Source organism: Grus americana, chromosome 2 (assembly GCF_028858705.1).
Source record: "Grus americana isolate bGruAme1 chromosome 2, bGruAme1.mat, whole genome shotgun sequence".
Classification (NCBI taxonomy): Eukaryota; Metazoa; Chordata; class Aves; order Gruiformes; family Gruidae; genus Grus; species Grus americana.
Genome location: NC_072853.1, coordinates 72,359,346 through 72,503,524, shown reverse-complemented (window position 1 = coordinate 72,503,524; position 144,179 = coordinate 72,359,346). Strand labels below are relative to the sequence as shown.

Sequence of the window (144,179 nt, the reverse complement as noted above, 5' to 3'; positions counted from 1 at the left end):
GGTGGTGTGTGAGAAAATTATCATTAGTTCAAGAAGGTACTATCTTCTGATTTTTATACCATTTCACACACAGATCTGCACAGTGGCTGGCAGCCAGATTACTCCAGGAGTATTATTCTGGGGCTTGCAGTTAAATAAAGAGGTCCCCAAGAGTTCTGGAGGTCTCCCCAAGAGAAGTTCCGATGAGACCTGATCAGCCAGAACAAAAAAAGAGAGGCAATAAGAGGATACAACAGTCAGAAAATACATTGCCTAGTAAAGACATATACCAGTGTTGTAGGTTCACCTTACCTATAAAATCACAGAAGACAGCTTTTTAAAAAATAAAGTTTGGCCCACAAAAAAGCCTGACCTGTATCAGGCTTTGTTTCTTCCATAAGATCAACAAAAGACAGGTCACAGCATTGCAAATGTCTTCATCTTTGTCTCCAGAAAGTTAGATGTAATTAAAAAAAAAAAAAAGGAAAAAAGAAACTGTAGATTGTAAAGAAATTTCTAAGAACTTCCACTTTTTAACCTGATTTATTTCTATGGTCCCTAACCATAAGTTAGACTATCTGCTATCCTACCAGTGATCTTTATTCAGCCTGAAATACTCCAAAGCCTCTGGGAATATCTGGTTGTTGTTTTGTATTTAGTTTTTAATCTATCATTTAAGCTGCAAGGTGGCTGTGAAAACAGATAAGTTACATTTCTGCTTACAAGTACAAATTGCTTCAAGATGTCACAACGCTCGCAGTATGTTCATAACTGCTCTCAAGTAGACATGATTTAGACATGGAGTTCATTCTCTCACTTCCTTTCAACTAAAAGTAAATATGTGAGAAAAATTAGCATCCTCAATCAATGATTGAGGAGTGGTTTGCTAAGGGTTATTGTGGTTGAATTGCAAAAGCTCAGACTTAACTCAGATTTACACACAATAATTGAGAAAGTAAACAATATTGATTTTAGCTCAGTATCTTCTTTCCATCAAAGGACAGAGAATTGAGACTTGAAAAGTTCTGACCAAATCTATTTAATGTAATTAGCCTTGAAACATCTCTTTGCCATCATGATTGTATCATGATAATAGGAAAATAAGATTGTAAACCCAAAGCATATTATAGAAAAAGATGGTAATGCAATAGAGATATTTCCATCACAACCAGACACAGCACTCATGCACACACGTTTTAACAGCCACATAGTTATCTCATCAACCTGTCAGTCCTCTCCAGAAGTGTCACAAATACTTTAGAAATAGTACAAAAATATCTACAGAGAGCATTTCTGAAAATTGATACCTCACCTGTCAAATTCGCCAAGTCTCAGAAATACTTTCACACACCTCTTTAAATATATATAAAGACAATAATCTATGTCCCTCATTCTGACATTGAGAGGAAGCCAGTAGTGTCACAGAGCATTATCTTTATGGCAATTAAGCCTTACATAAATGTGTGTAAGCAACTTTCTTGTTGAGCAAGTTTCTTTTTAAAAAGGAAAAAACCAGAACATTTAAGTTGAACTTCTCAGAGAGTTGAAACAAAATCTTCCCTGATCATTCCAAAATTTTTGTCTAATAAAATACTTCCTTAATCCAAATAAAATGTGAAGAAATGAATAAACAGCTTCTGAGTTATCCACCGTGTAACAAAGTATGCAAGAGCGATGTTTCTGAAGGCGACAGTGAGAAGAATTTATTTGGAGTTTCTGAAAGCTTTTGATAATGATCCTCACAGAAGCTTTATTTGGAGAAGTCAGTCAGTCAAGCCTCCTTTCATTAGCTCACAGTATGGGACAAAAGCAGGCAAGTAACAGAAACCAAACATAAACAGCCAACTTCTCGAACTTGAGCAAAGTCAACAGCACGGCCCACCAGGATGGGTGCAGAGACAAGAGATATAGTTCATATACTCAGGAGTGAATCACAAAGAGTATCAAATTAAGTTTTTGGATGACATCAATGTTTTCAAGTTGTTAAACACTGTAAGAAACTTTGAAAAAAACCACATTGTATCAAAGAACTGAGCAGCAAAGTGGCAGAAAAATTGCTTTTTTATACATTTATATAGTAATTAGAGCACTAGCAAAGAACAAGCACTCTTCTCACACATGTCAACGCACTTGGAATTTTCTGACAATCTTCAAGACATGACTGTGATAGCAGTGGTAGGTCAATAAGAACATTTCTGTGAGAACTGTGGACAACTTTGAAGCAGCAGACGAACGCAACTTTAGCCTGAAAGCAACTGGGATGCTTAAGTTAGGTAAGTGCACAGTATCAGAAACAGTGACATCAGTAATGAAAGGGATGTCACAAAACATGTTCATAGGCTTTGTAATAGTGAGCTAACCCTCACTAGAAGAGTGAGATAAAATGTGAGTAAATAGCAAAGGTGTACAAGTACCATTTTTAACACTTCTAGACTTTCTGGATTAGAACATGTTTGTACCTAGATGGGACACACAGTGGAGGGACAATGAATAAGTAAATAAAGGAAAGAAGTCTGAGGAAGTCTGTCAGCAGAAAAGGAAGCCTCTGACAGCACAGTGCAGGTCTGAACAGCAGGAATGATGCTTGCATTGGGAGCTGCTGGCATTTTGTTCAACAGGAAATAAGAACATCTTGGATTGTGAGAAACATGTTAGGGCTCTACAAACATTCAAGGCAAAAGAGACAAGCAAGAGAAAAGCAGGTCACCATAATTTGGAGTCCCATGAGCTGCCACCGAGTCAGGTAAGTAATAGTGAGCACAACTTGCAGAGGAAACAGCAGTTATAAAAACAAGCCAGATGACAACTTTAAAAAGGGTACTCTAGTTATCAAAAAGGGACATGTCTGCAGAATCAGGTGACAACCTAAGATGAAAGATAAAGGGCCCTAAGACTCAAAAAGATCTCAAACAAGCAACAGCCAAATCTTGTGAACTTGTAAACAAAGAGGAGCAATGTTGCTTGTTTCAGGAAAGCCTAATTGATACATGGAAAAGCATATGAGCCATATACGGATTGAAATTTAAGGACTCATCATTATAATTCCTGTATTTTATTAATTGTAATGTTGCTTGTAAATTCTCATTATTATCACTGTTTGCCTGGGAAAGGAAGACACATAGAACTGTACTTGAAGATACTTTTTGTAGTCAACTAGAAGCAGCCATTATGTTATGCACATTCCCCCTGGATATAGATCAAACATGAAAGCAAAGGTAGATTGCGTGGCATATTTACAAAGATATAGAGAGGAAGCTCATCACTTAACACAGGTGTCTAAATTATCCAGATCTCTTCAGTCGCTGTTACAAGTGTACAGGGCGTTTACACAGTGTTCTGCCAAAAGCAGAGGGAGTATTTGATACCAATGGGATACAAGTCAGGCTACTTCTATCCTTGTAGAAAAATTACAACCAATACTCATTCCATTTTCCCATTCACACCAACACTCGCTTTCATCAGGGGGCCATTAAGCATTCCAAAGCAAGATAAGTATCACTATTCCCATTTTGCAGATGGAAAAAAAAAAAAAAAAACAACCACAAAACCAAACCTTACACATGAAATCGTTTCACCAGCGTCACCTAGCAACGCAGTTGCAGAAATGGAAACTAAATCCAAATTGGAAGAATCTTAGTGAACCAACACAGTGGACACAAAGATGTATGCCACACTGCCAATTTCAAGTGCTTGAAAACATTATTAAGCTAATGTAGAATGGTTTTCCATTCCTTACCCCACAAAGCTGGATTCAGTCTACAACTGCCATTATCTAGGTTCCCTAGGTCATTTTCAAGCATACTTTTGAACCTTATTTTTTTGTTTTCAGCTGCTGATGTTTTAAAAAATAAACAAAAACAACCCAACAACCACTGTGACCTAACAGTCACAAGAACAGTTAACAATACCTGCCTTAGGAACAGAAGAAATGCAATTGCTTGGGCTGGACCTTTGCTTATTGACTTTTTTTTTAGCCTTGGATCTGTTACATTCTACTTTCATGACTATCTCTCTTTCTGTCAACTCTATTATAGAGATTTTATACATACCAGATTTTTTTTTTATTATAAGGTCACAAACTCAATCTGCTTCTGTGACCTCTAAGAGTAGTTTCACAAACCTTCAAAGGCCTCACCCATTCCAAGCTACTGTTGCCTTTGAAAAGGCATATCAAATGTCCTCTCATAGCATTCCTTGAGGCATCCAAATCTTCCTTTTGTGCAGAAGTAGAAGAATGAGGCACTGACCGCTCTGTTGCAGATACAATCCTGCAGGCAAGGAGTAACCCAAACTCATACCTCCTCTCCTTCTCCCTCTCCCATCAACACCTCATATATTCTGGTCATAGGATATAGTAGTTGTTAAAATGGATCTACAACACCTTCCCTCCCCTCCCGTTCCCAGCAGCGATGTGGCTGCATCTAGCCCTCTATACTTACTGAAATGCACTTACATATTGTGTTTGGTACCACAATACAGAGACATATCGCAATTTATGACAATTTTTGTTTGGGCCTCAATATTGGTTCCAGAAAACACACGGACAAGTGTTCCTGATAGTCCTAACTCCTCTAGCCTGTAACAAAGAAAGTTCCCCTACAACATAAAACAGAGCATTGCAAAAGGCAAGTTCTTTTTAGCAAGGTGCTTTCTAGGTAATGGTCAGTTTATGCTGTTGCCAGAGATATGAGGCAGCTGCTCCCCTAATAGGATTGGCATATATGACTACCCTAGACCCATCCTGTAAACTATTCATGCTTAACTCTTATTTGAAGTTTGTTGACATTTCCTGTTTCTCTCCCTCTTTAAAACATGCCAAAGTATTTAACTGATTCTAAACATAGGGTCAACCTTCCCTTCTCCTCCTCCCTCTCCCTGAAAAATTCAGGAACCTGGAAGTTTAGAGATTCACCACACTAAAACTTGCTGTATAAACCCCCTGTATTTCACTTTACTCAAAAAACATCTGCATGTCACATGTATCTTAAAAAAATAAACATTTCATTCTGAAGGATATAAAATATCCCACAAACTTTTCCTCTGTTCTTCAATTCTAAACAAAACACAAAAAAGTCTGGTATTACAAAACCCACCCCTTTTCCATTTTTCTACCTCTAAATCCTTTGTCTCTTGCTCTGTATCTGCCTCCTCCTTTCCAATCCCCACACCAGGTCTACTTGTCTCTCATCTGGCTGACATGCTGAATATAATCACATACTGTCCCCTAACACTGCTGCCACATAACTTTATCCCTTGAACTCCCTTATCAAAGTGCTTTTGCAACATGCCCAGACTTAACTACTGGTGTAACTGGAGAGCTTTGAATGAGAAGTGTACCAAAACTCATCTTCCCGGAAATCTTCTTACACTCCACTGCATTCACATTTTACTCAACTCTTTCAAGTCACAACTCCATGGGGTCTCCCTTGCTGCACCCTTGGGCAGTGCTCCCACCAAGCTTCAGTTCACCTTCCCCCAGATGCTACATACTCAGCCTCTTTTAAGTCATCTTGATCTGGATAGGGCCATCACAACACCTGGCAAATCAATAGGTTGGGAATGCAAAGCAAAGGAGGCGGGGGGAACCCAAAACCAAAAAAGCCCATGTTTGGGCCACTGAGTAACAGCCAATGAACAACACTGAAAGGGGCTGAAGTAAAGAAATGCTTGAGTTGACCTCTATCTCTGCTTTCTGTGACACCATCCTCACCCTCTACAAATACATCATTGCCTTGTTCCAAATGCACAAAACAGACTGAAGAGAAGTCAGGGGCAGTGCTCATCTTGCAGCTGAAAAACATCAAGCAGATCTAGACTGCAATAAAAGGTGAGAGGTGACAGAAAGGGATGTATTTTTATTTAGCTCTAATTTAATTAAGACCAAATTAATATACAAGTCCAAATACACATGCATCATAAACTGAGAAGTCACTCTTCTTCATAAGAAAACCCATCACTGATCACTTGTCTTCCTCTCTACTTGTTAATGTCTCTCTCCTCAGCACGCACTTCAAACATATTTGTCATCCCAGTATCCCAGCATAAATGCAGCATGCAAAGAACTTAACCCTGATGGCTGATGTGGCAGAAGCTGGGCTGCTGAAAAAGGCAGTCCAAACTTGAGGCAAGGTCTGTTCATAATGATTCCTATTTTTTGCTGTACATCTTTAGAGCAGCAGCAGACTGGATCTTCAGACCTGAAGGTCTGGTGGTGCTGGAAGAACCTGGCACACAGCTCCTGCCATTGGGCATATTACTGTCTTGCAGAGCTGCACTCTGACTCAGTGCCCTTGCAGGCCCTGCTCATGGAAGACGAGCCTTTCCAAAAAACAGACATTACAGCCTTGTGTTGGTACACGGGCTAACATGCCTTACCCATTTCTCCCATCTGAGCTCATGAAGCTGAATCTGCAATCACACATCGACACCAGCAGCCTTTCTCCTGGCAAGGGCAGAATCACCCTGATGACAGCAGTGATTGCAGACTCCAGAAGAGTTACTCAAACACGTCCGATGCTGCAGCATAAAAAATTAGAAACACAACTGATCAGTGATTGCCGTTTGGTTAAATATTCTCTTTCTTCACATTCACTGCGCTGCAAAATCACTTCCCCTTGCCTTAAGGTCTTTTATCAAGTGTTTCCCTAAGGAAATATTTCTTATTAGTGAAATCAATATCCACTGAAGTGGATTTAAGAATTTTAAAGGCCTTGATGTTTGCCATTAACATCAGCTTCGGTAGCTACTCTGCAACACACACATGCTTAAAGGGGTGAGTCATTTGCAAGAGTCTGTGTACCCTGGCTAGTGAATTTATTTTCTATCAGAATATTTTGTACCAGCTTTTAGAGAGTGTCACTGGATTGTCACTGTTTGTGGCAGAGAATTGTTTATTAGTAACTAGACTGTTTGCCTGAAAGGATTAGGCTTCTTCCATCTATCCTATACCATCGCCCTGTGACTCCTATCTACTTTTGAGATGTTGGCATGCAAATCATCCACACTGCCTATTGGATCATCGTGAAGCATTCAGAATAGAGAATAAAGTCACAAACACTTTACCTAATGTAAACATCTCATTTTTCTCCATTTCAAATGAAGAAATACCTCAGAGATTTATGAAAATGTACACTTATTTACTTTTTAAGCTTCAATTTACCTAACAAACTGGATTTATGCCTACATTTTCTCAAAAATTAAGCAAAGTTTTCTGAGAAGTTACAGTGCTTCTGCTCCCATAATTAGTATGTCTATTAACTATGCATACTTAAGTTAATAATACACAGTATGAGTAACACCTAACTCTTAAATATTTTCACATCATATGCATACTGTGTTGACATAATCATGCATCTTTCTTCATCAGTGAAAAGACCTAGCCACAGAGGGCTTGACCTCCTGCATGCTAAACACTCCTGGCTGCTACTGAACTCCCACAGTTACAGGTGCTCAACATTTCACAGAACTGAGATCTGCACCTGTATAAAGCATTTTATCAAAACAAATGCGTGTGCAACAAGGCATCAAAGACTAGCTAGATACAGGCAAGCACACACTGAGGCCACTAGGAAAACTGTTTTAAACTATACACATGAATCCATACTTACGACTAAACTAAAAGCATACATTAAGAATTTTCCCATTTCTTGTGACTCTACTGCACCCTTTTTCCTACAGTTAAAGGCAAAAAAGCAGGCTGGATGACAGGGCAGCCTGTTGGTTGCAAAAGGGCCACCATGCTGCATTTAGCTCACAGCTTTCTGCATCACGTATCCCAGCAAAGACAGACTGAAGACCTGTCAAAATTTTTGTTCTTAAGGCTCACTTGACTAGGGAGAGACTCCACCTCAGCTGTTACATACGTAAGTCTGAAGGGAAGAAAGTGGCCAACTATGCAAAAAACCACCAAGCCTCTTTCTTGTGACAGTCAAAATACACGTGAAAGACTTAACACTTACATACTCTCAGAAATGTAGAGAGTCTTGGGGTGTTTCTATTTCTTAAATCTATCAGCTTTAATTGATTCCAAAGAAAATCTTATCAAAATCAAATCTTACTTCCACCCTCACATATACCTCCTCCTTCAGAATGTATAGAAAATCATGGTTTAAAGACAGTATGAGTACAATCAACCTCACTTCACCTATCTATTCTGGGAAACTGAAGTTGTTGTCTATTGAGCTGAACATACTTAAATTGATGGACGCCTATGTAGTTTTATTTTTTGAAAAACTTGTTCAGTTGTTCTTAAATGGTAGATGAATTATTTACTTAAATCTTTATATAAATTCCTGTCTGACAAGTACTTGTGTAGTAGAAACTGAGGTTTTAAAATTAAGGAATCTGATAATCCATTCCATATGAAACATTCCATCTGAAGAATGTGTTCACTGTGTATCATGAATGCTGTCACAACAGTTTCTAACTCAGCTAAAATGTGCAGAATTTCGCATCCTTATGTTTTATGGTGGACTTTTTGGTGGCTTTTTGTTTGGGGTTTTTTGTTTTCTTTTTTTACTTTTTTACATTATCATTTTATATTATTTAAGGAAATATGAAAGAAGAATGTGAAAGATTAACTTTTACTGAAAATTTTAAAATCAAATATGAAATAGTAATAGTTTTGTATATTACTGGGTAAAATGCACCAACATCTTTAACACTAAGAGAAGAATTTTCTTTAAATAACAAATTAGATCTGGTGTATTTACATAGCCTTAATTATACTTTGCACTTGTGTAAAAAACAAGTTCTAAAGAAAGTTTAACTCTTCATGAAAGACATACTAAACAGTGATTTGGCTTTCTTCCACAGCACCTCATAAAAAATCCATTCAATCCATTCACAAAAGTGTAGCTTGAAATGTTTTCGGATACTTTTTTCTTTTTTCCTACTTCTTTCTGCGCAATTTTTCAGAGAGACCGAGAATGAAGCTGAGAGAAGTCCATTTGTGTGCCTGATTATTTACTGCACTTCATGGACTCAGAACCATAGTTTGCTAGCTTCATTTCCCCCGTGAGCAAGGTTCATCTTAAGAAATGCATACCAGCTTCATCTCCCACACTCCACGAGCCTTTGACCAGAGCATACTGCAGACAGCGTTAACACAGCAGCTAACCAGCATTGAATCTCTTCGCATTATGCAGTAATTACTATTTTCATCACTAACCAAAACCTCCCTTAATTCATTGACTGCACCTTGGATTCCTCCCTCTCCTTAAAACTGAAAGCTGCTGACCCTCATTTTAGAAGGAAAGGGATTTTTAAGTTCTGTTCTGACACAATGCTGGTAAATTACTGTGAAAGGATCACTTATATCACAGCTAGATGACAGGCAGGTTTGGAACCAACAGCTCATACTAATGGAAATCAAATCAGCTGAGGGAAGAGGAAAGACATTTGAGAGGTATATATCTAATAAAAGTTTTTAAAATTTACAACAGAGTGTGTGTGTGGGAAACACAAAAAAGTATAAATTTGGGGAATTTCTACCAATTTTCCTTTTTCACCAGTTCCATTATATAATGTCTAGTGAAAGGATATTTGTAACTTACCCATAAAATTCTCAAAGCTAAAATCTTTACGTAGAAAATCTCAACACAAATTTCATTATCTAGATGCAACTTCAATAGCTTAAAGTTAGGAACAAATAATTCTTTTTTAAATGCATTGATGTACTACTTCACTTCAAAATCTATTCTAAATTAAGAGTCAGGCTATCCAGTAAATAAATTAAAAAATAACAAAAAGACCTTGATTACAAAACCACGATTTCTTAGACCAAAAGCAAAGCTCCCAATGAAGGGGAAAAAAACCTGGAGTGATTGTGGGATGATCCTCCCCTGCCCCGAGAAACAGCAGGAGTGAAGTACCTTTTGGTTGACATTTCGTCAGGCAGCATGTAACTCGTTTAGTTCCACAACAGCAAACTGCATTCTTATACTCTAAAAATCTAAGCTCTTCATTACACTGATGCAGAGGGATGATTACAAATAACCAGTTGCAGACACTAGCTGCGCTCACTGAAATGGAAAAATTTGCAGATGTTTGATAAGCACACAGATGTAATTATCACCAGATTTTTCAGCTAAAGCTGAAGAAATTCTTTACTCTCTCTGCAATGCAGGCACAAATACACAATAGCTATTATATACCATGGGCACTGCCCTCCAGCTGTTTGCTCATCCAATAAAAAAAATTACTTTAATTATTATTTTGGATAAACATACTTGATAATAAAAAAAATGTTTTCTTATTTATTTCACTGCAAATAATGCAAAAAATCATCTGATCCCTGTTGTCCTTAGGTGTTGTGCAGTAGCATAACAAAGCAAGAGGAAACCAAGACAAATTAATATATAATTCAATTGCGTTCCCCTTTTTCCTGCACCTGAGAACATCCCTTTGCTGAAGTACAGGCTGAATTCTGTCTTTACTGAAAGCATTACTGAGACCTCAAGATTATCATACACAGAGGATATATGTTAGCAGCTCCAAGCCAAGTCTCACAGGGCATACCACACAGTTTCCAAATAACAGCATTTAGACTTCATGGGGAATGTTGCAAACAGTATCTAGAAAAATTAGAATTTTTAAACTTTTACACTTTTAAAATCTAACTATTACAAAGTAAATGCAGTGGTTTCTTAACTTTTCCCCTTTATTCCTGTTAAAACAGAAATTAGAATGCAAAGTTACAGCATAAAACATTCATATTTCTGTGCCTCACTACACATGCAAAATACATTTTCCCCCTATCTTTCCCAGAGGTGACACCTGAGGGCTCAGACATGCAACCAAATTACCATGGGTCCTGTGAGCACTAAAAATAGCTGATGAGCATGCTCTAATACTAGGGAAAATGTAAGGTAAGGCAACTCTGCTGAAACACCCTTTATTAACTCAACTTCCTTTGCATTTGCCCTGGGCTAAGCGCACACACGGATACCCGCAGAAATGTTGTAACTCAGTCCCAAGCCTGAATGCTTGGCCTTGACAGTGCGACTGTCAGACAACTCCAAGTTAACTGGAGTCAGAGACTGAAGAAAAAGGCAAGTATCTTCATCCCTGCCCTCCACTGTCATCACGCAGGTTGGGGGTCTCTGTAGCTACAGCATTTCTCTACTGCTTAAATTAATTGTTAGAGACAAAAGCAGAAAACTGTAGCCTGTGTCTAAAGCAGAGAAGGACCACACTACCCACCGGCACAAGAACTTCTCCCCAATTGTTAGGCTCAAGTGTAGGCTAGGACTCTGCTCAGGTTTAGGAAAAGTAATGGTTGAAGAGCACTCTTCCTTGTCTCAAGTGGATCCTTCTGCAAGAATACGCATAAACACGCAGTCAATGCTGTCTTTTATATTTCCTTGTTATTACTAAATCACGTTTAGACGTGTACAATCTTGCCCTTGACTTATTCTCCTCACAGGACCATCTATACCCTCTAGATTCCTAACTTGCCTTCCTCGGGATGCAGCTAAGCTCTCCAAAGGTAATCGGATAGTACGCTACTCAAAATGAAACTTTCCTATACCATTTCAAAAACACCTACCAAGTGGTCCATGTCTTCTCTCCTTTGCATCTCTTCCTTTCTTTTGGCCAAAGACAAGACCGACAATATAAAAGAGAGCAATAAAAAGTTACAGCAACACCTGAAAATCCAATGAAAACTTTCACAGTTAAGTATCCTTTCTTTGACAGACTTAAGAATGAAACTGGCAGTAGTGTCACATTTTCTGTGAAAAATGTATGACTTGGGGTAGAAGTGTTCAGCTGCCAAGGGAATATACGTATCTATATGAAAAGCTGTATAAGAGTAGACTGAACAGCTGCCAGGTCCGTTATGTACATGAAAGCCACAGTTTAGATTTTAAAATATTTTTATTAAGACAAGAAATAAAAAATTACTCAAATGCATGCCAGTATTATCTGCTAAATGATAAAGCTTTCAAGTAACCTTTACTTTCAGATGTTAATTATGCATCAGAAAACACAGTCTTCCAAGTTCCTGCTAAGACAAAGCAAATCAATATAGATACTTTCCCCAGGAAATAACAGCCTTACTTTACAACAGTGTAAATCTGTTGACAGCCGTGCATACTAAATTCTGAAATAATCCAGTGGAAGTAGCAGCTTCTCCAATACTGTTGGCTTAAGAGTTAGTCAGTAATTGCACCTGATGAGCATAGGATACTCAGCTGTTCCCAGGATGAAACTATTTGCTGACACTGAAGATCATGCGATTATTATTATTTATAAAGTGTCAATGAGATAAAACTGTAATATATGCAAATACAACACATCTCTCCCAAGGTATTTACAGTACACATTAGAAAGTTAATACAGTTTTATCACACCACCATGAGTAATTTGATAAACACTTCAAATCAGGATCTTTTCCTTGGGAGTCACTGTTTGTTCTAATGATGCAGAGAGACCAGGTTTTTAAACCACAATTCTCCTGAACCAAAGGAACTACCTTTATTTTCTAAGGTCACTGCTGCATTCCTATTTTACAAAAGCTTTTGTATTAAAGAAGTGTATTAAATATATAGTAGACTTGGAAATTCCTAGCTTGGTAAACTACTACAACAAACAGTGTATTCAAATCCATCTTTTTTTCAAATCATCTACTTTTAGGCTAAGGATAGGATCCGTAGAAATGCCTTTATGCAAAAATACTTCAATTTACAAAGTTCAAAGCCTATCTGTTGCTTTGCTGATCTAGTATCTTTTGGCTTCCAAGACGATGTTGGTTTCTCAACAGCAGCACTGTTCTGTTAAGGAGAAAAATACACCACAACTGCAAACTAAAGTAGCCTTTGATTAACATTATCGGAAAGTGATAATATTGACTGGCAGTAAGGACTGTGCATGTTAAACACAAGCCTTAAGAGAATTCTTATGATATCATTTGTATCTGGTTTTATTTACTGAGGTCTAGGCTTATTTCTCAAATACAGATTTCTGTAACTAATCATATTACACTATTTTATATCAACCACGGCACTAATCACATGCTGTCCCTACAACCTGTGCTTACAAGTGACTCCACACAACACACGAATATTCATATTTAATTTCTAATTTTTTTTTTTAACAGTTTGCCTAAATACTTATTTTAGCTACTGTTCCAGACTACTCTGAAAGGGAAAGTAGTCTTGAATTAATTTGTTGGTTCATAATAGGTAGGTATTCTTCCTTATTGCTGACCACGTTCCAGACTAGCATATTTTCATTCTTTCTTTACTTGACCACACAGTATTAGTCTAGGGCAAAATTACCAACATGGAGTAAAGCAAGCATAGAGTCTTGACATTTCGTTCTTTCTTCAGGGTCTGCTTTAGACTGTCATTTAAGTATGAAGTTGTATGCAGAGCATGTCTCCTATGGTCCACAGCCGCTATAGTAATACACAGTAAAACTGCCTGGGGCTGGCACTGCTACTGTTCCCTGGGCTTACAGGAACATTCCCCTAATGGAGTCATCATAAGGACACACAAAGTACCCTGAAGATCAACAGAGCCAGAATAATCCCTCAGCTCCTCCTTATCAGAAAGGACTTTTCAGAGCAGAATCAATGAGAGTTTTGACTTTCTCCTTTGTGAAACAGGAAGCCTACTAAGAAGCATTCTTCCATGACTTTTGTGCGTTGTTGAAGATAAGATGAAATTTATATTTTAATCTTGTGTGCCCCACACCATGCCAGCAATATATTTTTCTCTGCTGGACTTCATTAGTTATTCTCCCATATCCTCTGAACTGAGAGCTTATCAATTCTATCTTCCTAAATGGGACAACCAAAAATTTTGCATACGTAATCTTCCTATCAGAAGCTTCTTAACTGAGTTTTTCCCACAGGAAAGTGACAATTTTCAGCAACCATTTCAGGTAACCAGTGAGGAATATTCAAGGGATAATTATGGGTTCAACACAAATATTGCTTCAATATTCAGCTTGGAAAAAAAAAATCATTCTGAAACTTGGTCAATGACAGATGAAAGCAACTCTACATTTCGTTTCCAGGAAAAATACCTTTTTAGTTTGCCATTTCTGATGGGAATTTTTTGCATTTTCATTTTGTGCTGTTTTCCTATGGTTTCACTTCCTGTTTTAGTTAAAACTTCATTTTGGAACATCAAAATTCTTTGCAAGATGATCATCTTTTCTACAGAACTGCGGCTCCTAGAAAGAACGTGGTCATCAGCACAGCTGCAAACAGCAACATCAGAACCTGCTAAATGTGCAAGTCTTGACAAGTTTCTGTTACGTAAGCTGCCAAGTAGGAATTAGGAATTTGGAATTTAATTTTTAACTGTGCAGTCTCACCCCACTGTAAGATGGTTTACTTTTCCATCAAAACAGATCTACTGCTGAAAATAGGGTTTACCACACAGCCAATGCTATGATGCCATTGCTTTTTTTGGAGAAATGGCTATTATTTAAAGAGCAGCATCTGCTTTTCATGACGTTCTAACCTATTCAGGAACCTGCTAAGCAACTGTCCATTTAACTTGCCATTTCCAGAAGAACTACAGAATTCAGAATCATACCCTTGTTTGTTTTTTTTTTTACATCCGTTCTCCTCCTGATGCAGACAGACATGCTCTGAGCACTACCTACTGGACGTTTATGGCAAAGATGTGTTATACATCCATTTTTCTCTGGTGCTTAAGCAACCTTGCTTGGTGGCACTCTTTGGCTTAGGACTAAAAGCTTACGATCTTCTCTTAAAAGCATGTTTTTGATGGAGACCAGCAGGGAATAACTCTTTTCTTATAAAGCAGCCAAAACAAAGGCAGTTGCATCCAGCCCCTTCTTACCCAACTGTCAAGTGTTTGAACATCTGCCCGAGAGGGTTCAATACTCTTTTCTGCCTAAAGAGACTAAAATATTACTCTCCCCCTCACTGCTTCTTCCATGTAGAGCTGGGAAAGCAGTTTCCATTCTCAGCTGAAGCTGTTCTATTGCACATCGAATATTTAAATAGCAACTAAATCAGAGTGAGCAGCAGGCTCTAGCCTAGGTATAAAAATAAGTTCACCTACTTTATATGAAGTTGCTACCAGAGCAGCAGGAAATAATTAGGATCCTTTTCCACACAGGCTGCTCTCAGGAAGAGGAGTAAGCTGAAGTTGCATCCCCGATGAATATTTAAGCCACCAGGCTAATTCAGAAGGGGGAAAAAAATTCCCATATAAAACACTGATATTGGCCGTGTTTTACAATACAATGGCAGTCACTTCTCTGTTAGGCTAACACCTCAAATTCAGATATACAGAGTAGGTCTATTGAGAATATGTGCATGTAACCAAATCAGAGGAACAACACCTCATTAAAGTTTTGGGAGAGCTCAGGTGAGTGCCTGTTCCTGAGCCGCTCAACTCTGCCAAGCTGATAGGCTTCTGGGCTCAGCCAAGAATAGATTTTGGGGAACACAGCAATAAAAACAGTAATCCTACAAACTTTACCTGTCTTGAGGATTAAAATGAACTCAATAGCTCATCATAGCATTTGTGATATTGTGCATGTAAATCCCAATTCCATTTCCAGATCTGACCTTTAGCCTGTGCTTCCATTCTGTGCCTCTCCGTGAACATGTATCAACACACAAATAACAGCTTCCCTTGCTTGTCAATACGCTATACTTGTTGGCACTCCAAAGCAAATGGTTGCCTGGAAAGTAAAAGAGGAATGAAACCCAAAAGATAATCAACACCATCAGCAGTCAGAATGAGAGTCCAAACCTTCAAGCACCTGACAGAGCCTGAGGAAACCCTAATGCAGCAATGCTGCCAGAACCATCAGCAGAGCCATGATTACTTTTTAGCCTTTCAGTGGGGAAAAGACAGCTATAAACGCAATCTGCAGCAGGCAACAAAGGATATTCAATGGTTTACAACTGACATGAACTTTAAACAAGCCACAGAACTTACGAGGGTGCCCACTGAGCCAAAAGACGAATCCAGACCAGATCCAGGATGGGGGTGCCCACTTCCCACATGCTGCTCCTGCTTCGCAGAGCAGAACACCACAGGGAAACAGGTGGGCAGGGGAGCACAAAGCAGCCCCCTGCCCTCACCCCACGCAGCCTCACCCCTCCACACCCCCCTTCCCGCTGCCCCCACCCGAAGCACAGCCCCATGCCCTACCTAGTGTTAATGCCTCAGCCGCCATGCAATGTCTGGCCCCGCTGGGTGAGACAGGCGCCGTTTAACGGCCACGCGGAAAAAAACGGCTGCCAGAGTATTACACAAACCTGAAAAGGCTTTAATCAAAATAATCTAAGTGAAATCTAATTAGAAAATTAACTAGCCAATTAGTTCAGGCAGTCCAAACAGCTGGGAGGGCGGGGAGTGCGCTGAGGCCTCACCCCTCTCCCCGAGCAGACGGGGCTCGGCTGGTGAGGCTGTGGGCCCTGCGCGGCCTGGGGAAGGTCAGCCGCCACTGCCTCCACCCACGGCCCCAGGGCCCGGGGCGGGAGGAGAAGCATGTCTCCTACCGCACATCTCAGGGAGACAGCAAACACCACTGTTTTGGCACTTGGAGGTGGCAGGCTGTGAGAAGGGACTGTTTCAGGAGGCTTCATCCAGTTACACCTAAAGGGCTCTTTCAGCCCCTGTAACATGTCTACCCAAATCACTCAGCTTCATCTTTATGCAAATCCACTTTATCTGCTGGAGAGCTATCCCAAACATCCCCAGGTCTGCTTCAGATAAAGCAGCTTTGGTGGTAGCAGGTGCACATAGATGTAGCGGACATGTATACAGGTAGAACATGCAGGGAACCAAAATCTCTGATGCCTTCTACCACTGTGCCACTGGCTTCCTCCATCTTCTAAGCAAACTCTGCGGGGTGGGATTTTTCAAAATCACTCAGTATATTGGTTTGACTCTGATGCCACTGAAGTACCTGATTAAACTCCTGTTTGTAGTGAAAGCACAGTTACATCAACACTGTATGTACCATCCAGAATTTCCCACTACCTCATTTTATCTGTGAATAATAAACAATTATCAACAGTCTCCTACTTCTCAGTAGGCTGAGATGTGCTGTTAACAACTTACCTAATCATTCTCATCTGGAAAGAAGCAAAAGAACTATCTGGCAGTAGGAATATCCATGTTTTTCCACAAAGGACTCCATGCATCAGCAAAAATGTTCCACTTTTTTTTTTTTAATAAAATACTTGGATTATGAGGGGAAAAATTATTTTAAAGATAAAAATGAAAGCCATGAGTCTTGCTCAAAATGTATGCAAACAGAACATGAAAAGGGTCAATCTCTTTACAAGAACAGCCCCAATGCCTCGGTATCACTTAACTGTGACAAAGAGGCTGCAGCCAGCAGCAGTTCACCTAGTGCTGAACTGGATTTCGTAGGGAGAAAAAACAAAGCCAACAGAAAACCAGTCGGTGCAGTGGGACTTCCTCATTCTTTTATCAACACAGCAAAGCTACAAGGTCAGCTACAAGGTAATTCTTGTGCACCCTAGAGCATTACGGATTGGATCGCTTCTTCACTAAAGAGCAATTAACACTTGGAGTATAGGTGGACACTATGTGTCATTCCGGAAAATATACTGACCCTGGAAGAACATGAAGAAGCACCTCAGCAAGCCAGAAAACTTGCATTTTCCAGCACCAAAAGCAACAAACGTTACTGTTAAGAAAGATCAAGGCAAGGCATCATTTTTTAAAAAACAAGACCAAAAAAGTAGAATGTTTTTTCACTCAGCATCACAGATATTTATTTGGCAAACATAAAAGTCAACAAGCTAACATCAAAGTAAAGCAACACAGAGCTGAAGAATTTATCTTGCTTCAGCATGACTCATGAACCCATTTCCACTCCTAAATCCTCAGTAAAATGCCTTTTTGCAACCACCATTTTTGTGTTATAATAAAAAGATACATTAAAGGACAAAGATCAGTGGAATGCAAGGAACTATCACGAAATTTCAGGTGCTGATCTCACAGCTGCCAAGGCAGCAAGCCTTGCTTATCTTTGCAGACAACTACAGATGCTTTAAGTACATAAGAGGGTTTAACTGAATGAAGCATTCCCTAATTTAAGCATTCATAGAATTTTGTGACAAAGAGATTGTTCTAGCCCCTATTTTCCATCCTACACAACAGAGGCCACAGAATTTTTTCATTCAGAAAGTCAGTTGTCCTAGACACAGTGTAATGAATGATTTTAAATCCTCAGGGATGATTAATACCTTCATCAGTGAGATTTTTTCCATTGGTTAATTAGTGTTAAAACATATGCCTTTAGTCCAAATTTGTTTAAAATCAACTTCCAGCCATCTGATACTGACATCTTTTCCTACCTGAAAGGGGGACCTTTTGATTTTTAAATTTGCTTTTCCTTAGAGTTTGATCAATCCACCATCAGTAACCCATTTCTTGGCTGAACTCCAGAGATGGAATTTCTTTAATCTCTCATTAGAAGGAAAATTTGTCAGGCCTGAATCACCATTTTCTCTTGTTTCAGGACTTTTTCTGCCATCCAACATCCTTTTCAATGTGTAACCCTCAGGACCAGCCCAATTACTTTCTCAATTCTCCTATCAATGCCATAGTCATATACCTGGTACACCTAGTCCTTTTTATACATCCAAGGACCATATTTGTTTTAACTATCATCCAACACCAGGAAGTTTCATCCTGTCAGTTATCTAAGCTGAACCATAAACCCCTTAAAGAGGCATTTGCTTCCAAAATGCAGTCCTCATAGCAAATGTATCATCCTGAATACATCACCTTGCATTTGGCTCTATTAACACATACATTGTTAAAGCGAGACCAGTTTGACCTGTAACCAAGATTTCTCAAAAGCAATTTCTACCTATCTTTGCAAATATTGAGAGTTAACACATTTAACCTTCAAATAATTACAATTTTTCTTCCTATCTTGATATACCTCAACAATATCGTGATAGACCAAGAACAGTTTTTCCCAGGAACCTACTACAATGCTTTCTAGAATGAGTATTCTCATTTCTGCTTCCTACAGTCACTTGACTAGTGTGTAATCCATCTAGTTTTCCTGCGTGTTGTTACCCATTTTTTAATCTTGATGGTATTTTGGCACGGTGTTTGGCAGCTGTCACAGGAGTCTACCAGGTCAAAAAAATTCTTCACAGTCTATCAAAATGAAAGTATTTCCTTTGGCAACACCTGCTATGTGCATGACTGTCCAGAAGACAGGAAACCCCTTTATAAAAGGACATTTCATTTTAGTCAAAGAATTATTTTTCATATTTTATTTAATTCATGTGAACATTCAGAGCACTTCTACTTTGAAAGATAAGACATAACTATAGAAATAATCTGCTGTACCTAGGAAGAAGAGAGTGTCTTTGCTCTGCAACCATGGATATGGTGGATTTTTCCCAGCTGGGAGAACTTACCCTCAGAATTCTTTTCTTCAGATATTAGTTCCTGAGAGATAAAGAGAGTAATGAGATCTGAAAGTGCACAGGCAAATCTGATGTTCTCATACGGGTACTGAGAAATTTGAATTTAGCTACTTAATAACTACCAGTGCAAGGTAATTCATTCTGGCCAGAAAATTAAATATATCGGAAGTTTTTGTCACCACAGGACATTCAGTTGCTCTCGTAAGAGACCAGAAGTGCTTTGAAGGCAAGCTCCTTAATGCCTGTAAACCAGTGGTGATGGCAAGCAGAGAGGCAAATTAATTGCCATCTCTGTAGTTTCATTAGGAACCCATAGGCATAAGGTTGACACTTTCCTGATAAATACGGCTGGGAAAACATATAGGGCTTCATCAGTTTGCAATAATTGGCAATACTCCAAAGAGAAAAACAGTTATTTCATCCTTGAGACAAAAAATTCCTTAGTTTAAATCTCCACAAAGAAATTGGCTTTACAGTGTACAGGCAGCTTATGGTTTGTCAGGATGTATCGAAAAATGAGAGTAGAGTAACCACTGCTAGAATGATTGCAGTAGCACATTAGTGACAGTCTAGCTACAACTATCTACTAACTGTATTTCATAAAGCAAAGAAATAACTTATTACATGTCAGTTACAGACCCCTGAGAAGCATACAAGAAAATATTTGACATTCCCAGTGTGTAAGCTTCTGAATTCCCCTGCCAATGTCTCAGTTCTTGAAACTCTACAGCAAAACCAGCGTTTGATGAAAGCCAGCAGCCTTGCTCTTCACAGAACAGAATTTCTTTGAAAAATTCTGTAGATTATTAACTTAAAGAAAAAAAGATCTATCTAAAGAAAATCTGACATTGCTGCCTCCTGATGGGGATATAGACTGGTTACAGGCTTTTATTCAGACATCTGAACAGGAAGCTGCGATTTTTTTACCTGGTTGAATTGAAATGAGTAGAACTGAACTGTCTTGACCAAGAAAAAGTTCCAGAACACCTCAGGGGAAGATGATTTTTTTGAGGACCTTTCTTTGACAGGGATCTAAGCAACTATTTCCTTTGATAAAAATCAGATCTAGATTCCCTTTCTGAATTGTACAGCCTGTTTTGGTTTTTTAAACTCATCACAGTTAAGCAAAATCCTATAACAGAAGGCCATACCACATAGTCCTCTTGGATCATCATACTGTTCTCACTGCAAAACCAATATTCCCATTGTCATAAAATACTGCAGCAAACTCCCAACCAGCAAACATAAAATAATGAAGTCCCCCTTTAATTCTCAATCAATATTATTAAACTCTTTTGTCCTGTTTTTGGAGATCCACAGACTGGTAACCTGTATGGGGACACTGTTTGGGAACTGCTATGCCTTAAGACCGACTGGACACATGTTGTTTTGACATTTAGCCTATAAAGCCTTCCTGTCATCAGTCCAATGCCAAAATCCCTGGGATGGTTCTGGCTGGCAGGGCTGCCGTCTCCTAACTTTGCCATCATTAATTTGAGTTCTAAAGCTAATAAGGGTAGGTCTTTTCTTGAAAATTCCCCTAGTTTGATAAACCTACCTGGATAAAGTCTCCCTCAAATAATAATAACAAACATGTACATCATTAAAACTCATTGACTGTGGCATCTTAGAAAAGATTAATTATTTAAACAGTAATAGGTCAGTTAGTTAGTTATCTCTGTTGGTAAAACAGAGGTAGAAGAGAATTATATGGAAATACTTCTTTGCCACAGTGTTTCTTGTTAATCCGGTGATCATTAACCTGTTTGTACTATTAGTTACTCATTAATTTCTAAATCTCCATATCAAATGCTCTCAGTTTTTCAATCCATAATCCCAGGTTGGGGGGACCAAGTTTAACTCACCAGTGTAAGGGTGAATGCCCCAAGAAACTGCTAACGTCCACACAAGCCAAAATTACCAAAGTATGCCTTTTCCAAACAAGCCCAATTACCTTCACAGCCCTGACAATGGAGAGTATTTTTTTTCTTCTGAAAACTGAGAAACACAGACTAAGATGCAAAACTTGCAACCTAACCTCTCTCCAGTTCTTACAGCAATCACGGTGTGTAGTCAGCAACAGCAGCGCTGTAAAAAGGATGTGCTCAGTAGGATCATGCAAAGGTTTTCAGTTAAACTTTTGTTCTCCCATAAAAAACCCCCAAGAAGGCCTTAAGTTAGGCCAGCCAAGATTATGTGCGAGTTTCCCTAAAACTTGTCAGACAACTTCAGCTGAAAGATACTTATCAACAAATTATGAAAACACCAAAGGTTCTTGCAGGTTTTCTCTCAATGGTCTTTTCTCTGCAGTTTGTCTTCTTAAGTAAACAAAAGCAGGTATTTGCCTAAGATAATTTTGTTTTAATTTTTTTATTAATAAAAAAGATTAGATTCTGGTAAGAAAGACAAAATTGAAGCAAAGAGCCTGTTTTAGTTTTCTAAGACATAAGGATTTGATTCCACCTGTGAACCAAGAATGCAAATGTGTGTACTGTTCTAGGTCTACAAGAGAAAAAAAAAAACCCAACCCAAAAACCACCCCACAGAGCTGTTGTTACACACTTGTGGACTCCAGCCTTCAACTGCATGCATTGCAAATACCTTCAGCGTTTAAAATCGAGTTGTACTGAAGGGAAGAGAAACTAGCTGAAGGAATGGATGGAGATATTTTATAGCTATTGCTACAACACAAAGAATGGTGTAGAAACAGTAGAAGAGTCTAGCGTGCTTCACTTTGGTTGTGCATTGCACAGGGGACTGATGCAGTATTCCTGCCAGGCAGACACCATCGGCTCTATTGCACGTGGTCACGAATGCAGTTTTGGGTGGGGTGACAGTGAGGGCAATGTCTCCATAAGCAGCTTTCAATAATTGTTACTGCTTCCAGGCATTTCCAGATACGCAACCTGGTCTCAGTACTAGTCATGCGTATCCGCTTCCTTGTGAAAAGTAACTAGCATGGAGCAGTTTCTGATTTGGGATGGCAGAAGAAAGCTATTGTTTGATACAAAGCTATGTCAAAGGTTTTAAACATCCTTTAGTCAAAGGCAAAAATAAACTTAATGTTTCATATGGAAGCTTAATTCTTTTTACATTTGATATGTTAGGATTACATTATCTATTTCAGTTGCAGCATGGAATTTTACACGGCAGCATGAGATACCATCTTGGTGTTTTTCTGAACTGCTTTCATTCGTCATTTCTTTGTTGTCATTCATTGTGTGGTTGGATTGATGTCAACTAGATGTACTTGAATGTCTAGGGTATTTTTTCCTCGAAGTGCCAATTGCTATTTTTATGAGTGGTAAAGCCAAAAGACTGCAATTGCCTTGTGAACAAGGGATTTTAATATTCACAAGATAAAAAAAAAATTAAAAAATTAATAAATTAAAAAAAATTTAAAACTATTACTTTTCAGTGCTGTTTAATTAAAAAGCAAAACTTAAGTGTATCACTACACTCTTCTGAAGCAGTAAGAATAAAAACAGTTGAAAGGAATCTTTGGAAAATTTACCAGTGTTCAGTGAGAGTTTCAATCTGGTTTTTTTTTTCCTTCAAGTGGAAGGCGTGGGCTGTGTCTATTCATTATCTAGGAAAAGAAACTCCAACCTTACAAAGCAAACATCTTCACAGCTAATTGTCCAGACCTAAAGCTTCATAAAACTGTCTTTTACCATCATCAATCTACTCAAAATAAATGCACCTGAACTAATATGCTTTGAGTGTACATGCACATGAACGTCCACGGCCGTACAAGAGAGAGCATTGTGATATAGGCAGACATGGTGTTTTGCACAGCAGTCGTGTGCTTTGGGAGACTCAACAGGGAGAGGAAATTCAGGTGTCACTGCTCATCTTGAAAAAATTTGAAAAATAGATTAGAAACCCACCTAAGATAGTTTAGTTCCAATTTATAACACATACAACAATAATTATTTCAGGATGAAGAAATGCAATATATGGTAAAGGCTACTCTTCCAGGTTTTTTGGGGGGACTTCCCACCAGTCCCAAAAAAACCTGACAGATTTGTCTTGCAAGTAGCAACCAGCTACTTGCCAAAGATTTCTTATCACATTCTAATTAAATGCTAAAGCTGAAACCATCTTGGCTTTTACCACCCCTTCCCCAGCAATTGATTTTTAATGCTAAACAAGTTCCAACAAGCCAAACTGAGGAGGGAATGGAGAAGGTGTAAGGCCTTCAGAGGCTTGCATATATTCAGTGCATGTCCTCCTCAAAAGTGACGGAGGCATTATAACACTGTGGTCCCGAGCAGGCAATACTGAGTCTGTTCTAAGGTTAAAAGACAGTTGGTTTTTTTTTAAAAAAAAGGCCATCAGTGTGAGAGAGAAATTAATCTCCAAGGAAATCTACTACAGTATAAATTACTGTACCAGAAAATCTTTGCTTAGATTAACAAGCCAGTTGAATTCTTCAAAGAATAAATTTGTAGTTTGGAATGAAGATGACTTCTTACAATGAAAGAATTATCTTTTAATTTCTATCTCTGGTCAACCTCAAAATACATTGGTAACATATTTCTTTCAGCACATTTTTGCCTATATATCTCCCTGATCACTCCTTCATATTCTCTACCTTCCCACCTCCAAAATATTAATGAACTATATTGGACACGTACCTCCTGAACTGCTTTGAGAGAACAATTGAGACTGAGCAAATAGCCTGCTTCACTAGTGCTACGTCATTATAAAGCTTTATCTGCTGTGGGTGCTGAACAGAACAACTTATTTTTTCTTAATAAAAACCAACACTGTATCTGCACATTGAAACCACTCAAAAACCCAAATGGGAGCCAAGGAGTTCTCACAGAAGTGCATATGCTGTGGGCTGCCTGATTATAGATGCATTTCTCTTGGTTCCAACTTAAAAGGAATTCTGAGCATCTTGGAAGACTTGCCCCAATTTTCATTGTGTTACTAGCATCAGTTGCAAAAAAACCCCCCACCTTGTATGGAACTAAACTAAACAAGGTTTGATGCCTTCAGAGCACTAAAGAGATATTAGCTAAAATTGACTGTGCTGTATGAATTACTTCAAGGCGATGATTCTGGTCACAGAACAGTGAGAGGGATGACAAGTGGAACATCAGCCATATCTCTTTTTAAAAGGTGTGAGCAGTCATGCAGGGAGGATTTGATCACTTTTGCTTTAGAGTCAATACAATCATCTAAAATTATGCTCAGAACCTAAACAACCATTTCCATTTCAGAGAGTAAGCCATGATGGAAGTAACTTGAATTACCTACAGCTGCTGAATGTCAGCTTTTGTAGGGCCTGGGCGCGTGGTTGTGTCACTGCAGGCAGCGTAGCAAGTTGCCAGATGTCAGCTGAACCATGGTTACTGATGGGGCAGGTGTCCTTTCTTGTCCCGCAGAAGACGTGAAGAAAAAAACCAAACAGTATGGCTTCTCTCAGTAAAAGGAAGTTATGGTCAGGGACTGCGGATCCGCTGCCGTATCTGTACTTCATCTCCAGCAAACCTGTTATTTCACCAGATTAACTACCACCTTTGTGGCTCATTCCAAAGATCCCACCATTCAAATCAAACTCCATTTTCTTTACATTAACAGCATTTTATTTCAAAATATATTAACCATTCTGTGCTTACAAAGGACTGCAGTGTGAATACAATATTAAGTTAAAAGCTTCTTAAACCTGCTACAAAAACCTTTTTTATTAGGAAGAGGACTGGTGCATACAATCAAAATTATTTAGTTTAAATACCTCTGCAGTCTACATGAGTACTTCTCAATCTTAACTCACACATTTTGTTCTGCCACAGATGGACACAGGGATTACATTTTCAATATTATACATGCAAAACCAGGTACTGTACCAAAACCAACAATGGTAACATTAGTTTTGAACATAGTTCCATTCGTAAGATGCATCACATGTACATTTACAGACAAAATTTGAGTCAACAGACAACAGAAGTTATTGCTCCAAATCCCCCCAGGTTGTGGGTAGGAATGCAGGCTTTAGAACAAACTGCGCTCTGTAATGCAAAAGATCTGCTGTTAGATTTGAGTAAGGTCTAGCTAGCCAGTCTTAGGACATGATGTCAAAAGTTTCTTTGGATTTGGTTTGGTGCAATTTACCAAAGGGAAAAAACCCCCGCCTTCCCTAGTCTTCACAACAAAACATCAAACACTAGTTAACATATAAATATATATAGGTAAACATCTAACGGTATAAAAAGTTGGTTTCCAACCACCACTGAAGCATAGAAAATTTGTTTTCAAAGGTAACAATCTGAACAAATTGTATGCTTGCAGAATATACCAGTGATGACACTGGAAACTGAAAACATCGATTTACACAGCCAGTAAGTTATGAACAACACAAAAATATTTTTTACTGATACTTCTTGAAAAGGCTTCAGTTTTGGGCTGAGACTGGCAGAAAGGAGGCAAAAAATCTGGATTTTGTTTTTCCAACCTTATGGCCTGGATGTCAGTTCTTAAGCTTAAGGAACTTTTGTTCTGTGGCTACTTTTTAGCTTTGTGATGCCTCTTACATTTAATCTACACCAATGCCATAAAAAAGTTACTTTAGGTCCTCATTGGATCACTGTATACAATAGTCAAGTGGCAAAAAGTGAGGCTAGGAAAAGAAATCAACATTTTTGCTCTAAAACCATCATGCTGAAAATTCTTCATATATATACATGGATGCTAGAGCACTCACTCTGCCTTTGTTAGCTTGCAAATGCATCCTGCTGCAAGCAAATATGCCCTGCTTCTAACTCAGACCTAGCTCTGGTATTGCCACATAGTGCTATACTCAAAGAATAATCTCTAATGCAATGCAACATGAATTATCTTTGTCCAAGTCCATCCATATGCAGAGCACATCAAGGATGCATTTACTTGCCAATTAGCAATTCCTTCCTGAATTGGACATACTATTTCAGTATGGACATTCAAAGCATGCCCTTCACATCCTGGAATCGATCCCAAATGAGGATCAAGCAATACTCTAATGTACTAAACCAGGTTCAAAACAAGATACCAGACAAGGTGTGGAAGAGGTTAAGAGACTGGGGAACTGAAGATGTATTTCACGACCTATTAATTTTGGCAGCTATTCAGTAGATGCGTGCAAATACTTCCAGGAACAATAATCTCTTAGCAATGTACTACTAGATGGAAGAACAGCTTTTCCCAACTTTGTATTAACTACAACAAAACAGTTCTAGTCACCCTACCAGTATTTGCTTGGCTCTTCCCCAACCTTTATCAAGTAAACATTAATTTTAGAAAACGTTGCTTATTTTCACTATATACAGGCACTATTTTGTTCTCAGATGTCTTAAAAACAAGATAGAACAAAATTTCAGTTAAAGTCTGAATAGGATAGACACTGCTCATATTTATACAATGCTGCATATCGATACATACATTTACAACCCCAATGTAGAGTCCTGAACATGCTCATTACTTCTGGCATTGTTTCTGGTTTCAAAATACCAAGTTCATTCTCTACATTGCAATTTTATTTTTTTTTTAAATTTCCAATTTTATCACTTAAAAGCAACTTTGGAGATTTTTACCATAAAGCACTAAGGTATTTTACTAGAAGTGACAGATAAACAGTATCAGGTTAAAGATCAAGCCTCCCTAATGTTTATTAAGAATTTTAGGCAATTCTAGTTTTGTAGAAATAGAAATAAGAAGGGAGTTGCCAAAGTATGCTTCACCAAAAATGTGTAAGAAATAATAACAGTAGTAGTAGTAGTAGTGGTAGTAGTAGTAGTAACAGTAATAATAATAATCCCTTTGAAATACAAGCCAGGAGAGAATTTATAAAGATGATGCATCCACGGATTTAAGAAATGCCATCTGTCACTCAGTAAAGATTATTTAATTGGGAAATCAATTTTCTATTGTACAACTGCAAACTTCGAGGCAAACAACTGCATCTCCAGAAGAATGCTACCTCCATTATTACACATAATGAATACTAAGTCCAATCCCAACAGCTTGCAGTACCTTCTGACGGAAGTTGTAGCTGGTACCAGAGGTAGTATCCATACAGGTGGCACTATCTGCAGTGACAAACTTAAGCCAATATAATAGAAACACGATGGTTGAATAAAGGCCATTTGTGGGAGCATCTTCTACTACTGATGCAAAGCTATAGAGTCTCAGCAGAATAATGGTATTTTCCCATCCTTAGTGTATCAGACTTGTAGGAAAGGCAGTGCTCTTTGCAGTATTCTGTCACCAGTCCTAGGGGCTAGCAGCATAGCAATTCTGCTGGTACTTTTACTGGGGAACAATTTTATCCAGTTTTGTTTTTTCAGGTTTTCTGAAAAACAATGTTTAACACTGCAGCCATACACATATTTCAGAAGTTACACTGATACCCACAGTGTATAATACTGGAGACAGCAACCAATTTTCCCTACACAATGTTTTTTTTCTCATTTTGTTTGATTAAACAGATTATGGATTTCCTAATCCAGTAATCACTGACAAAATACACTTAAGTATATCTTCCTCCCCAAAGTCTTGAAGAGAAGCCACGTAGTCCTTGAAATCAGACAAGCCTAAACCCTAGATGACCTGCAAATACATACCATTGTGCATGGAAATATCTGACTGCTATCTCCATTATTAGATATGTGGGTATCAATTTCATATGTATGACTATAATGTTAAACTTTTTTTTTTTTCTTTTAAAAGCAATCTTTCAAAATAAATCATTACTGCTCCCAACCAGTCATGGTGTATCTGTGCTTATAGTCACCATACTGTAGTAAGGCTGGCAAAACGAACGTGTGCCAGGCTCTCATCCATTGCAGTTTGTTGCTTCGTGTACTCAGTTAAGCCAGTATTTACAGTGACCTGAAGTTAACATGCTGGGCTGTAAACTGGCACACATTCACTTCTGCTAGCTCTGGTACGGCACAGTAACATTCAGCTAAGGTACAGGAAGGGGAGGAAGGGCTAACAGTGCAAAAACCAGTTACCACTAGCCCTTTGACACTACGCTTATTTGCAACAAGTCTGATTTGCTAGGAGAGAATGATAAAACCCAGCACAGTTGTATTTTACAATACCACGAGACCACATTGTCTTGGTTTACTACAAGACTTCCCTTCTGAATTCCAAATTGGTTTTGTTCAGACTGAGTACTAAATGTACTAAATACAAGTTCGTACTTGCTCCTGGAATGACTGTTCACAGTAAAGTTAAAGACCATCAACTCCTTGCCTGTAAGTATTATGAAAAAGATGGTCTCTCCTAAGAAAACTGTAGTTTAATGCCACTCCAGAAAAGGGTGTGTGAGGAGTTCCCCTCCACCTTTTTTCGTTTTGTTTTGAAACCCACAAGCCATCTAAAAGCTTATGCCGCTGCTGCCAGCTGCTGCTGGCTTTTGCAGATGAGGCAATATAACCAGGAACTGGTACATTGCAATGATCAGAAGCCAAAATGACCAGTTTGATTATTTTCATATAAATGTGAGATTGATCTAAACTAAACTGTTCTTAAAGAGGCTATGTTTTTTCAGAAAAGAATATAGATTGTTAAATATGCAAGGACAAGTTCTTCTATTTCTACTGGTAGTTAGACAGTTACTAAAGACAAACCCTAAATAATCAAGGTACACTTTTTCATAAGGTGATGTTTTGTTGTCTGTTTTGGTGTTGGTTTTTTTTTTTTAAACCATGGCAAAATTCAGTGAATATTTCATATTCTAAGAAGGTATTATTGGAGATTTTGTTTCTTCTTTTTCCTTTCTTTTTGGCAGTATACTGTTACTGTACTGCCACGGAACTATACAATTGGTTCCTCAATCAGGCACGGCACATAGCATGAACTCCTTAAGCTACATTTACTGAGAAAGACTGTACTACGGGTGGTTCTTCATGGCAAGTCTTAGCTAAATTTCAAACAGGAAGCATCAATATCAAGCTTCATTTCAAAGGAGGGCAAACTAACAAGACTACATCAGATATGAATTCTCTATACAAAATTATCTCTCTTCATGTTGGGAAAGGAACATTTCAAAATAGCAACATATCTTCTCAGCTGATTTTACTGATTTGCCACTATTGAAGATAACTGTCTGAAATACCATTTTAATCTTCACAGCAGAGACCCTTCTTTGATCTAAGGAAGGCAGGTGAAGGGGGAGGAAGAAGAGGAAAACTTAAAAACAAACAAAAGAATGCTTTATAATGACTCTTTAAAATGACTATGTTAAGTACCATAGGAATCTGAAAGATTGTCTCAGAAATAACTGGGATAGCAAATGTGGACAATAGAAATGTCTTGACCAGTGAGCAAAGAGGAACAACAGAAAACTGGAAATACATTAAGGATGCATATTTCTTGCTAGTAATCTTCTTCAAATGCTGTCTACAAGAAGCTATGATGAGAACACAACATTTCAGTGCAAAACCGTGAACTAAAAAAAGTAATATAATAAAGACGTTTCCCAAGTATCATGGTGGTCTCATTCAAGCTGGAGAGAGTGTTGCAGGAATACTTAGGGACAGCCTCAGGTTCTTTGTCATCCTCCACCCTAGCCAACAACAATTGTAAAAATGTGTTTCATTAAAGATTTTACGTGAGCCACAAAACCAAGGAAATAAAACCACAGGACAGTTGCGTACTTCAAGCAATATATCCTTCCCATTCAGTTAGTTGGAATGGACGTGTAGGTCTTTCAGAATTAAAAATATTAAACGGGATGTTTCCGTATTTCAATGAACTTGAGTCAAACCACTAAATTAAGCCTGATTCCATCCCCCAAACACATACCTGCAAGTTTGCAAGTGTAAAAATGGCATACTCGAAACCCCTCATTTAAGCATAAAATTTCATCAGTAAAATTGCAGCAGCTAATTTTGAGAATCTGAGGAGTAGGGTATTTGTGTCTTAATAAGCAGCCTGTTTATTGCAAACCGATAGCAGGACTTTCTTGCTTAGTAAGTATGAGAGTACTTTCCAATCACTTTCTATGGCAATGTATTTTTATAAACAATGTAAAAATGCATGCAATATATCATGAAAATAAGAGTCCTATCTATCAGTACTTCTGCAACTCGAGTAAAACAAATGTCTATATTACTGAGAGCTGTTTGTACACAAATTGTAGATACCCTTATCCCTAGATAAGAACAGATTTTTGTTCCAACAGTTGCATTACCATCAACAATAAATACAAGGCATATATTTTGTATATATCATTATCAATCAAGCTCTGAAAGAAATTCAAGAGAAATTACTAGAAACTGAAAGGTGGTTCTTTGGTTAAGCATGTGCATCTGCTACTTTGTATTCAGGGCCTCACTGTAGTTGTGGAAAAGCTGTTCAAGTATGAAATATCTACAAAAAACCCCACTTCCTATTTAAAAAAAGGATCCATTTATAAAGATCCAGTGTGCCAAAATATTTCAACAATCAATACAAAAGGCCTTAAATGTCACCACAACTGCAACTTAAGCAAAATTACCTATGGAAGAAAAGCACTAGAGGAGTTTGATGCTGTGACCTAGGCAACGCACCATTTCAGGAATTTAAAAATTCCATTTATTCTTAAGATATATCTTAATATATAAGATATATCTTATATCTTATTAAAATATTTGGCCAGAGGCTTACATGGCAAAAAACCCAAACTAAACGAAACCAAACCAAACCAAAATCCATACTCTTTCCGCTTCCTCTTTGGAAATAAACTTGAATTTCTTTGAACAGTTAATTGGACTCAGCCACAGCATTTGAAAACCAACATTAAACAATCCCCGTTCAACTTCTTCCTGTTACTGGAAGCAGACGGGACAATCATGCATTACCTCTGCCTGAAAACACTTAAGGCCTTTCATTAAATTTAGTTGACAAGATGACTCCACTGGGATAGTGAGTAAGCAGCAAAATACTATCAGATTTCACTGGAAATGAGGGCAAGATTTAAACTATTTAAACAAGTCCTCCTAATTTAATGTGAGGAAACCCCACATTTAACAATTTGCATGTCTACTAACTTCAGGAAGATATTAGAAATACCAGTCTCCAACAACGTTAAATTTCAGTGCATACAAGAGGATAATGTTTAAGTGTTATTATCAGTTACAGATGATGGTCAAAGCCTCAAAAGAAATACTTGAAGGAGCAGCAAATAATTATATTCTACCTTCACTTAACAATGAGTGGTTTACGCCTTTTTTGCCACCAGGTTAACTGAGAATAAATATTTTGGAATTAGCTTTCTTTAAAGCTACTGCAATTTAATAACACAACCCAATAAATAGAAGCCAAGATAGTCATTTCAGCAGACGAGTTAATGACTCCAGTGGATATACCTGTCCTCTTAAGTATTCTTTTTATGAAGAGAGAAGGTCTTCAAGGCCTTCAACAAGGCAGTTGAACTGTGTGTTAGTATGCAAAGCCATGGGAAGCAGACATTCTCTCTTGAAGAGGCAAAGTGCACAATAACGTAAGGCCGGCAGATGTTCGAGAAGTGGTTTCTCCTAACACCCAAGCTATGCTTCCCTGTGAGCTGCCCCTAGGCACAGCTGCAAAGGGACAGAAGGCCATGGCTGTTGTGAACTCAAGACAGAAGACAGCGATTCTCTCATGTTGAATAGGTTCAGCACAGCACCTTCATCACTCTGCAGCCATTTTCATCTCTTCAGGACTCTCTCTAGATGACCTGGGGGACAAGAGGGGGAAAAAAAAGTAAGACTCAAACCTGTTGAGTGATTACAAATATGTAGTTTCCTACAAATTAAACAGGAAACAAACACACATGCAGATTTTTGAGTGTACTGTGGGAAGCTCTACTGAGTATACGGAAAGTCTTGGAACATAACTTCTACAAGTCAGAGACTACGGACATGTCCAATTAGTGGTTTTTCTCCTAAGTTACCCACATGAAAGATGACATTATTCATGTGAATGAAGCAAAGGATTATTTCTGACAAGCACATAATCCTCTCTAAGATATATGTATGATGAGCTAACCTATGTAATTGAACAAGACAGCAGAGACATTAAAATGGCTACTGTCATTAATAACTTCACAATATGATTTCCAACTCTAATTAAGTATTCAATTAGGAGCTTATTCGTCCCATTTCTTAACTGTACAGTTTAAAGATACATTTCTATATTCCATGCTTGGTAACTTCAATAAAGATATTAATCAAGATCATACTTTTAATGGGAAAATGGCATCCAATGTTGTCTCATTTTTTGAATTCAAGTATGTTTGTTTACATTTTGCAGTGTTGTACAGTAACATATACAAATGCGGTTTTTGCAGGCAGGTCTCTTATTAAGAACAATGAACACTGACTATTAGATATCCACGAATAATAGTTTTACACAGAAAAAAGGATCTTAAATCATCTCCTAGCACAATGACAACTTATGTATTATAGGATACAAAGGTATTATCAGTGAATTTTCTAAAAGACCCTTCTGGAAGAAGCTGAGAGACATTAAACAAACATTTCAAGTTCCAGTGAATACTTTATCATAATTTTTATTTCTAGAATACAGGATAGCTGAATCCTCTCCAAATACTTCAGTACACATGTAGATGTGTATGCACACTCATATATAAAAGTCATGCACACATTCTCTATATCTATGTGTACATACACTGATTCATGTAAAAATATAATGCATATATGTAAGACATTTATAACTTACCGGTAAATCTGTAATGGCCATGCTGCTTGTGATGGAGTGGGCACTGAATTTGTTGGACTCACCAACATGGCACTATATATGTTGGAGGCAACCACAAGTATACAAAGTAGAATTGGTCCTATGATGGCTCCTTCCAGTCCCAGGTAATATGCTCCACCAGCTACTGCAAGACCTGTCAGGTAAGGATGACCACCTCTGGAATTATGGCACAAGCAGAATAAAATCGAATTAAGAACAACAAACAACAATACTATCAATTATGAAATGTTTTATTAAGCTTAGAAATGACATAGCTAGCTATAAATACCCATATTTACACTATAAACCGCTGTTTGAATTACTGCACAAATATTCCAAGTTGTATTCTGTGCTACATTTGCACAACAGATCAAACAATGTTTTATAGCATATAATAATACCCACAACAGAGTAGCTACTTTATAGACATATGCTGAAGAATGTCTGAAGGAGTCAATGGCAAAAACATTTTCATTTTGAAAACAGAAAGATGATTGATTGCAAAGAATGTTCATGCTTTATTGTCAAGAATTGTTAAATTTTAAGACAACTAGCCACATGAGCGCCCCTGAACAAACACATTAATTTACATGATGATAGCAACTTGCATTGCATCTTTCAAAGAATAGTTAGCATATATTCTTTAAATAAACAGCCGTGTTTAAATAAAGTCTCATTTTGTTACAAAACAACCCCTCAGATTGAGTGTTTGTTATCATTAGCCTTTAATGTTTTTAGATGAAAAAAAAAACCCAGATTTTTATGAACAGAATAATATTTACTGGGAAGTTGGGGAAAACAGAGCTTTTGGTAAGAGCTATTATGTCAGCAAGTAAGCCATGCCGTTTTTCATTCCCATGTTTCAGTTCAGATGCACAACACAAATCATATCAACAGCACTTACACAAAACCTGTTCATCAGGCTTAATCTGTATAGCTAAAATAATGATGGTAATATGGAATTATATAGGAAAAGTTACATCTGAAATTTAGCACCCAATTTTCAGGCAGTCTTTGCCTTCATCAGAACCATATGCGGAATGAGACCATGAAACATGACCTATTACATCATACACACCTCAGTCATGTATTACCTAGATCAAATTAAACCTACTGGTAGGGCCAGATTGTTTTTGAGGGGACAGACTTGACCTTAAAGTTTTATGTATCTCCAACTGCAGACACATGTTCATTTCTAAACCTTTAAAAACTTCAAATAATTTTTTTCCAGCATTTGCATCAGTTTAAATGCTCTTCTGGTTAGTTTGCTAAATTAGATGACCTGATGAAATAGGACTACAGTATAAATTTAATGCATTTAGAAAACCCTGCATAACCTAATTATAGCTATTTCAAATAGATTTAATCTAATCTGCAAGACAGCATGATGCTTACTGTTCTATTTAATGGGAACAACACAATTTTACTCCATTGTCAGAAAATCTATTCCTGCCACATATATTTTCTGGACAGTAAACAGAGCCTGCATCCCCTACAGTAAAAAAATGTATTCTAGTAAGTAGAAGAATTATTGGCTGGTTAAATAGCTACTAGCCTTAAATTTATCCATGATTTATTGTTGGAAAAAATTCATAATTTCATTATACTTTACCTGTTAGCTTTAATGCACGCACAATAACTAGTGCCACAGTCTATGAAAATTATTATTAATATTGTGCATATTATGATTAGGTTCGCTCTGTTCAGTGTAATTCTATTTGGTGAACAAAAATACTACTTTCTAACTTAGCACAGAACTGAAACACTTAATGTCCTTATTCTACATTACATTAATTATAATAAAAATCAGCATAAATGAGGGACTAGTACCAGCATGTAGCCTGGACCATGAAGTTCTCAATGTAAACGGTTTGCTAGGACTGTTTTTGATGATCAAGACTGAAGCAGTGACTAGAGAAGAACTGCCTTATATCTACATTGTACATGGTTGTGAACATATCTTGCACATATGAAACTTGACAGTTCATATCTTTGCCAGCTCTGTTGAACAGTGCTGCTTTATCTTCTAATCTGAACTGCGTAAAAGGATTCACTAGATATTTTAGCAGCAGAAATTGTCAGTGGACATTTCAGTTGCATTCCAGATACAACTGCAGACGTTGACTTTGTCTCCGTAGTTTGGAGTTTGTTTCTTTGTGTACAAACTCAAAGCTAAAACCAGGAGAGATTTCAAATACACAGAGAGGCACACAAACACCTTGCAAGATTTGCCAAGAAATCTGTGCCTCCCTCCCACAACAGGAAAACAGCACCAGCCACTGTCTCAGTAGAAGCCTATCTCCAGTTTTGCGATTTCATCTGTCTCAACACATTTAAAGATCAATCCATAATCAATAGATTTTTACAGTGGGGTATGATGACACAACACAAGGGCCAGCTTCAAAAAGTCCTCAAAATTCTCACAGTCCATTCTGAAAAATTATTTGTTTCAGGTCCCTAACTAGCTCATCGATTTCTTGTTTGTTCTGTAGTGTCATGTGGCATTAGGTGATATAAAGGAAAATGCTTCACGTCTTTAGCCAATAATTAGGTAAATAGCAAAGTCATTCTTAGAATTACTTTAGCAACCAAACAGTTGATTTTGCTGACTTAGAGAACGAGTTCAAGCCCTCTGAAGTGACAAAGTTCACAGAAAAGAAGCCTGGGAAAGTAAAGGCACTTAAGCCAGTAAGACTTCTTTCTATGAGGTATGCTTGAACATACTGTTCTGCATGCAGCAGAAAAATAAGTTTAAAGTGTCTATGATAGTTAAGCATTTTTGCAATACTAACTTTAAAAAGTCTTCAATGTACTTACCCTGATATATCTGAATAAATTGCTGTATCTACAAAATAGGTTGGCAAGAGGTGAAAAACCAAGAGCAAAATGGCTTTGCATCCCTGTCCTTGCACAAGCCACAAATCCAGGACTGCAGGGATGGCTGCCCAGTATGTCCCCAGAAATGGCACTGCTCCAAGGATTGCTGCTAATGCTAGAGCACACAGAAGCAGAGGTGAGAAAAAGACCAGAGAAACATATTTCAAACTTTATTTACAGTTAAATTCTGACACTTTTGCCACACTGGTAGTCCCACTTCTGTCAACTGTTGCAAATAAGACACTGAAGAAGTGCCACATAGGGCCCTTGGTGTTTTATAGCTGTGGTTTAGGAAAAAAAGGAAATTACACTATTCCCCATCCAGAAAAGCTTCACCAACTGTCAGTCATAAGGAGTTACTTCCAAAAGAGGCACCAAGTCAGAAAATTTAAAGTTATACCAATCATGCACATTTGAAACTTTTACATAACTACAAATTAGCAACTGTGTGCAAGAAAGTATACAAGCAGAAGTCCCACTGTAACTTACTGATCTCCTGTAGTCAACCATACTAACGTAGGTAGTACTGTGAGAAACCAGGCAAATATAAAATCCATGACTGATGTATTTTCTGTATGCACCATGTACACACAGGCATACACCCTTCTGATTATACAAATACCTGTTGTAATCTAAAGTGATGCAGTACTGCTTTCATTCTAATTTAATGCAATGGGAATGAACACAATATAAAAAATAATTAAGTTTTTTTCTCTTTTTTGGTCTCATTAACCAGAAAGCAAAAACTTTCAAGAGTTTGCATGCAGTTTAAAGAAAAAGAACGATTATCTTCTAAGCATGTCTAACAACAACCAATGCCTTTAAGGTAGTTGCACTTTACAATACAGCCATTTCCTATTGTATTTGTTTTTGTTGCTTTACAGCTTCCCCTTTTGTTCCCTTGTACATGAAGGTACAACCTTTTTTTAAATTGCTATTATTATTATTAGGGGAAGAGAGGCAAAAGAGGAACAGAGGACATTATTTTTCAGTGAAAACTGTTCAGCCACTTCCGAAGCTAAGATTAAATAATAACAGAAAAGTAGAGGCTGGTAATACAGTCAGGCAACAGTACCGAGAATAAGAAGCATGCTTCTATCATGCATTTTCATGATACCACATCTTCCTGCATTTAGGCATCCTGAAAAATCAGCACCTGTCAACTATGGAAGAAACAAAAGCCAAGGCAGGCAGAATGAGGTTAAAACCTGGAAAGACTTGGACTAAATAGAAGGGAGAAAGAATTACATCCAGCAAAAGAAACAGGCAGGAGAAGTAAAATAGCAGGCAGGGAATGTGTTTGAAAACAGAAGAAGGCAAGGCTCAAAGGTAAGACAGCAATCAGGGACTTCTCTCCACCCTGCCCATGGCCAGTTGCCAGCAATGCTACATACATTCACAGTTGGAACTAAAGATTTTGAAAATACGAGCTATGAAAAGCTGTACAGTCTTCATGAAATAATTAGATCTAGGGTAGTTTAAATTAAACTTGGAAGAAAAAATCAATACTAAGAAGTTCTTTGGAACCACAATGCATATCACAGAAGTATTAAACTTATAGTATTTTCATCATGGGGTTTGAACAATAAACAGGAAGTAAAAATGAGGTTACATATTGAACAGGGAATAAAGAAAAAAAATCTGACTAGGTACTCATTAAGTTCATACTATATACTGAGTTCATCGATACACTCAGGTGTTATGATAAAAAGTAGCCAATCCTGTAATTAGAAACCGTCTTAAGATATTTGCACAAATCAACCATATTAAGGTTGCCTATACAATAATAATTCTGATAGTTGCTAGCTTCTGATTTAATGTTTTCTAAAAAGAACTTCAAGACTAATCTTATCAGGAACATTAAATCCTACTGATCTTGTACAACAAATAATTATGTAATATTATCTATAAATAGATTATAATTGTTCAAAGTCTTACCAGATGGTATGAAGACTATGTTAATCCCAAATATAGTGTGAGTCAGCCAAGTGTAGAGTCCATAGAACCCAGCCATTTTGAGGGAAGCATCAAATACACCTCTAAAACAATCAAAGAATCTCTGTTAAATTTTATTGGCAATAGGATCCTGGGAACTATAAAGATATACACAAGCTGCTTTGAAAAACTGCAAAGCTGTTAGTGCCACAAATAACTCAAAATGTAACACTGGACCCTTTATGCATTTGTTCCCTATGAAAAGAGTAAGCACCCTTCACATCTGTCATTTAAGCCATTTAGGCACAAAAACCCCAGCCTGTTCTTTACTGGACAATGGGTTCCATGATAAACTCCTTGAAAGAAACTGCTCAAGCATCAGACCACATCCTCTGTCAAAAATAACCTTTCATCTACGAAAAGCAGTAACATTCTACACACAAACTAGTTTTTCTTTGCCCTTTTCCACTTTTGTTTGTTCATTTTCTTTACCTGCTTACATTTCTATACCTGCTCATTCTCATTGGATTAAAACCACTGGTCTGTGAAGTGAAATAGGCTGATTAAACTCTTACTTTCCTACATACTTACATGGCTTTCCGGATGAAAATAATTGAGCACTTCAGACTCATTACTGGATTTTAGCCTCAATATCTTTATATTCCTAGCTTTTAGGTTGCTTACTAGGTTACATTACTAAAAACCAAATAGAAAGTCTGGTAATCTAATTCAATCCTGCTGAATCTACGTCCAACATGCTGGCCACAAAACAAAGTTCTCCTCCCTTACGTGTGACCACAGATTCATGAGACAGCAAACAGGCAGCTAAGTGCTCTATCATTTTTACAGCGCTAGCACACTTAAACATGTGGAGTATTCTATAACTGAACTGAAAACCTGTGCCTTAGGACTACAGTCACAAAAACTATACTCTATAACGGGTATATTTCACCACTGTATTATGCCAGTTTTTCACCCTTATTTGAGAAAGGCATGAAGTTTCCTCTAACCACTATTTTAGCTTGGATCAAAGTAACCAAACTGTCCCTGAGTTCCTCTCCTCAGAGCAGTCCTACCAGTTACATCATTGCAAAAGTGGTGCCGCGCACACTCTCTTAGCAAAGAGAATTGCAAAGTTTGCTGAGGTTAACTTCCCATTTTACATTTCATGTTTGCAGTTATGCTGCTTGTGTCTTTGCAATTTTGGGAACTCTGGCAGGAGGGCAGAGAGGACAGGAAGACACGGAACAGAAATCATGGAGCCAGATTAGTAGGAAGGCTTTAATTGCACTTGGAAGAGAACACAGTCTGCACAGAAAACAGTCCTTTCTGGAACTAAAGCCTCTAAGAGCACAGTTTCTTTCCCCTGTTGAGTTGATAAAGCCTTCTAAAAAAGAAACCTTCTCTGCTATTAAACTAGTAGGTAGAATCTTCTCTTCTGAACTACCAGCAAGAATTCCAAGACTCCCAGTTTTTGCTTCTTTGGGCACTATCCTCATTACTATTTCCATGGGCAGTTTGCATATTTTTGCCCTCCTTTCCCACCTAAAGGCACGCATAGATTCCCAAATGACTGCTGAACCAAAATTATCTAAGTTAAAACTCACCCACTGGAAGTTATGAGTGCATAATAAACCTCACACATCAACACTGTTGTTCAAAATGTGAGATTCTCTTAACACATTAACTAGGAGCAGCTGTTGTCAGCCATTCCCCCCAAAAAAGAGGGAAAGGGAAAATATGGAAAAAACAAGCTTTAAAGAATGACCTGAAAGAACAAATCCAACCTTTGACAGATAAATATTATGTCGTGCGTGAAGAAGGGGAAGGAATATTTACAAATATGTGGTGGCCTCAGTGAAAAGAGCCTGAACACTTTGCAGTTTAGATAAACTTCTATAATATTAAAATGGGAAATCACAGACCAAAATATATAGCATCTTCAGATTTTGAACTGTGAAATAAACACTCACCTGTATTTTAGTTATAAAAGGCAAGGAAGCGAGAAGACCTCAAAAACCAAAGCCGCCGTAAGATTGCTAAACGTGAGTTTGTATTAAAAACTCAAGATGTTTGCATACATTAGCTACTCAAAAGTCATAATTTTCTGCATTTTCTGTGACATTTAATTCATGTCTGCTCTTTCTGAGGTTATCAAAGCAGCATAATATTTTTGTAACAAGAACCTGTTTATTAATTGAAACTGATTCTGCCAACCATGAAGTATAAACATCATATAAAAAGGGGGGAAAATAATCTATCAACATTTTATTTAAGGATAGCTTAAAAAACCAGAAGGCTAAATACCACTTTAATCCATCCGTGCAAATTATCTGTGGTTGGATTTTCAGAATTTAGAACATGAACAATTACAACAGGGTCTTTGGCAGTGGAAGCCTCCAGGCAGCTGGAGAGATGAAGCGCTATCTGTACTGCAATGATGATGAGGGTGCAACAAAAAAACCTCATCACTTCTCCTGGTTGCCCTAAAGATACATTTGTTCCCACTGTACCCTTATGCTTTTGTCAAGACAACTTCCTCAGTCTTGTTGGTCTCTTAAATCTTAGACCTGTCCCATAGAAATCCATTTGCACTATAAAGAAGGTATGTCACAATTTCTGAAACTCTTCACTGCTGACACAATGTTTTCAACTTTTTTAAATGTAATTTGCTAGGTCCTTCCAAAACAAAACCAAAAAGAAAAAAACCCCTGCAACATATCCAGAACAATTTTTCTGAAGGAAGCATTAAATCTACATATTTAATAGCATCTATGAGAACCCAGATTGCAACACGCTATATCGTCGAGTAAATCTTTTTCCTATCAATCAAACAGGAACTGTGGCACAAATACATCTCAGTCGTCAAGAATATTTTAAAAGTGTCCTTGAAGTATCTCCTTATTTTTCCCATAAAGATGTTTTCTGTACTGTGGTAAAATTAACAAGGCCTTAACAACTTCTGTAAGTGCCGCAAAACTATATTTCAGTATACAGGTTGCAAGGCAGGCCTCTGGCTTGGGGCAAGTATCAGAAGTATCAACTTCACCTGAAATTAAAATATCCATCTACAACTACAGGAACAAGCAATCATTTTAGATTTTCCCACGGAGACTACAAAAGAAGGGAAGACAGTCTTATTATGGTAACTAAAAGAAAGACAACAAGCCAGAAAAAAGATTCCAACAGCCAGAATGAATTGCTGTGAATTTAACTACATTAGGGTGTAACTGCAAAACTGTTTCTTATTCCTAAGGAAGCATCCAAAACTGCTATTCTAATTTACACAGTTTTCACATTTCAGTTCAGACAAGCATAATTTTTATCCTCAGATTAATTTTATTCAAATTTAAATTCAAGTTCTGCCATGTCTTTCACTGATGTAGTCATGCAGCTTATAAGAAAATTTTACACTGTTAAGTCCATTACTCATTACAGATGCACTAGTAGAATAAGAGAAAAGTTAACCATGGACCAACAGGTATGTCTTGGTCTGATGTCATTCTGCAAGTTGACACATAATATATTTCCATAGCAAAATAGCAAACACCTCTAGAAGACTGTACAGCATCTCTCTAGCTCCTTGCATCTAGCACTCACAACTAATCATCTGAAAGGAGAAGGCATCACATAGTGCTGAGAAGCTGGGAAGTGCCAGTGGTCAAGCAAGAAGCGGGATGAGGCTATACCTAATTTCATTCTCCTCCTCTCCTTCACCTTTCTTTGTGTCTGCCTCAACTAGTCAGAAAAAAGCACAGGGGATACTACTTTGTGGCAAGTGTGGCCCAGGAGAACTCTACAGTCTCTGAAAAGTCATGTTTGTTACTTCTGTCAGAAAAAACAAGAATCATATCTTAAAGTCTCTAGAAATTCATATCCATTTGACTTCATGGTTAAGGCAGCTAAAAAAAGTTATGCTGAAAACACTAACCAGAACCTTCATCAACAGTATGCTTCAGCTACTCTGCGTCTGTGATACCAGCTCTTAAAGATGATGTGGTATGCTAGTGCAAATGCTGAATGAATTTATTACCATCTGTAAAATATAGACCTTCCTGGTGAAATTATGACAGTAAATTAATTTCATCTCTTAATATGTTATTGGCATACATAGAGCTTCCTTTTACATAGAAGAGTAACAGTATGTTTCAGAAATGAGAAAATCCAATTGCTGCTCATGTCTCACTTTGGCACTGTATCTGGATGAACCACTTTACCTGCAAGAGCCATCATCTGCAAATGTGTAATTTATGAGCACTTCATGGCAATTTGCTGTAAGGCATACTTAGACATACATATTCCATTTTACTGAGCTTTGAAAAGCATGGAAAACTAAAAATAAAATAAAAAATCAGAGGACATGGGTCATACTTCACATTATTCGGATTAAAAATGAATAAACTTCTGTCAAATTGTCAAATATTTCCGCATAGCTGGCCTAAATATTTTTTTGTTAAAGTTCTTTCTGCTTTACTGAAAAGCTATGGAATTTGCTTATAGATTTCACAAGGGAAAATGCCACCGTTTCATTTTACCAGTTTTGTGGGGTTTAGTGGATATTTTTCTCTCTTTTACTGATTTGCTATAAAAAGTCTACAGCTTCCCCTTTGCTCCTACTGAAGTTTACATTAAATATATGTCCACCTGAAGTCAGGTTCACTTCACAGAGCCTGCAGGTAAGGTCTGTTCTCCATTAGCAACACAACAAAATTTCAAAAATTTCAACCCAACGCTGCAACAACCGCAGTTGAAAGGGAAGAGGCAGAAAAGTGAAGACTCCTGGGAAGCAGAACATACCTCAAGCTTCAACTCAGAGCATTAATTTTTTGATCTCAGAGTTAATTTGATTTTCTAGATCTCTCTGTTCCCAGAGCACTGGAGGAAAGAAGAGCATATGGGCTGACATGATGAGAATTGGGAGTTTCCAGAAAGATTAGAGTAAGCATATAATAAGTTCAGCAGAAAGATTTACTGCTTACTATAGTAAATTTATAATGAAGGCATACTGACCCTGGCCGCTGAATGGGCAAAAGAGTAAAAACTAGACAAAAGTGATATTTGTCTTTGGAAATGTTTTCAGGAATTAGCATTTCCCTAAATACCTTACAAAACACTTTACAAGCCATACAGTGGTTTACAATCCAATTAAAAGGCAAGTTTGATAACAGGAACACCCTAAACCAAAAATACTATTAGAAAAAGACAATTTCAGTCTTTCGTCATCTTCTTTACACATTTGGTATTTTCCCATAATCTCTAAGGAGACATTGCAAGGATTGTACTGTATCTATGTTGCAAAATCTTCCCGAATACAGAGCTGACTAATTCAAAATGATGCTTTAAGAAATTCCAGCTACTCAATTTCTTTTGAGAATACAACCTTTGCATCTCAAAAGTAGAGGGTTGGAGATATAAAAACAATGCAATGCATTCCAAACTTCACAGCACAGTTTCACAATTTATTTCAAATCAGGTTAACTCAGAACTGCCAGAAGAAGAGTCCTCCCATCCCCTGTTCACAAGCATTAGTTTTTGCCCCCAATCACCCTTCCTCTCTCTACCTGCCAGCACAGTCTCTTTCATGTGCCATGACAGTTTTTACAATTACTTCAGCTAATAATTATTTTTGCTGGGTTAGTTTTAACTAACTAGTTCAGCTCTCTACTCCTCATCCAACTATACAGCAGTGGCATAAATAGCTGCGTTCCCACCAGGACAGAAGCCAGCACACCGCGCCTGGAGGGCAGGAACTCTTCTTTGCGCAATAGTGCTGTCTTATCCCAGCTGAAACTAACAGCCGCTGTCACCGTCACTTCAAAACCAAATAATTCATTTTCTTCCTTCAGACACCATCAAGATCCATTGCAAAAGACAAACTACCAGTGACAATTAAATGGCAGCTATTATCTTAAAAAGGACTGAAGTATTCTTGTTCTACAATGATCCCCCAGATTTCAAGTGATCACCGGGAGAAGACTGAAGAATGAAATGACTCAAATAAGTCCTTTTGCAAAAAAACCTCTTAAGCTGTTCTTTGCCTATCTGTAAGGATTGTTCTGTTTTTTTAGGAATTAAAAAGACCCTCATTATTTTTAGGTTTCAAATTACACGTGAAAATAAGCAAAGAGCACTAAGATGTATTGCAGCTATGAATAAAGCAGAAGTGGCAGTGTTTCTTGACAGAGTAAGATCATCTCAGGAGCAATACAAATATGCAAATTATTTTCAGGGACGACACCATGACAAGATTTCAACAGTTTTGCTATTGAAATGAATTTCTCCTTAGGAATGATACAAGTGAACAAAGAGAGGTAACAGCTCCAACATATGGAGACTAGTAATGACACTAGTCAGATAAAGTGATATAGTCTTGAACAAAGCACATGTCCTTGAGATGGTGTAACTGATGCAAATATTATACCTCTGAAGGCAGGACAGGGCTCCAGCGACTGTATCAAAACTGCAGACTTTTAAACAGTGGCAAATAGTCCAAAGGACACAGCAGCAAACAGACTTTCTTCTCTAACCAAGAAATGTCTACATTCTCAAAAAAACAACAATTAACATGTAGTCCAACGTATAAGAAATTCTACATCTGATTATTTATACTAGATGTTAGGAAGAAAGTCTTCACTGTTAGAGTAGTGAGGCACTGGAACAGGTTGCCCAGAGAGGTTGTGGAGGCCCCCTCCCTGGAAGTGTTCAAGGCCAGGTTGGATGGGGCTTTGGGCAACCTGGTCTAGTGGAGGGTGTCCCTGCCCATGGCAGGGGGGTTGGAACTAGATGATCTTTGAGGTCCCTTCCAACCCAAACCATTCTGTGATTCTATGATTTCTTCGCAATACTTTTGTATTCATAGTATTTGTAATTCTTTTTTAATGACTATTTTGGCCTGGTTTAGTCACATATACCACATAAACTTACAATTATTCTTCTGAGAAGCACATTTGAAAGCATTAGTTATTTCTGAATCAACTATTTCCAACATTTCCAGATTTTTATCATGAGCAGACCTTTATGCTTACTAAGTGCAACAGCTAACTATTCTTAAAATGGACCTTGGAACATAACATATAAACAGCCAAAATAGTTCAGAACAAAGGTCTGTCTAGCCAGCATCCCATCTCCAGTAGAAGCCAGAAGCGGACGCTAAGGGAACAAAAGAAATAGGACAAACATATTTAACAATCCCCTTCAACATTTTTCCAGCCTCTATTTCTACCTCAAGGGATATCATGAGCCTGATACAGGCTGTCTATTTAGTAATCCTCAATTAATATCTATTCTTAGCCCTGTACAGTCCTGCAAGTTGCTGTGACTCCAACTTTCTTTGACAAGACCTTCCCCATGTCTACTGCCTGTCAAATGAACCAACACACCCTTCTTATTTTTTGAAACTGCCTGCTTGCTTTTTGATGATCCCAAGATTCTATGGTGGAAGAGACTCCAAATCTAGTCATCCTTTTCATACTGGTTCTAATTTTGCAAACCTCAATTGTGTAACATCCTTTTTCCAAGCTGAAGAGTCCTAACCAGCTCGGTCGTTTCTAATACAGAAACTGATGCATACCTTCATTCCTCTCATCAGTCTCGTTGCCCTCCTAGCTTTCTGCAATGTAGGAACCATAATGGCACACAGTAATTCAAGGTATAGGCAAACCATAGATTCACACAGCAGGAGTAATATTCTCTGTTTCTGTTGTAACAAATCTTAATGTTTGATATGCCTGGCGGATGTCTTAAAAGTATTATCAAGCACTGAACTAGCATGCCTACCTGAAAATACAGCTCCCAGCTGACTGGTAACAGTCAGCACAGAGGCCATCAGTTTATGTGGGAAGTTAGGACTGATTTTCACTCTCATGCATCACATTCATCTACATTATATTTCATCAGTCATTTTATTCCCCAGACACTGCTGTCTTCTGAGTTTGTCTACAATCCTGCTGCAATTCCACAATCAGTCCTCATCCTTACTAGCTCAAACAGTTTTGCAGCATCAGTGAGGTGTCCCTCTCTACTTCTTTCCCAGGACAATTATGAATACATGGGATAGTAGAGGTCCCTACCTACACCATCATTTACTCCCGCCCTCTGTTTCTTATCTTTTTAACTGATTATTTAACCCTGCAGAAACATTCTCTATCTCATCACTGTCTAATTTCCTTGAAAGTCTTTGGAAAGAGATGCTGTAAAAAGCCTTTATGAAATGTCAGTAGAACACAGCAGTCAGAAAAACTTAATGGCCTTGCTTGCTGACAACTTCAAAAAACATGAAGAGTAAGGCAGAACTTCTCTCTGTGAAAACTCCATTGATTCTTTGCAACTAAATCATATTCACCAGGTGCTGGGATGCCCTTAACTTTAGTTCCTACTAAGCTGCACAGTACTGATGTCCAGCTTATATGCCTGTACTTCCTAGGTTCCCTAGAATTTTTTTTTTTTTTTAAATTTTGCCCTTGAGTTTTCTTTGGTGAGTTAATATCATCCACTCTCAGCAATTTGCTATTGCTCATTTTATCTGTTTCTTCTACAAGCACTTATACAGTCATTGTAATTTCTGAGAGATTCAGCTGCAGCTCACCCATAAGAAGGGTTTTACAATGTGACTGCCTCCTTCACAGCAATGAACAACGCAACATCAATTTACTCCCCTCCTGCAACAGCCTGCAGCAGCCTTGTTGTTGCTGAGTACTTCTTGTCATCCCTCAGCCCCCGAGTGCTTCTTGCTCCTGCTGCATATGAAAAATGGTATTTTGGTTTAACAGCATTTTGTGGAGCTTTGAGCAAATGAATGAAACTTCTTCCCCCCTGCCCTTAGGCCTATTTCTATCTGCTAAAGTTGATGATCCTTTTGTTTTCTTCATTTAGCTAAAAATTCAGCATTTTAAAGGATAGTTTCTCAATTCCTTGGCCTTTGTCACTTTGCTGTTCAGCTGTGCAGTCAGTCTGCTCCGTAGCCTTACTCAAGCCTTTCTTAGTTGTTAGCATACACTAGCACTGTACATTGAACATTTATTATTCTCCACACCACTTGTAAGGATGTAATTCTTTTAGATCCCCATTTTAGCTTGAAAAGTTCATGAATGAGAGCAACAGCTGGCTGGACTCAATAAAGCTGAAGATCCATTGCAGTCTTATATTAAGAAACTCCCAGTCTGTTCAGATTATTACTATTATAAAATTATGAATCACAAGCATAGAGAAGAGGGTATTTTGATTGCTTATGCTGGTAGAGAGAATAAATAATGCATTGGCCCTATAATTTGACCTAATATGACCAAAAAGCAAAAAGCCAAAGGTGTGGTATTAAACTTTTGAAATTTCAAGAAACCCTAAAGTTTTTTTTCATGCTGTCTTCTTACATTACAATAAATCTGTATTTTAAATAGCAGAAATCTAACCAAGGTTATAATAATATATACTGTAACAAATACAGATGTAGAGAATTATTAGATATGCAAGGATAGAATCCTGCAATACATTATACTGAAAATAATTTTCATAGTATCCCTTTATTCTTAGAAATGCCTGATAGAAGATCTCTTCTCTATGTATTTAATAATTCTTTCAGCAACCCTTGTCTTTCCATCCCTGCCAGTTAGCTACTAGGCCTGCCTTAGAAGCAAAGGGAAAAACTACCTGGCTGAGCTGAATTCCAGATGCAATAAGTGTCACTGTTTTTATTGATACAGTCTATGTCACCTACCAACCAAATTTTCATTAAAATAAAGATTGCAAGTTCTGACCTACAAACAACTGTTTAAATAAGTTGATGGTGTAGAAAAAGCAGCATATATACATAATTGCATATTTGCAATATGTAATTAAAGGACTAGTATCTAAGATGCAATGTAGTTACATTATTCTTAAAGATTGCGTGCAAATCTGCTTTTGTGTTTAAATGTACGTGCACACATACACACAATAACCCACGTCCTCTACGTGTTTACAGACACCTTCAGTCTTAAGCAAACTGGACAGTCACAGAATTGCAAACTACAAAAATGCTCTCGAGGAATTGCTGTTAGAACATACAGAATGTGTCATCTGGAATATGAAAAAAGCAAATGGCAGAATATTGGTACTGCCTGATATAAAACAAGTAAGCCCTCAATAACCCATCATGGTGTTTGAAAATACACTCTGCCAGTCTGCGTGGCGTAGAGAACAGAATTGTTTGTTTCAGCATCAATTACATAATCTCATGAATTACAGGTAGTAAACTTTAAAATTCCTACAGACTTTGTGACACACTTGACCCAAGTTATATGTGTACAATAATGAACATTTTTTCATAGTTTCAGGTAAACTTGGAAAAAGAGTAAAGATTAAGCATGACCAAATCAATTATTTTTTGAAAAGTTCTTTGAATATGTTTTTCTTTGAATAACTTTTTAAAATCTTGTGTATGCAAAGCAATATATAGACTGCTGTGTTTAATAAGAACAAGTATTTTCAATGTAAAAGAAAAGGAAATACAGGTAAAGACAAATCCTTTTTTTTTTTTTTTTTGGCATATAGCAGTATGAGTGAGCCATGTGGTTACTGCTACTAAACAATCAGCTGACAAATACTATCTATCCCACCAGGATCATCAGGATACAGTTACTGTCAGTTTGGTTCTGCAAATGTACTGAAACATTGTGGCATCTCTTCTAGATTTATAGACTACATTCTTTTTTTGTAGTAACTCAAATGAAGCTTTCCTTTTCTCCATGAAATTAAAAAAAAAAGTATCTGTTTTTCCAAGATTTAGAGTAGGAAATTATTTCATTAAGACAGAATCATTTTCAATTCTATTCCCATCTCGTAACATACACCATAAGTAGAGCTTATAGTATTTCAGTAAGGTCCTGTTAAATGCATTCCTGTGACAAGATTTCTACAAGAGATACTCCTGCTACTAAAGAACATACATTGCATGCAAAAATTCAGTCAAAACATAATCGGTTAACAGTTGTCTTTGCAAAAATTAATCTGAAAGACATTATTAATGTTGCAGTAAAATAAACAAGATCACACATTTTGCTTGTTCTAAGCATTAGCTTAACATGCTGGAAGATTATTGTTTTCTGTGGGAATTGTATCACCATCTCATTTTCTCCATCATTACTGCTGGGAGGCCACAGCAAACCAGCTAGATGCTTAAACAGCTGAGATTTTTTTGTTTGTTTGCATGGTAGCTCATTTCGGATCTCTTTAAATGTTAATAAATAAGAGCTGAATAAACAGTAGGAACCTATATTTCAGCCATTAAGGCACTGTAGGTTTTCTTCATATCAAATCTCTCTTTCACTTTCTGGCAAATTTCAGGTAAGGATATGATTACTATTTCCTCTTTGGAAATGCCTAATATTTTAATTAACTTTTATATAATTAATGAAAAATCTGATCAAATTTGAGGTCTACATGGCAAATGAAGAAAATGAAGCAAATAATGATAACCCTTCTCAAATTGAAAACAAACAGTACTCATCTTCCTGGCATTACAGAACACACTAACGCATGTTTCAAGGCATCACTCAAAATACTGATCTGGGTTTAAGACCATTTCACAATGTAATTAGGCCCCACCAAAACTGAAAGCTGCAGTAACTTTAAGCCACAGCCATACCCGTGTGCATGCACTCATGTGAAAGTATCGCACACACTAAATTGCACTGAGGCCGTGACAACATGCAACTTAGTAATGTGCAATATCTCCACCAGAGCAAGCAGAATGGGAGCTTCAGGGAAGAAGGGTATGGTGCATTCAGGAAGAGAACGACATGCTGCTCAGGGAAAGGAAAATGGTTCAGGCAAAGGTGTGCATGCTACTACTTTAAAGACCTGTGAACTGGAGAATTACTGCTTATCAATTCAGGAAAAACAAACCTCCAGACAAGAGCACCGCCTCCCTTTTTCAGGAGTAAAGGAAATAATTTTCCTACTTGTGCAGTGAGGTAGGTGACTTATGAACTAACTTGATTATACAGAACCTTTCTGAACAAAGCAAATCTCACACTAATATGTGCAGGTAACGATTTCCCCCCGACCCTCAAAATACTACATTATTAATATAATTACAATAAAAAAATTCACTAACTAGTATTGAGAACTAAAATTATTTAAATACAGTAAACCGGTCCAAGTGGTTCTCACATTGGTAAAGCAAGTCATCTTCCTAACCCTGACTGAGTGCTGCTGAAAGAATTCCTGCAGCTCAACCTACGCTGGCATAACCCTTCTGACAGAGTCGTCAGTCGCCTCCCTATTCCCCTTTCTCCACTGGTTGCTGTAGCTGACTTTTAGTAGTTTCAGTAAAAATAATCATGCATTTACTATATTCACAGGCCACAAAACACCACTGCCAGTCAAGGAAGACTCTTGCCCATAATGACAGTGCAATACTACCTTCATAATTCTTCACATTTTTGTGCTGATACCCACTTATGTAATACGGAAAACAAGAACAAATAAAAATTAAAGAAAAAAAGGACAAAACAGCAGGAGGGACGAAAGGCAAAGGGCAAATGAAGCTTATATCAAAAAGAAGAAATATTAATGAAGTGTGGCTACACCAAGAAAGTTAGAATTGGAGTGAGAAGGACTTGAGATTGATTACAAACTGAAGAAGAAGACAAACAGATAAAGCAAGTGGGCATGAAAGACCAAAACTATTAGAGAACAGAAGCTATTTTCCTACTGAGGCATTAGCAGTATTCAGCATTCTTGCCACTTTTTCTATTTTTATTTCCCATCTCATTGCCAGGCAATGGCACATGAAATTCCAGCACAGCATTTGGCATTGTGAATTCTGAATTAGTTGCTCTATTTCAATAAGAACCAGTACTTCGTACATCAGTCAGAAAACCCTGCAGTCACACGTGCCTTTGGTAGTGATATTCCTCCCATGCTTTTTACGGAATCATCACGCAAGCACTGATCTTCGCTCTTCCCCACAGATTAAATACTACCTTCCCCAAGATGCAACTCATTGGCAGAAGCAAAGGCAGTATACGGCAACAAAGCACACAAAAATGGTTACTCTAATATGACAGGAGCATGTACATGATGACAGTTACTCAAAATCTGGAAAACTCATTTATTAAGAAGTTACAAAACCACATTTATTCTATAGTTCAAACAATGTTGATCACCTTCTGAAGGATTGCTTGGAGGTGAACAGGACTCAACTGTGGGAATAGGGACAATATCACCAAAGGCAGATATGTGGGGTAAAAGCAAATGCTCAGCGTACAAACAGAATCACATTTGCAAGACATGGAAAAACCAATCTCCCCACCTCTCTGTTTCTGTGCTTCTTTAAACTTGAATTGTCCCTGACTTAGTCAGATGGGCCTCCCAAGGGGCAGCCTTCCTCTGGGGCAAGCACGATGGCAGGCGGGAGCCAGCCCCTGGAAAGGGGCCCTCAGCCCTCACGACGACCCTCCTTCACTCACATTTGGGCATCTTTCAGGCCACGGGGCCCCCACGCCCAAAACTGCCATATTGGGCAGCACGCATCAGCCGCGCTCACAATCGACATCGCAGTGGCAGCCTGCTGCTCGGGGCCTATAAAAGGAGGGGCCCCTGCAGCTGGCCCACAGTTTGCCGAGCTTCAAGGCCCTCAGATGCCAAGCATGCTTGGACGGAAGAGGAGCCGGAGCAGCGAGGCCGATGGCTGCCCACCTTGCAGTGGGATGCCACAGAGCCGCTTCCCGCAGCCGCAGGGGAGCAATGCGCCTCCCAGGAGGAGGAAGCGGAGGCAGCGGAGGAGGAGGAGGAGGAACAACAACCACCAAATCGCACCTCCTGCCACAAGTGCAATGGACCTCGCTTCCCTGATCGAGGGCATGCAGCACATGGCTGTAAGCCCAGCAGGGAACGCCGCTGGGCCCAAGCGTGTCTGCCTGCCAGGCAACACCCAGAGCAGCCAGGCGGGCAGCTGCCCACCAGGGAACACCACCCAGCCAAAGCGGGTCTGCCAGCCAGGGACCAGCCGGAGCAGCAAGGCGGGTGGCTGCCCACCGCGGAACGCCGCCCAGCCAAAGCGGGTCTGCCAGCCAGGGAGCAGCCGGGGCGGCGAGGCGGGTGCCTGCCCACCAAGGATCGCCCTCAAGCGAAAGCAGGCCTGCCTGCCAGGGACCAGCCGGGGCAGCGAGGCGGGTGGCTGCCCACCGCAAAATGCCATCCAGACCAAGCGGGTCTGCCTGCCAGGGAGCAGCCGGGGCAGCGAGGCGCGTGGCTGCCCACCTCTGCGCGGGACAGGACAGAAATGGTTCCTGCAACCGCCAAACAGGAAGGCGCCTCCCAGGAGCCTGAGGATGGCACAGCAGCGGAGGAGGAACATCACCGCTTGTGCCAGGAGAGCCATCGCCTGCGCTCGTGCCACCCGCGTCAGCCAGCGCGCGGCTGCGGCCACGCAGGGCGACAGCCTGGAGCGCTGGCGTGCCTACATACTCAGGCACATTTTGGGCACCGGGCGTGACAGCTCACCAAAAGGCAAGGTGGAGCCCATGGAGGTGGATCCACCACAGAACGGTCTGGGGCAGACAGCTGTTAATCCACCAGACAACAGCGTGGAGCCCATGGAGGTGGATCCACCTCAATAACAGCCATCCATGGCAGTGGGTCCACCTGCCTCAGGGGTCACCTGGCAGTACCCCAACCATCCAGGCTCCTTTGCGTCAGACCATGCCAACAGCGTCGCAGGAGCGCCCGGGCGGATCCCTACCGGCGGCTCAGCCTCCGCACCTTCCTGACTGGAAAATAAAAAACAACAAAAAAAGATTAAAACCCCTTTTGTCCTCTCTCATTTGGCACTGCATCTGGACTCCTGTGTCCCCTCCTGGTCTCCGTCTTCGAGTAGGAGGCTCTTTTTGGAAACTTTCCTCTTCCGTGCCCACCTTGGTGCTTTGGCGGTGCCTTACATTCCGGGCTTTTTAGGCTGTAACAGCAATAACTTGATACTAGTGTTTGAAATGGACTAAAATCATCATCGCAACGGCATGGAACCCTAGGAAGTTCTTGTTCCCAAATTATCGGTCTCGCTTCAGTGCCGGGTAAAATGACGGAGGCCATTCTGGGAGTTACTGACAAACACTTGACAGACAATGCAGTCATTGGTCATAGCCAACACGGGTTCACAAGGGGAAAGTCCTGTTTAACTGAAGACAAACTCGACGGACATCCCGCAGGCTCACCTGCAACATCTCCCACCAAGAAACAGTTCTTTCGTTGACTGTCAAGGGTTGCGCGGGCCCTTCTTTTCCCATCCCCGCCACCACCGCCCCTCCTGAAGAGGTGCCATCTCTTCCGCACCGAGCCCCAAGCGGGAAGAGAGGAGAGGGCCTGGCTTCCATCGCGCTGCTGCCTTCCCCAGACGCCAAGGGACATCCCCATCAGCTGTCCTGCCCTCCCCACGTGGGAAGGGACACCCACAACCTTGCGGAAGGCAGCCTGGCCCACTGCCGCCCAAGCCCTTACTTCAGACCATCACCAGCATCAGCCCCACCGCTGACCTGAGGGCACACCACCACTAGCAGCTGCCCCGCGCGTGGGATTTGGTGGCCTGCTGAGCACAAGGCACCGGCCCTCCCACCGTGTCATCCCCTTCTCCTGTCCACGCCTCACCCATCAGCGAGACCTTGACAGACTAGAGAACTGGGCAAAGAGGAACCGTGTGAAATTCAATAAGGGCAAACGTAGGGTCCTGCACCCAGGGAAGAACAGCCCCAGGCACCGGTACAGGTGAGGGGTTGACCTGCTGGGAAGCAGCACTGCGGAGAAGGACCTGCGAGTCCTGGTGGACAACAAGCTCTCCGTGAGCCAGCAGTGTGTCCTTGTGGCCAAGAAGGCCAACGGTATCCTGGGGCACATTAAGAAGAGCGTGGCCAGCAGGTCGAGGGAGGTTATCCTCCCCCTCTACTCTGCCCTGCTAAGGCCACGTCTGCAATATCGTGTCCAGCTCTGGGCTCCCCACTTCAAGACAGACAAGGAACTACTGGAGAGAGTCCAGCGGAGGGCTACAAAGACCACTAGGGGACTGGAGCATCTCTCGTACGAGGAAAGGCTGAGAGAGCTGGGTCTGTTTAGCCTGGCGAAGAGAAGACTGGGAGGGGATCTCATCAACCCCTACAAATACCTGAAGAGTGGATGTCGAGAGGAAGGGGCCAGACTCTTCTCAGTGGTGACCAGAGTGACACGACAAGGGGCAACGGGCACAAACTGGAAAACAGGAAGTTCCATCTCAACATGAGAAAAAATTTCCTTCCTCTGAGGGTGACAGAGCACTGCAACAGGCTGCCCAGAGACGTTGCAGAGTCTCTTTCTCTCGAGATACTCCAAACCCGCCTGGACGCAATCCCGTGCAACAAGCTCTAGGTGATCCTGCTCCAGCAGGGCGTTTGGACTAGACGATCTCCAGAGGTCCCTTCCAAACCCTACCCCTCTGTGAGTCTGTGAACTGGGAGACCGTGGGAGCCTGCGTCACGGGCCTTGCTAAAGTCAGAGTAAATGGCAGGCACTGCTCTCCCCTTGTCCCACTAGGACAGCCACCTCCTCAAAGCAAGGCTCACGTTGGTGCCAGCACAACTTGTCCTTGGTGAAGCTGTGCTGGGTGTTCCCAGATGTCACCTAGTCCATCGTGTGCCTCCAACTGACCTTCTGGCACATGCCTGAGAAGGGCAAGAGCTGCTTCCCGGAAGCCTGCCGGAAAGCTCCGGGAGAGCTCCTTCTCGGAATGGGTAGGCAAAAGCGGTGAGCAGCTTTGTCCTTCATACTAGTGAACAGAGCAAGGGTGCACCTCAGACTGAACCCACCCCCCGCTACAGGTCCCAAGGACCTCCCTCGGCAGCCTCCGGCAGGCTCCTCACGTTGCGCTGGCACAGCAGCTCGATGGAAGCCGGGCCCTCTCCTCCCCTCTCCCCGGGGTTCTACGCAGAAGAGATGATGGCACCTCTCCACGCTCCAGGGGCAGGGCCGGGCGACGGCAAAGGAAAGAAGGGCTCACACCACACTTGGCAATCCACAACTGCTTTATAAAGTGCTGGCAGACCATGCGCAGCCCGGCTGGGCCTCCCTTTCTCATGCCGCCGGCGGGACGTCCGGATGCTTTGGCCCCTCTCAGCCACTGTCGAGCACGGGGGGGCTGTGCCACTTGCAGGGTGCCAGGTCGGGGGGGGTCACTGAGGACCCCCGACCTTCCTGGAACGTTGTTGCCACCGTCTCGTCGAGGGGACCCTGGGCACAAGATGAGGAGGGGGCTGGAGCCCAGGGCTCACGAGGGGAGGTGGAGGGCGGTCCCTGTGCCCAAGGGGCAGCCTTCCTCTGGGGCAAGCACGATGGCAGGCGGGAACCAGCCCCTGGAAAGGGGCCCTCAGCCCTCACGACGACCCTCCTTCACTCACATTTGGGCATCTTTCAGGCCACGGGGCCCCCACGCCCAAAACTGCCATATTGGGCAGCACGCATCAGCCGCGCTCACAATCGACATCACAGTGGCAGCCTGCTGCTCGGGGCCTATAAAAGGAGGGGCCCCTGCAGCTGGCCCACAGTTTGCCGAGCTTCAAGGCCCTCAGATGCCAAGCATGCTTGGACGGAAGAGGAGCCGGAGCAGCGAGGCCGATGGCTGCCCACCTTGCAGTGGGATGCCACAGAGCCGCTTCCCGCAGCCGCAGGGGAGCAATGCGCCTCCCAGGAGGAGGAAGCGGAGGCAGCGGAGGAGGAGGAGGAGGAACAACAACCACCAAATCGCACCTCCTGCCACAAGTGCAATGGACCTCGCTTCCCTGATCGAGGGCATGCAGCACATGGCTGTAAGCCCAGCAGGGAACGCCGCTGGGCCCAAGCGTGTCTGCCTGCCAGGCAACACCCAGAGCAGCCAGGCGGGCAGCTGCCCACCAGGGAACACCACCCAGCCAAAGCGGGTCTGCCAGCCAGGGACCAGCCGGAGCAGCAAGGCGGGTGGCTGCCCACCGCGGAACGCCGCCCAGCCAAAGCGGGTCTGCCAGCCAGGGAGCAGCCGGGGCGGCGAGGCGGGTGCCTGCCCACCAAGGATCGCCCTCAAGCGAAAGCAGGCCTGCCTGCCAGGGACCAGCCGGGGCAGCGAGGCGGGTGGCTGCCCACCGCAAAATGCCATCCAGACCAAGCGGGTCTGCCTGCCAGGGAGCAGCCGGGGCAGCGAGGCGCGTGGCTGCCCACCTCTGCGCGGGACAGGACAGAAATGGTTCCTGCAACCGCCAAACAGGAAGGCGCCTCCCAGGAGCCTGAGGATGGCACAGCAGCGGAGGAGGAACATCACCGCTTGTGCCAGGAGAGCCATCGCCTGCGCTCGCGCCACCCGCGTCAGCCAGCGCGCGGCTGCGGCCACGCAGGGCGACAGCCTGGAGCGCTGGCGTGCCTACATACTCAGGCACATTTTGGGCACCGGGCGTGACAGCTCACCAAAAGGCAAGGTGGAGCCCATGGAGGTGGATCCACCACAGAACGGTCTGGGGCAGACAGCTGTTAATCCACCAGACAACAGCGTGGAGCCCATGGAGGTGGATCCACCTCAATAACAGCCATCCATGGCAGTGGGTCCACCTGCCTCAGGGGTCACCTGGCAGTACCCCAACCATCCAGGCTCCTTTGCGTCAGACCATGCCAACAGCGTCGCAGGAGCGCCCGGGCGGATCCCTACCGGCGGCTCAGCCTCCGCACCTTCCTGACTGGAAAATAAAAAACAACAAAAAAAGATTAAAACCCCTTTTGTCCTCTCTCATTTGGCACTGCATCTGGACTCCTGTGTCCCCTCCTGGTCTCCGTCTTCGAGTAGGAGGCTCTTTTTGGAAACTTTCCTCTTCCGTGCCCACCTTGGTGCTTTGGCGGTGCCTTACATTCCGGGCTTTTTAGGCTGTAACAGCAATAACTTGATACTAGTGTTTGAAATGGACTAAAATCATCATCGCAACGGCATGGAACCCTAGGAAGTTCTTGTTCCCAAATTATCGGTCTCGCTTCAGTGCCGGGTAAAATGACGGAGGCCATTCTGGGAGTTACTGACAAACACTTGACAGACAATGCAGTCATTGGTCATAGCCAACACGGGTTCACAAGGGGAAAGTCCTGTTTAACTGAAGACAAACTCGACGGACATCCCGCAGGCTCACCTGCAACATCTCCCACCAAGAAACAGTTCTTTCGTTGACTGTCAAGGGTTGCGCGGGCCCTTCTTTTCCCATCCCCGCCACCACCGCCCCTCCTGAAGAGGTGCCATCTCTTCCGCACCAAGCCCCAAGCGGGAAGAGAGGAGAGGGCCTGGCTTCCATCGCGCTGCTGCCTTCCCCAGACGCCAAGGGACATCCCCATCAGCTGTCCTGCCCTCCCCACGTGGGAAGGGACACCCACAACCTTGCGGAAGGCAGCCTGGCCCACTGCCGCCCAAGCCCTTACTTCAGACCATCACCAGCATCAGGCCCACCGCTGACCTGAGGGCACACCACCACTAGCAGCTGCCCCGCGGGTGGGATTTGTCCTGCTGAGCCCAAGGCACCGGCCCTCCCACCGTGTCATCCCCTTCTCCTGTCCACGCCTCACCCATCAGCGAGACCTTGACAGACTAGAGAACTGGGCAAAGAGGAACCGTGTGAAATTCAATAAGGGCAAACGTAGGGTCCTGCACCCAGGGAAGAACAGCCCCAGGCACCGGTACAGGTGAGGGGTTGACCTGCTGGGAAGCAGCACTGCGGAGAAGGACCTGCGAGTCCTGGTGGACAACAAGCTCTCCGTGAGCCAGCAGTGTGTCCTTGTGGCCAAGAAGGCCAACGGTATCCTGGGGCACATTAAGAAGAGCGTGGCCAGCAGGTCGAGGGAGGTTATCCTCCCCCTCTACTCTGCCCTGCTAAGGCCACGTCTGCAATATCGTGTCCAGCTCTGGGCTCCCCACTTCAAGACAGACAAGGAACTACTGGAGAGAGTCCAGCGGAGGGCTACAAAGACCACTAGGGGACTGGAGCATCTCTCGTACGAGGAAAGGCTGAGAGAGCTGGGTCTGTTTAGCCTGGCGAAGAGAAGACTGGGAGGGGATCTCATCAACCCCTACAAATACCTGAAGAGTGGATGTCGAGAGGAAGGGGCCAGACTCTTCTCAGTGGTGACCAGAGTGACACGACAAGGGGCAACGGGCACAAACTGGAAAACAGGAAGTTCCATCTCAACATGAGAAAAAATTTCCTTCCTCTGAGGGTGACAGAGCACTGCAACAGGCTGCCCAGAGACGTTGCAGAGTCTCTTTCTCTCGAGATATTCCAAACCCGCCTGGACGCAATCCCGTGCAACAAGCTCTAGGTGATCCTGCTCCAGCAGGGCGTTTGGACTAGACGATCTCCAGAGGTCCCTTCCAAACCCTACCCCTCTGTGAGTCTGTGAACTGGGAGACCGTGGGAGCCTGCGTCACGGGCCTTGCTAAAGTCAGAGTAAATGGCAGGCACTGCTCTCCCCTTGTCCCACTAGGACAGCCACCTCCTCAAAGCAAGGCTCACGTTGGTGCCAGCACAACTTGTCCTTGGTGAAGCTGTGCTGGGTGTTCCCAGATGTCACCTAGTCCGTCACGTGCCTCCAACTGATCTGGCATGGGTTCCCCTTTGGTAATCACTGCTCATTCCCAACATGTGATACATGCTGCTGGCATTTTGTCTCCCGTGTTTTCTGGATGAATAGGTTTCCTATTAAAATCTGGGATGGCATGCATCCCATTGCTTTCAGTACGTAATTCTTGGATTCCCGTGAACTTCTTTAAAACTGCTGCAGTATCATCAGAGCTGCATCTTTTTTTCTCCCGCTACTGAAGTGCACATTTAACATCTGAAGTATTTTGACAGAAACAGTCAGGGTCAGCACTTAGCTGAAAATAGGCAGGAAAGCTCTTCTTACTCAAATACAGCTCATAAATCAATGCTCGTGAACAGTGAACCAGTTAACTGTCAGTGTCCTTGCAAATTCATCACCGCTGGAATTAGAAAAACATTTATAAAATCCATAGGGTTTTGTATTCCGTACAATAAAAATCACAAGATAGCTCTGATGAGAGATACTGCAGTGGGTAAAGAAATTGGTTTGATTAGGTGCTTGCTGGATAACAGCTTCAAGTTAAGGGATTTCTTGAGCTACAGAAACCATTTCCTGATTGCCCTCCTCTTGTTTCCCCCTTGCTCTTCTCCTCACAAATAAATGGGAAAGGACACAAAAAGGAACAGAATTCCTTGATTGTAACCAAGTTCCCTAGTACATTTCATGACACATTATAAGTAAAAGAACAATAGAAGTGACTGTCAATATGGAAGAATAGTATTTTCATGTAATTTGGTCCATGAGCAAGAGAGATGTAACTGCATCTTTTGCCAGGAGGATCCCTGCTCTCTGGACAGGACTAGTTAGATGCATTCTTAGTTTTGTGCACTGCTACGTCCTGCTGGAGAGCGATGGGAGCTGGAACATAGCTGGTGAATTTCAAGATTTATAACCTGACCTTTCTATACTTTTGGTCAGCTTGTACACATGAGTGTTTTGAGGCTGAATTCATGTTGTGTAATGCTGTCATAGTCTAATGATAGAAGTGACTACAGAAACTTCATTATTTGATAATTCATAATACAAACAGAGCCTCTTCCTGCCATCCTACCACCAAGCATTAACACCCATTTTGCATGCCTTTTATAGATGAGGTGAAGTAGCCATTTTTAGGTTCCTACCCCTCTAACAACAATTCAGTTCCAAAATCAAAGGATAGATGCTACTTTTTGACAAAAGAAATGACTTGCAGTGGCAATTGATTTTCAGATGGCAACAGACTAGGCATGCATAAACTCACAGGAATTTGTTACTATACTCTTCATATTTACATACTGAAGATGACAGTATGTATTGAGTCAAAGGCAAGCTAATCTAGAAGCATTATGATAAATCCTTACATACAACTGAGCAAGAGCAAGAAAAACTTCTGAAAATTTCAGAAGCAGTATTCCAAAGAACTCAAATAAGGCACCAAGTACAGGCTACTCCAAACAAACAAACGTGAATGACTGTTTCAGGCTACCTTAGTGAACACACAGACTGAGTTCCCTTACATATGACAAGCAGCTTCACATTCCACATTCTCCTGACACTGTTTTTTTTCCTCATCATATTTGCAGTTACTGATGCATGCTGGCTCTTTCCTACTCATTTTCCTGTGGCTTCTCTAACATTATTTTCTTTCCACCATTCTGAACTCTGACAAATATCTTGGGTCACCTGTGTCACAGACCTATAAACCCAAAATTGCATTTAATACAATCCTCCCTGCAGAGTATCCATGATCAGAGAAACCATATTCTATTTTTTGGCACTGTTTCCCTATACCGAGGGTTAAAGAGAACAATCTGTGAGACAAGTCTCAGTTTCTAAATCTGCTTGCATTCTTCAGAAGAGATAGAACCAAGATATTAATCATGTGATCAATGAAAACTCAATAGCAGTCACTCAAGAGAAGGGCTATTAACTTTTCGGCAGAATTCCAAATTTGTTGTTTTCTACCTGGATTGCCCCTTCATTTTGAATGACTATAGCAGTTATCATTGTTGTTCAAAATCTTCACAGCATGATATAACCTTTTCATTGTTAAGATGTACCCAGAAACATCTTCTCCAGTAACAGAGAACAATGCTCACTTGTAAAGTACACCTGAGAACAAGGGCAAACACTTGGCAGTAAGTTTTGAAAGCAGTTTTAATACATCACCAGTTTGTCTGTTCATGTTCTGTAGGTATGCACCAGATGACACACAAAGCATACAGAGAAACAAGGGCTGTATAGAATTTAGCATGGAGTCTGTTGAGTTTGCCCAGTCCATCAACTTTTTTGACAAAGTGAGCTATGACTTAAATACCTTATTTAAAATCCATTTACTACATTACCAACGTGTTAGTGTTCTAAGCTGCTAACAGGTGAAAGCTGACAGTTTCACTCATCTGTGATGAATGAAATACATTACTGTACCACCCCAAAAACTGCTTTATTCTGAAGTCTCAGTGAACCATATTTAAAAGCACAAAAAGTCCTCCTTCAGTTACTGTAGTAGTTTAGAAATGAAACATAAGAATGGTAACTAAGCATGAGGCACAGTGGATGCACTCTGGAGGTGTAGTACAGTAGTGTTTTAAGTGGGATAAGGAGAGCGCTCCCCCGTTGTTCCCTTTGGTGTAATTTGGTTCATGGAGATCACTAAGTAAATTTCTTTCAGATGAAATCAAACTGGAAAATGCACTCCAGGAGCATATCTAATACACTCCAGCTGCAATCGGGTACTTAGTCCTCAAGATTAGACTAAAAATAGTTCAAACTAAACAACTCTGAAATGCGTACTGCACAGATGTCAGGCCCTCCATTTCAACTGTTTTGCTGTATCAATCTGCTCCTACTGAGCTGTACTAGCCATTAATGCCAACATAGCTACAAACACACTGCTTCCTGATAGGTTAGGGATGTCATGGGTGTATTGGTTTTATAAAATACTAGTATTCGCTACAGCACAGACCTCTGAAATTTTTTTTAGGCAAGTCCAATCATATTGCTTTTGTAACAATCAAGGGGAAAAAAAATCATCAATGCTAGGTTCTTGAAAATCTTTGAGATTTGCAACTTGTCTTTGAAACATGAGCTGTTGCAATTGCTAAGTATTTGTAGTTGAACATCAAATTTAAAAAAGAATTTTCCAAAAAGGGCAACAAATCAACAACATACCTTATTGCTTCCTCCACAGACTGGCCAACTATATTTGAGGAGGGACCTGGCTGAGACAAAGGTGTCAGGCTTATCACCCATTTTACTGGCTTGTAGTACTCATCACTGGAACTCAACAGGTAGAACAGCGTGGTCAGAAAAATCACCTGCAAAACATATTGGGAGTTTTAAACTAAAAGACAATAAATACTTTCCGGAACAACAGTATGCAGCTATGCTTCAGATATTGAACTTCATTAGAAAGGCGCACAATACTATTCCACAAGCTTGGATTTAGAGAAACACACAGAGCTAGAAGAATAATTTTCTCGCCCGCTCCACGAAGGACTTAATAGTTATAGCTAAACATTATAAAACTTATAGCCCTGTTCAGCCTCTTCCCAAAGTTACATCTAGATCAAACAACTAGAATATTGTTTGTCAACTAGATCAACATTCTAGTTGTTTTTTGTTTGGTTTTTCCCAGCATGCTTAGCAGATCAAAGACTTGCTGAATAGTAACATCTATTCTTAAAAAAAACCCCCCAAAAACCCCACCACAAACCCAAAAAACCAACACCAAAACAAAACCCAAACTCATCAAATAAATCTGAGTTGTCTCAAGAGTCATTATGCAGTTGGATATCAGATATGAATTAAACAAAACCTCATGAACAGAAAATTTAAAATATTTATTAGTCTGGCAATCTTCACTAATATTCCTTATGCAAGTTTGAAGATGAGTCTTAGAAGTGATGGCAGTTCCATTATTTCAATTTAAAGACCAAAAAAATACAATCAGATTGTATTAGCTTCCTGTACGTTGCAGTCCATTATGTCTTCTTTATTTTCCTGTCAGTGGGCTCAGCAACTTCTTGGGCTAAGCATACATCACAGAAATGTGTCCAGCTTGAAACAGAATACCTTAAACAAGGAAAATCCATTCTGTATGCTCCAGTGGTAAACTACGGCTTATATTTGCTTCATCTGCAAGCCTTAGATTTTTTTCCTTTCTTCCCAAGATTAAAAAGACTTCTTTCCCTTTCCTTATTTCCAACCTACTCATATGCTAGAATAAACCACATCTTAATCTTTTGATAAGCCAAACAGCCTGACCTCCGTAAGTCTCTTACTTGCAAGCATTTTATGCAGTCTGCAGATACCTCATGCCCTTTTCCTGCATTCTCTCTGAACACACTCAGAAAAAAAAAATGCAGACAGCACAACATGCAGTATTCCATTACCAGTCTCAACAATACCATCACTTGTCTCTGTTCCTAATTCCTTTCTAATCAGTGAAACGTTACTACTACTTCCCCCCATCCTCCCACTTGGAAGTCACACTTAGCTGTTCACCTACTGTGACCCCTTTCCAAAATGTCATATATAGGTGTAGGCTCTATTCCATCTTCCCAGGTGTGTAACTTCTACCTTGGGTGATAAACTAATCTGCCTACTAAAACAAGTCATCGCAGTAGCACATTTAAACAGCATACTGTTAATATTCATTCTGAGATCACAAAAACCCCAAACCAAAACCACAACTCCCCCCCCCCCAATTGAATTAGGCCTTGGTTTAACAGGAAATAATCCAGTGCCAGTAGTAATATCAGCTATGTTTTGTTACAATTTCAAATGAGGTAATCTTAAAACTTGGATCAGATTTTAGCATCCTCTGTAATGTTGCAAGCATGGTTGGTTATTTTCTCTTTGATAGGGCTTGCCATTTCTCCTAAGCTACTGTAATATTTCCCATTTTGCTACAAAACTCCCTATACTGAAGCAGCATCCAGGTGGTGTTTTGCCTTCCTTACACGGGGATCCAGCTACAGCTCCTCCTTGCAGTGCAGTTTTCAACACAGAAAGCAGCATATTGCACTAAGAACAATATCGGCTCATCCTGATGCTCACAAAAAGCAAAGTGAAAAAACAGCTCCATTGGATCTTGTTTTATTAGGACAGCGTCAGTTAACTTCTGAAGATGTTGCCTTTTGAAAAGAATACAGCAACCAGGGAATGAGGAAATTAACTGCAGCAAACAGGCAAAGCTTGATTCCCTGTGGTATGAGAAAACATACAGGGCTGACTTGAGGCAGGCTATGAATAAGAGCCGGGGATTAGTCCAAGTGGCAACATGCACAGCACCTGTACTGACTGGAAAAGTTGTTCTTCCCCAATGTTTACAGAAGAAGCTTGGTTTCTTGGGGAGTAACAGTGCACCAACATACACATACCCACCCATCTGAACTGTAGAAGCCAAAGTGACAGCTGGGGATAAACAGCAATGGAATAAAATGGTGTTAAACTGAAGTACAAGCTAGGAAAAGAGACAAACCTAACTCAATTTCTTTCAAGATAAGATGCATGTAAACGCATGTCCCGGTTTCAGCTGAGACAGAGTTAATTTTCTTCATAGTAGCTGGTACAGGGCTATGTTTTGGATTTGTGTTGGCAACAGTGTTGATAATATAGAGATGTTTTTGTTATATAGATGTGGTTTTTGTTACTGCTGAGCAGTGCTTACCCAGAGCCAAGGCCCTTTCTGCTTCTCACACCGCCCCACCAGCGAGTAGGCTGGGGGTGCACAAGGAGTTGAAAGGGGACACAGCTGGGACAGCTGACGTCAACTGACCAAAGGGATATCCCATACCATATGACATCATGTTCAACTTATAAGGGACTGGGGGAAGAGGAAGAACAGGGTGAGGGTGGCAGCGTTCAAAGTGATGGCGTTTGTCTTCCTAAGTAACCGTTATGCGTGATGGAGCCCTGCTGTCCTGGAGATGGCCGAACACCTGCCTGCCAGTGGGAAGTGGTGAATGGATTCCTTGCTTTGCTTTGCTTGTGCACACGGCTTTTGATTTACCTATTAAATTGTCTTTATCTCAACCCAGGAATTTTCTCACCTTTACCCTTCTGATTCTTTCCGCCATCCTGCTGGAGGGGAGTGAGCGAGTGGCTGAGTGGTGCTTAGTTTTCAACCAGGGCTAAACCATGACACCACAGCACCATACAAAATCACCTGAATTTTAGATTATTAATTTAGATTCTTATTGGGGAAATTAACATATTTGCTTTAGCTCAATAGGTACAGAAATGCAAAAAGAAGTAGTCATCACAAAATATAATAATTTATTACAAAGCGGCTTGCTGACTTCAAACAAGCAGAATAGCCTCAACAGTACATTCAGCAGCAAAAAGATATGTCCTACCCTATACCAGCCGGAGTCTGACAGTTTTCAGACCTCTATTAAAGGATACTTGAGATTTAAGACATTACCTTAATTGTTTCCTAAGCAACAACTCAAGATCCTGCTGATGACTACAAGAAGGAATTCACCAAAAATAAAATAATAAGATCTTTCCGTTGTTAAGCAATTGATGGATTACTATTTCTTGCTGTAAATTTGTTCTGTAGACCAAAACATTAAATACTCTAATTTGAGGGGGGATTGACTGAATTCAAGGAGAAAGCTATGGGTAAACACTCTATACTAAAATGGTAATTCAGCATTTCCACATATATATGAAGAAACACATGACTTAATTGCTTGTTCCATACACTGGTGAAATATTTTTTCTATCTGCCTTTCATACTCAATTTTCTGCCCAAAAGCTTTATTCTTGGCTTTTTTCTTTTCTTTTTTATTCTTTTACAGCATCAAAAATTTGTATATTCCCCGCAGGACTGCAGATATCCATCAGCCAAATGGAGCTTTTCTCTCCTAAATTTTCTAACAGAGTATGAGCAGTGTGTGTACATGTGCACGTGCATGAGTGAGTGTATATGTATTCCTGTACATATATATGCACGCACACACAGAGGCATATATATATATATATACACATCCGTGTGCATATGTGTGCAGATAGGAACTTGTATTCAGAAGTGAAACAGAAGTGGCACTCTTGCAACTAATGATCAGTTTTCAAACGTCTGTTGAGGATCTGAATATAGTTTTACTAGATCATGGATGGATACACTACACGGATCACTTCCTACTGAATGTTTTGATGGAAGACGTATTTTTCAAAATGGAGGTTCTGAACAAAGTGTCCATTATTTCTATGTTTTAAAGCACATTTTTTCAATGATTTATCAAAATAAATTTCACTATTTTCTTTTTTTTTTTAAGATGATTAAAATTGGACCAAAATGTAATTAGTTGAAAAGCCAAACACTTCAGGAATTATCTTGTTGGAAAATTTAAATTAGTTTGTGCCACTTCAAAGTACTAAACACTCTTCTGTAGCAACTAAGAATCCTGTAAAATGAAAAAGTAAAGAGTACAGTTAAAGCTGGAGTAGTGCTTTCTTTTAAACACAGTTCTACCTAGACAAAATTCAAAAGAATTCCTTCTGTTTCACATTTAGGAAAAAAAACCCCAGAAACCAAATTTCCCTTAGCAGCCCATTAAATGTATCTTTTGTCAAAACACAGACATGGCATTTTCAAGAGAGTCAGTTTTTTCAGCTGACACTGCTGGCTGGACCACAGCAACTCACAAGATGTGTTCGAATGCTGCCTACCTAGTTTTAGGGTTCCGTCTGTTCAAAATGTAAAAATTCCATTCCAAAACTGCATTTAAAAAAAAAAGGAAGATGGGGAAAGGATATTGGGCCAGGTAGCAGTCAAAGATGCAGCAACTAAACTAGAACAATCAAAAACTCTGAAACTATTTGCCTTCACATTCAAATTGAACTCTATGCAAAAGCCCTTCCTCCTTGCTGAAAAACAGTGAGTTTTCCCAGGAAACCATGAACTTCTTAACTCAAGACTTTCCAAAAGAGAGCAGAAAAAGGCTCATGCTGAAATCTCAGCTTAAGGAAGAACTAAATTGTTAGAGATATCCACCCTTGGAAAGCAAATTATTGAAAAAAAGTCTCTCTAGAGCAAAAGATGTAAGTATGCCTTGAGACCCCAGAAGAACAAGAACTGTAAAGGTCACTTCTGGTCTTCTCCTCCTCACTTGGAGGGTGTTTTTCTTTAGCTCTGAAGGCAGGAACGTGACTAGCAGGCAAACTTAACAATGGCATAACACCAAATGGGATTCAGTAACAATGCACATCACAAAAGTTAAGAAAGCTGCAGTGGTTTATCCTAGGGTCACATCTGGATTTTCTCTGCTTATTGCATTAAGCTGTTGCAGCAGGGAAAGAGGGAAAAAAAGCACAAGAAAAAATTAATAAGCAGTTATACTATTTCTACATGGACTCCATGACAGTTCAAGTTAGGTTATCCTAAAAAATACTTTAAGGTTCATCTAAACTCACAACAACTAGCATTTTCATTTACTTATTGCCCCAAATAATGGACTGTATTAATTTTTATTTAGTGCAGGCTATTTACTCAATGTCCTACATTTAAGTCCCTTCTCTTTCAGTCATAAGCTGTTAACAAACCCACTCTAAACAATATTAAAACAAGTTCCATTAAGTTACCTTTTTGTGTTTTAAGAAAATCTGTTTAGTTTTTGTAGCAAGAGCCTTTGCGAAAGACTTTCATAAAGATGAGAAACCATGCCTCTGAACAGATACAACAGCCCGTGAAATGGACAGTGCAAACAAGATTAAGTTAAAGCACTTTCCCACACGGTTTAACGGCTTTAATAACTACTCTTCAGGTAGGTGTGCAAATTTTAAATGCCTTCAAAAGAGGTAGTTCATACAGTTACAAGAACACCAACACTTATAGTGACACGTGCACAGAAATGGAGACAAGCACATCCCTTTACCCTGGCATACCTGAAGTACAGTTAACAGGAAAATGTTGTTCAGTGATTTTTTGCCTTATTTCTTAAAAGTTGAAGTATTTCAGTTCTGCTGTTTGCATTTCAAAGGCCACCATTATCAAGAATCTACAGAAAGAACCTATACATGTATTAAATCTTTCCTATATATGTAAGATCACTAGGAGTGCAAAATGGAAGCTCATGGTGAAATCCAAGAAACCAAGAGTGCAGGACTGATGTGTTTTGGTGGGGAAAGCTTTTATGGCCATTTTAAGTAACATGTTGGACCTACAACAGAAGTGGAGGAAACAGTGTAGCCTTTAGAGCACCTAATCTTTAAAAGAATTCCAACACAGCAATATCCCAACTAGCTCTGCTAATCCAGCTGACTGCAGTGACCCAGCAAGTGGCAGGACCCTACTGACAGACAGAAAGGCAGGATCACACATCACAGCAACAGCATGTAATGAACTTGGTATAAGCCATTAGGCATCTAGAGCTAAATTTTGTGTCTGAGCAATGAAAGCACTGCAATCATCTGCAATTTTTATCCAAACCTGTCATTTTTAAGTATACCAGCTTCTCAGACACTGTTTTCAATGTGTCATCATGGCTGAAGTTGTGGACTAAGGAAGAAAAGAAATGAAACATTCCCATGCAATCTTTTCTTTACAAACTGAAAGATAACTGGAGAACAACAAAATTAAGTGGCAGTGATTTTCTTCAGTTCAAGACAGCTATTCCATTAAGTCTTATTGTGATCTGTTCTTTCTTAAGCATGGAAAAGAATCCACACAGCTGCCTTGAAATGTTGTTAAACATTATTTCAATTTTGCAGTTTTGTCTACAAAGATCTCCCGCCTGAGCAAGCATCAATGAAGACAATGAAGTTAAACTGGCAAAACACTTTGTTTTCTAACAAATGTTTTTGAATCCTGAACTGAAAACCAGGACATGAATTTCAGTCAAGCTTCCAAGATCAGTATTTGTTTATTTAAAACAGGAAAAAGTCCCAGGCCAGCCAGATTTTTATTTTTATTGTAATTTTAATTAACACCTGTCACAGTAAGTCACAAGAAAGAAGTTACCTCTACCATTATAAATTACTTCACATAGCTGTGGCATTTAGAAACAAAAGAAACTAGAAGCATCTAGCTCACACAATACGCTAAAAAGTAATACATCCTTTAAAGAAAACACCTTTAATAAAAAGGTTTCGAATACTACTACTCAGTGTGGGCAATAACATTAATAAGAATTAACTTTGTGTAGGAAGCATTCTGCATTTTAGAGCTCACAGAGGTTAAATAAAAACAACCCAACAACCCCCTCACACAGATTTCCTGAAGACATTTAATTAAAAAAGGGAATATAAGGTAATCCTTGAGAAATAAATACTTTCACTGATATTTCCCTGTAACAATTTTTTGCTTCTTCTGAGAGCATTGGCTTGTTTAAAGATATGCTTATGAGGACATGCCATAAAGTTTCAGTAGTTACATGGGGTATCACAAGTTACAGCTCAGCATCTTCAAGGCCAGAAACAAGAGGTTTCCATGAACAGAATGATAGGAAGATTGCCAACTCCGTAATGTGGAAGTTACACAAATCTTGCCCTTTGCCAAGAATGCTCCCCAAACAACTGAAAGTTGAAAAATCTTCAAGAATTTTGGTATTAGATAAGGTTAGAAGATGTTTTCACTGCTTTAGGTTTGATTTTTCATTGTTACGACACGTACAATCGGGTTCCTGCAGTAAAATGGAGTATGTAAATCAATGACATACTACTTACCACTGAAAGCACAAAATTGAGAAGAGCTGTCCCACTATGGAAGAGGATTGTCACCAGCGTTGTAACTGTAGTAAACAAGAGGCTCACATTGCGACTCATCACTATCCACAGAGACTCCAAGATCTGGAAAAGGAGGGGGGAGTGAAGACAAAGTCAGGCACCAGATAGTATTAGCTAGGACAGAGAATTGCTTACAGAGTGATTCATCTCCATCAAGCCATACAAAGAAGATATTTTTTTAAAAAAATAATCACCTTCCCTTGCTCCTAAATTACAGCAGGTCATATCAAGTGAAAACATCTACTCTACCAAAAGACAGGTTTCTACGTAAATGGTTACTAGGTTTTAGAATTTTTCTCCCAATGCTCAAAATTATTTCGTTATGCAAAATTGTAAAAAATCTAGATGCGGTGACACTTGTTTATTGTGGTTAACATCACCATCAGTTTAAAGTGGATCTTGTCTTGGAAGAGAAAAGTCATCTTTTCAAAAGCAGAAATGCTAAAATGAAAAGAACAATGAGTAACATCACAAGGTAGAAATAAATCTGAAGACAGCTTCAAATCAAGTAATAGAATTACTACTTTAATAAAATTTGTTTTAAAAACATTTTATGGTAATGAGATGCATAATTTTTATAACGCATGTAGACAACCACACAAATTGTGATTCTGAGTAGTGATGCATCAGTTAGTCAAGCAATTACAGAAAATAGATCAAATGATGCTAGACAATCTATTAAATTTTGTACTGGCTTGGGGAACTGATTGCTTATGAGTTACAGATAGTAAAGAGTAGTTCTGAAACATGCCTTTAAATATGTAATACCCACTACAGCCAAGTTGGTTTATGTATGGATGCAGACACATCAATCTGAATAGGGCAGCAACTTCATGAGACATTAAGGACATAAAGGCATGGCATGGCACATGGAGGCATCCTAAACGCAATGCACAGTAGTTTCATAACAAATATTTCATTCAGAAGAAATACAATAAGAATGTATTAGCCAAAGTGATTCAAAGATATAAAAGAAGTAAGGTTACAAACAAAAAGCCATGCCTCTTTGAGACTAATTAATGTAACTAGAAAAACTGTAAAAGGTCTGACACAAAAGCCCTTCTCCAGGTTCAAAGCAGTAAGCAAACACTTCAACACTAGCAACAGTTAATTTTGGTTTAATGAATATCTTAATCAATTAGACTGTATTAAAACAAAAAAAATCCAAAGCCCCAAACCAAAAAACCCAATAGCTGGCATTTGTAGAGCAGACAAAGGAGTGTGAGCTGTGTGATCGCTTCTCCTTTGAAACTGAGTGAAACATACAGAAGATAATTTATAAAGCATAAACCTGGGAGGAAATAAGTGCTGGGGGAAGTGACAGGGAATTACAACACACAGTAAAACCAGAAAGATCTACTTAATTCATGCTTCTCACTATTTAATGGGAATTATGAATTTTAAGGCTCATCTTTTGAACAGATTTTGTTAGTCTCTCTTGAGAATTCAAGTGAGGTTAGAAGTAAAGAGGACTTTCTGCCGAGAAACGTTCTCCCTCTGGTATTTGTCCCCCTCCTTCTTCTACGGATTAAGAATTCATTCTGGGAGTGCAGCAGTGGTATAAATTCATACAGCCTCCAGGTAACTTTATTATATGTACATTACACTATGAGGACTGTAAACACAGGGGACAGTGATTTTTGAGGGAACAGTTTGTAGCTAAAGCAGAGGCCTTTCAGTTGGTATTCAGTAAAAATAGTACTGTCACTGCTAATAACAGGCCATAAGTTGAATGCTAACTGTGCAAGGCTCCAGTCCCAGATGTTTAAGCCTGTTATTAGAACTTGGCACGTGAACAGGAGCTTGGTGTCACAGGTCTGCTGTTATGATGTGGACTTTAACCACAGAACAGCAGCTAAGGACTTGAAAATAGGGCACAGGTTGAAAACAAAGGCCCCTGAAACACAAGCAGTTTTTTGAGGAAGAAGGCATTGAAGATGCACAACCTTAAGAGCCAGGAAAAGATTGCTTTTGCTTTAAGAAAATGAGGTAGCAACTAAGGAAGGAGAAAAAACACCCAACCAACCAGACAAACAACAGGATATGGCACCTGCCATGACCTGGGAAAGTAATGCCTCTCCAAGTATCACACAGCATATAGTCCAGGACAGAGGTCAAGAGTGGGAGCTGTTCAGAAACAAAACCACCTTATAAAAGGACAAGCTCCTTAATTTGAGGGAAGAAGATGTGCATTTCAGTTCCAGCTTTCCGTACTTAAGAGCTACTGAGCCTGCTCACTTACACTTCCGTGACTCAGACCGTCAAGGATAGCAGCTATTGCTGCCAACTACACAGTGTCACCACGATGGTATTCTATCCTCACACCTCATGTAGGATATGACTGCTAAGGACTGATCACTTTAAATACAGAATGACAACAATTAGTAGACTGTAAAACAAACCATTAGCATGAAGCGTGTTGTTAATGAAAGTTGGTCTAGTAGTTGGACTGATTTCTCAGTCTTCTAAATATTAACCACAGCAATCATTAATTCCCTCCCTCGCACACCATCACTTGCCACACATCAGCTGAGCTGATACTGGTGAGCAGTTCACAAGAAGAGGGGCTTGTTCCATCTGCTACAAGACAGTGTACATCTGGTGGGGGCTTGGGAAGGTTTCCTTTAAAATAGCACATTCCTCCAGTATAGGTTGTATTTGTTTAATGCTTTCCCTAGAAGCTTTAGCCTAAGGAGCTGATAACCAGGAGTATACAACCGCAGTTAGTCTGAATGCAGTTATCAGGTGGTTCAATCAGTATCGGGAATGATTCTCCTAGAACATCATCTGTGTTAGGCAGAGTCATCGATTGGAACTGTTGAACTAGTTATCACTAGTATTTGCTTCAGAGTAAGCATGGATAGTGCTTTTCATTCAGCTTCACTATGTCTTATGAAAGCAAGTGCATCTTCTAGGACTCACCTCCAGCTATAGAGTAAGTTCCTCTTTATGCATATGTACCATTAAAATTTCAAGACACATGCTTCTCATCGCTAGGATGAGAAGACAGACATAGAACACATTAATCATTACTGAACACAGTATCAGAAAGTGCTCAAATACTTCACTAAGAGTCACAAAATCAAAATACATGTACCTGCACCTAAGAGTTCATAATGCCGTTTGATTCCCAGAGCATACTGCAGCTGAGTTAATGAGCTCAGTTACTATGCATAAACAATTTCCAACACCTTGCCAGCCAACCAGTTCTCCAAAATACAACTAAGTGTGAATATTTATGCAATAATGATACTTTTACTATTACTGTTATTAAATAACTGAAAACCACACCTCTTTCCCCAAGACAATGCTTTGTAAGTAGCCTTAAGAGATCAGTGTTCAAAAGAGCTAGGAAGCTGTACAGGAAACAAAACTCCCTTATACATCACATTGTGATATGTCACCGTCAGCATCAGTTGCTGTGCCTTTCCAATCTGTAACAGGTAAGAAATGAAAATTGCACTTAATGTTCTTAGCCACACAAGGCGTCCTACTGGCCACTTAAACTGGCCAATACCTGAAAGCAAGGTTTTAAAAGGCACTTGACCAAAACAAGTTCTTTGCCAAGAACTGCAATTCAACAAACTTCTGGAAGCCAGGTAAATTCATGTACCTAATTTGATTGTAGAGATCATTAACAGATTTATAAAGGGAATAAAACTGGACACAAAGAGATATTAGGAAAAAAAAATTGTCCTTCTGTATACTTTTGATTTTTTTTTTCTGTTCAGAAAGATGTATCATCCTGACAACTCAAAAATGACAGCAACAGAACAAGTCAATAATCCTTTCAGGTAAAAGACCAGCAACGGACTTTGTGAAGAATAATACAGTATGCACAAGATCAAGGGCCTCCTGCTCCAATTAAAAGCTGATTTCCAAATAAATGTTTACCCATAAAGTTCTGGGCTAACCTTTCAGGGCTCAACAGCTTATTTTTCAAAAAACATTTTTGCTTAACCTTTACATGAAACAGAGACAAAACAGCAACAGAAAAAGGACTATCCTCCAGCATCATGTCTTTGACTGTCTGACTGTAAAGAAACCAACTCCTTCTCTAAAAGTATGCATCAGGTTGAATTTCACTTACACTCAAAAAAACCAACATCCACTATGAAGAAGAGAATGCCACACTTCTGAACACTTACCTTACTAGAAAAAAAAATGCATTGTAGTTGAATTATTACTGAAGAATGGACTGCATTAGCTATAAACTTGGGAGATTACTTGAAGAAATTCTCAGGGCCAGAGAAAACATTAGGATATATGGCAACTCATTGAAATATTTGAGAAACTGACTTGTTTGGAACACACAGATCAGTCATGCTAAAGGCAGGGATAGAGCAACCTAGCTGAGCTGAAGCTTGCTGTGTATGTCTTAATGGAAGGTCTTCTGTGTTCCTGTCTGGGAAATCTCTGAATGAGATAGCAGCTGCTGGTGGAATGATGAATACTCTTGTGCAAGAAGCACAAAGATCAATTTAAGGAGACATTAGCAGTGTCTCATATACTATCAAGGGAGTTCTGAGTGATCATTCACAGATTTAGCCAGCAGTCCTTTAATTTTTCAAGGTTTCACACCTTCAAGAAATGGAGAAAAAAGGTATGAATGGAAAAGCAGGTGAGTGGGGAACAAACGAGGCTTTTTTATCTTTCAGAAATTAAAACTTAATAGTCCAGCTATGTACTGCGTATTTCATTCACCTGAAAAACTACCTTAGAATAGAGCATGGGGTGCAAAATTTGAAGCATAAGTAAGGAACCACTCTAGTTCTCTCCCCAAACTAAGAATAGGATGAAATAAACCTCACTTCAGAAACATATCACCGGATAAACTTGTTTATAACACTACTGCTTCTGAAGAATACTGGAAAAATCCAAAGCTGAAAGGCAGCAGTGCTGCTAACACCAAAGCTTTTAGAAAAATGCAAACCGATGACTTGGAAAAGCTTATCTTCATATTAAATCTTCAGGCAATTTACATGTTCATATAGTGAATTACTTTAAAATAACTAAGGTCTGTCTACATCAAACTAGAGCTAAGCATAACTGCTATAATGAACAGCACATTTTGAGGGGGGGTACGGAAGTCTTCAGTGCTTTATCTGATACTCAAAGTACTGAATCGATGCATATTGTTACAAATTAAGCAAATGCCAGTAATTCCCCAGCACAGCTAAACTAGGGATTTAATTATATACTTTCAACTCTAATATGAAAGTTTCTTCTACTACAGGTAAAGTCTGAAGTTAAACACTTGCATCTGTCTTCTTTCAGCATTTTTCTTACAGCAAATGTTCCTTCTTTTACTATAGAGGATGAACATTTCCTATGATTTCCATCAATGGAAAAGAGCTTATCTGCTTGTGATTGTGACACTGTCAAATAACTGTATTTTCAGAGAATACAGAGTCATCTGTACTATTCCGAAGTATTTCAGAAAGCCAAGGGGCTAGCAAGACAGTTATTCTATGGTAAACTCTAGCCTCAATCTACGTATTTTTTATGTGCAAATAGTGTAATCTTAGTTTATTCTTTTCCAAAGGTGGAGGAAATCTCACTATGGCTGCATATCCACACACACTTCTTTACAGTTATCTCGTTATCTTTAAATTGTTTGTGTTTTTAAAAAACTGTCAACACAATTCTGGGACTGTACCATGTCTTGCTATATTCTTAAGAATTGCAGGCTAGCATTGATTTCAAGTGTCCAAATGCAGAAACATCCTACAGTTTGAATTATACATAACCTCTTTAATCTCCCCCCACCCCCTCCCACAATCCCCACCATACACAACACACTCAACAAGAAGAAGAAAATCCCACCCAAAGTCCAACAAAACACAAAAATGCAAACAAAATTAAAAACCCTAAACAAAGTACCCACCCAAATGAAAAAAGAAACCCTCCAAAACACCCCCCCCCAAAAGCACCTACATAATTTAAAATATTGATCCCTCCCAATTCAGTATGCCATTCTCATCACTCATTGTTTCTCTTCAAAATACCAAGAGAAAGATTTTCATGTTCTGATAAAAACATAAATCCCAGATACAGTAAACTTGTATTGTATCCTAGGGTAGGTAAGCAACTTGCTTAGAAACACCTGACTTAAGTCAAAATTATTCTTATATTCATCATCTCCTTGTTTTAATGACCTAAACAAGCACAAAAATCAGATTTTCATCAATTTTAAATTGGAAATATCAGTGTGAGTAATACTTATGCAACGCATTATGGATGAGCAAGCCAGCACAGAAAATGCTGCCCAGTAAGGATGTGAAATCAGGACTTAGAGCTATATACTATGCCAACTGGTTTACAGTCTGGCATTGTGGACATGAGTGCGTGGAGAAACGGGACAGGTGCTTCCCCACAGCTGCTGAGTAATGAGCTCATGGAAATAAACAGGAAAGCAAGTCAACTGCTGGCACTTTTTTCCCTGAACTTCTAAACCAGATTTTACAAGTAAAGGAAAGCATGCTAGCTAGATGAAAATTTTATTATTAATGTATTTCAGTCTTAAATATTTGTTCTCTTTACACTATTTCCTGCACTATTCTAGCCCATTTGGATTACTGAAGCACACGTATCATGGTTTCTGTGCACTGTGCAGCAATGCTGCAAATGACACAGCTAGCACCTATCATGTAGTTTCTCCTTCTTCTCTCCCTCTTGCCTAGAAGGAAACTCCATATTGATTTTAAATGATGATGTGTTGTGTATTTTTGTAACTCTGCCTCAAGCATGCATGGTCAACTTTGAGAAAGTATCAAGCAAATTTCACTATTAACTGAAAAAAGGTTCACTGCAATAAAAAGTTTTTCTCAACTTTTTGTTGACCCACATTTTCTTCTATGATAGAAACTGCAACCATTTAAGCAGCAGTTGAGGAAGGACAGAAGCAGCACATGTGGTCATCTGTCTAAACCAAGAACTGCCTCAAGGCAAATACTAGATTTAACTGTATCCACAGAAATGTTACGTCATGCATTAGGCATAAAAAACATTCTTCCAAAATGGATAAATAATAACCTGAAGATAATTCTAGTTTATGACAGTAGCTCAAGTCAAAGATGAACTATAACAGGGATTGACTCTGTATATTAAGCATTTCAGACTTAACATCATTTTTAAGAGAAATACAGTTGCTTCAGTTTGGATTGCTTTCAATGACTTTTCTTCTTCTCCTCCTGAGGTGAAAGGTCCAGTGCATTAATTCAGGAATTCACACAGTGTAAAATATTAATTTCATTCTCCACAGAACTTTCATAAAAGAAGAAAGAAATAAGCTGCTTTCAACCCAATGAATAATAATTTGAGGAAAAAAAAGCAAGATTACAAAAAAAAAAATATTTTGTTTTCACAACCTCTTGGTGAATAGTTTCCTCAACTATACCCTAAACAAACTGGCCTCTTTTTTAAAAGACTACATAACATAAAGCATTTAAAACCAGCTTGCAGGTGACACAGGTAATTCTATAGTAACAATCTGTCTCAGGAAGAAGTCTGGGAAGGTAGCATTAATGAAGATGCTGAACTCAGGAGGGCTTCTTCATCACAACCAGTTCTGTTTGCAGTATGGATATATCCTAAGTAGGCTTACAAAAATTGCTTAGGTAATTATAAGTAACACTAACACTGTTTCCATAATTTTCCACGTACTTGAATCCATAACCTCAGTGGTAGTCCAAGGAAGAATTGTTATCAGTTAAAAATGAAACCAATTTGGTAATAAGGGCAAAAAACACATACCGAAAGAAATGTTTCAATGTTATCATGAACAAATGATGCAACATCTTGCCAGTCCAAAATATCACCAAGCCAGCTGTTTTGACGGTTTATGTGCCATTTGTGTCCTTTGTGTCTTCCAGAATGTGTTACATTCTTAGAAAGAGAGACAAAGACATAAAGAAAACAATTTGAATAACTTACAGATATGAGAAAGTCAAAGACTAATGTTTTCTTAATGAGGAACAGATCCAACATGCATCTAAATACTTAAGAGTTGCTTTAATTGGCATCCTCAAAAATACCTGGAAGTACTTTGTACACTGGAAAAATTAAAATCTGAAAAACAACTTAATTATTTCATATAATTACAGTTCTATATATTGTACAGATGTACTCACCTCAGTTAAACATTAGCTTTACTGCTTGACTTACGCAATGGTATCTATCTTGCTCTTTATGAAAGCACAGAAGAAAGATGTAATGATTTCAGTTACTGCATACATAATTTACCATTTGTAACATAGAACTTTTCCCACTACAACCCCCAAAGGAAAATACAAGCAGAAGCCAAAACAAGTAGCTTTTCTCACAATTAGTGTCTACTTGTCCACTGGCAATGTTCAGTCATGCAAAAGCTAAAAGTTAAACTGGGTGCATGGAAAACTACTTCTGACTGCACAGCTTTCTAAGTGCAACACAGCAAGACAACAGGAAATGGCCATAACCACAACAGCTAATTCAACAGTGGCTTCACCCTAATTATGAAGTTGCCTATTGTCATAGTTTAGCACCAGCAGCAGCTGAGCACCATGCAGCCACTTGCTCTCTCCTCCCCACCCCATGGTGGGAAGGGGAGGAGAATCAGAAGAAAAAGGTAAAACTCATGGGTTGGGATAAAGACAGTTTACTGGGACAGCAAAGGGAGAGGAAAACAACAATACTTATAAAAGAATATACAAAGCAGGTGATACACAATGCAATTTGCTCACCACCTGGAACATGATGCCCAGCCCCAAGCCACGATCCTTCCTCCCCTGCCAGCTCCCCCCTTTATATACTGAGCATGATGTCATATAGTATGGAATACCCCTTTGGCTAGTTTGGGTCAGCTGTTCTTGGCTGTGTCCCCTCCCAGCTTCTTGTGACAATTAACTCTGTCCTAGCCAACAGCCAGGACACCTATTGTCCAACTGAATCACACCTGATTACCATCTAGCATGAGACTATTTGACTCAGTCTGGGACTGTGACAAGTGTTTCAGAGGATGCCAAAATTCTACTGTAAGCAAGTCTAAGCAATCCTGTTGACTGCAACAGATCTCATCCTAATCTTTAATAGCAGGAGACTTCTCAGGTTCTCAACCCTGGTGTTTATATAAAGTGTCCCATTACTACCGTTAAAATTTTCCAAAAACTTTTAACCTTACCAGCCGACCTTTAAAATGACAGTATCCTTTTAAGCATACATGTCAAGTAGTATTCCAAGTGAAGTCTCTGCACTGATTTATCTAAGACCATTACATTTTCTGCTTATTAACAATTCTCCCTAGATGCATCATTACACTTTATGCAAAATTAGCAACGTTCTTTAACAATCCACAGCAACACAGAGATCTTTCTTCTGAGCTGGTAGTTTATTTAGAGCAGAAACATATGAGTAGTCAAAAATCTCCCTCCAACAGGCCTTCTGAATTCATAAACTGTATCAAGAACCTATTTTCTGTTAATCTAGTTCTATTTTCAAAGACAGCTCTTACCATTAACTAGCAGAATTAGGTATCATTTGCAAGTTTTGTAACATGTTATTAATACACATTTCTAGTTAATTTTTATTCAGCTGCTGTAGCACCTAAGGCCTCAGGTGTTGATAAATAAGGGATTCAAAGAAATTGTCAACTGGTTCAACTTCAACAAATTCACTAGATCTTAAGAACAAAACCTCACACCTGAGTGGACTAGGAAGAGGAGATTCTTGTCCTTCAAAAAAGACACCTTGATTGGAGAGCTATGCCATCATCTTTCCAGTGGTTTATTATTCTGTTACTGGTTTACTTCATTGGGAACACAGACACAATGGTAACTGATCTATCACAACTTCTCTAGAACCTTTTAAAATATACACCATTTACTATCTACTGATCTCAGAAAGCAGCAGTTAATGGTTGAATCCACATTTTTTCGGCAACTCTTCCTCAATTCTACAGCTTTCATGGAAAAGTGTCACCCGAGCCTGGGTTCTTCAGTCACCTAGAGACTACAGCAACACCATGTGGGCTGCAAAATGAAGTGCAATTATTACGCTCATACAACTGAAATAGTGGAGAGCTTGAAAGATGTACTGAGAGAGTGAGAGATAGTACAGATGTTCTCCACACTGCCCTATCATCTAGTTTACCAGTTTTCAGATACACTGAAGGACAATGCAAGGCTATTCCAATATTACAGAAGGAAACAGCCAGGTGGAAAGCACTCAGATGAGACATTTATGTGGATATGGAGTGTGACAGAAGGGGGAAGATTAGAAATAGATTCTGGAGGAGCTACCTGCAGCCCACAAATAAGCGGTTGCAGCCCAGCATGCCAATGGTAACATAGGGTCTCTAGCATGCAAACAGTAGCCATACTTTGTAGGCAGTGAGCATCAATGCGTTCCTGCAGCTCTTTCTGCCATTTTAATTACTAGGAAAGCTGGTTTTTTACCCTACCAGAACAGTATCTACAAGAAAGCTGCCTCACAGTATTCCCTCAAATAACAGCTGCAAGAAAGAACTCATGTAACACAACGAACACAGACACAACCTATGCTGCATACTGCAGCAACAAAACACCTCCTACAGCACATGTAGTGACACAGAGCCTGACTGAACGGTGCAGTGCTACGGACCATCTGACACACAGGTTATATTAGTAAAAGCAACAGGTTTATCAGTGTAACTGTATCAAAAGCAAGTGCTTTTCTTCGTCAAGCATTTAACACTGAATACTCCTGAGCGCTTAAGGACAGCAAAATCTATCATAGATTCAGTTTTAATTTCTACTCAGTGGTCCCATATTCCTCAACAGTGTCATGCTATCTCTCCGCATGTTCTTCTACGTCATTATGTTGTCAGAAAAAGAAACTGATTCTTTCCCCTACTATTTTGACTGCTACACTGAAACTCTTAATTCTTTTAATACAGAGATCTTCTTGGAACTTTAGAGTACTTTAAAAACAACTGTATAAATAAAAGTGTTAATATATTATAGTTGCAATTATTTAAATATATTTAATATTTCAGGGGTATGACTTCTGGATTTTGATATTTCCATTGCTCCATGGCTAATTAATTGCTTGCTTATTCCTTTAAAAGGCAAACAGCATTGGCAGCGTGGAAATGATTTAACTCTTACGACCTTTTCAAGATTCAGTATGCAGAACCCATTATAGGAAGGCTAGCACAGTTGGCAAAAATGCATTGTAGGAAATTTAGTGAAAGGATAATTTCTTTCCCAAAATTTCAAATTAATAAAAGTTACACAAATCATGCAGAATACGTTTCCTTTTCCTAACCCCTCAAGATCACGAAAATTCAACAGAAAGCTCTAAACTATGACGTACTAAATAGAAAAAGTGAGCAAAGCGCAAATTAAATGGCATAGATAAAAACACACATAACTACTTAAGTGAAGGACACAGTTCTGGCTGTACTCAAACTGTGACTGTAGAATGAGCTATCTTACACACTTGAAATTCTTACCAACTTTTTATTATTACGACCTTTACTCAGCATTCCAACTTTTCACTAATCTCTTTCTCAGAAATGCACACTTAGCATAATTACCTCAAGGCACTAAGTGATAGCTTATAGTTTATATAAATACCATTTAAGTAAGTTACCCACCTTCACAAACCAAGAGTGATAAAGCCTGTCCCAGAGCTCTAGCACTTGTTTTTCAATCACAGCGGTGTTATTAACTTTTTCTCCTAAAATCTTGTGGAGCTAAAACAGAGAGAAATCTTTTATTATACAGAACAGAATGAAACTGACATCTACGACAAACTCCAAGCTAGATGAATCACTTAAGATTGTCAGTAAAGGCATGGCTCAAATCCCATTGATTAGAAAAGCTGAGTATCAGCATGGAATACACACTTCAGACAACATGGTTCGTAACATGAAGATTTTGTCTGTAAAAAACATTCTGCTGCACTAAGCCGAGGACTTCTTTCTGCACTGAAAAAATGTCATCTCTAAAATGCTGAATCCAAAATCCTTGATCATCTTAACAGTAAATATTTCAAATAATTTGAGATGTGTGCTAGATATCAAAATGTACAGATAAAAATCTTGGCAAATTCTGGTGAAGAAAGTTAAATAAATAAATTATAATTTAAAAAAAAATCCCATCTACCACACCCAGCCCACACAGAAATTAGAATACTGGTGTGGAATACATTGCCCACAATTATACAGCTAAAGCCAGATGAAAAAAAAATTCATCTTTAGTTGATGCATTTTCACTGGCAATCTTATTAAAATGATGACAGATTTTTCGGCTCTTAAAAATAAATAGTCTTCTGAGCAGAAAAGACTACTGAAATCACTCCCACTCTTCCTTCCAACTCACAAACTAGAGAGTGGAAAAAATAGATCTGTCAACAAAATGGTTCACCACACAAAAAAGAATCACTGACAAAAATCTTTTTTTTTTCTTTTTACTTTTATGAAACACCAGAAACTAAAATATTAAAAAAGGTGGGGGAGCTCACTCTTACCTTATGTGTAATCCATTCTCGGCCATATTGGTATACATTATTAGCTGCTGAATTGAGTGCCTTCTGAATAACCTGAGCTTCTGGGAGCCAGCTAGTTTTTTTAAAGAAGGGAAACAAAATTAACTGCTGTGTATTTTACCCATTCCATTACACATGAAGCACATTACAAATTAATGTTTGGAAGCAACAGCAAACAGTTAAGGTTAAATACATATAAACTTACTACAACTAGAATATTTCCTTCTACATATCAAGGAACAGACTTTCTCATAAGCAAAGCACAATTAAATCTAGGGCACGTCACTGGAATTCTCCAAGGGTCCTGAAACTTCAGTTAAATTAGTATCTCAACTTTTTCAAGAGAGATCTGCTCTTCAATCTGTAGGCATGAGCCCATGCGTTGGGTTTGCGTGGCAAGGTTTTGGTAGTGGGGGGCTACAGGGGTGGCTTCTGTGAGAAGCTGCTAGAAGCTTCCCCTGTGTCTGATAGAGCCAATGCCAGCCGGCTCCAAGACGGACCCACCGCTGGCCAAGGCCAAGCCAATCAGCGCCTCTGTGGTAACATATTTAAGAAGGGAAAACAAAACACTTAGAGAGAGCTTTTGCAGCTGGAGAGAGGAGTGAGAAGATGTAAGAAACTCTGCAGACACCAAGGTCAGTGCAGAAGGAGGGGGAGGAGGTGCTCCAGGTGCCGAAGCAGAGATCCCCCTGCAGCCTGTGGTGAAGGCCATGGTGAGGCAGGCTGTCCCCCTGCAGCCCATGGAGGAAGGATGAGGGGGTGTAGCGATTCCACCTGCAGCCCGTGGAGGACCCCACACCAGAGCAGGTGGAGGCACCTGAAGGAGGCTGTGGCCCGTGGGAAGCCCACGCTGGAGCAACTTCGGACCCGTGAAGAGGGGAGCCCACGCCAGGGCAGGTTTGCTGGCAGGACTTGTGACCCCGTGGGGGACCCCACGCTGGAGCAGTTTGCTCCTGAAGGTCTGCACCCCGTGAGAGGGACTCCATGCTGGAGCAGGGGAACGATGAGAGGAGTCCTCCCCATGAGGATGAAGAAGTGGCAGAAACACCGTGAGATGAACTGACCACAACCCCCATTCCCCGTCCCCCTGTGCCGCTGAGGGGGGGAAGGTTGAAGCCGGGAGTGAAGTTGAGCCCGGGAGGATGGGAGGGGTGGGGGGAAGTGTTTTAAGAGTTGATTTTATTTCTCATTCCTCTACTCTGTTTTGCCTAGTAATAAATTAGATGAATTCCCTCTCTAAGTTCGGTCTGTTTTGCTCGTGACAACAATTAGTGAGTGATCTCTCCCTGTCCTTATCTCGACCCACAAGCGTTCTGTTGTACTTTTTCTCCCCTGCCTAGTGAATGAGGGGAGTGAGAGAGCAGCTCTGGTGGGTACCTGGCCTCCAGCCAGGGTCAACCCACCACAGCATGCTATTCACATTACATTCTTAGAAATTTTCCTAGTGTTCTAATTTTCTGAAAATACTGTACAAAGCAGTCTCATCTAGCTGCAAAGATAACCTTCTCAATTATGAATTGAATGTAAATTGTTAACGTAGTTTCCCTGAAAAAACGACCAGATGAAGCAACAGGTTTGGGCACCAGCTATTTCTAAGTCCCCACCAAACTGTCTTCAGGGATTCACATCACACCCAGGCAATGGACCTACTGAGATGCCAGCATTCCAACACTTGTGAATACAGGGAACACATTCTCTGCTTTGACTTTCTTTCTACATCTTGATTCAATGGCACATGTTAGAGCCCTTCCAAAACAAGAAAGTATTCAGGAAATAAAATTGCTGCATTTGTTCACCTGACTGAAGATCAACATGGAAGCTTTTCTGTCTGTGTAACCCTTCAGAAATGTTCTGTACTGGAATTCCAAGACATTTCAGTCAGTCACCTCTAAATGTAATGTGAGCATCAAGCTCTGAAAGCTGGTGAAGCTTGAGATATACTTACTCCTAATGGATTAAAAGATAGTGTTTTGGATGCTTTAAATTTGGATGCAAACACTGGAAGTAAAAAATTTAGCTAAAATTCTGCTAATTACTCAACTAGTACTGCAATATTTTCATTATGTGAATAAGCTTCTGACAGTCAAATTTCCATTTTCATTAGTTCTACTTATTTACATCCTACAGCAAAATGGAAAGGCCAAACAACACAAGAAATGCCATGAAGGAATAAACAAACACATTAGGTGCTTTCTGTTCTCTTGATTGTGATTACTTAAGTATTAGTAAAGCACATATTACTATAGCATTTATTAACTCCATCATTTTAGTTCTGTTTTTGAAAATTTATCTTGCTCTTATAATACAGCATGCACTTTCTTTCAATCCTGTTAAACCATCATCACTTTTGTTTAGACAATGCCCTTGAAAAACATCAACCAGTCTTGTCCAGGAGACAATTCTTTTTTCCTGGGAAGTGCCTGGACTCACCTTTACTCAATGTCTGTTTAGCTGAAGTAGAATGAAAGCAAACTGGAACATCCTCCCTTTAAAATCACACTTGTCAGTCTTACCTATTCCCCCTCTGCTGCTCATGCAATCACTTCTTTGCTCACCAGTGCGCCCTTGTTTTCCTCTCGAAATCTTCTCTCTTCCTTAATATTTGCCTTGGTGTTTGCTTTAATCATTACACAAACCATATCTTATAAAGTTCCTACTGTGTACACTATACACATCTACTCTTAACAGGAACAGCCCTTCCCAAATGACTCACACCAAACTGTCCCCATCCACCATTCTATCCACCCTCAAACTCTTTTTCAGTTCACTCTGATAACATTTTCTTCAACTCCTATTCCCTCAAAGGCATTCTGCAGCCAGCTCTCCACATTAAAAAAATAACTCAGCTCTCATCTCACAACCTTCTACAGAGAGCATTCTTTGCCTTACTCTTCTTTTGCAGGTAAAAGGGAAAAGAATATGACCTCTTTATTCTCTGCACTATGCAAGTTTTTCTCCAAAACTGTAACTAGAGAAGTTTATACACCTGTCCTTCTCCACCAAAGTCCAACCAGTCTTCAAATCAGATACCACAGACAGTCTCCCAGACCAATGCATAAACTCTACTGCTGCCTGAGATCTGCCTGCAACAGTCACTCCCATTTCTATTTGCCTAGGGGATTTTTTTTAAATTAAAAACTATGCATAACAGCACCTGGAAGCTTGTTTATCCACCCTATACTATTCACTTAACTTCAGGATTCTTACTTTGCCCATTCTGGGTGACTGGCTACTGTCTCATTGATCAAGCTGCTTGTGACTTGAATCATGTGAACGCTCTCTTGATGTACCTAAATTAAATATAGAGAGGAGAAATGTTATATAATGCAAACTAGAACTCTTCCTACATTCAGAGAGCCTTTGGGGTTACTTGGGGGAGGGTGGGGTGACCAGTTTGTACATTTAAAGAATAATTCTTCCAACGCAGAGAGCCCATCATGATAAATAAAGTGCCATTAACCCCCAAAAGCAGTCAATACAATAATCATCATTCTGTTCTGACAATTTTGGTCACACACTGTGTGACTAGTAATAGCAAATGGAAATTTAAACCTTATCTCATCAGTGGAAAAATTCTAACAATACAGCAGTGCTGTCAATGGAAGCGCTAAAATATAAGCACAGTTTCAGATATACGTTTTTAAGCCATGGATCAAAAATTAATGAATGCTCAGCTCTAACATGACAAACCATGCTATGAAGTGCCTCACCAAATTAATTCTTCAATAAGAATGATAAAAGGCACCTTTTATAAATATCTTAATATTCCTTTTATGAATATAAGGAAGTTTTAGGCTGGAATGTTTGTACAATTTTTAAAGCTTTTGATTTTAAGTACTCAGCAGTATATAAGGCTACATTTTGGAAAAAGGAGATTGACATCAGAACCCAGTGATTTTTGTTCTGTAACTGTATTCAATTCAAACATTCCATCTCCATTAACTGTTTTAAAGTATGAACACAGCTCCATTTTTAAAAAAGTAAAAGTACACAAGCGACCTCTTCTGGTGAGCAAAAAAACCCCCAACTACAAACCAAAAGTTACATTCAGACAACATGTGATCATGAATCTCAGCACATTTAAACTCAGAACAGGATACCATGAGGTTATTACAGGCTATTACACAAACAAATTGACAAATACACCTCAGCATTTTTCAAATATGTTTCTGATGCAAGGTAAATTAAAAAGAAAAAAAAAATCTAAGTGGCTCTACCATTGACAAGAAAAGTGTAACAGGATGCAAAACAAATCTGTTTCTGCAATATATAAGCTAGTAATTATTTCTACCAAAACAAATTTCGTATTTCCAAACATCTATATATTAGTTTTGTCATATATATAAACATATATACAAAATAAATATAAATATATAGAATATATAAATATATAAAATTTTATATATAAGAAGTCTTGGAATGGTAACAAGTTCAACTACAGAGCAGTTAGCCGCTAAATTTTTTTAAAAAAAGAAGCTAAACAATTTTGCATAAATATCAGTATTTAAATATCAGTATTTATATCATTCAACATTTAAAACGAGCTCTATGGTTACGTTCCTTAGTGCACTGTACCTTTGCAGTAAGGAGCAGGGCTAGCAGAAGGGTTCCTATCACTAGCAAAAATATTATGAAAATGCTGATTATTTTATCTAGCATTTTCTCCAACCACACGATCATCTGTTCAGAAAAAAAGAAAAAACAAATCATAGCATATACATCAATCTTTAATGAAAGCAATGCTATATGTTATATGACAGTATTATTATTTTTATTTACAATCAGAGTGCAAAATCAGGCTCTAATCAAACAGCATTTACGCCCAAGCTTGGAGATGAACAATTAACAAGCAATGTTAGCATGATTAAGGTCACGGTATGACATTGGATTTTGCAAACGACATTTACACGTTACCACAAGACACAGCAAGCCCTCTGCAAAGCAAGCAATAATTCAGCATTTACTTACTAGACCTAAAGAAGCTGGCATTCATGTCAGCTATGAACCTAGATACTTGTTTCTTGTTCTTCAGCAACTTGGAAACTTACAGATACTGTCTGCACAGTACTTGGAAGCTCTCAAGGTATACGTAAAGTACAACCACAACTTTCAAATTTGAATACCTAACAGCCATCTAAATGACAAATGAGGAATTTCTGCAAGTAATCAAATTTTTAAAGCTGTTCATCCCCTTTTGTACTGAAATGGGGCTGGAGGTTTTCTACATTATTGAACATCAGGCCAAATATTCAGCACTGACTATTTCCATTCACTTTCAATCTTGAAAGGGTGGTCAGCATTAAACATGCATCAACTAATCCTACTCATACAGGAAACAGGCGTGTATGTTGTTCTGTCAGTTTATAGAAAGGGCCATTCTATAGATGTCCACAAACAAACAGTGATACAGCTTAAGATTAGAGAAATTCTGATCATGTCATTCAAAATCATAAAACTGCTCAGCCACACGACTATGCAGAGTGCTCTAGAATGGTGCAAGCTGAGCTTTGTCTCATACACAAATTGACTGTTTACATAAAAAGCTGTGAAAGCCCATGCAAACATGACCAAATAAATTTTTCTAGCTTCTATGGTTCAAATACCAAGGCTATTTCTACTTCATCTGGCATTTCTGCAGGAAAAAGCAGTAGAAGTACAGCTGTAAAATTTGTACATTAAGAGAACTGAGGTCAAAACCAATGTGCAGTAGATAAAAATATGTCCAAGTGAGTACAAGTTATATATTCTATGATTAGGCTGGTAACTTTTTAGTTAGAGATCTTACAAAACTACTAATACGCTTGGTGATGGCTTACATGAGTTCTTTCTTCATTATTTACCCTATCCCTAAACATAGAATTGGCCCTGGAACAAGTAACTTGTACAGTCTGCTGTGTGATGATTTAATTGGTTAACACTGAAGTTATAGCTCCTACTTGGAAAAAAAGTAAGGATTTTTTTTTTTTTTGGTGCTCATCCTGCAGCATCCGAGCAGTTAATGTACATTAAGCAATTATTTTTACAATTCAAGTTCTTTTACAACCAGCTCCTTGTTTGACCTACATTAACACAAGGATTATATTCAGCATTTTAGAATTTTTGTTCAAAATGATGAAGAAAACATCCTTTTAAAAAAAAGTGTTTGAGCCAGCAAGTGTTGGTAACAAAGTCTGTGCTATATTATAACCTGCAAAAAGGAATTCAGAGAACCTGAAAGAATCTGCAAAATCTTTTGTCTAAGATATTTTTAACATTTTTCAGCATTGCTGAAATATTTCAGCCATCAGAAATACCTTGCCAGTGCTAGTGGGAGGTTACCTGCCTGCAGCAGTACTGCAGCTTTCTGAAAAAATCTGAGTAGCCTCTACATGGGGCTGTTACCTCTTTGGAAATAAAAATCAAAACAGGATTTGCTGTGCCCTTCCAAGCCTCAGATACAACTAAGAATTATGCAAGAGAAGCAAGAAATAAAAGTCCCTGTCTTAAAGGTCAGAAATCAAAAACATCACTGAAAAATGCCAGGGGATGGAAATTTTATAGCATAGGTTTCAAAATGAAGCTATTAAAAATTAAAGCTGCCCTTGCTATTTCTTATTTAACAAAGTTCAAACTAATTGCTATTTACTTTCTAAGTTAGAGATAAAAGAAACCTACTAGTTAGTCTAGTATCTTAATCAGAATCACTGAATCCAAGAAATTGGAGGTACTGTCAGAGATTTCCAAAAATGCTAGCCTCAATGATTGTGAAAGTGGTATCCAACAGATGAAATCTCAATGCTGCTGGAGCTGGATGCTGTAGGTGTTTTACCATTGTAGCAACTACTGGAAGATCAAGCTCCAAAAGACCAGGATGAGGACTCCCTCTGAAGTGGAACATGACCAACAGGATTTTTTCTTGACACTCCTTACTGTGGGCTGGAGTATACCTACACTGCCACTGAGGTGTGGTTGCAGCATGTGTACAGCCTGAATTACCTTTAATCTAGTTAGTAAAGTAATGGCAGCACTGACATTGTACCAGAACGGGCAGCAGCCTCAGCCACGCAAGCCCACCTTGCGTTTATTTACTTGGGCAGATAGCCCAAGCATGCTAGATGAAAGCCAACTCTGGTATGTCTACAGGTAATGCAATTACATCTCCCACCATAGTCTTAAGGAGATCCAAGTTATACAACTGGTACCAATAAATCACAGGAGAAGACTGAATTGGACTGAGTATTGTAGAAGCAAAATCAGATGCGCAATATTCCTTTAGGGCTATACTCACTCCCTCTCCTTTAATTTGCTTGCTATTAAATCTCCTTTCCTTCCTCTACACCCACAATACTTCCTTAGGAAGCACTCACCTTTGCACACTCATGCTACATAATGCATAGGTGCTATGTTACTGCAGGTAAGCTAGACTGTTAAATCCCTGTGTGCTTGTACTTACCACTGAATCAGGTCCAGACTCTGTTCTTACCCCAACCCTGTCAGACCCCCCTTTACATCCTTCCTGTAGACCATGGGCATGCACACAAAGACAAACATATGCTGACTAAACACTAGTCATTAGCCAGAGATCATGAAGTTTTAAATTCAGATCCAAGCTTCTAATCTAAAGGTTAGTCAACAGCAGGAAGCTGATGCTGCCATGACATCCAAAATTATGCACAGGTAAAGGAAAGCCAGGCTCCTAAGCTACAGAAGGTCACACTTGTAAAACCAAACCGAAATGTTACTGATTTGTGATAGACTATCCACAAAAAACTATCCTTAATTGTCACAGTTTTGAAGGGAAAGGTATCAAACTATTTTAATTTAATTCAGCTCACTGTAAAAAAGAAACGTTATTAAAATGAGTTGCATTCTGTTAAAATGCCTCTCAATTTTCAACATTTGGGTGATGATACAAACCATATTACACTGAGCTGTAACAGAACTACAGCTCATGCTTAACAATTGGGAATCCTACTATCCAGACAGGTTCTTCATGTTACGTAGTATGTTATACATTAACTATCAATTCATATTTTCATGTGTTTCACACTGCATAGCCATTAGAATGCTAGCTTTCCTAGTATGTTTTATCTACTGCATTACCCACACAGTGAAATATACCTGGACATCTACTTTCTTTTCAATTAAATCTACATGAAATTACCAAAAAGGACAATTATTTTTTCTATCATAATGTTTTCCAAGACATTTCTTAGACTTGTTGACACTTCCCTTTAGTTCAGTTAATATTTGAGGATATCATCTTATTAATATAATCTGATGAGCACCACGGGAAGCCTGTACTCAGGACACATCTCAGGGTTACGTTGAAATGAATCAGATGAGTAGTTAAGTTAGAAAAGACAGAGAACAGTCTATATGAGGTCTCAAGTCTACTCATACCAGTGTCCCAGCAACAGCAGAATTTAGCTATTCTTTCTAAAGACTGCTGCCGCAGACAATGTTATAAAGAACAAATCATACTAGCCCAACTGAACCTATTCTATATTTTGGGCTACATATATCATGTTAAACTATGTGATTATATATTCTTGGTTGCCAAAAGCAAAGCGTTTCAAGCAGCTCTTTGACAGGTGCTCTTAGAACAGGAAGAACAAAATGTTTATCACTAGCAACCATAATCAACCGTCATTTCAAACTCTGCCATCTCTAGGTGGTGTATTTTTCATTTCTTGGTGGATTATCAGAAATTTATCTTGGTGTTCTCACAAGTAATTCCCTTCAAAGACAGGCAAAAAGGAGAAAGTTGCAAAGGAAGCAATCTTTTAACTGCATCCAGAGTTCAGTATTACAAATCTCCTCCTTTGCCTCTAATTATATTAAAAAAAAATAAAATCATACTCTACTATTCCAAAAAAAGAGAAAAAACCCAACAAAACAAACATGCAAGAACCTGATACAGTTTGCACAGTATTTTTTTGCCTTTTTTTTTCCATCTTGATTATAATATTATTACTACTTGCTCGTCATGCACAGGTATCAGCACTACATGTAACGCTCTAAGACTTTCAGGATGTCCTCCTATGAAACTGTAAAGTAAAACAGTATAGTTTTCAAAAATAGCTCCTAGGAACTACCCCCCCCCCCCCCCTTAAGAAACTATATTGACAGGGTTTTGCTCAATAATCATAGAATTGTAGAATAGTTTGGGTGTTGGAAGGAACCTTAAAGATCACCTAGCTCCAACCCCCCTGCCAGGGGCAGGGACACCCTCCACTAGACCAGGTTGCCCAAAGCCCCATCCAACCTGGCCTTGAACACTTCCAGGGATGGGGTCTCCACAACCTCTCTGGGCAACCTGTTCCAGTGCCTCACCACCTTCACAGTGAAGAATTTTTTCCTTAAAATCTAATCTAGATCTATGCTTCTTCAGCTTAAGGCCATTACTGCTTGTCCTATCACTACTTGCCCTCGTAAACAGTCCCTCTCCAGCTTTCCTGTAGGCCCCTTCAGGTAGTGGAAGGCTGCTATAAGGTCTCCTTGGAGCCTTCTCTTTTCCAGGCTGAACAACCCCAACTCTCTCAGCCTGTCCTCGTAGGAGAGGTGCTCCAGCCCTCTGATCAGCTTCGTGGCCCTCCTCTGGACCCACTCCAACAGCTCCATGTCTTTCTTGTACTGGGGACCCCAGAGCTGGACGCAGTACTCCAGGTGGGGTCTCACCAGAGTGGAGCAGAGGGGGAGAATCACCTCTCCTGACCTCTGAAATCTCTAAAATAAAAATAAAATCCAGACATTTTAGAGTTCAAAGTAATTACAGTGAAATTATTTTTGTAACCTATCAAGGCAAAAATTGATCTACATACATGAATTTTCAAACAAGCCAGCAACAAACTACGAGCCAGAAAAAAAGTAGTTGAGACTAAACTTTCACCTGTGGCCTGCTGAACTCAGCTCTGTGCCTGAACTGTCCTAACAAACCAACACCTAATCAAAAAATTTTTATGAAGGGTTACGGTTGCACATATTAACTAATTATAAGTCACTCACATAACACAAACATTTCAAAGTCAGGAAATAAAAATGAAATTTTAAATCAACCAAACTATATTCAAGGGCAAAGAACATTCAAAGTTTGCCCTCTCAGTGGACAATTATAACTGAATCATAAAGCAAGCAACTCTACCCTCTTGTTCAGAAGCACAGGAAGTCCCCCATCATATAACCCTGACCTCACCCATTAAATACTGAAGATCTGACTTTCTGAATTCCTTATAGCTGCTCAGCCTGGACACTACACACAGCTTTATTCCCAGCTGCCACCCAGAGCAGATACCAGCTGTGCAGCCCCATTTCCTTGTTCACAAGAACCTTTTAGAGAGTCGTGCCAGTGCCCCCTTGGCCTGCACGCTCTACTCTGTTCTGCTTGTTTTCAACAGCTTTCAGAATGACAGTATCTCAGGTGTCATTCACAACATTCAAGGAAGATCTAGGGTTTCTATTGCAATTGCTACTGAATAGAAAGGATAGATTGTTGTTTATAAAACCATAGCAATCATTCTGACTCTCCCACTAATACTGAACTGGTAAAGTGAGGATAACAGTTGCTGCTGGAAGCATAAACCATTTCCAGATATAGTATTTTATTTTTTTCTCTTTCACTTAATTACTTGGTTTTCATATATTTTATCACATATAAGATTTTCATCTTTAAAAGTCTGAGGTCCTGCAGATGTACACATGATACAGGCATCCCTCTCCAGCTCTGTGCTTGTCTGAAGCAATGATGCTGTCCCAGAGAGAGATCACTGCATTGAGGAGTCACACGAGACCAAACTTGGTCTGAATCAGTTTTAACTTCTCTTGGGACAACAGTTCCTCAAAGAACAATAGTTAACCCCAGTGGCCTAAGATGAACCATGGGAACTGAGGGGTACATTTCTTATAAAACACACCACACACTTTTAAAAGTCACACAAAAGAAAAATTATTGTAGCTACAGCAATTGCTTTTTTTATTTTTTTTTACTAGCCCTCACTTCCCTTAAGACTGTCATTAGATTCAGCAGTTCTAGGACTGTGAAAATTCTCATGTCACTCCTCCTACACTGAATACCACTGAGTATATACAGGCCAATGGGACACTTCAAAAGTAAAAGATTAACAGCACTGACTGGAGCCAGTCAATGCTTTATTTGCAAGCACTTACATTTGTAGCTTTACAACTGTGCTTCACCCTCACCACTCCCATGTTAATTCAGTTAACTGATGCTTTCTCTGAGAAGAGAACAGCTCTCCATTGCGGCAGAGAACTGGTTTTGTTATGTATACAAGTGGGGACCAGGTGGAGATCAACTGCTCTTAAATAAAAGTGCCACTAAATCATACCGTTTGAAAGGCTAATGTAATATTCTGCTGTGCAAAACATTTTGCTACGTGCATTCATTTTAGCAGATGACAAGAGATCAGGCAGAATTATATGACCTTCAGTAGCTTATAGCAAGAGCTGGAAAAGACACTTGGGAGAGAAAACTAAGAAGCAAGGCATGTTAAGGAATGTTCATGCTGAAAAAAAAAAGCCAAAAACCAAAAACCAACTCCCCAAAACCACAGAATCCATTAGTTGGAATCAAAATTTTTCCGTTTATTTACCTTTTTATTAAGCCAGTGCCACAGCTTGTCAGTGGCAGGGGGAAATGGAAGAAAAGGGGAAAAAAAGACAAGAACACAGTGGAAAATTATTGAAAAATGCAGTAATAGGGAAAAAAAGCAGTGACAGGCAGGCAAAGTCATCCACAGAATGAAAATGAAATTGTTCCAGACACAAAGGTAAATTGCAATAGGAAGGAAAGATCATAACAACTTCTAATGCAAGAATCTAGATTTTACTATTAACATGCACTTTTTGAAACAAAGAGGGATATAAAAATTAAGAACAACTTCAAAGATATTAACAGAACTACCAGTATCATTTGGGCAATTCCAGTTTAATTATATGGAGAGCTAACATTTCTGATTTCAGAGTAGGACTTGTAAAAGTACTCTGACAAGGGCACTTTACTGAAACAACAAAACTTAACATGAGATTCTTGTTCATTGCATTTAATGCTCTCATTCAGGCAGCTTCCTATGTATTTCAAACCACTCCTATTATGTCAACTACTGTTAAACAAAATTTACATGGTTTTTTAGTACCACATTCGTATTACAACATTCACATTCAATGGCATAACATCAGATACATAATTAAATGTGATACACAACAGCAAATTGTAGATCAAATAAATGTATGGATTTCATAAAATTTTATTGGTTGTGCAGAAGGCTCTTTGCACTTCTCAACAGTCAATTTCTCCTTTTGTACTAGTTATTTTTCCTTCCTAATTCTCAGTCATACTGAAGCACATCCATCTTAAGACCTAGTTTATGTAGGACTATACTCTTAATTCTAACCATTAGTAATCAGTTAGCAGTATAATCATAATAGGGAAAAGCTTTAATGTTATCAATCATCTGTGTTAGAGGTTAAGACCAAGTAAGTGAAGTTTGTTTCTCCATGAAAACAAGATCATTGAATGCTCAATAAATCTAGTGTTTTCACCAGTAGCCAGAAATTCTATTAGCTCCCGATAAAACCAAAATGTAAGAACATTTCAAATAATAATAATAAAACCTCAGAATGCTAACTAAGTTATATCAGAAGCAAGAAGCAGATTAACAGACAAACATGAACATCAGGAAACATGAAAGTAAAATATGTCACAAAGCACCCAGTTTTACCAGCTTTTACTACTCATGGAAAGAATAACAGTAACATAAAGCAATGACAAAGCTTGAAAAGCCTCAAATTAACATTATAGAATTTGCTTCTAGTTTACCTCTTCACCTATGGAATAATGTATCAGTGAAAAAAGGTAAAGTTGTTTACTGATTCAACAACATACTTTCGGCTTTAACTTTACTTCTGCATATTAAAACCCACTATACATTAGGTTTATTTTGGAAAGAACGTAGATCTCATGGCTCTATTTCTCCACTTTGCAACTCCAATACAACAAAAGCTACAGCTCTGTTGTTAGACTGAGATTTTAGCAGAATGTGAAAGGAAGTCTTTGGTATTTTTCTATAATTTCAGCCTCCTGGAATACAATGATAAATACAATAACCAGGAAATAACATTATATGTAAAAAATAAACATTAATAAAAAATGATTGTTAAGACAATATCTGGGAGGCCCTACCTGCCTACTATCTCACCAATAGCGGTAATTACCAAGTAATTCTGCAAATGTAATCAATCTACATTTAAAAATAGGCTACAGCTTAATTCTAATCTTCAAGTCATCCAAAATTAATAATGTTACAACCACTTTTCCAGTATTTTATTGGAAGACTATTTATATAAGATCTTACAGGTCGATGGACATATTTCCTAGAATAATATATGAACTGATAGAGATTCTGCCTGTTTTCTGTGCCTGTTTTAACCTACATGCTAAACTTGGTACCAAACCCTGACTTCACCCAAAGTCCAAACAATCTATTACAGTCCTCCAAATACAAAATTCTTGTATGCTATACCTACAAAAAGCATATAATAACTACATGATTCACTGAAGTCTACCAGAAAGCATGCATGCAAAATACTAGCACATTGCAATTAGTAAAAGTCTAGTGCATGCAGTTTAGCAACTGCCTATGCTGCTTAACTCCCTCACAAACTCTAATCAAAATAAAACTAGTCACCATATTAAAAGACAAGTCCTCTTTAAAAAAAAAAAAAAATCAGTGAAGCAAATTATTAGTTCTTGACTGTATATAAAAACATGCATGCTACCACATCTGTTAAGTTTTAAAAAGACTCGATGGATGACAAAAGAAACCTCCCTACTCTTTCCTCCAGGAAGTCTCTCATATCTGAACTGCTGTATCTGTTGGTTCCATTGGGTAAATGCGCAACCAGGAACTAAAGAATACAGTAAGGACATCTTATTTTCATAGTCCATATTTAAAGCAGGCCTGCACATACAGGCACAGCTTGACCTACCATTTATAATGAAAATGAAAAGCAATGCCCTACTTTCTTTCCACTTGATAAGAACTTATCTTCAGTTCAAATTTGTCTGCATTACCAAGATAATCAGATGTTGCTGAGCAGTGGGAAAGAAGAGGAGCAGTTCTTTCCTTACTGCTTTTATTTAAGAAATAGACATATTCAGTAAAGCTCAAAGATTGGCATGCACGAGCAGTACTCTCCTATAATTTCTCACAATGGGTTATTTTCCGGATCATCTACACTAGCCTCCTAAACTTCATGTGGGAGAAAAAGGCATGCCGATCTAAGATTTCTTCCTCGTCCTCACTATCTTTCACTCAAAACTGGAACTATTTCCTAATCAGCCATACCACTTTAGAAAGACCAAGTAGTACAACTACATATTTGTGTGAAACAGACCTTGCCAATGGCTTGTTGTACTTAGTCAAGAGCCCCAATACATTCTGATGCTAAGATTCAGCCTCCCTCAGTATACAAAAAACAAAACCCAAACAAACAAAAATATCACTAAGTAGCTTCAGCTCATAGGAAAAGAAAGTACAAATAAAATATTAAAAAATTAAACATGTAATTGCAAAGGAAATGGTCTTTCAATCTTGGTTTCTCACACACACACAAAAAAAGTAAGCTATAACAACTTACTCCATGAATTTCTATTTTGTGTTTGTGTATTTTCACTTCCTCTTCAACAGTGCCTACTGAAGGCAAAATGTTTGGTAATCCAACTTAAAAACAGCTCATCCATCCTTTCTAGAAAAAAAAAACTTGGAAGGATGTAATTTTCATTCCTCTCCTTTCCCTGTCCCCACAAAAATCACAACTGTCAATATCCTATGGCACTGCTTCCCAAATTCTCAGAGATAAGATGCATCGATGATCCTTACAATGCACAGAATAAGCATATCAAGTAGAATTTAAAAGATATGAAAGCATTAGTGTGGTAAGTATTGGAAGACCACATATAATTCCAGCCACCCATAGCAAAGCAAGGTGAACTGTAATTAGAATAGGCAAAACGAGGACAACAGAATCATGCAGAATATCAAATATCTTTCTTATAAAGGCTGGAAGAGCTTGAATTGCTTTAAAACACACAGAACAGACTCAGAAAGAATATGACTGTCGTCTAAACAATGGGGAGGGGAGGGGTGGAGAAATGAGTTGTGCCAACACTGCTCTTTTGCCCATACAAGAACAACATGAATATAAACTGACCTTAAATACATTTAAGCTGAAGAGTGGGAAGTTCTGCTGCACATTACGACAAAAGCCCTACCTTCTTTAAGGAGAAAAGACTTAGCGGGATTAGGAAGGATACTACATCATATAGTTATGCAATACAAGGACACTAAACTTGACAACTCATGAAATACAATACCTACAATATTGTGTCTAGAGAGTTTTCTTACTTACAGAACAAAAGCTTTTAATGAGAAGCTTTGTATAATGTAAGCTGTTATCCTAACATGTTAACACTTTCCATTACCTTTGGAAACCCCCTTTATCTTGTTTATAGCTGTATTCTGAAAGGCTTTTCCTTTTTCAAAGTTTTCCTCAATGAACTCTGCAAAACTGTTACTATTTTCCTACAGCCATTTTAATGCTTTTGGAATTCAGAGCTATAAACTGCAGACAGATCTGCCAAGGTACAGATGCTCTGACAAATATACTTATAGGGTTCAGCTCTTCAGTTATAGAAACTCTGAGGTAAAGGCTTTTTCTAAAGCAGAGAATACTTCAACAACACAGTTACCGAAAGCACATTCTTACATACTGGCATAGCTATTACAAACAAAATAATCTATCAGGTTAAGGCAAAACCTACACTTCTAAATGGAGGAGCCTTCATAAATTTTATGGAGCTTTCCAACTTTGCAATTTGCAATGCAAATATGGATGCATTTTGAGTGAGGGAGAAGGGAGGGGAGCACAGTGACCTTATTCTATGGCACTTCCCAAATACCTTATCCCACATATTTCTTCTCTTACAAAGGGAAGCCTCCCTTCTGTACCACCACACCACTGTGTTCAACAACTATAGTTCCACACACTATAAACAAATGTGTTCAAACTAGCTCAGGCCCTGCTGACAGAATAAAATGGGTTGCTTTTTAAGTTAAGTTTTCACAACGGAAGTAGGAACGTCTCATCCTTCAGATTAAAGCTCATTCAGTTTAACTCCAAAATCTTTGTAATCAAGTAAGGTGACTGAACCATGAGAAGTTTGCCTCACTCAGGTAAGGAATCTTTCTAAAGCTAACTCAACATTTTTAAAGTGACTTCTGTCAAGCTTTGCACGTAATCATTTAATGAAGTTTAAATGTGTACTTAAGTGTGAATAGTGACAGAAGAGACATGGTTTAAAATACACCATAAAACAGATATAGTTTTACGTGAAAGACATGTCCATTAGTGACAGACATTTATTTTAATTAAAGCATCTCAGCATACAGTGAACAGAGAATAAAACAAACTTTCCAGTTGCTTAAGGAAATAAGTAGAAATACCTTACTGTCAAGCTTTAACATGACTCTTCCAAGCCCTCTGATAGGCCGTGGAGCAAGAGCTTCCTGACGTTCCTTCACAAAATTTTCAACAAGTTGCCACCAACTTTTGCAATGGTTTGCCATGAAGTTCAAAACTCCAAAATGAATCACAAGTTTTTTAAGTGCCCAAACTGTAACCACAAGAAGGAAATCAAGTATTAGAGATTTCAGAGGAGCACCACAAGACTACCTACCTATTCCATTCTAAAAGACTTATGAAAAAAGAAAGAAATTCTTGAGTTTGATTTCCCACTAGAAACCACTTTCAGAATTTTCAAGTGGTTTTAGTACTAATCTCATTTGCTTTACAGCCATGCTTCATAGATGTGGGTTCTGAAAGTAACACTAGAAATGTCTAGCATTACAGTTACAGAAATAAAAGCTCATGTCCATTTACTTGCCATGAAATAAAGCCCAGCCACTTTTGCATAAGGCTTATGGTTCCAAAGCTGCGATGGCACTGCTCTCCCTCATTTACTGAGTGTATGTGCAAAACTTGTGAATCATCACAATCAGGAACGTAAAAGCAAAAAAGCATGATACATATGAAACTCCACTTGGAAGCTAATAGACCTTTAATAGTAATGAAATATTTGCCATATTCTTTTTTTATCCAACAAAATGTTATACCACTCAAATTACCTATCTTCTCATCACTGAAATGGCAGGTGAGCAATATTCCAAAGTCACTAGCAAATTTAACATCAGAACAGAGGAGTTAATACAAATCTTTGTTTATAATGTGAATTAATTCCAACTGATTTTACTGGAGCATTGATGCAAACATACCAGTCACAAAAACATGATTACATGATACATCAACTTAAAGGATCATAATTATTGTATATACCAGTAGGTCTCACAACCCGGTCCTGCCATGACCTACTGATACACAAATCTCTAAACAAAAGCATACTGCATCCCCAAATACTGAAAACTATGGTTCTAAAGGAAAACAAAATGAAACTTTTAGCAACAGACTCACATAATTCTCCTAGTTTTTCCCTAATTTTTTTAACCAGAATTTAGTAACAGTGAACATCACATGTAGATCAAAAATTACAGATGGTGTTAAAAATTCTAGTTACACAGTAAAATAACTTTCTGTGAAAACATTAGCAGAGCTCCTCCAATTATATCATACTTAGAGCAACATTTGATACTAAATTCCCCATCATTAGATTCAAGTGTACTTTTAATAAAGCTTTTTTTTATTACGAAAGACTACTCCAAACTTGATTCATTGCTTACTGCCATACATCAACACCACAATAATTCCCTCGTCCTCAAAAATTCACATCATGCTTCTACTTGGACAACTGTAAAATGACATACATAGTCGAAAAGGTTAACTTTTAAAATCCACAGGGCATTTACCAAAGTTCCACAAAAGCCTATTATTTGTAAGCCACTTGTGCAACAGTTTACATTCTTGTTCATGGAGAGCTCATTCAACCGTTTTCTGACATTAGGTTTACTTACCCTCTGGCACCATCATGTGGCAAACATGGGATTCTCTTGCAGATAGAGAATAATTTAATAATTCTACAGCAGATCATGCGGCAAACATACAAAAAAGGGGAAAATACAGTGCGAGTGCCAGCACCTAACTTGCAGGTTGAAGTTTTGTATGACGAAATGCAACTCATGGTAAATATACAAACTGCTGCTCAGCAAAACAGGGCAAGCTTGCATTTTACAAGGTGAACAACATACCTGGAATGGCATTCTAACCTTCTGCTATTATTTAAAAATAAGTATTTGAATACTATCTTCTAAAATAACTGGGTGTACACTCATTACAAAGATGACACCAGGAGGTGCTACAGTCAATCACACAGCTGTAGTTATGTTGAAAAGAAACAAGAGAGAAAAAGCTAGAGGACGACTGTTATTGGAAAGATATGAACAAAAGAAGAGAAAGGCTGCATAGTAAGAAATTCCAAACATCTCTAGGAAGCAGAAAATGACCTGAAGACAAAAATAGAACTAAAAAAAAATGCAACAGAACAAGAAAGGAAGTAAATGAAAGATCTTTAAAAAGAGACAATAACAGGATTCCCAGGCTCACATCACTGAACAAAACGCTGCAAAAGTGTTCCACATCCTCATTTATTGCTTAGCTTTTGAATTCAGAAGTCATTTTTTCATCTTTTCATTTTATGGTATAATTTTTCCACCCTCTACATTAAGCAATTTTAAAAGAGCATCTCATTCTACCAAAGTACAAATGCATTCAAGGAAAAATGTTAATGGTACCAATATACTTCTAATAATCTAAATGTTACTTCATGTAGGTCTTGTCTACTAATACAGGGGACTGGTGAAATTAACATCCCTCTATTTAAGGTTTTAGGGGTGGTTTTTATTACTTTTCTTTTTACATACTAGAAGCATTCTCCTGAAGGTCTCAGAAATGCTTAAAGCTATTAGTCTCCTTAAACTTGAAAAGTCACAAGGAAACTTGCTTTATAAGTCTTCCTATTTTCCAGTACTAAGTATTTTTAATACCACCTCTCTTTCTAAAATCCAGGTTATCATCATTCACTCACTGACACTTAATGTGGTCCACTGTTCTAAATTTGGCTCTGTTCATCATTATACTGTTTTTTCATAATATGCTTGTGGTGATCGAGTTATATTCAGTCATATGCCACGAAAAAGCACTTAATGGCCCAGTGTCACTCCTAAGGCAACAGGTCACAAATAGTCTTAACACTAATTTCTATTTTAGCCTGAGTTTATTGCTCAGGTAGCTAATTTAGACCTAGTGACTGGTAGCAGGAGCATTCATCCATTTCAGCTATAGATGTGCACTTTAATCTAGATTTGTCTGGCTCAAGTTTAAAACCAGCCATTGCTGTCTGCCTAACTGCAAAACTATTACACCTATTTCTCCTCCCACCCAAGTATGTATTTCTAAACAGTGGTTAAGTCACTCCCTCACTTTTCAATAAATTAGGCCACTAAGCTCTGCTTCTAGTGAGTCTAAAATTTATTTTCTAATCCCTTTATTATTTTTATAATGCGTTTATAAGCTATATCCAACCTGCCATCGCCATTTCCCATGATGCCCAGACATCAAAACTGGGCAGTTTCTTCAGTAGCAACTACACAGGACTGAAACACAGATCAAACCCCTCTCTCCTCTTACCCTGTATTCAGCAATTTATATGTCTAATCATCACACTACCCTTTAGCTGCTGCTACAGTGCCACAGCCAAACATGCAGCTGTTCCTTTCACCATGCCTCTCAGAGTTCAGAGCCCCTCGAACCTGTAAGCATGGCCCAACAGTCACGATGTCCAGATTTCCAGAATTGGACTTTGTGTATTGGGTGTAAATTGCAAGGTTTTGGTAGCAGGGTGGCCGCTGGGGTGGCTTCCATGGGGAGAGACCAAGGGCTGCCCTGCACCAGACACAGTCGGTTCCAGCTGACTCCACAACGGACCCACCACAGGCCAAAGCTAAGCCCATCAGGCATGAGTGTGAAAATATATTTAAGAAGGGCAGAGAACACTAGAGAGGGAGGAGGGAACACAGAACAAGTGAATAGAGTGGAAGAGGGAACAGAGGGATGAACAGAGGGAATAAGAAGGCCAGGGGAGCAGAAGTGCTCCATGGTGGAGCAGGCACACCACTCTGAGGGATCATGATCTATGGACCCATGCTAGACTAGGTACACAGCTCACGGATGAGCCCACACTGGAAGACAGGAAAAGAGTGAGTGGCTCTGTGGGTACTTGGCTGCTAGTTGGGGCCAACCCACCACACCAGGTAAAAGGGAATATAGCTACATTTAAGTGTTAAATACATTAAAAAATGCAGAAAATTAGCATTTTAACTGAAGTTTAGAGAAAATCCAAGCAATTTAGGAAACTCACTTTGTTTACATTAGGGGGATTGGAGGAAATGCCTTCAGATTCATAGTAGCTCGTGCATATTTCCTGAGTTCCCATCTTCCCTATTCGGCCCCCAAGAGAGTATTGGAAAAAGTAGCATTCAGTTTTAAAATAACCTCTTTAGATAGCTATCATAACTACTCAATTCTTGCTTGATATATAAGAGAACAGATGCATGTAGATGTGAAGCAACAAAGCTAATTAACCCCAGAGCTAGAATTAGAATCAAATTTATCTTGCAACTTGTCCACAGAGCCTAGCAACCCACTTTTCATGGAAATTAAAAGTTAGCATGAGCTGTACTTCAGTACTGAATAACAGCTAAAATATTCTTTATCTGTAGGTGCAAAAACATGAAAAGACAAGACATCGAGAGGAACAAAAACAAAGTACTCCAAACCAAAAGCATTCTTACAATGAAAGGTATGGCACTAAATTATTCCAGGTAACTACAACAGTTGACAGACAAAGCAATTTTACAGGCTTGTCCACTACATGGTAACAGACAGTGCACATCAATCTTCCTATTTGAAGCTACAATTCATCAAGAATATAATAATGTTGACGAACATTATGTTCCTGATGTTCCTAACAAAAAATCTTGGAAAAGTTTTAAATTAAAACTCATAAAAGCCTACAAGCCTTTCCTTCCGTTTTATTTAACACAAAGCCTAAGGCTATCCAAAGTCAACATTTAACATACATTTCAAATAATTGGATTATTACCTGCAAAAGGCACTGGCAATAGCTGCACAATCCAGAAATTTAGCCAGATCTGGACAATGACAATGGCCCACACAAGTGTAACAAAGTAAATATCACTAGTTTTCTTTTTTCTAAGAAAAGATCCAATCTCAGGTCTTTGTCTGCTCCCAGAAGAGGATGAAGAGGAGGAGAAAGATGATGAAGCATGTGGAGGCTGATCACCTTCTGTTGATCCTAAAACAAACAAATGCAAACAAAGAAGCGGAAATTACCACATTAATGTTCACCACAGAAGAGAATACGCTCCCTAGTCCCTAGAACAGGGCTGTGTAAGCTCTCCCACATCATGCAACACCATGCCAAGCAGTGCCAGGAGAAGGAGAGAAGAAAAGATGCCACAGCCTCTAAGAGGCCTCCTGTCACTGCAGGTAAATTACAAGCCAAATACATTTTATCAAATAACCTTAAAACCCTGAAAAACACAAAGTGTAATTCACTTCTAAAAGAAATCTAAAGTCTTAAAAGAAATCTTTTACTTCTATTTCAAATACTCAAAAAGAAAGAAATTTTAGATTTGCTCAAAGCTCATTTAAGCAAAACGAAAAAATACAGCGTACATTCAAGAGGAAGCTTATATCTTACAAATGTCTTATTACACTTTTTCTTTTCCCAAACGCTCACATTACAAACACAGCACTCACACTGTGATCCTAAATTACTTGTTTGTGTAACATAGTTTAGTAACAACAGCAAGCATAAATTAGTCATTAACAAATGTTGTCATTGTCTCTTTCGTAAGTTAGTAGACATGAAATTAATTTCAAAAGTGTGAACTGATGTGTTAAAGGCACTTATAAACAAACAGTAGTCATTTCAGGCAAAAATATTACATCCAAATTAAAATTCTTGTATAGAGAACATAGTAATTTATTCATTTAACTTTTTATTTGGCACATCTGCCTAGTATCAGACTAGTCTGGGTGACACCAAATCCATCTCAGTCACTGTATGTAGAATCTCTTCTTGACACCACCAGTATCAACTTTTACTGAGGCCTCACGCTGGTGGTGAAATGCACACACTTCCCACACACCATTACTTGAAAAAAATTTGCAGCCATGGTGGAAGAACGCACACACAACAAAACCTGAAAAGTTACTCTATGCTGAAGAATAAAAGGCAATTTGTTACGTTGGTATGTACTGCAGCAGGTAAGCAATGAACACAACTCTTTCACTGGACTTGTGTCACATCAACACCAACCACTTTCCTGCCACAAACAAAAACTTCTGTAAAAACTGCATTACAATATACTACATGTACATGAATCAAACAACTCACGTTCCACGCAGGTGGGTTTTAACTGCAATGTGTTACTAAAGCCCATCCTAGCCTAAAGCATGACAGCTAGAATGTAAAAAAGGCAAGACAGATTTGTAATACATGTACAGTAGTGGCAAGTGACAAATTCTGCAGCCTCACACACTAGATGAACACTCTTCTTCTGTTGTGGAAATCTGCACTGGTGTTCTACAAGCAAGTGGAACTATTTTTAGAGCTTATCAACACTTCCCCACCACACTAATACAAATAACACAGATCTATTGATTCACCCAATTGATAGACACCGGCACGATGACAGAAACATCAGCTGGTTGCTGGTAACATATTTGGTGGAACTTTTTTCCACTTTTGGTGGAACAGAATATTCCCAACAGAACCTGGAAGAAGGAACTCTGCAAGCAGCTGAACACAGCAGCAGCTTCAGGTGTAGTGCTTCTTGGCAAATCAGTTTGTATCTCAAAGGGATGAAGGCCAGCCCTATCATATACAAACTACACGCTGGAGAAAAAGACACGTTATTTTTTCCTAAGGGGAGACAAAGTTACCTGTAAACAGCAGCTTTCCTAAAAAGACAAAGTGGTTTTGCCATAAGAAATAGAGAGTGTATCATTCCCCTGTACTTCTCAGTCTATTTTTAATGAAGCAGAAGAATACTAATAGAAACAAATGGATCCAGCTTACAACGCACTAAAGAATCACAAATCTGAAAGCAGTATATCCATAACTGAGAATTCTCCCCTAACAATTCAACTTACTTAACACTTTTCACTTTTTTTTTTCCTCCAACATTAATATAATGAACATAAGAAGTAACTTGACAACAAGCAGAAACTCAAATATTTATCAAAGGGAAGGAAGTGCTAAAAGTCAAAATAGAAAAAAAAAAAAAGGAGAATTTAATATGCTGAAGTTTATGCCTCAAGATTAAAGTCATCCAACACTTTTTGCCCCCAAAGCCCTTAGTAAAGTCACTTTTATGAAAAAAAAAAAAAAAAAAAGAATATTCCTTCTTTTGGTAATGAAAAATTTGATCAACATAATTTTGCAATGAAAAAAATGAAATAAGAGCAACAGTAATGTTAAGAGTAGTACCAATTAAACTGCCTCATTCTCTTACAGTTTCCCTATTAACTTAAGCAGACTGTACACAGAATGCAAAACACAGATAGGAAAGAACTGACAGGAAGAAAAATAATAATTAAAAATAGACTAAAAATTCCTAGGGGATCCCAAGACAAGAAAGCTTTTTCAGAACGCAGTTCTGCAGCCTTTTATGTCAAACTAAATTGGCACTGCCAATGAGCCAGTATTCTCTCCGTGACAGACTCCTTAGCATCAGAACTGCCATTCAGTTCTGTATCATAAGTCAGTTCACAAAGTTGACCCACCCAAAAAACCCACCCAACTTTGCAAATGAAAAAAAGTCACATTTTGTTAGTGTCCTGGTTTCAACTGAGAGTTAATTTCCTTCATAGTAGCTAGCATGGGGCTATGTTTTAGATTTGTGCTGGAAACAGTGTTGATAATATAGAGATGTTTTCGTTAGATGGACACGTTTTTTTGTTGTTGAGCAGACGCAGAGCCAAGGCCTTTTCTGCTTCTCACACCACCCCACCAGCACAATGGCTGGGGCTGCACAATAAGTTGGGAGGGGACACAGACAGGACAGCTGACCCCAAGTGACCAAAGGGATAGTCCATACCACATGACATCATGCTCACTTTATAAGGGGCTTGGGGAAGAGGAAGGACAGGGCGTGGCAGCGTTCGGAGTGATGGCATTTGTCTTCCCAAGTAACCATCACGCATGATGGAGCCCTGCTGTCCTGGAGACGGCTGAACACCTGCCTGCCCATGGGAAGTGGTGAATGAATTCCTTGGTTTGCTTTGCTTGTGTGCACGGCTTTTTGCTTTACCTATTAAACTGTCTTTATCTCAACACACGAGTTTTCTCACTTTTATTCTTCCAATTCTCTCCCCCCATCCTGCTGGGGGGGAGCGAGCGGCTGCGTGGTGCTCAGCTGCCGGCTGGGGTAAAACCACAACAGTTAGTAAGATATGCTCTGCAAACCAAGGCATGAGTGCCTTGTCAACACAAACAGGGAAGAAAGGTCTAGCAGAATATTGATTTAGAGTAACTTCAGGTTCTGTAAAACCCCAGTTAGTGTGCTTGATGATATTTTTAGAGATAAAACCTGAAAAACACCTATCTTCAACTAATGAACGTATGACAGCCTTTCCCAAATGGCTAGCATAATATCCAATAAAGAATTCTAGCAAAATCATAGAATCATATAGATTCATAGAATGGTTTGGGTTGGAAGGGACCTCAAAGACCATCTAGTTCCAACCCCCCTGCCATGGGCAGGGACACCCTCCACTAGACCAGGTTGCCCAAAGCCTCATCCAACCTGGCCTTGAACACTTCCAGGGATGTGGCTGCCACAACATCTCATCAGGATGTTATACATCAGAATGTATGGTATTTATTTGAATACAATAAAAACAACCAAAAAAAGGTAAATTTTCCAGGCTGTCTTAAGACGTGTTCTCTTCTTTACAGAACATGTTCTCTGTCAAGTCAACTTCTTGCTGGCCATAGCATTTTGAATTATTCTCCTTCCCTTCCTTAAATAAAAGGAAAAGCAGCATAAACAGGAAGGCGAGTGTCTGTATCTCTATTCTCTATGGAGCAGAGTATCAGAACAAAATCTTCAGAGTTAAGATGAAACAGTGATTTTATTATTATTAATGAAAAAGTCTTTCAGAACACCAGGGGAAGGTACCCCCTCATGAATAATCACATCTTTCTGTAATTTCAAGAGAAAAAGATCTTTTTTTTTTTTTTAAGAAAACAAAGAAGGGGGAGAAGAAGGGTAAGAGACATGACTACATTTAAAGATTTCAGTATCTATCATATTCAAAACTAACAAGACAACAGAATCTTGCCTACAAGGCAGATAACAAAATACTGCAGTGGTATCTGCTTCTTAAGCTGTGGACTCTTTATTTGCTGTATACTCTGGAAATTCTTGGGACACCAGGAAGGACAAGTTAGACCACCTTCACTGCTATAATTAAACTCCTCACCCCCAACACTAAATACCAGTATTCAACAACAAAATAGCAAAAAACATGAGTGTTCAGAAAAAACTATGAAATCAATACAGCTTATTTCCCCTCCTGTTTTTTTCATGAACAAATTTAAGCATAAGGAGATCAGTAAAAACATGAAGCACTGATTGTTCTATAATTGATTTAATACAGTATAAGCATTGTTATTGCTACTGACAATTAATCAACCATGACAACCACTGACATATTTACAATACATAGAAGAAAAATCTCCTCCTGAAATCTGGTATCCACCTGGCTGAAGATACGAAAACTTTCAAAATCTTAAACTTCTCATAAAATAGATGTGTGTTACATTACAAGTTCCAAAGCAAGATAACAAAACATCCAAAAATCACTGCAGAGGAAAACCAAGGGAGTTGCAGTTTAACCCTGCAGGTAAAACCTTTTGCTGTATAAGAATAAAGTTTCATCACCATTCGCACAGAAGATCCAAACCAGAGGTGACCAAAAGGACACTTACTACACATCACTGAATAGAATGCTAATTCCCAACACACTGTTGGAAAAGTATATAAACTATTATTAGGAGTGGTAAGGCTCTGATAATAAGTGAATGTCGCAAATAACCGTCTTGACACAGGCAGGCATGGGCTGATGACGAGGGAGTGTTGACCAAGAACAGAACCCATGAAGGCAGGATACCGCCTCGTGAGCCAGCTCCCCTATTCCCGAAACATGCAGACAAAGAGCATCTGTCTTCTGTGCGCATGTGCCTGTGAAAGATTATCACTTGGTCAGCCACGAATCGGGAAGACAGTGAGACCCCCGAGACTCTCACAACCTACCGACTCATTTCTAGAACGTTTCTGAACATTCCTGAGCACATATTGTGCCTGCTCAGTGATGACAGACCCCCGCCCACAGGGCAGGCACATTGGATTACAAAAAGGGGAAATCTAAGTCTTCGGTGCGCACCTGCCACCTGAGGACTACCACTATGAGCAGAAAACATTGCTGGATCCAAGGGTGGTGGTATCTTTTTTCTTTTCTTCTCCTTCTTTCTCTCTTTCTTTTCCTCTCCACCACTCTCTTTGTAACTTCATTTTCGGCACATTAGGGTAATATCGTTACAAGTTTTGCTAAGCCATTATCTTGCGTGGTTCCGCTGAGTTTTAAGTAAATCTGTGATTTATTTGAACCTCTCAACTAATTGTCGTTACTCCCGACTACCGCCCAGAGAATTAAAAAGTTAACCTCACTCTCACCCACCGAGTGGGACAGGACAGGAGTAAGCAGGAAGCTCCATATTTGTTCTTTTCCTGCTGTGAAGGAAAACAACAACAGAATTTGCAAGACAAAAAGAAAAAAAAGATCGTGTTAACTGTCTCAGGAAAGTAAGTCAAAAAATATTCACTATAAAAGACATCTTCGTAAAACTGCTGTAGTTTTCTTTTGGCCAAGAGAAGTTACAACTTGAAAGGAGAAAAAAAAAAAAAAGTCTTAAAGAAGAGAAAAAAAAATTAAAACTGGTATGTAAATTTAAAAAAAAACAAACAAAAACCAAACCACCACACAAGCAACAAACAAGAACACAACCACTTACATAACACATTTGTGGGAGACTGTTGCTTGGCCAGATATTCAAAATCCAGCTAAAAAAAAAAAAAAATCTCATTTCCAAAATTAAAGATTAGAGACAGCAATATAAGAAAACTGTCACCTTGATGCTGTTCTCAAGTTTCAGGACATCCATCCATCCATAGGGCTTTATATTTATTTTTATGATAGTCACGTAAAATGTAGAAACAAAGAAAATAATAAGCTGTCAAAAGCTGCCCTTTTTATATTTAAAAATGAAACATGTTTTCAAGTACAGCTTACACTGACATATTTAAAATTAGGAAGTGTGCTTACATTTCATCAAAAGATTTCTGACGAGCTTGTTCTACACCATTTCACATGGTGGCTGAAGTAACTTTTTAGTTTCATGAACGGTAGCCTTTAGCCAGAAGCTGCTCAAAGCATTCTCTCCTACACAATCACCATGTTTCCTCCTCTGGAGCACATTTACACATTACAAAAAATATTAAGAACATACTGTCTTGAAGCAGACAACTCTTACACACAGCCAATTTCAAACTGAAATTTTGGAAGTTCACACTCTGTCAAGTTGAACAACCTGTTTTGTCTACTTCCAGGAAATGGATGAAACCTTTCAATTTCCAGAGATCTCCGTAATAGCTTATTTTTCTAGTATTGCATTCCATCAAAGGCCTAACCAGAAAAATGACGGTAAGGTTCAAAAGCAGAGATGGACATCTAAGCGCCTTCTTTGCAACTCTTTCAAGCCATTTCTTACAGATTTCTAGTTGTGTTATTGCAAATGAAAGTACTGTGAGTCAAGCTACAATGTCAAGTAAACTCATTGCAGGAAAGACTTTGAGCGTACCATAGTTAAACAGAGCAAAGTGGGTTTTTGTCACTGTGACGTACACAAAAATTATTCCAGTCTGTCTGTACCTGGTCCAGAAATCCAGTACATATACCTCGTAACTGCCAACAAACCAAAAGAAGGCTCGGTAAAATTAAAAAATTAGAATAATAAAGAATAGGGAAAACCCACGCCCACACTTTAAAATAATAAAAAAATAATAAATTCTTCTAGTCAGGCTTTCTAAATGTACAGAGAGTCATGTAAACTATCATTTGAAAGATAGTTTTTTTATTACCACCTTCATAACATTTTTAAAAACAGATAAACTTGTTTCACGAGGTAAGTATAAATGTGCGATTTTGGTCAGGATGAACACGATAGGGACTATTTCGAAATTTGTTCTTAGCTCCCTCCAATTTCATGCCTTTAGAGCAAATTCAAATGTTTTCTTACAGAGTATTCAGTCACCTGAGGGTTGTGAGGAATGTTCACTACTGGAGTCATCTTCTGTCATTGAAATTGCCATGGCAATTGTTGAAGCAGCAATGGAAATCATCTGACCAGGAAGCTCTGCCCCTGTAAAATAGGTATGTATATGTAAATGAAGAAAAGCTTAAGTCTTAAAATGTTTTATTTGTTGCTTGATATCCACTGAAGCTGACAAGCAACAGAAATTATATAGACAGACACTGTTGGTTTTTAATATGTATTGTATGTAGTCAATACAATCCAAAAGGAATGAGTGCTATTAATTTTAGTATTACAATATACCTGGAACCAAACCCACAAAAACAGTTATTTGCTTAGCATTTTCTTTGCTAATGTACTGCTACTGACCAACTCATTTGCAGTTGCTGGCAGTCTGATTAATCTAAAAATCTCTATAAAAGATAATCTATTTTAGTTAACAAAGATTATGACGACTTTAAAGAAAACTAAAACAGCAAGACAGGAAAAAAGTTTCCCAAAATAATCACACAGCTAGTACTAGAAAGGAACACCTGATGTTTGCTTTTTGGCCTTCCAAAAGAAATAGTGACTCCTTTCTTACCAGAAGACTCCTTTCCATTATGCTGTTCATGCAACATGCCTACAGTCATCAGAACGACTATAACCAGAAACACGGGAATTCTCCAGGAACCTGCCACAGAAGCTGAAAGATACAAGGGGTTTTTTTATGAGAAAAATTACACCGTTAATAAACTCTACATTTAGCAAAACCAAGAAAGGCACCACATCAACCAAGAACAATCTGGGCAGAAACTAAGAAGTTTTCTACATTCACAGAAAGGAAGAATAGAAAAAACAGGTGAACAAGTTTCTCAATGAATAAACCAAGTTGTTACCATTTCTAACTTCAGTGACTTTATGCTGATATACTTTAGAGAACAATTTTAAAAACAACATGCAAAATTACATGAAAATACACACAAAATAAAAACATTTTAGATATCAGAGGCAATTCAAGCTCCCTCAAAAAAATAAACTCTGCATTTATGTTGGATCTCCACAGAGTGGCACCAAGCAGTGCCTTTTTGGGTTCTGGCTTTTCAGCTAATACCTCCAGCAAATACAAGACTGTCAAAAAGTAAGCAAACGCAAAGCCATTCTCTGTAGCTTAAAACCTCAGGACAGTGTCCCCACATGGTCAGAACAATCCTTGAAAACTGCTGCTAAAGCAAAGTAAATCATGAAGTACACTGTGAAACTTCCATCATGATAGTCGTGTATCATCTGCATGATACTTTCACCATAAACTCTCATAATATAATCAGATAATCTGTTATATGAAATATGTAAAATAAATATAATACTAATAGATCACTATAATCTTATATTTGTACTAACATCATATAGATTACTGGAAAATTTATCTGATATTATTAATATCATATTGACATGCTTGTTGACTACCTGATAAGAGTCTGTGTTTTTTCTTGCTTCTACTACTACTATTAAAGGCATTTTACAGCTTCAGCCTTGGCCAACTGCAGGCTCTCAAGAAAATAATAGTATTAAAAATCATCACAAGTAAAAGTCTAAATCCACCCACATGACCCCAGCCCTTCCCCACTGTCAGGGAGTCAGTACCATGTCTGTGACTGCAAGAGCCAAATAAGGGAAAACCATAGAAAGTACAAACTGGGCAGGAGGAGTGGAAGACACATGTTGCTCAGCATCTTGTTGCCTTCCCATTCCATGCACCCTGCTGGCCACATGCAGCCAGAGTTACTGAGCAGAGAAAACAGCCTGCATCTCAGCTAAACATCCATTATATGGATTTAGCAGAACAAGCGAGTAGCTTTGGAAGATAACAGAATCCCAGCAGATGCATCAGAATAATAAATTCTTGTTACTCACCTAAGTGAAAGAGCAGCATAATCCAGACAGGGACAGAGATTCCTTTTAAGTAACGTTCAGTGCTTATATTCCACTTGAATGAAACCACCAGCAGGTAACCAACTACCAACGTCCATATCTTTAAGACAAAGATACACACAGGTATGTATACATATTTGAGTACAATACAGCTATATTTTGATGTGTGTGTATACACACACATGCACGTACCCCTAGCTGCCATACTGAGAAAACTGAAGTCCAGTTCCAATTCTTTAAGAAGTCCACATTTCGGAACTGTCAAGTAATTATGGGAGGTTTTGCTCCATGTAAGAGAAATGTAAAGTTTGTGCAAAGTGTAAGAACAGGCTAGACATGCCTTTGGTCTGCCTTCAGTATGGCTCTAACGTGAGGGGGTATACACGCTTTGCTAGACACAAACCCTGAATGAAGATGTTTTTGCAGCTGAGACCAAAAAATTACTCTATAACTACTATTGCAAGGCGAGAACCTAAATGAAACAGGGCCACCAGCAGCACCAGTGAGGCCACAGGGACATAGAGCCAGCAGCGCACCACTCATTCCAGCACAGAGCAGCTTGCCAGTTCCTGTGTTCCAGTCCAAACAGACAAAGGGGGGGTTTAAGCCAAAGATAAACATTAGGAAAAGCAACAGAAATTGCTGTTCCTCAGCAGTGTTCGTCCACAAAACAGTCATACCTTCGAATAACTTGTGATGTATCATTTTATCAAACATTTAACTAAAAACACTAAAGAGACAGAAAAAGGTCCACGACAACGTATCAAGAGGCAGATGCGATCATTTTGCTTTTGCTGCTTCTAACTGCCTTCTACAACTTGGCTCATCAGACACATCGCAATACAGAATTCTAATTAAGAATCTTGAGATGAAGAATTTGAACTTGAAAATGCTGAAAAGAAGAAAGCAGAAACCAGAACAGGCAACAGGAGGTGAAAAGCTGCTACTCAGCAGATGTGAAATACAAGAGGTATGAAAATCTGTAAAAATAAAAACTCCCTGTTGCATTCTTAAAAAAAAAAAAAAAATCTGACATTTCTGGCTCAAAGTCCACAAACATTCCCTATCCATAACCAGTTAGGGACACCTTCAAATTTACACTTATAAATCCATAAATCCCAATGAAGTTTAAACAGAACTTCTATTAACAGCATTTGCTGAATCAGACATCACTGTAAGAATGCACTGGCAGAGACACAGAGTAAGACAGAAGACACCAAAAGAGATTTCACCTCTTTACTCTGCGCTATATGACTCACTCTGAAGAGGCAACAGTCCCTGTGAAAAGCCGGTTTGTGTGACTACTCCCATGTACCTACTTGGTGTAGAGGAAATCTTGTTTGTGCTGAATTCAGCAGACAAGCATTAACTTCAGAGGGAATGCTCATACATACAACGTAATTTAAAATCACTTAAGAAATGTGAACAAATGTATACCCTTCTCATACTAATCTTTCTCATCAAAGCTCATCAGTCCAACTTTTCCCTACCACCTACCTCTAGTTTTGCATCAACAGAGCTGCATAATGCTTATGGCCAAATGTGGACTCAAGACAAATGTCTAAAACGAACACAACTCTTAGACATTAAGACAAAAGTCATAAACAAAAATATTTTTATCTGAAATGCACGGCAGCACTCCTTAAACAGTATAGGTTTATAACATTAATTCACTCACAAGGCATATTACAGCACGGCTGTAATTGCCAGAGATAATTCAGCATGAAGATGCTATCCTACTCCCTAACTCCAGCCATACAGGATCTTTGCATAATAAATATTCCAGCATCAAGGCAATTTTTAGCTTTTAAGTTTAATGATAAATTACAATTGAGAGACTCAGTAAATTCAATAAATTAAACTTTCTGATTAAAAATACACCAAAAGTAGGAGGCTAACAGGGCATAAGCCTATGTTTAACAGCCAACAAAGCAACCATGTAACACTGCTTTTAGCTATGCATGTAGCTGAACTAAAAGCTAGCATTTCAGGGTTTAGGTATTCAATAATTTTTTGTGTTGTAAGCTACAAGAATTCATCAATTCTCATTTCTAAAAGCTTAGCAAATGACCCAAGTAAAAGTATTTCTTATTTCTACTGAATAGAGAGAAATAGCTTATTTCAAAATAAAGAAGTCATCTTGTTTTGGAGATCAAACAATAACAATCCAGAAGCCCTGTAAAAAACCCCTATGTAGTCAATTGACTGGTGCAAGAGGTTTAATTTCAGTGACACCATGGACTAATCAGTTCTTTATCAGTTAATGTTACGGCCAAGCACCTCCCTATGCTGCAAGAAATACACTGCATGGGAACTAGGGTAGCCTACTTCTCTAACCTGGGTAGCCTACTTTCACAATAATTCATAGCTGAAAGCAACTGACAAAGCAAATTAACTTAAAATGACATGGACTAGGATTTCATCTCATACTAACTTGGCAACAGCCCACTTCTTTTTTTTTTCTCCTTAACCCTTTAAGTGCATGTTATATAACCTTTCCCACTGTTTTTCTGAAGGGTCTCCAAAGGTTTTGGCTGCAAAAGCATGAGAATATTAATAGCTTGTTTACTATTATATGTCCATTTCAACAACTGACAAAATGGAAATGAAGAATAAAAGATACTGTCTACTTTCATTAAAATTAAGCTACTGTAATTACATTGCACTGAAACTAGAACAGATACAAATTCCATGCTAAACCAAAATGCCTATAAATTCGATTTATAAGAGTATATAGCTAACCAGGTAACTAATAGACACAGTTCAGATACTGCAGAATGCATTAGCTACCATAAACCATTTATTTATCAAGCTGAAGTCAGTTGCAGATGCCTAACTTTCACCATGTAGTCTGAGATTTTAAGTGCCTATTCAATCACAATTAATATTTACAGATGTGCACAACTCCCATATATCAGAAATTTAGGATGGTTTAATCCTGTAAGCTTTCCTTTTTCTTCCTTCCCTCATCTTCATTCTTACAGCTGTAAGATTGCAGTGTAACTTCTTGGATTTCAGCATCTACTTTTGGGTTACAGTGGTAAATTTAAAAAGCCAGATTTAGAGACATCTAGGCAAGTCTGAAGGGCTTCAGTTCTCTTTAAATTGCCAACTGGAGGCAAAATTACACCATAGAAAGATGCAGCTTTTATGTTAAGCTCAAGCATCTGCTTCAGTGTTTTGATTTTTCTTTTAAATTTCAGTGTTGGAAAGTCTAGGATTTATCAGCATGATGACTGTACCACCAATGTTACTGAATGTTTGTTTCCAGTTCCAGTTAAAGTTGAGAGAATTTGAAAATCTAAGACACTCTTTCAGCTTTGGTATCATTTTTCAGTGAGAGTGAACTCTTTCTTACTACTCAACTCTTGACAACATTTATATTGAAGAGTAAAATTCTTTATTTACACAGTTCACTCCCCTTTTTTTTTTTTCCTATCAGCAAGTTAGTCTTCAAGGGAGAGGTTTTACAGATGGGCTCATGTAATAGCTCACTGCTACTGAAAGCAGCAGTCCATGCTCTCCCACTGCCAGTCAGGCAGTCCCACCTCTTCTGTATACCAACTTCAATGTTTGTCCAGCCAAAGTCCCTAAGCTGATCTAAAGAAAAAAAAAGAAAAAATCCAAAGCCCCCCCCCCCCCCAAAACCCCAAACAACAACTATCCAGAAAAAAACCCCAAGAGTTTATAATCTAATTCAGTTACAGCTAAACAGGCTCACAGAGATAAGACAGGCATGGATAACAGGGCAACTGAAGCCTATGTCAGAAGCAGAATAAGCAAGAACAGCTCCTCATTGGTAGCAAAGCTGTCAGAACAATTCAGCCTTCCTTGGAACGTTGCCCCAACAATTCAGCATCCAGCAACAAACACACTTCCTACTTGCTTCATGTAAACCACCCCATAGTAAACACAACTGTCAAGACCAAGCAGAATACCCAACAGAGTTACTTCTTTCAATACATGCCCTGCCAACCTTCCAAAAGTTTCCAGTTTTAAACAACTCAGGACCTACCAAATGGCATGTTTCAACCTTTTTCCAGGTGTAGCTCTACCCTCTCCTTTTGCCATTTCAAAGTGTTGTTTTTTCCCAGGCTGCTCTTTTCCACTTGGAAATCATATGGCAAAGTTTTTTAACATTTCGTTTGGGGTTTTTTTGTTTGTTTGGCTGGGGGTTTTTTGAGATATTTAAAACTGTTTGATGAAACTATGGATCTAATTCAAACAGTTTCCTATTTTCCAGTTTGTTTCAGGGCTATGACAAAAAAGCCATCCTATCTCACTACTTCCCTTTAACATTTAAAAATAAAATTTTCTTTTTGAAATAGATATTTTCATTAGTTTTTCTTAAAATAGGAAATCCTTAAAAATATTGACCAAACATTCCCACGGCACTTTTGCAAACTTTTTTAATCAGTGCTGCACTGAGTGAAGCTGGTTGAAGAAGTGATCTTATGACAGCAGATCATTATTTCTTCCTCTTCTTCCTCAGTGGCAAGGCAAAGGAAAATGAACCTACACAAAAGCCAAGCAGAATAGTGTTGAACTTGAAAAATGAAGTGACACAAGAAACTAAATGCATTGCTGAAAGCAAAACTGTGTTTGCTGTTAGTAACATCACGTTTTCTTTATCTGTCTGTTCATCTGAAAATAGCTTTCTAAACAATAAAAGAGATAATAAGGAACCAGGTGAGGAATTATGAAAATGTCATTTTGATTCCAGTTTTCAGAACCAAAATTAATTCCATGTGGCTTTACTGTGTATTCCACAATACACAAGAGGAAATATCCCACAACGTGCAGTTTAGCAGAATGACGAAAATATAACTGACTTTCATTTACCATGGAGACAGACTTTGTCAAATACATACAAGAACAAAAACCCCCAAACCAACTAATCACACATATAATACTATTGCCCACCTCAGAGCAAACTCAACCACCTCTTCCCTTCACTAAAGAAGCCATCATTTACCTAAGCAGGTAAATGGCATCCTGATTTTTTTTCCTAAGTGAATCCAAGTAAGCATAAACCTGACAGACTGGGTTATTCCTTGTCTTAAGTCCAAAGGACTAGAACCCTCAACTGTGACATATATCCACATAGCTATGTTTGACATTAACACACAGACTGCTAAACCACATGAAACAGAAACCTGGTGTTTAGCAAGACTACCCCTTTTTGAAGGGACAAAAGTATGCACTCATAACTAGAATCCTGAGGTGGGGGGGGGGGACTGACCATCAAAATCAACACTGCCACACGTGTCCTGCAACATTTCCCACACTGTGAATTTAAGGAAGTCCATTACATCCAAGAAGATTGCAGCAATGGATGTTGAAAATGCTCTTCCTTTAGTTTTCCTTTCCTGTCTTAATACAAAAGTAATTTGTGAGAAACACCGTTAATAAAAACGCTATTCAGAAATCAAACTTTTCAAGATTCACTCATGAAAAGAGTTTTTTCAGAGCACATCAAATTCTTTCCCTGCAGAGAGTATCACTGCTCTGACATACTTCATGATGATACCTTCACAAGAGATGGCTCTTCAACACATCCAACTTCTTTGCCTTCTTGCTTTACTATAGAGAGCAGAGTTAAAATTTTGCTGGACAATTCCATAACAATCATTCCTTTCAGAGGTGGTAGAAAAAGAAATATTGTGTTCAAATAATACATATAAATACCAAAAAATAACTAACTTTATGTAACATACATCATTAGGCTCAAGGCTAGCATCAGCTTAGTGCCTGGGGCTGCAGTTCATGCATATAAATCTAAACAAGCTCATAAGCCTTTTCAAGAAAGGTACCTCGTAGCAGGTTCTCCCAAAACTGAGGGTGGGTGCAGAAGGGAAAACAAAGGTGGAAAAGAAAACACCATCAACATCTCAGTCTTTCCCAGCCCCTCCCCATCCTGTTTTTAAATAGGCCACATGTGGCTCCACACCCTTGATCTCTACCAAGTTGTGAAAACAAATCAAAAACTGTGGGTTTGGTAAGGTATGTTTACAGTCTGTACCTGGCTGTGTGATTTGTAAGTCATGATATCAAGTAATGAAACAGCAGAAAGAATACTTAAGGGCTTTTTCAGGTGTGTGGCTTTTATGGCGGGCAAGTTTTAAAAACCTGGAAGCCTGCTCTAAGGAGAAAGGGAAGGAAAAAAAACCAAACTAAAAAACCAAACCCCATCTGAAACACTTAAAGAACAGGAATTATATGCAATTCAAAAATTAGAACTGTGTTTTCCTCATTTATAGATGTTCCCCCATTATAGTCATATTTAACCCTGTGCTAGCAGAAAAATTGCCCCATCAGGTGAACTTAATAAAATGTAGATTTTTTTTTTTCACCTCCACAGGTGGTATTCAACAGCATTGTGGAAGCCAAGCACCTTGGATCCTGTGACTCAAAACCTTTGCCAAGAAGCACATTTGAGAATTTCAGTCTGCAAAGGTTACTTTAGGGACTGCTGACATATAGTGCCAACACAAATGGAGGTTTTTCTGGTGGATGTCTTTGACAGCTTCCCTGACAGGGAGCAGACAGTTGACTGGCCAAAACAGACAACGTCTGCTTTGACAATATTCCAATGCAGTAGCGATGGCAAATGGTGACAAACCAAGGAAGAAAGATTGGCCACGGGAGAAAGATTTTGACAGCCCTGTAATCAAGTTCACTCCAGAGAATTCTGCCAATTATGATTATATCAGATTTAATTTACTAAGATGAACTTCAGAGTCAACTCAGAGCAGCTGTGTAATTCATTTCATCTGCCGGGATCTACAAACTGTTTTCTAAATAAATATAAGCATGTGAACCCTGATGGAAAAAAAAAAAAAGAAAGAAAATACAACCAATAGCTGGCATTTCCTGTATATTACTGTAAGTGTAAAATGTCAGGCTAATGGCGTTTGAAGTCTTGTCATAAAGCAGAAGAATTTCCTGTCCCTTAGATACAGTGATGGATACAAGCATACTTCCTACAAAACTGGGACAACAAGGCAGTGTTAAGATTAGTCTTCAGAAGGTATGCTAACTGCAAGGGTAACCATGCAGAATTTGTCATAGCATATAAACATGAAAGGGTATATTCAGTCCACTGTGGAACAAACTCCCCTCCTTTTCATAAAAAAAAAACCCCAACACAACAGAAAAACATTCCCCTTCCCTATGACATATAACCGAAGTTCATGTAGAGCGCATGTCCACTACAGAAGACTTCTGCAAACAACCCATAGAGAAGGCTGGAGTCAGACCAAGGAACTCATCTGGAATTTATAACCAGCTCCTAGCTTTAAGGCCCAGCAGCCTACTACATTTCTTCAGCAAGCTTCTTTAGAGATGATGCAGGAACTGTAAAGCACAAAGGGAAAGAAAAGGAGACGGTGGGAACAAGGAGATAGTGGGAACAAGATGCTTGTAGACTAGCTTAAGATCTTGCAATTGTTCTTCAAATGTAGTGTTTTGCAATCACTTATCAAACGGTCCTATCATGGAGGTATCTAGGATTCCTAATTCCTAAATTGCAGGTGTGACTTAACAACCACAGACAGGAATATAGCCATTTGCAAATCTTCACTCATCAACACCATGAATGGCTTTCTCAGATTTGACAACAGTACAAGAAAGCTCTGTAACACACTGGTGCCAAGATACAGCTTACTATGCCATTATCACATGCAATTGCTGCATTTGGAGATTTGTTTCTGGAACTGCATCATTGCCTGGTAGATACCATAAAAATACCTTTAGTTAAAGAACACCAAACTGGTATCCCCAAACCCTGTAATTGTTCTCAGTCAAATTCCAATGACAGGCATCCTCTCACTTCTCGAGTACAGCACAGGGAATCAGAAAGGGAGAAGGCAACCATGCGTGTTCTTCCTCTCTGTAAGCAGCAGGGCCATCCAGGTGAGGCAAAGCTCCAACTAAGATTAAATACACTGTACACCTTTGCAGCCCAAGGCAGAATGGTTGGTGGCTGGAGCACAGACATTCATGGTTCACAAGATGAAAATTACCATAAACAAATGTACTATGCTAGTCAGATACTGGTACACTTAAAACAAGCCATGCTTGCTCATCTCTTTTATGCTTTTAATAAACGATTTCTATATTATACTCTTGGCAAGAAAGTATTCCTTGCTGTCTACAGGGAAAATTTACTTATTTTATGTTAATTAAGTTATTCAGAATCAAAATATTTCAAAACACAGAAACCTAGATTGGCTTAGTGGGCTGCTAAAAGACACAGTGCAAGAAATGAAGTTACCATTACTTTTACTTATCACACAGAGTATCTACAAACAAAAATATTTGTAATCTTCATGCAAGATAACGTACAGAAGGAACCATGGAGGATTCAGATCCTAGAGAAGAACAGTACAATGGAGCAAACTGACTCATGATATCCAAAATTCCTGTGCAGCTAAAAAGCAGACTACACATGCAAACAGAGTCCTACAATATAACATGGCAATTAAACGGCTTTAAAATGCTTAACTGAAATTAAAGCAGATACTATTAACTGACCCAGCTCAAGGCTCCTCAGCAGCAAGGATTAAAAAAAGTTATGCTGCTACAGCTCTGAGCTAATACAAATCAGGTAACAGCAAAATTTAAAAAAACCCCAAAACCCAAAACAAAAACAAACCACAAACTGGAACAGAAAAATCCTGTAAAGTGTATAAATGATGCTAGGCTGAGTTGAGGTTATTTACAAAGGGAAGCCCACAGCTTCTTTCTCATATAGGTCCCCAAAAGGAAACATAGGCAGCTTGCTTAGAAAGCTACCACAACTGATTTGCTTAAGAGAGTCCGTGGTCAGTTATTTTGACATGAAATCAAAAGTTTCCCAAGGAACTCAAGTCAGAGGAGTTCTGGGAGTTTACTGACTTTTGCCCAGTTAAAACCTTATAGCACTTCAATGAACACAAGCGTTATATAAAAAACACCAGGGCAAAACAAAAGTATCAGACACCGCCAAACAAAATTGCACTGAGCATGCACAGGCATCCAGTAGTGCATTATAACCACAGTTATGAGGTTCAATCGGAGCAACTTATCCCATGTAAATATAGCTTAATTAACCAAGATCGAATAAAGGACTGGACTTAGCCAAGTCAGTTAGTGTAGCAATATTGCTGATTTGTTAAAAATAAAACGGGTAGGCTAATGTAAAGGGAAGTCTTAAGCTTATCAAGTAAACTGTGTAGCAATTAAATCAAAACTTCCCATCAGTACCAAGCCATGCTTTACATTCTTCCACCACTCAGCTCAAGGTAAAAATGGTTGCATTTTGCCTCTTTATAACAATACAGAGTGTGTCCCTGTTTATTTACTCAGTCTTCATTATACTTTTGCAGACCAGAAACACACCTCTCCTGACATTTTCCAGCGTATGACAAAACTTCAGAATAGAAAGCCAAGAAAATCACTTCTTCCAATGTTTGCCTTCAGGAGACAAAACCACATTCTCCAGTCCACTCTATTCAAACTAGAAAGAGCTCAAAATATCTTTTACCAGTACATTCAGGAGAACTATTACTTTTTTGTTTCTGGTATACACCTCCAAAGTTGTGTTTGAGATTTCAGCATGCACCAGCTCCACCAAAGGAATAAAACTAGTATTCAAAGAACATGTGTAATTCAAAATCAGAAGCCTGGACAAGCTTGGTTTTGCTCTTTTTTTTTCTTGACAGTTTCTCTCTCTTGCCCACGTAAGATCAGTTTTAGGTAGTTCTTCAGTTTTATTTCCATGTATATCCCCATTAAACCAACTACCTATGTCACTTTCCATTCCAGGTGTGTTTTGTTTGTTTAAAAAAACTAAAGCAGCTTAACAAAAGTCTTTGACACTAAGAAATCTGAGTATGCCAATTGTACATCAGTATTTAATAAAAGTACAACTTACTGACCTTCTGTGCTTTCACATATCCATTTACTTCAGATATGTACTATTTTTGCATTTTCAATTATAATTAACAAAATGAAAATGAGTTCTGCCAGAGGTTTTAACTAGTCTACCCACTGAAGAGAACACAGGGAAAAGCAGTCTCCTAGAATCTTTACCGTAAGTAACATTTATAAGCTAAATAAACAGCTCTAGTTTTTAATGTTCAAATGGAGTTTGCACCGCTTGATACTTTAAGAAGGGGGAAAAAAAAAATAAATAAGTACACTGAGAAACAAGCCTTAAGATGCCTTTCTCCCCCAAGTCAATTGCGGAGCTTTTCTGCTATTTCACAACACTTAAAACACATCTTACGGTTCAACAGAGTCGACGTTTGCCCAAGATCTCACTTCAATTACACCTTTGACTTAACAGCATCTCAAAACTGGGGCATGACTAAACTACGGGCATGAAACACCGACCGAGAAAACGTATCTGCTTCTGCTGCACCCACTTGATGATACACAGCACCTCTCCACGACGTGGGTTATAACTCTGGAGCTATTTTTAAAGCTATTTTACACCGGGTTTTTATAGCGAAGGCTCGGTTTGCCCCACACCACCGCGATGCCGTGACAGCCGGTGGCTTGCCCCGGGCATCCCTGGCGCTGCCGCGCCCCCCGAGCAGTGCCGGGCGCCCCGCGAAAAGTCGCACCCACGTGCTGCGAGGAGAGTTTCTGCGTAAATATAAAGTAAAATAAAAATTCCGGGTGACTTCAGATAGGCGCCTTACGATTTTAAACGCTTGCGTCTGTAAACCCACTGCCGCGGCGCAACAAGTGAGATGGCGGCCAGCGCCGCGCCCCATACCGCGCGCCGCAACCGCCCCCCCCCCCGCCCCAGGGCAGCCCAACGGCCGCCGCCAGGCAGCCCCACGTCCCGTCCCGCCCCTCCCCGTGGGCCGCGCACCTCTGAGGCGCCCCGCGCACACCAGGGGAACTCGGCCACCTCCGAAAGTCCCTTCCCGCCCGCGACGGGCACTCACCCACTGGCTACTGAAGTAATCCAGCCCCTGGCAGATGAGGTGGGCGGCTTGAGCCAGCAGCACCTGCACGCCCAGGGAGCTGCCCAGGCAGTAGAGCCCGTAAAGCAGCGGTCCCCCGGCGCCCAGAAGCAGCAGGAGCCGCCGCCGCCGTAGCACCTGCTCGCCCAGCGCCTCCACCCCGTAGTTGGCGAAGCAGATGGGGAGGAGGAGGGCGGCCAGCAGGACGGGCGTGCGGGAGCGGTGCAGGCGGCTGAGCCAGCGGCGGCCCAGCGCCGTCAGGGAGCTCTTGAAGGGGTGCAGGAAGGTGCCGCAGAGCACAGCCCAGAGCAGCGGCCGCAGGAAGGCCTCTAGGATGAAGTAGACCAGGACGGCGGCGCCACAGCACAGCCCCGCAAACAGCAGCGCCCCGGTGTTGTAGAAGGCCTGCTTGATCGGCTTCTCCAGCCGCGGCAGCGACATCCCCGCTGCCCCGCCCGGGCCGCCCAACGGCAGCCGCGGCATGGCCGCCGCCGCGCCCTCCGCCCCGGCGGCACCAGCGCTGGGGGAGCCGCCCGGCCGCCGCCTCTGCGCCGGCGAGCCCGGAGGGGCCGCGGCCGGAGCCGCTGGGGGCTCTCCGCTGTCAGCCATGGCGCCCGCCCCCTCCCGCGCAGCACCGGGCACGGCCGCGGCTCCAACCGCCGCTGCCAGGGGGCGACGCACCGCTGCCGCCACAGGCGAGGGCGCGGAGAGGCGGCCGGGACTGTTGGGGGCTGTAGTGCCGCCGCGCGGCTCCGGGCACAGGCGTGCGCCCAGCCCGGCGGGGAAGGAAGGGTGCTGGGAAATGTAGTTCTGCTCCGGGAGAGCCGGCCGCCGCGCTCCCCCCCGCGGCAGGGCCTGCCGGAGCGAGGAGGGGGTGTCCTGGAGGTCCTTTATCCCGTCCTTCCCGCTTCGGTTACCACTGAGTGCGGGCCGAGGCTTTCCAGCGCCTTCATTACTTTTGCTGAAGACGACTGACAAGGGCTGGAGCTTGAAAGAAACCAGGAGCTCCCTTCACGTCTTCGTCTTCATCCTCATCCCCATCCCAGCAGCACAGCCCTACCGCAGCTCCATTAAACACTCTCCCGCCTCTACTGCTACTTTAGTCTCTGGAAGCTGAAAACATTCAGAAATTTGCAGTGTCACTGCAAGGTAGAGAGCAAGACTGGTTAGACTGGCTGGAGAATTTTGTCTTGTCTGAACGTGTTCTAGTGTCAAATTATTTAACAAGGAAGCATCTGCACTTTTACTGGGAATTAGGCCCACTGAAAAAGTAGTTGTTCTGTCTGGATTTTTTTAGACCTGACATTTGTGACATTATGTTGTATCAAATGTTTTTTGCAAATAATCTAGGGAGGAGCTAATTTCCTGCATCTGGCGTATACCAGACCTCCATGTCCATGCGTGAGAGTGACAGCTAACATTTTACAGGTGGTCTAAATGCCTCTGTAATAAATAGGATTGGTCTGAGCAAGTTTTGTGAGGGCTGGAATCTATGACATTTGAACTAGCTCATTGCTGACACTGTGCTACTCAGTTTCCCTTTCGCAGCTTAACACAACCTTTTATCAAGTACTAAAGCTGTTGGTAACACTGCCATAAACCCCCTCGAGGGATCTTCCTCTTTATTCTGAATGAGAGATGCAGCATATCCTGTACAACATATTACAGAGGTTGTATACCTCTGAACATGTGAAAAGTGCCTAGAAAGAGGAATTTGATTTTTTTTTCTCTTTTTCAAGATTTACATGCCAGTTTAACATTATATAACTTCATGGTAGATTTGTGTCCACCAGGACTTTGGTGGAGCATTTCTTGCATGATACAGATGTCTAAAAGCTGAAATTACTCTAAGCACAATTGGTTTTAACTTGTAAAACAGCAATATGACTGTTCATAGCCCAGCTTTTAAGTGCAGAGCAATATAAAGACAAGAGACTATAGCAGAGACCTATCCCTGTCATCATCTGAAGGAGAAAAGGCAGAGGTTCACCCACACGTTTCCTGTAGCCGTGTTGCATCCTACAGCTGTAGGTGAGGCTGGGCCCAGCCAGTTTCCTACAGTTTTTGCATTACCATCCCGACTTTTCCATGCTGCAAAGCCTTTCCTGCCAGTTACACACACGTTCGTGCTCGTAGAGGTCCTTCTTGGCTCCTGCTCCTTGTTTTCCCTTGCTGAACAGATCACGTGTAGGTTCAACATAGTGCTTTAATTTCATGCAGTGGAGGCATTTATAGACCTACAGGTACCTCATTTGATCCTGAAGGCGATGAGGCATTACAAGCAGTTGTCCATATGAGAAGCTTTTATTGCATCTTGAAACGATACTGTCACTCACTGCTCTTTGATCAGACAGATCTGCCTCCTGGCAGAGTGTTGAAATAGCTAACAAGCATGCATCGCTACCTGAACCTTTTCTCCTCAGTTCCTGCAGAGCGGAGGAAGCATGCCAAAAAGAGACTCTGATGGCTCATTATAATACATTTATTGCATTAAAGTTCAATTAGCAAGTGTCAATTAAGATTTACATGGGGGGGAAGAGGGGGAGTTTAGAGTACAAATCCTTCTGTTAGATAAACAGAGATGCCAGCAAATCAAATCTTCATAGGCACATCCTTACTCCTTTGATTTTTCTTAACAGACTCAGGCAGTCATGTTCTTCAGGAACAGAAATTCATATCACCTCTTTGACTTGAATGAAGCTATAAATATTGATTTACATAAGCTGAGGATTTGGTCCCTACTGTAGAAAACCTTTCCTTTCCAATTCTGTGTTTCACTATTCATTATAAATAACTAAACGTCAGAAATAAAATTTTAAAAACACCTCAACAACAAACCTACGATGAAAATAAAGATTTCTAACTCATGTATTTTCACAACATAAACACTTAAGAACACAGACCTGAGCATAAACACCAGAAAACAATCTCTGAGGTGAGAGCTGAGGGAGGCATGATCTTCACAAGACACACCTCAAGTCCTGAACCCTTAATTCCACAACAGATTTCAAACAGCGACAGCTACTTTTGTTTAAGATTTGAAGTGTTATGTGATTTCAGATTAGATGCCAATTTAGGTATAAATTGCACTGATACAGTGTGGTTTAGGCATTTTTATGGCTATAGAGTAGTGCACCTCAGGGTTCTATACTACCAGAAATTTGCCAACAGTTCCTTTGGATGTATTTTTACTATTAGGGATTCTTCAAGGGTGAAGAGAGCAGCACGGGAATGCTTTTGTGTCACTGTAGAGAACATGTATGTACGTAAAAGTACACGTGTGCTACGTACTGATAGTCCTCAATGCTCTCCTATGGAGAGGGAGATATAAAATGAGGTATTAACTAGTGAGACGTTTGTAACTTCTGTCTGCTGTTGCACTAGCACCCACGAGTTTGTGCACCGAACTGAAGCTTTTTGAGTCCGCTTCAAGATATCGCAGTCACCCGTAGTTCTTATTCACTCGATGTGCACAGCCATACACTCGAAGTTACAAGCCATTTTACACGTGCTACCAAAATACTGAGCACTGAGGTGGCCATGAAGCCAAGGAGACAGACAGTGCTGGCAACAGCGAGTTAACCACGATTTATACCTGAAATAACCACATGAAATTATGAAATAACTCAGTAACAAAGCCACAAGGTGTCAGCACTGGCCTGCGTATTTAGAAAATAACTCTATCCCTGCTTGAGAGACTTTTTGTTTGTTTGTTTGTTTTTTTAACCTGTGTTACTGAGCATTTGTGAACTTTCAGTTTTGGTTAATCTCACTTCAGTAATTCACTTCAGTTTAATGACAAAGTCATATCCTCTTCAGATGAATGAAAAATACTCAACATAAACGACTACAGTTTCAATAGTAGCAGGACCCAAAAAAAAAAAAAGTAATCTTTAAAGTTCATTGTTGAGATATAAGTTTTGCATCTTTAGGTCATCAGCACACCTTTGTATTCTGGACTAAAGTAACAAATCAATCTTCTATGCAGATCAACTGCTAAGATGAGATGACTCCAAATTAAACATCTTTTACAAAACAGTGGTAAAAAGAAAATGAAAAACAGCTTTTGGGAGCACCAGTGATTTGGTTACACCCAGTGATTATAGCAGTGACTGACTTCATTGCAGAAACAACTTTGTTCGATATCTCAGTTAAAGTGTACGGTATTATCAGCAGTGTTATACTTGAATGATTCACGTAGAAGACTAAGAATCTTGTTCAGTTAACAGGAGGAATGAAATGCATGGTAGTAAGGCAGAGCAGTCAATAGCAGCAATACGGAGAAGTTCACTCAGTGGACCAGCATGCAAAACACGGCACCAGTAAGACCTTGGGGTGCACAAAATCCAGAGCACTATCTTGCAGGGTTAGCCTGCGCGGTAGCTGTGTACATGGAGCAAGAGTTGGATATACGGACATCTGAGTAACACAAGAATATTTTGGCCTCATCAGGTTTGCGACAAAATGCCTTATCAATCCATCAAATGTTACATAGCGCAAGACAAACAGAATATAATTAAAGAGCTTCTATTGAGTATATTTAAGGCCTCTTGATCACGATCACTTGGATAGTGCACAAGTAGCTGACACTCATGAGACCCATTCTTGGAGCCTGCAACTACAGGGCAGCAACACTGCAAACACAAGAAACAGCACGCAGTGCAAAAGCACCACATTTCTTGGTGCCCTGAGTTAACTCTTCTCAGTCCACCAGCAAGGAAATAAAACACCTGCTCAAACCTGAGCGATCTCAGAAATTGAGGCATCCCTGTTTGAGGGACTTCTACAGCAGCTTTTGCCTGCTGAATGTTATGGGAGTTCCTCCTCTCTGTTGCCAACCTCTAATATAATTGCATCTTCTTCTTTTCTGCAAAAGCCTGTTCTGACTGCTTCAGGAGCTGCGTCTGGCCAAGCAGCGTGGCAGTGATGGCAATAGATAAAGAACACACAAATTGGTAATACTGGCAACTTGATTATAGTTGCTTCAAATCGGTTACAAAAGCACAGCATAGAGGTCACCGCAGGAATCTCTACATTCTACTCACTTATAGTAAGTGACAATTGGGTTAGTACTTTGTTAAAATACAGAAGATTACATTTATTTACAACTTCACTGTGATTTTGATGGTGAGAAAGAGAAAAATATAGTCCCCCACATCTGTTAATTTGCTACTTTGACCAGCCTCACTGACTTAAACAGAATTACTCAGGGTAATAAATTCAAGGCCGTGGCATCGGAAGGAATTGTTAACACAAGGCAGCAGCAGAGACTTCTTTAGCCTCACAGAGACCTCCCTCCCTCCTCCCCTTTTATAAATACCATACCACACATTTTCTTAGACTAAAAAGGCATTTATTATAACAGGTTTATAAATATTGTTGTCTGTCACTGTCAAATAGCTAACAAGGCTCACTTGAACACCAACATTTAGTATAAAACAGATGTTACAAAGCAATATTTTAGGGCATGCACTGATTGTAAAGTAGTCCCGTAGGTCACCATAATTTCATTATGTATTCATTCAGTGTTATTTTTCTGAAAAGACTAGTGCATAAATACAAAGAAGTTTGATGATTACTTCTGGACTACGAAACCCCAGTTCTGCACTCCTACCCGACCAAACGCTCATCGACTTCACATGGATGCTGGGTACTGGCATACAGAACGGAACCTAGCATAAAGAATGCAGAACACCACTTAGCACTATAGTTACAAGTTGCTTATTTGTATGTTTTCTATGTATTAGTCTTGAGAACGCTGAACAAAGTCAAAAGGTAGAGATAACATTTCAGGTTCAACCATTACACTTCAGTGGAATACAAAAGGAAGTGGCAACAGTTAACATAGTTACAAAAGCCTGCTTACTTGCAAAGTGGTTAAAGCAAACCAGACCTCAGGATATATTAATCAGAAATACCAAAACATACCAGGCATCTGCTTTAACCTAAACAGTACTTGTGATGCTTCAAATATGCTAACAAAACATATCTGCCTAAATAAAGGCTGGGGACATCACACACAAATATCAAGGTCCCACTATTTCTGTTTTCTAATTAGTTAATAGGTTTGGAATTTCGTCTTTGACTATCTGTGTCAAGACTTGAATGATACGTCCAGCTTTAGAGAAAACCCATTGTGGTACTTTTTTCTATTTCAATTTTTATCCCTGATTTCATATCACCAACTGTGAAAAACTGAAAAAGAAATCATTGTTTTATATGTGAGCAGTCCAGTATTTCAGAAGCAGATATCATATTTTGTACTTAAATAATATTTTTTCCTCCTAGATTTAAATATGGCATCCATGCTTCCTTTCTTATTTTCCTAATACTCTATATAACAGTATTTTCTTGACTTACTGAACTTATCCTTGTTGCATCTTGTTTGGAAAAAAAATATGTAAAAACACTAATGTGAGGCTAATTTTTGTACTGAAGAAGGTGACAAAAGGTTAGTATATAAAAACTGCAAACATAATATCCTAGCAGGTAACATCTCAAGTTTCTGTGTATTCTTCTGGATGACTCTGCCCCCAAAAAATCAGCTAGGATTCAGGCAACATGTAGGATTCTGTGGTTTGTCTTCTTTTATCTCCAAAGCAGAGTCTACCCTTTTGTTTTTAACCCTCATGTATCATTCTCAGACTTACACACAAAAATACCTTCAGCAAATTTACATTGCCTAAATATTAATTCTGGGAAGAATATTTATCATTTATCTAAACTTTGCAGATCACTGTTGTGAAAAATCAGCAAGAATATTTTTATTCCTTGGCACACAACCTAAGTGAACTGTTCCTTTATTTAGTCTTCTACTAATACCATCTTATGAAATTGAATTGAATGATGTCAGGCTTAAGAGAGAGACGTGAAACTAAATTAGGCAACACATTGCAATCACTAGTTACCATAAAATGTTCGCTGCCCTGAGCAGGCATTGGAGCCATAAAAGATTTGCTTGGCACTTTTGAAAAATCCAATTACTTCTTTAAACATGTAAACATGAATTTGAGTAAGTATCAATTAGAAATAGCTCAGAAAAGTACTGCCACCAGGTAATTCTGTAACGCTGTATTCTATAAAGAGCACAATACCTTTACAGACAGTTTCTTGAGTGCCATGTGAAAGTTCACCTTGTCAGGACGTTCCTAAATAGCCTTTAATTACCTAAAACCAGCCTATACAGAGCAGCGGCTGTTCTAAAACAGGGGCTGTGAAGTCCTGCATGTATTCCAACCTCATGTCGGTTTGAAAGAACATTCCTACTTCAGTAAGAAACACAGAAGTAGGGCAAAAGCAACAGTTGTGAATGACTATGGAGCTGTGTCAGGGGAAGTTCAGGTCGGACATGAGGAAAAGGTTCTTCACTGAGAGGGCGGTCGGTCACTGGAGCAGGCTCCCCAGGGAAGCGGTCATGGCACCAAGCCTGGCAGAGTTCAAGGAGAATCTGGACAACACTCTTAGTCATATCGCTTAGTTTTAGGTAGTCCTGCAAGGAGCAGGGAGCTGGACTCAATGATCCTCATGGATCCCTTCCAACTTGAGATAGATAGTCTAGGACTGCAATTCAAACTACTTAGCAATCAAAAAAAAAACCCCAAAACCCCCAACCAAACCTGCCCCTTTCCTTACGACAAGTTCGTTGCTATTGCCAATTCAAATCACAGATTTTCAAAGTAATGTCTTTTCAGACTGCTTTTTCACACCCATCAGCTCCACAAGCTGCACACGTCCTCCTTGACATTTCAAAATTACACTGTTTTTGCCTATCTAAGCCCAAATTAGATAAGTTAAAAAATCAAGTTCAACCATACATACTTTCACCAAACTCACCATAAAAAAATCACTCAAGTGATTATTTCATACTAATAAAACAGGTTTAGAAAGGAAGGTTTACCTAGATCTTACTCTGTATCTGCAAAAACCAGACATCTCAACATATAAATTGCACAGAAATAACTTGATATGAAAAAAGATGTGGTGAAAACTTGACATATGGTCAATAAATATAAATTATTTTGGTTCGATTAATTTTTGTGCTTGGGAAATTGAAATTTTCTTGAATACCTTCCAGTCAGATCCATATCTGTGCTGGGCAGGCTGTGGGAGAGCTGCATTAGGCCCTCATACACTGCTACAGAAATACCAATAATGAAATTATAATTAGGGAAAATAGACAACGTACAATGAAAGCCGTTGAGAAAAGATGTAGCGCCTCCATCTTTTGATACTCCAACTGCTGCAGCACTAGTTTGTAAAATGGCCAGGGAGCAGGTACGTACGTAGCAGCCAACTGTTGCTACTGTCTACAGGGTCTCGATGGGTTTTCATACCTCCGAAGGCAAGATCAAGCCTCTGGCTCTTACCTTGGAGTTTCACCGGAGTACACATCTTGAGGCATAGTCTGACCTTGTGCCCACATCAGCCCTTACACAGCTAAGACCTGCATAAAAGCTAAATCCTCATTAAAGTCCGACTCTGTTCCTTCTATTCACATCAAGTAACATTTGCTTGTGATTAAAAGCACCAGATGCACTCTGCCATACGTAAACTCATGCAAAAATAGGAAATATGCCAAAGCCATTAGCCCTTCCCTGTCATTCAGCCTTACCACCAGTCTCTCCACTCTTCTGTCCCAAACTATTTGAGGTCACCTATGCCTCACGGTATAGCGTTCAAGCAGACTGCTTCACCCGTTCATTACATGCCGTGGACTCAGGGTGGAAACAAAGGTTGCCAATTCATGCAAGTTATGTGCATACACAGCTCCATGCAGCACCAAAAAACCCTGTAATAATTAAATGTATTTCCACTTCTATCATAAATGTAAGGTTCTATATGAAGTTATACTTTGTATAAAATACTAACACTCTCACAATAGGTATCTCTGAAAATAAGCTGTACTGGACCTTTCGTAATTGTGTGAAATACAGGTTTCCTTCTCCTAAAGCTATTACCAAATACTTTTCTTTGGGGAATCTATCTGGAGATGTTAAAAAAAAAAGAGTGTGTGTGTGTGGGCGGGGAAGTACACCTGCTACACATTAGCGTGTCAAACCAAGGAAACCAGAGAGTCACAAAATGCAATGTAAATGCTGATAGAACTTATGACATTTATATATAAGCTTGAATTCTACCTCTAGAGTATGGCATGCTGCAAACTTCCAGCAGACCCAGAAGAGATCAGAAAGGCCAGAGGCTCTGTTCTCTAAAAGGAGAATAACTTGCTGGTTTATAAATGTCTGGTGCACAGGATGGGTGGGAAAGCAAGGAGCAGACAAAAACCAGGAAGACCTACATCTTCCCTTAAACTTATAGCAGACATTTACTTACAGATATCTGGAGTATCACCAATGACACAGATTTCTAATTGTGACCTGGATAACCATGAAGACAACCGTGTGTCAGTCCTCCTTACCCACTAACTCCTCTTCACAGCTGGGCTAAGACTTCTCAGCATCATCTCCCTAAACAGCATAAGGCATCTGTGGGAATGGGGACAGAACATAGGCTAGTGACAAGGAGCACAGTACTCTTCCAACGAAGACTAGACATTAACGCTCACAGTAAGAACACCATCCACAGTTTGGCAAGAGAAGATACACATATTTAAGGGATTTGGTGTAGGATGGGCCATGCTGGTTGTTATTTCCATTTCGCAGTAGCCATTCGAGTACATGGAGGCAGTTGCAAGGCTGCTCTTAGTTCAGACCCAGGACATGGTTCCCCAAGCGAGCTTCAAAACCGCTGCCTGGTGGGTTGCTGATGTACACCATGCTCCAGTCATTCTCTAATCCCTATGCTGAATACTGGAAAAGTCAGTGCCAAACGTAACTTTGACAACTTTTAACCCAATCTGAGGGGTTCCTCAGATTAGGGAGATTACAAGTGTTTATTTTCTTGCTATCCAAGTATTGCAAAACCAATCAAGCAGGACAAGAGGCCACAGAGGGATTTCGAACTTTTCTCATCAATATATTCTCTTTCAAACTCAGAGTATTTCCCTTATAGTAATAGAATTTTGAAGAAAGCATCGTCCAATATCCAATAACATTATCACACCAGCTAGGCTTTTTTTTTTTTTTTTTGGGGGGGGAGGATATCAATTAGCATCAAGTATCTCACCTATACATAAAAATATACACAATTATTTGATTCCAGTGAAGAAAAAACCCCTGCTTTCTGCAAGTCTGTCCTCTCCACTTATTTTTCTCTCTGTCCTGTCCTACTTATTTTTAATATAATTTCAGGCCTAGCTTATTATTTGTAGTGGGGTACCAGTCAAACACTAGTGTCACAAAACAAGGTCCCTTTGTGATAGGCACTGTCACAAATATAAGCAGCCGATTTCCAACTAATTTACAAACTTTGAGTATAAAGCATTCTAGGTAAGATGGACAGGGTGAGGAAAGGGTGATATATGGTTAATGTAACAAGCAATGGTAACAACTGAATTTTGTTCTGCATGGAAGGAACATATTCAGGGACATTTATTAATGCCTTATGGTCTTTGCCAGTACTATCTTTCTAATTAATAATCAAAGTTAAATTTCCAAAGGACACCATACTCTTAAACATGCACTTTCTATGCCTCTGTTTTAGGTCACCCTGCAGCAAGTAATTCTAAAAATAAAAGCACTTTGGAAATGTGTTCTTTAACAGCTGCTTGCTAGTAGTAGTCACCATAAGGAAACTAAAAATGATTTGATTTGGAGAAGGAAACATCCACCTCCTTTTCAAAGGAGACCTTTTCCTCTAGTTAGTGTTGGTTCCTGTTAATTAGAGAAATCTGAAAAAACTATTTGAAATGCCCTAATCCCTTAAAAATTACTTTGAAGAAAGGTACTTTGTAGTAACTTTGTATAACAGGGATCAGTTCTGCTTTTCAATATTAAAAAGAAAAAAAAAAAAAAAAGAAAAACAAAATACCTTCCATGACAAGTTACTATGCCCACTCAAATGTTAAGACTTACCAAGTATCAAAGTACCACTGAATTAGAGCCCTTTCATTTCTCTTATGCCTTTTTGGTCTCATATTTCTCCCCAACTACTAATTTCTAGCACTCACACCTTCTTTCTTTGTCAGCATGAATCTCCTATTCCTGCTTTTCCCACTCTGAAGAGCAACTCTCAGACAAAATGCCACAAGACAGCAAACTTATTTCACTAAAAGAAAATTACCCCAACTCCTGCTTCTAATGTGCCACAGTTATTTTCAGCTGTCCTTAAACTTTCCTCTATTTTACCTCTTCCACCTGCAAAGTGTTTAGAGCAGAAATTATGACTTTAGTAATATCTGGGAAGTAGTATGCAAAATTTTGGAACAATTTACTTGTAGATAATAATACAGCTAAACTCAACCGTCAGTTGAAATCCCAAACAATAGATTGTTTTGCTGCTTGTTGTGGACTTCTATTTCCTCTCATTTGATTAGAAATACTCAATTAGTGCTAATTAAGTACTTTGAAGCTTGGGTGAAAGCTTTTATAGAAGTGAACATTTCTGCTAATACTTCAACAAGAGAAAAATATGACAAAACCACCAGACAGCACACTTAGAGGTAACCTAAAAAAATGGGGGAAAACCCTGTATTTTTTACCATAATCAAGAACAGGGGTACAGCTGAAGCCTGAAGCAGTTCATACTTGGCAGTGGACATATCCTTATGCACCTCTGCTCTGAATTTGGTGTCGCTTTAGAGCCTGAACTTTAAACACCTCTGACTCCATATAGGTGGAAAGCAGCTCTACAGGTGTTGCACATTTACCTCGGTATTATTATTGTCATCTTTATTATACCTCTGTGCCTGGATCCAGCCAGACTATCCTAAATCTAGCACTGTTTTAAAAAAGAAATGAGGAGCTGAAATGGGTTTCTATCCTACTTCAGTACTTTTCAATTATTAGATTAGCCCTTTAGTGGATAATCAGGTAAATACCTGAAACCAAAACAGTAAATACAAGGCCATAAACTACAGCAGCCCTGAGGCTACTTTAAATAGCTGTGATCTCTGAGAAGGAACTGCACTATCTCAGCTGCCTATGAATTAGCACAAAGGAGAAAGAATTTCCCTTAATGATATCTTCACTTCACCTGGTTGCTGAATATTAAACTCATTATCCAAGGCTTCAGCTCTCTGCTTCAGACAGTCTTAAGACTAAATTTTACAGCTATCATGGACCAAAGCAGACCTTCCTTATTATGAGGTCTCCACAATGTATTTTGTCAGATGATGAGTAGGTTTTCCAACTTGAAAGAAGTAATTTATACTAAATAAAGGTATTATATGCACTTTTAAAGTTCACTTCATTCCAAATTTCTCTTTCCCCTCCTGAACTCTAGTCCCACAATTTTAAGTGAACGAATTCTTAAAGAAATCAATGAAAATATATATTACTAAGCAATCTTTCTTTTGAAATAGGGATAAAGTGTTTGTGATGGAGATAAATTCCTCTTTAAACCTAATTTATATACTTTAAGCATAGATTTGAAGAATCCTGAGCCTAAAAAATTAGTCTACAAACTTCAGTCTGTGAATAATGATGCAAACCCAGCAAGGCTAGTTAATCTTTTTACTCTAAGCAGTAATGAAAATAGAAATTAGGTCCATCACATGCTTTACTAGATCCTGTGTTACAGAGTCCTCAAGCGTACCACATTAGATAGAACTTTGGCACAATTCAAATTTTAGTTCTATTTAAATAGAATTTTAATGCAAGTTGGGAAGTGAAAGAGCAACCTTATCTAAGTACATTCAACTACTACATGTATACGTCATACACTTCCTATTATGTGAAGAACAGAAATTCTCCACAAGAAATCAAAGTTTTTCATAATATTCTGTGGCTCATAAATACCTTTTGACACTTTCAATTTCGGTAATATTTAGCGCTCACCTTTGTAATATTTATTGGTGATAAAAAAATCTAATGTATTTCTTCTTTATCTCATCTTTTTCCACAGTAACTACATTTTAGCAATGGTTTGATGAAACTAAAGATATTGCTCTTCTTCTTAATCCCTATCTTTCCTTACAAATAATCTCAAATATATTTCCATTTCTTTGTAAGTTAACACCAGCTGCCCATATTCATCTTTAACATGAACAGGATATACAGGCATACAACACAGAAAAACAGATTACTTGGTACTACTACACAACTGCTTAAAAACATATTTACATGTCAGCAATATTAGTGGGTGTTTGTTGCTTTTTGTTTTTTTCACAAAAAGAGAAAAATTGATTTAATCTATTGGGAGGACATCCTATGGCTTGTTGGGAACTTCTATATTCTCTATGTTTTACATCTGTTTCTCCTATGTATGGAGAATTTACATTACTATATTCTCCCTTCCCCTTGTTTAAATAACTTTGTATCTCAGTCATAAAAGAAGTAGCCATTTCTTTCAAGAAGGCTGTTGAAACATTATTATTATTGTAAAGACATTCATCACCTCTTTTCAATTGAAAAAAAAAAAGTCATGTTAATGCTTGATTATGCAGGTTTAGTTTTGGAAAGTACTAGACCAAGTAAACCTTCATAAATATTTAAAAAAAAAAAGAAGAGAGAACTGGCCTTTGCTGAAGGGCAGGTTTTATACTGCTGTGTCAGTATATTTCTGATCTTAAGTTCAGAAACTGCACTTGGAGTTGTGCTCTCTGCTCCAGAAGTACCAAACAGCATTACAATGTTTTTCCAAATTTGCTTTCTGGGAGCAATTTGGAAGGCAATTTTGTTATTTGATAAGATGTCCATCACTAAATTTGCCTAAACGCACATACAGACACCCCTCCCAAGCACACATACACACGCACACACACATTGATTTTACAAAAGTCTCCTTTTCTTTAAGCAAGTAGTCACAACACTGAAAATATTCTCCTATGTGTTCGCTGATTATTCTTAAATGATTTGTCACCACTCTGCCACTCAAAGGAGACGGTTATTTCATTCTTCTGAGAAGCTAACTATGTTCAAAAGCAGCTAGATGATGATGGTGGTGTGATATAAATTCCAATAGAAAAATGCATCGTCCATCCACATAGCCGTCCATCCTGAGAAACTTCCACTGACAAACTCTTGCTATTTTCCATCGGTCATGGGGTTCCCATCAATAAATAGAAGGTCAGTGCAACAATAAGGAGCAAGCAGAATGGAGAAGAGAAGGTCTGATAGGCAGCTGATGGCATGAAAATATCTTCATACTTGTAAATACTGACAACACGCTCTGATACAGGTGGTGAGTCTATATCATGACGAGTTATAGAACCTTTAGTAGGTAAGGGCAGAAAGAAATAACATCAGATGCATTTTTTCTATAACTCTATCAAAGAAACAGGTAGAAAGCCAAGTAATTTTCAAACCTACAGGAGCATGCAATACTACACTGGCAGTGAGTAGGGTCATTTCTCTGCTTTCTGAAATTAAACTTCTGAATAAAACAAATGAAATTCAAGTAAACAATAAACATCCTCCAAAGGAAATCAGAACATCTAGTTATGAATTATCCTTACCTCCATTTATCTTTGGGGAGTGGGGATAATAACTAGATAGTGAAGAAAACATGACAGGTAGGACTACTTATTTTGCCTTCCTTTTTACCTCTTAAGCCTCATACTGCCAGAATTTTACCTCTTTTAAGCCTCATTTTAAAAAAAGGGGATCTAGTAAGAATATTGTAATAGAAAGGCATTTATCGATTTTGGCGCCCCAGTTCTGCCAGAAGCATGGAAATCAACTCACCCTGAATTGCTGGACCCCAAGCAAACAGATAGTACCAACTCAGGTGCAGATCTACGATGGTTTCCTCTCGGGGAACATATACAGGACGCTTGAATCGACACGTTACACGATTGTTTTCAAAAACCCCTTCTTCATCTCTAGCAGGATTTCTCTGGATTTCTTTAGCCCACTGACCAACATTATAGAAGTGCTGTATTCGGACTCTTCCATTATCATCGTGAACACAAGCCATGACATCATCCCCTCCCTACATGGCCAAAACATATTGGTAGAAAGAAAACAAAAGTGTCACAAAGCATTTCCTCATTTATGTATATAATTTTAATTATTAAAAATTAATCAAGACCTGGGGCACTTATTCTTTCTTTCTAAGTTACATATACGCAAATATTTGTTTCCCTAACCATGTGTCTTCAGTCAGATTGAAAAGCACAAAGTGGACAGTAATATTTACTTACCCTTACTGTCTCTGAATTCTTTTTTGGATCTCTCTTAGAGTTATGTTACCTAACATATATAATAAAAAATTATAAGACATTATATCACCCTGACATCAATAAATTAATTAATCAGTGGAAGGTTGTTTTCTGTTGTAATTTGTGAAGTTCTTGGAACCTGCTTCATAAAAACTGGAGGTCTTGAATCCTTGATGTGTGCAAAATCCACCGCATCAAATCATGGACAGAAATACAATAAAATTGGGTAAAATAGAGGAGATAAATCTACTAAATCTGGTCAAATGATAACATAAATTGCAGTCTGTTTTTTCTAATCTCTTCTCATGTTTGCTTAAGGGAAGATCACTTCTTATACCTCTTAAGAGAAAATGAATAATGTTCAGCAGGCAGCAACAGAACACCATAAGATACAAGAAAAGCGTAATCAATACGTGCTTTGCCACATAGTATAAACAGCCACCAGGCATTACAACTAAGCAAAGAAACAACGGGCAGAAGGAAAGGCGAGACAATTGTTTGTAGAGGTCATTCACAGAAATATTCAACAAGTTGCGAGAAGAGTTAAGCGAGGTCACTGCCAAAGTGGTAGAGCACTGCATCACTCAGGGATTAGCATTAAGTTTAGGAGCACTATCTCATAGAAGCCTTAGTATCTAGAACCATTAAAACACTGTCCAAGTTGAATGAGTGGCATTTTACTGAACACCACTGCCACAGGTATGGGTGCCATATTAAATACAGGTCCAATACTAATCGTTCTGATATGTCATGCTGATGATAGACACGATGCTTGCTAACGTGATCATCTCCGAGTTCTTTGTTATAGGGAAAGGAGACAAAAAGGTGCAGTTCAGCTCTCTGGGAATATTGCTACGTGGATTTGTAAAAGATGTGCTGAAAGTGAGGGGAAAAGGGGACGACTAGGTAAAACAACATGCTTGAACAGTTTCTGCACCTCGGTGCTGCTGCAGGCAACCTTTCCAGCTTCTGTCTTGAGCCTATCCTTGTCTCTGTAACTTAGTTGCCAAGTTTAATTTTTATACATCTGAGTGCAAATCCCTCGTTCTTCAGTACAAAGAGGCAAAAATAAAGCTGTTTTCACATAAAAAACTAAAAAGGAAAGAAAAAAGCATTCTGAATACCAATTAATAGAATGACATTACAAAATCCTGCCTAGGCACAAAAGCCTGCAAGCAGAAAAGTGTAGTGTTATATGAGACAAAGAAATAGGTCACAGGACTTTAAAAAAACCCCAGAACTACTGAGGACAAAAAATAGGTTTTTCCCCTGAACTTCTGTAGCTATCCAGGCCACACCATTCTGATGAGGCCCTCCAAGGCACGGCCCACTTCTCACAGCCAAGCTGTTTTGACCCAGAGTCATTTTACCATTACAGCCTCCGTATCCCAGGACACCAAAACATCCTGGAAGTTATGAAAAAGGATGAAGTCAGCAGGGGAACAAGAGAGAAAGACAGATGCTAGCTGGTTTAGTCCAGCTGATTGATAGGCATCATGTACACAGCAAATCTGGAAGCAAAACCTTTTACTTTACACTTAACTTTATTCTTCTTACCAGAAGCTGAGACCGACCTAACATGCTGCTTGGTGTGCCTGGGATGAAAGGTAACGCTGGCTTTCCAAGGGGCTGATGAAGTGCAGGTCTACTGCAGGTATATCAGAGTTACACACTGGCAACAGGATCTCTGATAGCTTCAGGCCAAATACTTAAATGGGCTGAGATGCTTTGAAAACCCTGTTGAGTACTTGCATTTCCAGGCATCGAAACTCTTCCGAAAATTTGGCTGTAAAACTGTTCCTCACAACATTAAAAACATGAGCTGTTGCTTGTGACGTGAACTGTTCTTTATGACACAAAAGACTTCTGTCTTTATTGTGTTTATTTACAGAGTCATGTTAAAATAATTCTGTATTTTTTCAGACTACTGCTTACAACTCTACAAGAAACAGTCCTGTCCTCTGACTCCTGATTTAGGACATAGGCTCAGTATTGTTTTATATCCTTAGGCATGTTTCTGTATATGAACACCTACATTACGAAGTGCATTTTAATCCTAAACATTTTACCAAGGATCACTTCTTTGCATAAGTTGTCTGTTGCTCAGGTTTTTTAACGTTCACACAGTACTTGCTCCTGTTTTGCTCATTGAAACACAATGAAAAGTGAAGCTTTTGAATGAAAAAGTAAGTACAGGAATAAGCATAAAACCAAACCGAATAAAATCCAGAAAAGATAGAAGAAGGAATTTTAACAAGACTGCTTTCCAGAGTATGTATGTTTCAATTAGCAGGAGTCATTTTGTCAGACATTTGTGGCTTCCCTGGAACACACAGGTATCAAAGAAACAAAAAGATTTCCAAAGTTTAACAGTGAAAGCTATATTTATATCACTGAAAGTCAGCTGATTTACTGAAGATCAAAATTATTTGCTATTTAGCTTCTGATGTGCCTTTTGCTCAAGTAACACTGTCATAAAGCGTGATAGGACATTTCCACAAGAATTGGCTTACCCCTGAGGGCTTTTCTGATAAAAAGGCAAAAAGCTAGTAACATTCAGACATTCACACCTGAACTGAAATACTGTTGTAATTCTTAGGGAAAAAGGGAAAGGCTATGTTAGGAAGGATGAAGCAGTTTTCTGGGAGGCAGTAGGCCTGGCTTCCACTCCCAGACTGGCTACCGAACGGTGCTTTGTTTTCAGCAAGTCAGTATTTTCCTTATATGCTCTGTTTGTGAAAGATCGAATACAAATTACTTATATCCTAGCATGTAAAAGTGTGCACACCAGCAACGTGAAGAACTGTACACGTCTTACCATTTTCTTGTCTGAGGAAAATCCCACTGCCACCCAGCCGTCAGTATCGGCACTCAATTCAAATTCAACATCAGCTCCTATTCTACGGTAACTTAGAAAGTAGTCACAAGTCTCTGCGTTGCACCCAGGTTTACCGTACCTAAATGGAATTGGAAATATATATAACTTTTCCTTGCAATTTCCTGCTGTGGAACTTAATTGTGTTTCTGCAAGAAAAAACTAAAAGAACGCATTTTGGTATAATGGCAGTAAAACATGTTATATTATGCTATACACAAAGTACCATTAATTGTCTGCAATTACTACTCTTTTAGTGTAAGAACGTGTAGTATTTAAACAGTACAGCAAGCAATTAATTACACTCAGTATTACTCTGTTGATCTTCCTAGCTCGGGTTTTGTAAGTGCTTCGTGAAAATACAAGAAACATGAAATAACTGTAGGTCCATAACTATGACATATGTCCTTAAATAATCTAGTTTCTTCAAATAATATAGTCCATAGCTACAAAGTATGTTCTTAAATAATAATATTTTCTTAAAATGAATATGGAACATTTACCAAAGTCTCCAATGCAATCAATCAGCATTTGCAAACATGAAGGTATCTGCACTCTTATCTCAGACTGACCTGAAGCATCCCTTGGTTTTTCCACAGTCATCCACTCTTATTTTTGCAAATGGATCCACAGGAGGAGCAGTAGGGAAAGGGTAACCTGTATAATGAGAATAAATCATTACTAAGTAAAACACAAGGAATAAAAAGCAATAACACTGAAAAGGGTTCCAATAGCATTTACTTCGTTTGCTAATAACTGAGCTGTTCAGATGAGGGACTACTTTGTCACATATGTAATCCCTTGCTCAGATGGTACTGGATCCAGGTACTAAAGTAACACCCATAACTGAAAACAAAAATTTTCTTAGGTTTCCTACATTCGTCAAGAAGGGAGAAGGATGCTGGAGCATGGCTTTGCTACACCGAGGGCAAAAGTTAACTTAAGGGAGCAGGAACATGAAGTAGCAGAGTCAGCTAACAATTAAAGATCTCCACTCAGGTATCTCTTTGTGCACTCTTAGTCCCCTCAGGAAATCTGTAAGGGAACAAAATCTGACTCCTTAGCTATAAATGACGGTATTAAGTATAAATGGAGGGAACCAGATTCAGAGCTACAGGAATGGATACTGAAAGGACCTTACAGTACACCCTCCATTAAGAAGTAAAATAAAACATGCATTGAATTAAAAGGTAAGAGAGTATCAAAATGGGGAATTGCCTGCAGCGATGACCTGCAATCATATGTGAAGTAAGACCCAGAAGAGCTGGACAGTGAGAGTTATGACCCCAAGCAATCCCCTGATCCCCTGTCTGCCCTGCGATACTGTGAACATTTGCAAACAGACCTTCTCTGTCTTGGCTTGTAGAAGTTTGTGTCCGTTGCATGAACATAAGATATTTTGATAGGACATTCTTCTATTTAGCCAACTGAAAACTAAAGTGCTAGTTGTGAAACTAGGAAGTTCTCTGAAAGTGTTTCATTGAATAGGAAATAAACACTGCAGTTAGTTACAGCATCTGCAAACAAACGTTCAGCCTACACAACTTCAGGCATCTGGGAGCCCTGATTCGCTTTCCTAGATTTCTGGCAATGCCAATGGAGAAAGTATGCTGTAAACTGCAAATGACAGCCTCCATCAATGTTATTTGGGGCCTGGGTAAATTACCCAGCATAAATATAAAAAGTTGGCAAAATATCACTGCAGCCTGTAGCGGGGCATCACCGTAAGACTGATCACAGGACATCCTATCTTCTCACTTCTTCCTTTTTTTTTTTTGTTTCAAATGTATCAAGTAGCCGGCTTTCAACGCAGCCTAGCCACAAAATTGGAATTTTAACATTCTGCCATTTGCAACTTAAAATAAAAAAGCCACAAACCCCCGACGCCTCTCCTATATTTCTTACCCAAGACATCACAAAGCATTTCGAAAACCACAAAACCCAGCACTCCTTCGAAGTTAGCGGCCCGACAAGCTTTTCACCAGAGGGTTTGCCCCTTGGAAGGCGAGCCACCGCCGGCCGGCCCCGCTCAGCGGGACGGGGACAGACCCCGGGCCCCCGGCCCCCTCCCTGGCTCCTGCCGCGGCCCCGCGGCCCCCGGCTCTGCCGACCGGCGTGGGCTGCCCCCGCCCTCGTCTGGGGGAGATGCCCAGGCCCAGGGAAGCCGCCGCGCCGCAGCCCGGCGGAGAGCGAGGCGCCAGCCGTGCGGAGGGCCCGGCCGTCGGGCAGGGCACCCGGGGCTCCCGCGGTCCCGGCCCCCGAGTGGCAGGGCTGGAGGCCGCCCGGTCGGCGGCGGGCGGAAGATGGCGGCGGGCGCTGGCCTTCGTGCTGAACGCCGCCGCCGCCGCCGCTCGCTCGCCCGACCGCCGCCGGGCCGCCACCAACCGCCCGGCCCGGCCCTCCCTCCCCCGCGACGGGCTCGCCCCGCCGGCCGCCGCGCCCCGCCCGGCCCCGCCGCCTGCCCCCGGCCGCCGCACCCTCCTCGGAGAGGTAGCGCAGGTCGTAGAACTCGCTGGCGAAGGTGCCGTACGAGGAGTCGTGGTGAGGCCGCGCCGCCTCCTCGCCGTGCTCCCCACCGCCCGCCTCCCGCCGCCCGCCGCCCTCCTCCGCCGGGCTGGCGGCGGAGCCGGCCAGGAGCAGCAGCAGCAGCAGCCGCCGCCAAACGCCGCGGCTCCGCACCGCCATGGCGGCGGCGGCGGCGGGGCGAGGAGGCGGCGGCGGCCGAGCGCGCCTCCTCCGCGGCCGCCCGCGGGCTCCTGCGCCGCCGCCGCCGGCGGAGCGGGGGAGGCGGCGGGTTGGGCCCGGCCCCGGGGACGGGCGGTGCCGGAGGGACTGTGGGGCTGGGTGAGGGGACGGTGTGGGAGGGTGTTTGGGGGAAAAGGTGTAGGGGCGGTGTGTGCGTGGGGGTGTGCGTGGGCGGTGCGTGTCGCCCCCAGCCCCGTCCCAGGCAAAGCCCCGGCAGCCCTGAGCCCTCCCGCTGGGACCACCGTCGAAGGGGTGCAGGG

General features: G+C 39.6%; 2 protein-coding genes across 3 annotated transcripts; both read right to left on the bottom strand.

Moving 5' to 3' along the window:
- Positions 1-24,991: 24,991 nt before the first annotated feature.
- Positions 24,992-123,817, bottom strand: TMEM245 (transmembrane protein 245). Of its 2 annotated transcripts, XM_054816758.1 has the most exons (18): positions 123,062-123,816; positions 112,104-112,221; positions 110,794-110,895; positions 110,211-110,318; positions 102,909-103,121; positions 98,242-98,411; positions 93,331-93,354; positions 86,318-86,422; positions 84,950-85,032; positions 81,725-81,815; positions 80,850-80,948; positions 76,991-77,122; positions 69,176-69,298; positions 61,673-61,818; positions 37,931-38,031; positions 35,933-36,107; positions 33,098-33,292; positions 24,992-32,093 (listed from the first exon to the last, which is right to left on the bottom strand). In XM_054816758.1, exons 1-18 carry the CDS (start codon positions 123,686-123,688, stop codon positions 32,048-32,050), a joined length of 2,658 nt encoding a protein of 885 aa, XP_054672733.1. In that variant the 5' UTR covers positions 123,689-123,816; the 3' UTR covers positions 24,992-32,047. The 2 variants fall into 2 exon arrangements, with proteins under 2 accessions (XP_054672733.1, XP_054672734.1); XM_054816759.1 differs by lacking the exon at positions 93,331-93,354 and having other exon boundaries at positions 123,062-123,817.
- A 4,593-nt stretch (positions 123,818-128,410) lies between these two features.
- Positions 128,411-143,976, bottom strand: FRRS1L (ferric chelate reductase 1 like). The gene is made up of 5 exons (XM_054818204.1): positions 143,652-143,976; positions 141,747-141,831; positions 141,118-141,256; positions 137,824-138,070; positions 128,411-137,350 (listed from the first exon to the last, which is right to left on the bottom strand). The coding sequence occupies exons 1-5, from the start codon at positions 143,857-143,859 to the stop codon at positions 137,178-137,180; spliced, it is 852 nt and encodes a 283-aa protein (XP_054674179.1). The 5' UTR covers positions 143,860-143,976; the 3' UTR covers positions 128,411-137,177.
- Between the last annotated feature and the right edge of the window lie 203 nt (positions 143,977-144,179).

Excerpts from the sequence above, each read along its gene's own strand:
- TMEM245 (XM_054816758.1), bottom strand. The coding sequence starts at position 123,688 with ATGGCTGACAGCGGAGAGCCCCCAGCGGCTCCGGCCGCGGCCCCTCCG. Across the intron at positions 36,108-37,930 it reads CATAGTCTTCATACCATCTG|CATTAGCAGCAATCCTTGGA; the intron begins GTAAGACTTTGA and ends TGTGTGCTCTAG. Across the intron at positions 33,293-35,932 it reads ATTTATTCAGATATATCAGG|AGGTGGTCATCCTTACCTGA; the intron begins GTAAGTACATTG and ends CCATAATTCCAG.
- FRRS1L (XM_054818204.1), bottom strand. The coding sequence starts at position 143,859 with ATGGCGGTGCGGAGCCGCGGCGTTTGGCGGCGGCTGCTGCTGCTGCTG. Across the intron at positions 141,832-143,651 it reads GCGCTACCTCTCCGAGGAGG|GTTACCCTTTCCCTACTGCT; the intron begins GTGCGGCGGCCG and ends CTCATTATACAG. Across the intron at positions 141,257-141,746 it reads AAAACCAAGGGATGCTTCAG|GTACGGTAAACCTGGGTGCA; the intron begins GTCAGTCTGAGA and ends AATTCCATTTAG.